Source organism: Salmo trutta, chromosome 16 (genome assembly GCF_901001165.1).
Source record: "Salmo trutta chromosome 16, fSalTru1.1, whole genome shotgun sequence".
Classification (NCBI taxonomy): Eukaryota; Metazoa; Chordata; class Actinopteri; order Salmoniformes; family Salmonidae; genus Salmo; species Salmo trutta.
This window is the reverse complement of record NC_042972.1, coordinates 14,834,344-14,978,522: the sequence shown is the minus strand read 5'-3', so window position 1 is coordinate 14,978,522 and position 144,179 is coordinate 14,834,344. Positions and strand designations below refer to the sequence as shown.

The 144,179-nt window shown below is 42.2% G+C and overlaps 3 protein-coding genes and 1 long non-coding RNA gene across 10 annotated transcripts; 1 reads left to right on the top strand and 3 right to left on the bottom strand.

The window, feature by feature from the left end:
- Positions 1-2,508: 2,508 nt before the first annotated feature.
- Positions 2,509-72,225, bottom strand: LOC115150153 (integrin alpha-5). 3 transcript variants are annotated; one of them, XM_029693129.1, is made up of 30 exons: positions 71,814-72,225; positions 66,224-66,354; positions 51,808-51,881; positions 51,240-51,363; positions 49,439-49,500; positions 48,790-48,835; positions 48,266-48,391; positions 47,873-47,917; positions 46,098-46,141; positions 45,284-45,340; positions 30,281-30,333; positions 29,380-29,591; positions 28,926-29,117; positions 28,784-28,829; positions 28,483-28,596; positions 26,863-26,918; positions 23,198-23,358; positions 22,342-22,479; positions 15,813-15,880; positions 9,030-9,180; positions 8,656-8,748; positions 8,288-8,367; positions 7,897-7,977; positions 7,252-7,357; positions 6,847-7,005; positions 6,529-6,639; positions 5,049-5,162; positions 4,575-4,677; positions 4,248-4,397; positions 2,509-3,817 (listed from the first exon to the last, which is right to left on the bottom strand). In XM_029693129.1, exons 1-30 carry the CDS (start codon positions 72,020-72,022, stop codon positions 3,741-3,743), a joined length of 3,183 nt encoding a protein of 1,060 aa, XP_029548989.1. In that variant the 5' UTR covers positions 72,023-72,225; the 3' UTR covers positions 2,509-3,740. The 3 variants fall into 3 exon arrangements, with proteins under 3 accessions (XP_029548989.1, XP_029548987.1, XP_029548988.1); XM_029693127.1 differs by having other exon boundaries at positions 51,781-51,881; positions 71,814-72,224; XM_029693128.1 differs by having other exon boundaries at positions 4,248-4,370; positions 4,576-4,677; positions 51,781-51,881; positions 71,814-72,221.
- A 12,298-nt stretch (positions 72,226-84,523) lies between these two features.
- Positions 84,524-100,201, bottom strand: LOC115150152 (bridging integrator 2). Of its 5 annotated transcripts, none has more exons than XM_029693123.1 (13): positions 99,925-100,201; positions 99,447-99,615; positions 98,359-98,439; positions 94,768-94,822; positions 93,675-93,769; positions 88,941-89,036; positions 88,652-88,759; positions 88,458-88,543; positions 88,267-88,342; positions 87,985-88,067; positions 87,012-87,735; positions 86,486-86,578; positions 84,524-85,978 (listed from the first exon to the last, which is right to left on the bottom strand). In XM_029693123.1, the coding sequence occupies exons 2-13, from the start codon at positions 99,537-99,539 to the stop codon at positions 85,913-85,915; spliced, it is 1,656 nt and encodes a 551-aa protein (XP_029548983.1). In that variant the 5' UTR covers positions 99,540-99,615; positions 99,925-100,201; the 3' UTR covers positions 84,524-85,912. The 5 variants fall into 5 exon arrangements, with proteins under 5 accessions (XP_029548983.1, XP_029548981.1, XP_029548985.1 ...); XM_029693121.1 differs by having other exon boundaries at positions 100,025-100,201; XM_029693125.1 differs by having other exon boundaries at positions 84,524-85,975; positions 100,025-100,201.
- A 5,815-nt stretch (positions 100,202-106,016) lies between these two features.
- Positions 106,017-110,039, bottom strand: LOC115149844 (uncharacterized). Its single transcript, XR_003866974.1, has 2 exons — positions 109,773-110,039; positions 106,017-107,402 (listed from the first exon to the last, which is right to left on the bottom strand). It is a non-coding gene; the product is annotated as an uncharacterized LOC115149844 (long non-coding RNA).
- Positions 110,040-112,790: 2,751 nt separating this feature from the next.
- LOC115150151 (thioredoxin reductase 1, cytoplasmic) lies at positions 112,791-139,598 on the top strand. Its single transcript, XM_029693120.1, has 16 exons — positions 112,791-113,142; positions 113,575-113,635; positions 116,946-117,055; positions 118,094-118,201; positions 118,622-118,694; positions 118,910-119,032; positions 123,904-124,046; positions 124,544-124,659; positions 130,024-130,249; positions 130,768-130,860; positions 132,580-132,656; positions 134,232-134,388; positions 134,736-134,843; positions 136,702-136,797; positions 137,223-137,357; positions 138,205-139,598. Exons 1-16 carry the CDS (start codon positions 113,026-113,028, stop codon positions 138,265-138,267), a joined length of 1,806 nt encoding a protein of 601 aa, XP_029548980.1. The 5' UTR covers positions 112,791-113,025; the 3' UTR covers positions 138,268-139,598.
- Positions 139,599-144,179: the final 4,581 nt, after the last annotated feature.

Sequence of the window (144,179 nt, the reverse complement as noted above, 5' to 3'; positions counted from 1 at the left end):
AGCCGGCTAAGGCATAGGAGCCTGTCGATCCCACTGAGGCATGGGAGCCCGATAATCCGCCTGAGGCGTAGCAGCCTGAGGAGCTGGCTGTGCGTAAAAACCTGACGATCCGGCTGAGGCCTTACGTGGGATGGGCGTCTTCCGAGCCAACTGGGGCAAGGAAGCCCGACGATCCAGCTAAGGCACCCCCAGTTCCATCGGCGGCAGCCCCTGGACCCGACGTCACCACCAACCGAACCGCCAGCACTCCCTGATGCTTAATTTGATGGCTGCTGCATTCTGTTAGGAATGACGCTGGAGAAGAGAAGCAGGTACGAGGAGTCAACATTTAATCGGAAGAGACATGAAAACAGGACAGGAACAGCATCAGAAACGGGTAAAACACAGATGTAAGATAATCAATGCAGCAGCGGGGAACAGAGCTGGGGAACTGACAAATAAACAGGTGATTGAGTCCAGGGGAGTCTAATAATTCACTGATGCGTGTGACGAGGGAAGGCAGGTGTGCGTAATGATGGTGGCAGGAGTGCGTAATGCAGGGCAGCCTGGAGCCCTCAGGGGGAAGAGCGGGAGCAGGCATGACACTACCGTGAGAATGATTGTTGAAAGTTCTCCACTTTAAAGCTAAATAGATTCACTGTTGCTAGCAAAGTCATTCCAAAGGTTAGGTTTAATGGAGCAAATTAAATGTGACCATATGTTGTCACTCATATATTATCATTGATGCTATTTAGGCCTATATACAATAGCATTTGCAAAGTCATCAACAACTATTCCAATTCCAGCAACAGGAAATCAATTATAATTATGTGGATTATAATTAATGGCATTTTTTTGTAGGGATTGATACATTTTCAGCAGGGGCGAAAATCTGATATCAACTTTGGGGGGGACAATTACATTACATTTTCTCAAGAGCAATTCCTGAGGGGGACACCAAAAGTAGTGCTGTAACACATAGCCTACATTGTAATATGGTAAATGTATATTGAGGAACCAAAGAAATAAGGTGTTTGCCGTACTCCTAACTACCGGTACCCAAAACTACACAACTACTCACAACAGCAATACCATTGCCTTTAACAAATCTTAGTTCAGTCACCAGTTTAAGTTGAGAGTGGGGGTATCCATGGCATTTTCCAATTATGTTCCTATTTTACAAGTAAAAAAAATGGAGAACCTTTCATAATGTTGCCAAACAAAGACTCAACAAACTTACCTGAGACTCCCTGTCTCTGCCAGTCTGTCCCTGCATATCTGTCCCCAACTCTGCTGTCTGTGTGCCATCTGTTGCCTGCTCTGCCTAATGACATCATTGTGAAACATTTCCATTAGAATTTCATTTCTTTCTTATGAACTTTTTATCAACTAGTCTTTGAGATATTAGGCTACTAGGGTTCTTACTTTGCGTTTTGGTGTACTGAAAAATACTCTGATGTCCGTCTTTTATTTTTCTGCCATTTTTCTACCTGGCTGGCTGGCTACACACACACACAGTGTGTAGGTTATTTACAGTAGGAGATGGGCTTCTATCATCTTATCTTTTATCATTCTATTTGGGCTTCGATCTAAAAGGTAGCTAGCAAATGTGAAACGGATTAAAATGACAAGAGTTGACAGCTGTATGAGTTCACCATTTACACAACATATGCTGCAACCTTTTGTAATTTTAATAGTTTGTTTCATATTGGCTGGCTTCCAACAATAGCTGAATTTGCAAAGCTAGCGAGCACCAATTCAGTTTCAGTGGTGTTTGCTATAATCTTTGCTACCCGGGTTAAATAAAATAAATAAATAAAAGTTCCTTTGTGACAATTTAGCTTTTGCAACGAGACCATTAAATATATTTAAGACAATGGTAGAAGAGAGTGTAGTTTTGTTCAGTTTGGACTTCAGTTTATCGCTAAGGTTATCACAGGGACTTTGAAGCACTAACTTACATCATCTGCATGCTGATCTCGGAATAAATTGACGATAGCAAAGATTCCATCTTTGACGAGGCCACATAAATGGAATAGGTACTAGCTAGCTTAATAGTTAATATTTGCGCGCTAGCTCTGCATATTCAGCTAGTGTGTGTGCGCGATTGACTGGATTAACCTCACGTCAGTTACGTTCATTGAGTGCCTTTCAGACAGTGGCTACGACCCCTCTGTTACCTTGCCAGTGGATCAAACCATTGTGAGGAAAAGGGTGGGGGGGTCGCAATCTTTTGAAACTTAAAAACGCGCTATTAAGTGTCTATAATCAGCACAATTGCTTTCATTGCGTATTATTAAAAATATTTAAATTACATAGTTATGTTTCAGTGATATATTGGGGGGGACAAATCATATTTTTCCCAGGATGGGGGGGTCGTGTCCCCCCCGTCCCCCCCGGGATTTCCGCCCCTGATTTTCAGTTAGGGCAAATTACGTTTTTAAAAGTGGAAATGACAAACTTTAGAAGACTTTTGCATTTCCTGCTGTGCATGAAAATTACTGCAACAAATTAAATATGGCATCTGTATTTGGATAGGGTAAAATAAAATGGTAATTTAATTTTAGTCGTCAACAGCAAAACAACATGAAAAAGCCATGGCAACTCCCAACATGGGAGGGAATTATTTCACAGAAAAACATATTTCCAATGCAGTTTGATATACTCTTCACAAAATTATAAATGTACTACTTTGAAATATACATCCGCTCAAAACAAAGAAAAAATATCCTTAAGTATGATCAAATTCATTGTGTTGAATGCACAAAAACGTGTTATAAATAGTGATTAGGGGATGTGAGGTTATATCCTTCAACTGTAACAATTATCTAAAAACTTCTAGCACTGTATTTACAAATGTGGTAAAGTTGCATAGTAACAAAATGCATCAGAAAGAACATGACAGATAATATGTTTAAGCAAAAAGGCCAGGTGCGTTTCCTCTAAAAGAATCTCTGACCTCTCTCCAGCTAGCAAGCCCTTATTGTAAAACTGGTGGCTATGAGGCAGCACTACACTGTAGAAAATCTGAAATCGCACTCGTGTTGGCAGATATGGTGATATACTGCCAGCTGTCCAACAGCGCAATGACCCTGACTAACTGATTGTCGACAAGCACCTATTAGTAGTAGTAACACCTGTTAGCAGATGGTGGGCAATGTTAACTTGCCATCAGGGTCAGGGATGGTCTATTTCGGGACAAAGTAAGGCAATTTGGAGTAGCAAACTCCATCAATATGTTTTTGTGACATTGAGAAAACACATTTTAAATTGACTGATACACTTTATGAGTCTATTTCTGCTCCTAGCATTCGGAGGACTTTGGCTGTTACTGTTCAATAGCACACCTTCCCCAACATTCTCACCTCATAGATAAAGACGTATTTGGTGACTCAAACAATTGAATAAATGCTCCATTGCCTCAGCCAGGGTTGCTACTTTGATGGATATTTCCCCACATCAAAGCAAAAAGCTATATTTTAAAGAGATTATTGTCTATGCAAACCGTATGCAAAATATACCCGTTTTCAGGATAGCTCTATTATAATGCAGGCCAGACATCTCATTGTGGGTTTGCCTGCTTCAGCATTTCAGTGCAGTAGAAGGCTGAATGCCAGTGAGGTCCCAGTGGTACTCATCCTGTGGATGGACTTCCTTTCATACATGAGTACTCTGTGGTTTGTTTAGAGTTATAAGTTAAGTCCAACGCAATGCCTTTCCAGTTTTCAAAGCGACGTCTGGGATGGTCCATCGTTTAGGCCTCAGAAGAAGCCTGTGGTTTGAGTTGAGCTTTCTCCATGGCTGTACCATAAGGATTGGATCGTTTGAAGAAGCCCAACTGGAAAGATTGAAAGAGAAAGGAGACTTAGAACAATTTCAAATGTAATAATTACATGAATAGTCCTCATAGTACCAGACAGTTTAGTTAGTTTGCAGTTCATCGTTATTTGCTACCAACATCCACTTTCAAGACTGTCAAATTTGAAACACTTGATCTTATCTAATAGTTTTTAGATACCATTTTATGCTACTTCCTGGATGAAAACAACTGGTGGTATCATGGTCAGGTTGTATACTGGTTGTAAAAGGAAGTAAAAAAAGATATATTGTAATGTGGTTGCCTGACCATATAACAACCAAAATGTGATATCCCAAGACATCATCTGGTTATATGACAGATTCTCAATCATCAACAGTTAACAAGCATTATGACATTACATGCTTGTAATTTAGTATGCTAAGTTTTTCCTTTACGTGGCCACCCTTACCTTGTAGAGTACATATATGACCAGGGCTAGCAGCAGCAATCCAGCCAGTATGGCCAGAATGATGATCCACAGTGGTACCATGTACTGGTTGTCTGGCTTGTTCCACATCACTGGAGTCAGGACCTGCAACACATGTTGTTACCATGGGGAAATGAGAAGTCACTTTTAAAAATAGATGACTTCAAATCTAAATGTGACATTACTCATAAAGTTTTTTTTAAATGTTTTGATATCCCAAATCGCACAGACAGGACAGGCCTAAAGCATCCATACCATAAAGGTAAATTAACAGATTATTAAATAAAGGGGAGAATAAAACAGCACTTGCCTTCTTGGATCCACTGGGTTTGAGTTTGGGAGCGATGGAATAGGGCATCTTTTCGACTCCGTACTCCACAGAACACTCCAGCACATACTGCTTGTATGCCCTCTGCAGCATTTGTCCAAAGAAAGGATGAGTTGAATAAATCATTTTAAATATATTGCCAAAGTGTGTACCAAAAACCAAATACCTTTCGCTGTAAAAGTTCACTACCAGGAGAGGGCGGCATTGTACCACAGACTTGCGACCTACATTTATCTGTATCGCTTTCATTCTTCGTTTTTTACTACTAATAATAGCAGTAGTATTATACTACTAATACTACATCATCATAAGGATTGTTAATACCAAATTCAATCACATTTGATCTACACAACAGAATATACAGTACATGTGCTATTCAAATGACCATTTAATATGAGGAGAAGGAGAATACAGGACATGACAGCAGTACAAACTACAGAGTCACGCTCTCTCACCTCAAGGAAGGTCTCAGGCCAGATGCGTGAGCGGACGGTCAGAATGACACTGCTTCCTCTCTCCAGTAACCCCACATGACAGCGCAGCCTCCAGCACTCAGCGGTAGAACACGACTATGGAGGAAGGAACACAGTCATCAATACAGACCACCAGTGCATTACATTTAATCAGTCTCACAAACAGTTACAGCTAACAGCCTGTGATTGTGAGCAGTACAAGAGGCTATACAGAACTTTTGCTTCTGGGGTATCATTCAAGACCAAATTGGAGGTAAACAATTAGTAACTCAACTTCCATAATGCATCTTTAAAGTAACTGTCCAGGGAAAATCATACTTTTAAAAGTTAATATTCTGTTAACTCATACCCAAATAATGTAGACTCGTCTTATACTCGTATTTGGGGCCAAAGTATAAATTGGAGAAAAAAACACTTAAAAAACCTCACCTTAAACCTGTTTTGCAAACAGACCATTTAAAAAATGCTTGCTATTTCCTCATAGAGAATGATGTCATTCTGCCTCATTGGCTGAGCTGGTCAATCAGTGGCCTGAATATTTGTAATAACCGTTATACGCCCACACCATTCTGTTGTTGGGGTACACCCACACCATTACAACACAGAAAAGCTGCTTTTTAACATACCTAAATGAAGTAAATGTATATAACTCATTATTGTAATTAATTATAGGTAATGTTTCATAGAAATCTGGAAACACTGGATAGTTCAATTTTAGGTTTTGGTAGAGAGAGAGATTCCCGTTGCTTTAAATGAAAGGGAATGACACTAGTTTGTAGTTTTGTGTCCTTGGTGTAAAATGAGGAGCCATGGTTAATTGTTCTGTGGTCATTCGTTTTTGAAGTGACAGTATACTGACTGATAGGGGAAAGGAGGAATGAATAATCGGGTGGAGAATGTAAGAGGACAAAAACAAAGAGCAGGAGACATTTATTTCACATAAAAATAATTCTATACAACGTATAATTATGATCAGAGCTTATTATGATAGATATCCTCATCTCCTTTCACGATAAAATGATTTCCCTTCAGTTTGTGTTTTGTGGGTATTAGGGGAAACCATGGATGGTTTTTATGTTTTCTTTCTGTTGTAATTCAGCTCATGAGGATATCGTTAGGACATGAAACGAAAGCCTTGACTAAAAGAGACTTCATTTACGATGAAAAACTACGAACATAAATAAAAAAGAATAATAGACAATGAATTCAGGAAGAGAAGAGGTTAGGCAGGCCAATAAACTCCCATAAGACACCTCATTATCACCACTATACTCTCTAGCTTCTCTGCTCCCGGACCAAGTGCCAAGTGACTTCATTTAACAGCAGCTATCTTCTGTTTTACTGTTTTCAGAGTCAATAGACCTCTGCGGCCGTGTATCAGTGTTGACGCCACATGGGTTAGCTATGTAGAACCCCCCCAACCACCTTCCCCAAAATACAGACACACACCAGGTTATCTCACCAGGTTGCCTTGTTCATCCAGAGGATCCCTGTAGACCTCTCTCCTCTGGATGTGGTGTTCAGGGCTGGCCGTCAGTGGTGAGGGTGGCTGCTCTGTTGTAGGAGGCTGGAGCTGGCAACACACACAGAATAGTTATCTGGGTACCATTGGACTACTGCATATCCTTGGCATAAATATTGTGAATGATATGACGCTACACAAAGTAAAAGACAAGGTATCAGGGTGGGTGTGAATGTATACAGTATCTGGGATGAGTGCCTGTGGAAGTATAATATGAGCAGGTACTTTTGTATGTATGTGTGTAAGTCTGTCCCTCACCTTGAGCTTCAGTGCATTGAGGGTGTGGTTGGAGCTGCAGTCGAGTGGTCCCTGAGTGATGACCTCCAGAGGGTACAAAAGGTCGTGACCCTGAGATCTCAGAGGGCAGCGCAGCTCCAGCACTGACTGACTGATCATACTGGGCCCGTTGTTCACCAACTGAAAGAGAGAGAGAGACAGAGAGAGAGAGAAAGAGGAAGAGAGAGAGAAGAAGAGACAGAGGAGGAGAGAGTGAGGAAGAGAGAGCGAGAGAAAACCCAAGTCAGCATACTGTACCAGGAAGCTAAGAAGATAAGCATTTGTTCAACAACCCAACCCTATTTGACTCCACTTAATAAAAATAAACACAACACAAAATCAACTCTCGTGGCACACACTGAGTAACTCGTGGCACACGCTGAGTACCTCGTACACATGCTGGATCTCAGGCCCAACATCCTGCTCCTCTTGTAGGCTGTGGCTCATCCTCCAGTTCGGGGGAGGGAAGAGGAGCTTGTCCGGACGAGAAACGCTTCAATCGAGAAAAGGAGAAAGATACAAGTTGGAAAAGAGGATAAACGAGTAGGAGTGGATGCAGTAGACATACCCAACAGAATGTGGTACTCAAGCAATAAGGCCCGAGGGAGTGTGGTATATGGCCAATATACCACGTCTAAGTGCTGTTCTTAAGCACGACGCAACATGGAGTGCCTGGATACAGCCCTTAGCCGTTGTATATTGGCCATATACCACAAACCCCCGAGGTGCCTTATTGCTATTATAAACTGGTTACCAACATAATTTGAGCAGTAGAAATAATTGTTTTGTCATAGCCGTGGTATACAGTCTGATATACCACGGCTGTCAGCCAATCTGCACTTAGGGCTCGAACCGCCCAGTTTATAAAGAAAGATATTTTACAATGTCACTGGGGCTGTTGAGTTACAATATATTGGTACCCAGTCACTTTGAGTGTAGTTAAACAGGGAGTATGTTTATTAGTGATGGTGATGGAGAACATTCAATAATTAGTTTGTTTGTTCGTTCGTCCATCCAGCTATGATGACTCACCCCTGTAGAATAACATCAGCAACCACAGCCACCTCCAGATGAAAGAGCTCATCATCAGTCTGGGATTTATTCTCATTTTTACTGAGCGGAGAAAGAACAGACAAGTGCAACACTTCATTTGGATTGTGCCAAATACTGTAGATGGTTTGTAGACGTTTGCCTAACTGTCGACAACACTTGAACTAACTATCCACTAACCCTAACCTTAGCTCAGTCAGGACAAGGTAATAAGTATGGAAGTATTTAGAAGGATTTAGTTACTTTTTTAACGAAACACATTTAAAAGGGAAAAAAACTGTTTAATCTCTCACATTCATCTAAATATGAATACATTCAATAACTACAAAGTCATTTATACACTTTCTGTGCTGAAGCTGCAACTGCGACTTACCTGCGTATCTGGAGCTCAAACTGCACTGTATTGTGAGTGTCCTTCAGTCGAGGCACAGTGAAGCGGAGGCCTGCCCACAACTGTGAAGATCCATAGAAAAGACAGGCGATCAGACACTAGAGATAAAGCTACCTCAGATCTGTCAGCAAGGCAGTCCATCAAATGCACAAACAGTCATTAACAGACCCTGGATTAATCTGGACCACGCAGCATCAGTCGTAAAGACACAGAATTGCAAAGACATACAGAAAGTCACAGTCAGAGGGACAGAAGTACCATACTGCTGTGGGAACATTGGATTGTTCCTTTCGTGACAATAAAGCTCAATTTGAATTTAAGAAACAGTTAGTCCATGATGATCCACTTACACTTGTTCCAGACTTCATAGGGTTGCCCAGGTCACAGACCAGATAGCGGGTCTGATTCTCTGCCTCGTAGCTACAGGTCAGCTGAGTCAGACTCTGCTCATGAGATACAGTATGAGCAAAAGTATGGCGAGAGAGACAAAGACAACGATTTACTTCACAGCATTTCCACGTTTTCTCAAATCATTTATATCATAACCATTGTTTTAGTCATCAGGCTATCATTAGTGTCAACACTATATTGGTATTAGTTCAATTATTGTTATGTGGATTAGCATATGTCTCTTTATTATTTTAGCACTGTCATTTCCATTAGAAACATATTATGAACATTAGCCGTAACATAAGAGTGACAGGACAGATGGTTTCTCCCTCACCGCATTGTTGCGGGCTATACCCCTGTAGTCAGCCTCCGCGGGCAGTACCACGTAAAGCTCTGCCTCGTAGGCCCCGCCCTCTCCCTCGTTCCTGGCATTGAAGGTCAGGGTCAGGGAGTTCTCATCGCCAAGATACACCTCTGTCCTATCGCTAAGGAAACCACAAGAAAATACAACAACAATGTAAAACAAGTCGCTTTTTTTCTTTTTTTCCAGACATTTCCACAAACATGAAGAGACCTGTTGCAGATGTTTTGTCTCTCATGGAATTTGCATTTTCTTTTTTTTCACCTTTATTTAACCAGGTAGGCCAGTTGAGAACAAGTTCTCATTTACAACTGCGACCTGGCCAAGATAAAGCAAAGCAGTGCGACAAAATCAAACCACAGAGTTACACATAAAAAAACGTACAGTCAATAACACAATAGAAAAAAATCGGAATTGTTTTTTTTTGTTGCATTGTTTACATATGATTAACATACATTAGTAAATAATCTCCTTTCATCTTTGAAGAGCAATTGAAGGTTTGCTAGGGAGCTGCTGGGCATTGTCTGTCACAATATCAGTGGGGGGAAAAAAGCTTTGACCCGCAAACACACACACAACCACCACACAACATTGTCTCAAACTTGACCCTAAGCATCCTACGTTTTCCAAATGTTGGTGGTAACCATACGTGTGTATCCTACAGTCAATGCTCATTATCTTCATAAGTGTGTTCCCACTGGGTACACTAGGTCATTTCAACGTGGAAATGTGGGTAATATTTGGTTGAGATGTTAATCAATAAGATTTCAACCTTTATTCACCCATTCAAAAAGACAGCCAGACGTTTGTTGAATTCCCAATGTGTTGTCACTGCGCTTTCAACCATTTAAAAGCATAGAAAAGTTAAAATAGGAAAACAATGTCAGATATTTTGTATTTATACAACAATTTCATGTGTTATCACTGTTCTTCATCTAAAAGCAAAACCAAAGGACCTGGATTGTAGTTGAGATTACATTAAAAGTACATAGTGCACGGGATCAATGCTGTTCGAGATTCTGCACAGATTATTATAGCAATTGCTGCAGCCTTTCTATGCCATCTTTAACATGCATGCATTCTATAATTACATAAGAAGACATGTATAGTTACAGTAGCCTATGTTCAAAATGTGGCCATGGATGTGTTACTCATTTTAAGGTTGAATAAATCCTGTTACATTAGTTTGTAAGATATATTTAGGCTATTTACTGTATTACAAAAGTAATATTGAATTGTGTTTGGTTGACAACGCAAGCAAATATCTAATGCTTTGATAGTTTCATCTCAGCCACTGACTTAACCCTATTCTTTAACTTTTATTTTTGCTTTAGTTGGAGACGTGAATCCAATAATGTGTTAACTTGTCTACAAGTGAATAGATTATTTACTGTGTTGCAGAAGTTATATTGAATTATGTTTGGTTCTCAACACAACCAAATATCAGCATATTTTGTGCCACTGACTTAGTCTGGCTTTAATTCCAGTTTGTCTACAAATGAATAATTGGTATATTGGATTCACGTCGCCATCTCAACCAATAATCAAAGTCAAACAATAAGATTAAATTAAATCAAACTTTCTTTAAAGTGAATTTAAAGTTTGATTTGATTTAGTCCTATTCTTTAACTTAGATTTTTGGTTGAGATGGAGACATGAATCCAACATATTTCTGATTAACTTGAAGATTACATTTCAAATCAACAAGAGCGTGAAACCCCTGGCCTATAAGTATTGTTTATTTTAAGTTGAACCCTGGGTTGAATTGAAACAAAAGACAGTACTTCCGTCTTCATCGACCTGGCCAAGGCTTTCGACTCTGTCAATCACCGTATTCTTAACGGCAGACTAAACAGCCTTGGTTTCTCTAATGACTGCCTCGCCTGGTTCACTAACTACTTCTCAGATAGAGTTCAGTGTGTCAAATCGGAGGGCCTGTTGTCCGGACCTCTGGCAGTCTATGGGGGTGCCACAGGTTTCAATTCTCAGGCCGACTATTTTCTCTGTATACATCAATGATGTCGCTCTTGCTGCGGGTGATTCTTTGATCCACCTCTATGCAGACGGTACAGTGAGGGAAAAAAGTATTTGATCCCCTGCTGATTTTGTACGTTTGCCCACTGACAAAGAAATGATCAGTCTATAATTTTAATGGTAGGTTTATTTGAACAGTGAGAGACAGAATAACAACACAAAAAATCCAGAAAAACACATGTCAAAAATGTTATAAAATGATTTGCATTTTAATGAGGGAAATAAGTATTTGACCCCTCTGCAAAACATGACTTAGTACTTGGTGGCAAAACCCTTGTTGGCAATCATAGAGGTAAGACGTTTCTTGTAGTTGGCCACCAGGTTTGCACACATCCCACTCCTCTTTGCAGATCTTCTCCAAGTCATTAAGGTTTCGAGGCTGACGTTTGGCAACTCGAACCTTCAGCTCCCTCCACAGATTTTCTATGGGATTGAGGTCTGGAGACTGGCTAGGCCACTCCAGGACCTTAATGTGCTTCTTCTTGAGCCACTCCTTTGTTGCCTTGGCCGTGTGTTTTGGGTCATTGTCATGCTGGAATACCCATCCACGACCCATTTTCAATGCCCTGGCTGAGGGAAGGAGGTTCTCACCCAAGATTTGACGGTACATGGCCCTGTCCATCGTCCCTTTGATGCGGTGAAGTTGTCCTGTCCCCTCCATGTTTGACGGTGGGGATGGTGTTCTTGGGGTTCTAGGCAGCATTCCTCCTCCTCCAAACTTCAGACAGGCATGTATATGTGCTTTCTTGAGCAGGGGGACCTTGAGGGCGCTGCAGGATTTCAGTCCCTCATGGTGTAGTATGTTACCAATTGTTATCTTGGTGACTATGGTCCCAGCTGCCTTGACATCATTGACAAGATCCTCCCGTGTAGTTCTGGGCTGATTCCTCACCGTTCTCATGATCATTGCAACTCCACGAGGTGAGATCTTGCATGGAGCCCCAGGCCGAGGGAGATTGACAGTTCTTTAGTGTTTCTTCCATTTGCGAATAATCGCACCAACTGTTGTCACCTTCTCACCAAGCTGCTTGGCGATGGTCTTGTAGCCCATTCCAGCCTTGTGTAGGTCTACAATCTTGTTCCTGACATCCTTGGAGAGCTCTTTGGTCTTGGCCATGGTGGAGAGTTTGGAATCTGATTGATTGATTGCTTCTGTGGACAGGTGTCTTTTATACAGGTAACGAGATTAGGAGCACTCTCTTTAAGAGTGTGCTCCTAATCTCAGCTCGTTACCTGTATAAAAGACACCTGGGAGCCAGAAATCTTTCTGATTGAGAGGGGGTCAAATACTTATTTCCCTCATTAAAATGCAAATAAATTTATAACCTTTCTGACATGTTTTTTTTAATGTTATTTTATTCTGTCTCTCACTGTTCAAATAAACCTACCATTAAAATTATAGACTGATAATTTCTTTGTCAGTGGACAAACGTACAAAATCCGCAGGGGATCAAATACTTTTTTCCCTCACTGTACCATTCTGTATATATCTGGCCCTTCTTTGGACACTGTGTTAACAAACCTCCAGACGAGCTTCAGCGCCATACAACACTCCTTCCATGGCCTCCAACTGCTCTTAAATGTTAGTAAAACGAAATGCATGCTCTTCAACCGATCGCTGCCTGCACCCACCCGCCCGACTAGCATCACTACTCTGGACGGTTCTGACTTAGAATATGTGGACAACTATAAATACCTAGGTGTCTGGTTAGACTGTAAACTCTCCTTCCAGACTCACATTAAGCATCACCAATCCAAAGTTAAATCTAGAATCGACTTCCTATTTCGCAACAAAGCCTCCTTCACTCATGCTGCTAAACATACCCTCGTAAAACTGACTATTCTACCGATCCTCGACTTCGGAGATGTTATTTACAAAATAGTCTCCAACACTCTACTCAGCAAATTGGATGCAGTCTATCACAGTGCCATCTGTTTTGTCACCAAAGCCCCATATACCACCCACCACTGCGACCTGTATGCTCTCGTTGGCTGGTCCTCGCTACATATTCGTCGCCAAACCTACTGGCTCCAGGTCACCTATAAGTCTTTGCTAGGTATAGCTCCGCTTCATCTCAGCTCACTGGTCACCATAGCAACACCCACCTGTAGCACACGCTCCAGCAGGTATATTTCACTGGTCATCCCCAAAGCCAACACCTCCTTTGGCCGCCTTCCTTCCAGTTCTCTGCTGCCAATGACTGGAACGAACTGCAAAAATCACGGAAGTTGGAGACTTATATCTCCCTCACTAACTTTAAGCGTCAGCTGTCAGAGCAGCTTACCGATCGCTGCAGCTGTACACAGCCCATCTGTAAATAGCCCATCCAACCAACTACCTACCTCATCCCCATATTTGTTTTTGTTTTTCTGCTCTTTTGCACACCAGTACTTGCACATCCTAATCTGCACATATATCACTCCAGTGTAAATTGCTAAATTGTAATTACTTCGCCACTATTGGCCTATTTATTGCCTTACCTCCTTACTTCATTTGCTCTCACTGTATACAGATTTTTCTATTTTGTTATTGACTGTACGTTTGCTAATCCCATGTGTAACTCTGTGTTGTTGTTTTTGTCGCACTGCTTTGCTTTATCTTGGCCAGGTCGCAGTTGTAAATGAGAACTTGTTCTCAACTGGCCTACCTGGTTAAATAAAGGTGAAATATATATATATTTTTTTTAACGTAGGCCATCACTGTAAATAAGAACTTGTTCTTAACTGACTTGCCTAGTTAAATAAAGGTTAAATAAAAACCAGCCCCCACCAACACCATATGAACTCACACTGACACCCCTGTGTAAAGCACTTCCTGTGTAGTGATAAATCCACTCCACACCACTCCCCCCCCCATACTTCCAAATGTAGTAATACATTCATGCTGTCTATTGAGCAGAAAGAGGGAGAGCCATGTACAGATGTTGAGGGTCGGTCCCTTGGCTTGACCCCTTCCTCTCATCCCCCACCCTCTGTCCACTCGAGGTCCAGACACAATGACACCATGCTCTGCACCAGGTCCACACAGATGATTCCAATAATGACCAGGCCATTTTAACGAAGCGCAGAGGAAGCGACACCATTGATATTCTATCACAAACACCGTAGTGTTGACTCCGAGAGAGGAAGGAAGCTTTGAGGTGGTGGGTAGAGATGGGGTTGTAAGTTGCATTTGATTTGATTCAAATATTTTAAGATGTTATATAGGAAAACATGTATGTGAAATATAATCATGTGTACAATCAAATAGTTCAATGTTTAATTGAAGCCAGAGGATGTACCACACAAAGTACTACTGGTACTTTTATCTCCGTGACGGGCCTCAAGGTTGTGAACACGAAACATCCTCCCGCATGGGAATTCTCAGGAAGTAAACAATTTAAGGCCTAAAAAACAAGCTGTGTATTACATTTCAACGAGGTCGTTGAAGCTGCAGAGTGAAAGTGCTGAATCATAGATTATTTTCTGAGTGATTTGGTCTCGTGGAAACTGAAAACAAACATTCCAGTTTTTCATGGGAAACTCTTAACATGATTGAATTGTGCCGGTAATAAAAATCACATGGTGAAGTCGTGAAACAAACTACTACAAGAGAGAGCAACTTGTTTTGTGAATTGTCCCAGTTGTTCCAATCAGCCTAAAATGCAACATATTCTGCTGTTGTCCAACACTCAAACAACAATGATCAACCAGTAATAACCATGAGCAAGAGGATACAAACCATTTTGTTACTCTCCTGGGAATAGAAAAGCATTTCTGCAATCAAGGTGTGTAAACACAAATGCTACATGACCAAAAGTATGTGGACACCTGCTCATCAAACATCTCATTCCAAAATCATGGGCATTAATATGGAGTTGGTCCCCCATTTGATGCTATAGCCTTCACTCTTCTGGGAAGGCTTTCTACTAGATGTTGGAACATTGCTGTTATAACAGCCTCCACTCTTCCGGGAAGGCTTTCCACTAGATGTTGGAACTTTGCTGCTATAACAGCCTCTACTCTTCTGGGAAGACTTTCTACTAGATGTTGGAACATTGCTGCGGTGAACTGCTTCCATTCAGCCACAAGAGCATTAGTGAGGTTGGGCATTGATGTTCGATGATTAGACCTGGGTCGCCTGTCGGCGTTCCAATTCATCCCAAAGGTGTTCGATGGTGTTGAGGTCAGGGCTCTGTGCAGGCCAGTCAAGTTCTTCCACACCAATCTTGACAAACCATTTCTGCATGGACTCACTTTGTGCATGGTGGCATTGTCATGCTGAAACAGGAAAGGGCCTTTCCCAAACTGTTACCACAAAGATGGAAGCACAGAATTGTCTAGAATGTCATTGTATTCTGTAGCAGTAAGATTTATCTTCATTGGAACTAAGGGGCGTAGCCCGAACCATGAAAAACAGCCCCAAACCATTATTCCTCCTCCAGCAAACATTAAAGTTGGCACTATGCATTCGGGCAAGTAGTGTTCTCCTGGCATTCGCCAAACCCAGATTCGTCTGTCGGACTTCCCAGATGTTGAAGAGAGATTAATCTCTCCAGAGAACGCGTTTACACTGCTCCAGAATCCAATAGAGGCTAGCTTTACCCCACTCCAGACTACGCTTGGCATTGCACATTGGGGACCTTAGGCTTGTGTGTGGCTGCTCAGCTATAGAAACCCATTTCATGAAGCTCCCAACAAACAGGCCCTGGTCTCAGGTAACGGAGAGGGGACTCAGCTCACCCATAAACGGCCAGTTTGAGGTCAGGAACACAGATGTTGTCCTCCCCACAGTCCAGCTGAATTTGGGCCTGCAGAACAGAGGGATGGAGAGAGATTTAGATTTTTAGAAGAAAATAATTTGCGCAATTCAGCTAATGTACAGTGGCAAGAAAAAGTATTTGAACCCTTTGGAATTACTTGGGACTTCTGCATAAATTGGTCACTAAATTTGATCTGATCGTCATCTAAGTCACAACAATAGACAAACACAGTCTGCTTAAACTAAACACATAATTACACCTTTTCATGTATTTATTGAACACAACGTGTAAACATTCACAGTACAGGGTGGAAAAAGTATGTGATCCCTTGGATTTAATAACTGGTTGACCCTCTGGCAGCAATAACCTCAATCAAACATTTTCTGTAGTTGCGGATCAGACCTACACAACGGTCAGGAGGAATTTTGGACTATTCCTCTTTACAAAACTGTTTCAGTTCAACAATATTCTTGGGATGTCTGTGAACCGCTCTCGAGGTTATGCCACAGCGTCTCAATCGGGTTGAGGTCAGGACTCTTACTGGACCACTCCAGAAGGCGTATTTTCTTCTGTTGAAGCCATTCTGTTGTTGATTTACTTCTGTGTTTTGGGTCGTTGTCCTGTTGCATCACCCAACTTCTGTTGAGCTTCAATTGGCGGACAGAAAGCCTTACATTCTCCTGCAAAATGTCTTGAAAAACTGTGGAATTAATTTTTCCGTCGATGATAGCAAGCTGTCCAGGCCCCGAGGCAGCAAAGCAGCTCCAAACCATGATGCTCCCTTCACCAGACTTTACAGTTGGGATGAGGTTTTGATGTTGGTGTGCTGTGCCTTTTTTTCTTCACACAGTGTTGTGTGTTCCTTCCTTCCAAACAACTGAACTTTAGTTTCATTTGTCCATAGAATATTTTGCCAGTAGCGCTGTGGGACATCCGGATGCTCTTTGTTTTTTTTGGACAGCAGTGGCTTCTTCTGTAGTGTCCTCCCATGAACATCATTCTTGTTTAGTGTTTTACGTACCGTAGACTCGTCAACAGAGATGTTAGCATGTTCCAGAGATTTCTGTAAGTCTTTAGCTGACACTCTAGGATTCTTCTTAACCTCATTGAGCATTCTGCGCTGTGCTCTTGCAGTCATATTTGCAGGACGGCCACTCCTAGGTAGAGTAGCAACAGTGCTGAACTTTCTCCATTTACAGAAAATGTTCCTTACCGTGGACTGATGAACATTAAGGCTTTTAGAGATACTTTGGAACCCTTTCCAGCTTTCTGCAAGTCAACCCTTCTTAATCTTGGGTCTTCTGAGATCTCTTTTGTTCGAGGCATGGTTCACATCAGGCAATGCTTCTCGTGAATAGCAAACTCACATTTTGTGAGTATTTTTTAATAGGACAGGGCAGCTCTAACCAACATCTCCAATCTCGTCTCAATAATTGTACTCCAGGTTAGCTGACTCCTGACTCCAATTAGCTTTTGGAAAAGTCATTAGCCTAGGGGTTCACATACTTTTTCCAACCTACACTGTGAATGTTTAAATGATGTATTCAATATAGACAAGAAAAATACAATAATTTGTTTAAGCAGACTGTGTTTGTCTATTGTTGTGACTTAGATGAAGATCAGATCTCATTTTTAGACCAATTTATGCATTTGTTTTGATTAACTGCTGGTACATTTCCATTTGTTTTGAACAACTGCTGGTACATTTCCATTTGTTTTGAACAACTGCTGGTACATTTCCATTTGTTTTGAACAACTGCTGGTACATATACCATGGCAATGAAGATTTATGAATAACCCCCTAAATGAGGGAATGAAGAGGAGAAGTGAGGGAATAAGTGAAGGACGGAAAAAGGGAAAGGAAATAGGAGAAGGGGAGAAGGTGAGAATGAATGGAAGGAGTGTTTTGTTTTGGTGGGGATGAGGAGAGCAATGATGTTCAAGAAAGGTAGACATACTCCAACATGAAGAAAGGAAGGAATAGCAGGAAAATGAAAGACTTGCACGGCTTAGGGAGGAGAGGAATTGGGCTCCTAAGCACTCTGTCTCTCTCTCTCTCCTAGTCCTCTTTTTCTCAGTCTCCTACAACATTGCAACTGTGTACTGTGAACCCATTGTTACACTACCAGCCCATCCATCCCAGCAGCAACATGTGGCAAACATTAGAATCCCAAAAGAATGCTATGACAGTGCAGGGGCGGCATGGCGATCACTCACTCCATCTCCATGGAGATTACTAATTTAAAGCCTCCAATGTTATCGTTCACGCAAGTCCATGTGGTAATCGGTCAGTCAACACAACATCACAAGACAGAGGAGAGCACGGGTCTGGTAATGGTCACACAATCACCAAGGGCTCTCCTCCCCCACTCACTCACTCTCTTTCATCCTCCATCTTCCCATCACCCACTCTCCATGGGACAAAAAGGGTGTTAAGAAGAGGAAGAAACTTTATTCATGTTTTGACAAGTTGAGAAATGGAAGAGGAAGAGAGAGAGAGATTGCTAAATGTTTCAGTGTAATAACATGAGCATGGAAAGTTCAAGTTGTTCCCAAAAGCTGTTCTAGCTACTATAGGTTGTATTGGTTTCTCTGCCAATAGTGAGAGGCTTGGAGCACACACACACAGACGCACATATAAACACACACACACACACATATATATATAAATAAACACACACATATAAACACACACACATATAAATATATACACACACATATATATATAAAAATACACACATAAAACACACACACATATATATAAACACACATATATATATATATAAACACACACACACACATATATATATAAACACACACATATATATAAACACACACACATATAAACACACACACACACACATTTACATTTAACATTTAAGTCATTTAGCAGACGCTCTTATCCAGAGCGACTTACAAATTGGTGCATTCACCTTATGATATCCAGTGGAACAACCACTTTACAATAGTGTGGGGGGGGGGGGGGGGGGGGGTTGAATGTGCTGACAACAAAATCACACAAAAATAATCAATGGAAATCCAATTTATCAACCCATGGAGGTCTGGATTTGGAGTCACACTCCAAATTAAAGTGGAAAAACACACTACAGGCTGATCGTCCTTAAAACAAGTCCAAATGAGGCTCAGCAGTGTGTGGCCTCCACGTGCCTGTATGACCTCCCTACAACGCCTGGGCATGCTCCTGATGAGGTGGCGGATGGTCTCCTGAGGGATCTCCTCCCAGACCTGGACTAAAGCATCCGCCAACTCCTGGACAGTCTGTGGTGCAACGTGGCGTTGGTGGATGGAGCGAGACATGATGTCCCAGATGTGCTCAATTGGATTCAGGTCTGGGGAACGGGCGGGCCAGTCCATAGCATCAATGCCTTCCTCTTGCAGGAACTGCTGACACACTCCAGCCACATGAGGTCTAGCATTGTCTTGCATTAGGAGGAACCCAGGGCCAACCGCACCAGCATATGGTCTCACAAGGGGTCTGAGGATCTCATCTCGGTACCTAATGGCAGTCAGGCTACCTCTGGCGAGCACATGGAGGGCTCTGCGGCCCCCCAAAGAATTGCCACCCCACACCATGACTGACCCACCGCCAAACCGGTCATGCTGGAGGATGTTGCAGGCAGCAGAACGTTCTCCACGGCGTCTCCAGACTCGGTCACGTCTGTCACGTGCTCAGTGTGAACCTGCTTTCATCTGTGAAGAGCACAGGGCGCCAGTGGCGAATTTGCCAATCTTGGTGTTCTCTGGCAAATGCCAAACGTCCTGCACGGTGTTGGGCTGTAAGCACAACCCCCACCTGTGGACGTCGGGCCCTCATACCACCCTCATGGAGTCTGTTTCTGACCGTTTGAGCAGACACATGCACATTTGTGGCCTGCTGGAGGTAATTTTGCAGGGCTCTGGCAGTGCTCCTCCTGCTCCTCCTTGCACAAAGGCGGAGGTAGCGGTCCTGCTGCTGGGTTGTTTCCCTCCTACGGCCTCCTCCACATCTCCTGATGTACTGGCCTGTCTCCTGGTAGCGCCTCCATGCTCTGGACACTACGCTGACAGACACAGCAAACCTTCTTGCCACAGCTCGCATTGATGTGCCATCCTGGATGAGCTGCACTACCTGAGCCACTCATGCTACCACTAGAGTGAAAGCATCGCCAGCATTCAAAAGTGACCAAAACATCAGCCAGGAAGCATAGGAACTGAGAAGTGGTCTGTGGTCACCACCTGCAGAACCACTCCTTTATTGGGGGTGTCTTGCTAATTGCCTATAATTTCCACCTGTTGTCTATTCCATTTGCACAACAGCATGTGAAATGTATTGTCAATCAGTGTTGCTTCCTAAGTGGACAGTTTGATTTCACAGAAGTGTGATTGACTTGGAGTTACATTGTGTTGTTTAAGTGTTCCCTTTATTTTTTTGAGCAGTGTATATAAAAACACTCACACATATATATATATATATAAAAACACACACATATAAAACACAAACATATATATAAAAACACACACATATAAAAACACACACACACACACACACATATATATAAAAACACACACATATAAACACACGCATATATATATATATATATATATATATAAACACACACACATATATACAAACACACACACACATATATATAAACACACACACACACACATATATAAAAACACACACATATAAACACACACATATATATAAACACACACACATATATATAAACACACACACACATATATATATAAACACACACACACATAAACACACACATATATATATATAAACACACACACATATATATAAAAACACATACCCATAAACACACACACACACACACATATATATATATAAATAAACACACACACATATAAACACACACACATATAAACACACACACACACACATGTATATAAAAACACACACACATATATATATAAACACACACACACACACACATATATATATAAAAACAGACACACACACACACACACACACATACATACATATATATATATATATATATAAACACACACATAAACACACACACACACACACACACATATATATATATATATATAAAAACACATACACATAAACACACACACATATATATATATATATATATAAAACACAAACATAAACACACACACACATATATATAAAAACACACACACATATATATAAAAACACATACACATAAACACACACACACACACACACACACACATATATATATAAAAACACACACACATAAACACACACACACATAAACACACACACACACATATATAAAAACACACACATAAACACACACACACATATATATATATAAACACATACATATATATAAACACACACATATATATATAAAAACACACACACATATATATAAACACATACATATATATATATATATATAAACTCACATATAAACACACACACATATATATATAAAAGCACACACATAAACACACACACACATATATATATAAAAACACACACATATATATATATAAAAACACACACATATAAACACACACACACATATAAATATAAAAACACACACATAAACACACACACATATAAACACACACACGTGCTCCAAGTCTGCCTTGCCGGGCTCTCGACATGGCAGAGACCACTGGCAACATACATAAACAAACCACATCCAGATGGCTAGCCTCAGCGCCCCACCCAGAAAGAGCCGTCAGTTCTCCCTCTGTTTTTTCCGCAAAGCCGTGACTCCCCACCCTCACACCCCTGAGGATTCTACTCTCAATTCGGAAAAGCTACCCTCCGTTATTTGTCATTATCGCTTATGTGACAGCATGGGCAGTGCCATTGAAGGCTTTCATCTATTCTAAAGAAGAGTAAAAAAGGCTTTGCAGCAAGTGTGCCATCTATCTAACTCTATGGCTATAACATATTGTAATTCAGTGGCTAGTATATAAGGACTAATCTAATCCCCAACCTTTAGCCATATGGGGACCAGCACTACTGAGCCGTCCTCCATATGAAATCTATTTCAAAAACCTTATCCCTTTCTACTTCCTGGTACAAAATATAAATATCGGGGGAAGTAGATAAGGTGCACATTGTGTGTTTGTGGTTTAGTCATGGAGTCTGGTAGAATAACTAAATTGTGTATGCACTATGTTCATAGGCTACCCTCTATAGCGGGGTTAGGCAACTAGATTCAGCCTTGTGCTGATTTTTGTCGGAGCGAATGCCGGAAAATAATTATAATAATTTGTACATTGCAAATTGACCACAAGCCCTCTAGGTTGTGTATTGTAGAGTTTCAGTATGGGTATACGTAGTGCACCTGCTCTAAACTGTTAGTTATGTGGTCTGGTAAATATGACCAGATATTCTGTACTCTGCTCTACAAGGTGTGATATCTGGCATGGTTGGGGTCAATTCCAGTTTGATTCAGTCAATTCAGGATAACAACTGAAATTCCAAATGTTCCTAATTGAATAACGTAGTTAGTACATACCTTCTGCTTTATAATATGTGTTGTCTGGTAGTTTAGAATGGGTTTCAGGCCATGGAGGTCCAGTGGAGCGAGAGGGTCCAGGCTAAAGTTGAGGGTGATGTAAATGGGGGACAGTTTATCCCGAAACTCCCCTTCACTCTACAACACACATGAGGAAAGAAGGTCAAAGGCATCACCGACACACTCAAGAGGAAGTGAATCGATGTTACACTGACCTTTCTTCATGGTGTGTTGAACTTGAATTTTACTTTACTTATTGTAAACTGGTTGAGACTCTGTGGACCTCTAGATTTAAATGTACATTGTAGTAAATATGATGTTAGAGATCTGTCTAAATGTACAGCGCAAGGGAACATTTTCACTTTCAGTCCTATTGAAACTATAATCAAAAACAGATTAACTGTAAAATGTAGCATTAAATGTTTCAGCCTGTTTCAAGTTACTGGTGTTTTGAAGGCTGGATTCCAAGAAACTAGCCAACATTTTTGTGCAAACTTTAGGTCCAGAGAGATTGGTCGGGAAGACCCACAGTTCATTGGATCAATGTTGTTTTTATAATCTGGGATTTTCTCAACATGTCTTTGAATAACTCGGTAACACTTTACTTAAAGCAGGGCAGGTATAATGCTTTCTAACTTGTTATAAGCATGCCTGAGTCTTTAAAATTATAACAAGGCTTATAAGTCTCTTTATGTATCAATCAGCATTTCAAATGATTGTTATTTAGTCTATCATTATGAGATGATTATTAGACATTATTAAAAGGGGTGAAACATGCTCATGACAAGCATGCATTATAAACTCTGCAGTTTAACAGTAACATCTCTCTGAGTGTTTGAAGTTTGAAGTGTCTAACGCGCAGGTAGATGCGGGTGTCGAGACACGTTGGTCCTCCGTTGGCCATGGTGATGGTCTCCAGCAGGCTGGGCTGTTGGCTATCTAGGAACAGAGTTCTCCTCACTGATGACTCTCTCTGTTTCTGCTCCAGAGGGTCCAACTGCACCTCCACCATAAAAACTGCACAACACAACACAACATGTCACAAAAACAAACCCTTTATAGCATACTGTTTATTTAACCAGGTATGTTGACTGAGAACACATTCTCATTTACAGCAACCACCTGGGGAATAGTTGCAGGGAAGAGGAGGGGGGATGACTGAACTAATTGGAAGCTGGGGATGATTACTGTAATTTCCGGACTATTAAGCGCACCTGAATATAAGCCGCACCCACTGAATTTTTTAAAAATTATTATTTTGAACATAAATAAGCTGCACATGTCTATAAGCCGCAGGTGCCTACCGGTACATTGAAACAAATGAACTTTACACAGGCTTTAACCTCTTATGGCTAGGTGGCAGTATTTTCACGCTGGATAAAAAACGTACCCGATTTAATCTGATTATTAGTCCTGCCCAGAAACTAGAATATGCATATAATTATGAGCTTTGGATAGGAAACACTCCAAAGTTTCTAAAACTGTTTGAATGGTGTCTGTGAGTATAACAGAACTCATTTGGCAGGCCAAAACCTGAGAAGATTCTGTTCAGGAAGTACCCTGTCTGACCATTTTCTCCCCTTGTTGATTCTCTCTATCTATTACAAGGGATCTCTGCTGTTACGTGACACTTCCCACGTCTCCAATGGGCTCTCAGAGCCCGGGAAAAACAGGAATGATGTAATTCAAAGCCCTGGCTGAAACACACGAGAGCTTTTGCTAAGTGGTCTATCAGAGGACAAAGGCTTAGGCGCGCCCCGCCCCCGTCTTTCTGTTTTTCCCTCAGTTTACAGACACGCAGATTCCCGGTCGGAATATTATCGCTTTTCTACGAGATAAATTGCATAAAAATTGATTTTAAACAGCGGTTGACATGCTTCGAAGTACGGTAATGGAATATTTAGAAATTTTTTGTCACGTTATGCGCCATGCGCACGACCGTGATTTACCATTCTGATAGTGTCTAGAACGCACGAACAAAACGTCGCTGATGGAACATAACGATGGATTATTTGGGACCAAACCTACATTTGTTATTGAAGTAGAAGTCCTGGGAGTGCATTCTGACGAAGAACAGGAAAGGTAAGACCATTTTTCTTATAGGAAATGTGATTTTGGTGAAGGCTAAACTGGGTGGGTGTCTAAATAGCTAGCCCGTGATGGCTGGGCTATGTACTTAGAATATGGCAAAATGTGCTTCATCCGAAAAGCTATTTTAAAATCGGACATATCGAGTGCATAGAGGAGTTCTGTATCTATAATTCTTAAAATAATTGTTATGCTTTTTGTGAACGTTTATCGTGAGTAATTTAGTAAATTGTTAGTAAATTCCCCGGAAGTTTGCGGGGGGTATGCTAGTTCTGAACGTCACATGCTAATGTGAAAAGCTTTTTTTTGATATAAATATGAACTTGATGGAACAGACATGCATGTATTGTATAACATAATGTCCTAGGTGTGTCATCTGATGAAGATCATCAAAGGTTAGTGCTGCATTTAGCTGTGATTTGGGTTTTTGTGACATTATATGCTAGCTTGAAAAATGGGTGTCTGATTATTTCTGGCTGGGTACTCTGCTGACATAATCTAATGTGTTGCTTTCGCTGTAAAGCCTTTTTGAAATCGGACAGTGTGGTTAGATTAACGAGAGTCTTGTCTTTAAATAGCTGTAAAATAGTCATATGTTTGAAAAATTGAAGTTTTCGGATTTTAGAGGAGTTTGTATTTCGCGCCACGCCCATCATTGGATATTGGAGCAGACGTTCCGCTAGCGGAACATCTAGATGTAAGAGGTTAACGAAGCACGGCTTGTAAAAAAAATAAATAGGCTTTAACGAAACACGGCTTGTAACAAAAATAAATAGGCTTTAATGAAACACGGCTTGTAACAAAAATAAATAGGCTTTAACGAACCACGGCTTGTAACAAAAATAAATAGGCTGTAACGAAACACGGCTTGTAACAAAAAATGTAAAATTAGCAGTAAACAGTAGCCTACCAAGAAAGTCATTGGTCACCATCTTCCTTCTCCTGTGCACTGAAACCATCTCCTTCGGTGTCGGAGTTGAATAGCCTCAGAATTGCTTTATCCGATATTGGATCGTTTTCATTGTCGCTCTCGTCACTTTCATCCGGAGGCAAATCCCCCACTGAGCCCTCTTCAACATGCAGCAGTCCAGCCTTTCGAAACCCGTTGATGATAGTGGATTTTTTGACAATGCTCCACGCTGTCAGGACCCACTGGCAGACTTGACCATAAGTTGCTCTTCACATGCGGCCCGTTTTAGTGAAGGATTTCTCCCCACTTGTCATCCAAGCCTCCTGCTGAACACGGAGCGCCACCTTAAATGCACGATTTACACTGATGTCGAGTGGCTGCAAATACTTTGTTGTGCCCCCAGGAGTCAGGGTGACAAAATGAGAGCGCTCGATTTAATCTAAACAGTAAACAAAAATAGTTGTTTGACCTTAACCCGTTCGGCAATTTCATTGGTCTAATGAAAGCTTCATGCCGCCAAAAAACTGAACACGTCACAGAAAAAAAATTGAAAGCGGGAAAAATCCATATATTAGCTGCGTCATTGCTTAAGCCGCGACGTTCAAAGCCTGGGAAAAAAGTTATGGCTTATAGTCCGGAATTTACGGTAGGTGACTGTGATGGTATGAGGGCCAGATTGGGAATTTAGCCAGGACACCAGGGTTAACACCCATACTCTTACGATAAGTGGCATAGGATCATTAGTGATCACAGAGAGTCAGGACACCCGTTTAAAATCCCATCTGAAAGACAGCACCCTACACACGGCAATGCCCTGGGATATACAGAGAAAAGAGTGCCTCCTACTGGCCCTCCAACACCACTTCCAGCAGCGTCTGGTTTCCCATCCAGGGACTGACCAGGACCAACCCTGCTTAGCATCAGAGCCAAGCCAGCAGTGGGATGCAGGGTGGTATGCTGCTGGCTAACTAAAGCAATTACATACACTGTTACTGTGCATACACTAACACAACACACACACACACACACACACACACACACACACACACACACACACACACACACTTGCAATACCCATTCCTAAGTGCAGACACAAACACAATCACACACCCACACACATAAACACACGCATACGCACACAAACACAAACCTTGCAGTGTTTCCCCTGTACTTACTCGATTGTCCTTTCATCTTAATCTTAACTGCTAAATTGACCACAGTGAGTTCAGGCATATTTGCGGCCACACCAAGGAAGATAATAAGGAACAGCTGTGTGGAGTCCTTACAAAAGAAAACACTAGTCATGTCTAGATGGGATACAGCTTTTGTCAAATTGATGTCAAAAGTTAATTTTTTTACATTTTAGAGAACCCTAACCCTTTTCCTAACCTTAACCTAATTCTCCTAACCTGCTAAGCTAATTCTCCTAACCTGCTCTGTAAGTTCCCCTAAACCTGCTACGAAAAGTCAATTTTGACAAAAGCTGTATCCCTTGTAGACAAAACCGAAAACACTGGGCTCACCTAGATTAGCAGGGAGGTGCTTCCCATTGGCCGAAAGGCAGAAACTGAGGTTGACACTGAAGAGAGTGAAGACAGAGAGACAGTATTTACATGTATTAAGTAAATCCATGTAGAGCTCTAAAACATTCGGTGGTATATAACAGTATATAACCTCCGCCAACGAAAACATTTATAAATAAACATTTGGTCACAAAAATGTTTTATGTAAGAAATCTCTCACAAGTCTCATGCTAAATAGCCTGGTTGCCAGTCTTTTTCTGTGTCTTGCCAAATCCTTGTGGTATGATCATGTTTGGCATGACAATGACAATGGAGTGGGGAAGAGCACAAACAGATCTGGGAACAGGCTACATGCTAACCCACTGAATGTAAATGCATTCAGTCTTTGTACAGAACTGAAGTACAGATCAACCTATCCCCCTTTAAAACAAATTGCTCAAACTTTACAAGGGGAGGTAAAAAAATGTGTGTGCGTTTGATTATTTTAGAGTGAGTGTATGCATATACAGAATCCATGTGCTGACATCTGTGCACGTGTGTGTATGTGTGTGGTCAATGGTCATCTGCCTGCGCAATGGTAAATGTGTGTGTGGGTGTGTCATCTCATGCATGCTGTGTCCTAGGCCGATGTTCCAAATAACATGTCATTCAAAGTGAATGGCAACCTGCTCCACCCTTTCCACTGTCCACCGCACCCCACCTCTACTACTCCCTCAGCCTTCCCAAGGCTCCCAGCAACCTAAGCGGTAATCAAGAAGACACAAACAACAAGCAACGTGTGCTGTACTAACAGTAGATATCAAGATAACAGCCACTAGGCTGGAATTTCAGTGAGACTAAAAGTGGTGAAGTGTTCCCTTTGCTTGGGCTCATAATATAGACTGTCCTCAAACACTCATACTGGACCGGAGACTGGACAAGCTTGTCAAACATGGTGTCATTTGACATTCTCAAGTGGTGAATGCTAGACATTTTGTCCATTGACATGGTTTAAGAGTGGAAAATGTACTATATAACATGTCTTGGACTCAGTGTTGGGTCAATGCTCGAACACATTCACATCTATTTGAATTGATATTGTTGCTGAAGACAGTATCCCTCTTAGCAAGGTTGATCTGAATGAGTCTATAGAAACCTCCTACTCAATAAACCTGGTGGCCAGAAACATGACAGCTTTAGACTACAGTACATTTGACATGTGTGTTGTGAAATTTGTGAATGTATTGTAATGTTTTTAAAATTGTATAACTGCCTTCATTTTGCTGGATCCCAGGAAGAGTAGCTGCTGCCTTGGCAGGAACTAATGGGGATCCATAATAAATACAAATACACTCTCCCTGTTGATGTCTGTCTGTCTGTCTGTCTGTCTGTCTGTCTGTCTGTCTGTCTGTCTGTCTGTCTGTCTGTCTGTCTGTCTGTCTGTCTGTCTGTCTGTCTGTCTGTCTGTCTGTCTGTCTGTCTGTCTGTCTGTCTGTCTGTCTGTCTGTCTGTCTGTCTGTCTGTCTGTCTGTCTGTCTAATACATCACAAAGATCTAGCTGCCTCAGTTAATTGATGGAATATCGGCAGTGTTTCAACCAATTAGATTATTTTGAAAAGGAAAAAATATGTATCAACGTACCAAGACACAGAGATAGTCTCGTTCCCATTGGACACCATACAACTCTTCTCCTCTGAGTTGATCATGGTAGGTTGCACAGTAAGAGAAGCACTGGCATTGACAATAGGCCGAGCCCTGATAGAAAAATACCAACCAATTGGAATTATAATTCAAATTACATAAAGGTCACATATAAAACAATGTTTTCAGATTGAGGTACATATTTAATTGAACAAATAAAATACAAATAAAGGGCTGTAATTGGTCAGCTAGCTTATTTGCAAGCACAATGAGCCAATCAAGTTCTGGTGAGAGCACATACCTGTACAGAACAGCCTTGTCAGCCCCAAAAGCACCTACGATGAGATCTGTACAAAGATGACACCAATATTAAACAGTAATAAGAAATTGTAAAAGGAAAAACAATTAAAAACAAACTGAACAATTGGACTCAAGAATTTTACCTGGGTACCCATTCTGGTCCAGATCTTTCTCTCCGCGGAGGGCATAGCCGAAACTGGCAGGAAAGGTGCCAGTGGCCCATTGGCCAGCTAGAGCCTGAGTGGGCGTGTCCTTCAGCCCACTGGCATGCCCGTTATAGATGAGGACCAATCCCTGTTGGTCGTCTCCTCCAAAGGGACAGCCAATTGCAATATCTAAGATAATCAACAGATAATCAACAAAGTTATGCCACCTCATAATGGCTAATCCCCACTCCCTCTGGCCTGAGTTTAGTTATGGTCTTGCATGAAAGATAATAACCCTGTAGACACCAAACGGGGGAAAAACTGACCAAAAAAAAGGGAGGGACTACCTTAACTTGTCCAATAACAAATTATCATTTTTGTTTTCCTTTGCAAAATGTTTTGCTACAGTGTTCCTTAATGAATATGACCCAAGCTTTTCCAGAGTGCTCACCGTTGAAGCCGTCCTGGTTGAGGTCTCCCAGCGGGGCCAGGGAGCTGCCGAACCTCCCGAAGGCCTGGCTACCCCCCAAGGGGGGCAGGCTGGGCTCAAACAACAAGGGACGCCGCTGTAGGTACACATAGACACGGCCCACCTCCTCCCAACGCAGTCCGTCAGACCCCCTCTGCATGAACATGGGAGCGCCCACCACCAGGTCATCCAGACTAAGGCCGGGGAGAGGGGGGTGGGGGGAGGGTAAGATTACTTTAGGTCCAATCCAAGGCCTCTAAAGTTGATGTTTATTAGTGTAGTAGGTGTGAAGGGTGATGTTGGAGATTTACATTGTATCCCTCTATGGTGAGTCTTCCTGAGTCTCCTGACTATCATTCTAATCGAAGAGTGTCCTATCCCTCTATGATGAGTCTTCCTGAGTCTCCTCACTATCATTCTAATAGGAGAGTGTCCTATCCCTCTATGGTGAGTCTTCCTGAGTCTCCTGACTATCATTCTAATAGGAGAGTGGATGTGAGAGTGGCCAATGGAGAACCTGAAGTGTGGGAGTAGCTACTGTATGACAGGAAATTTGTATGACTCATGAGAGAGTGAGGAAATGCATGACCATGAGAACTTCTGAAATACTGTATTTCACCTCTCTTTCCAACCCTGCATCTCTCTCTCTATCTCTCTCTCTCTCTCTCTCTCTCTCTCTCTCTCTTTCTCCCCCTCCCTCCCTCCCTCGCATAAGCTGCCTGTCCAAGTCTGTCTGTCTGTCCAAGTCTTGTCATACCTGCCTTCTCTATGCTCACTTAGTGTCTTTCTCATACCTGCCTTCTCTATGCTCACTTAGTGTCTCTCTCTCTCTCTTTCCTTCCTTCTTCTTTCTCCCCTTCTCTCCATCCGCTAACTCACTTACCCATCGTTGTTGATGTCGGTGGCTGCCACTGCGTAGCCGAAATAGGACCCCATCTGGAAGACATTAGAGCAGACAGTTAGCCTGTCATCACACCGTGGGGCATAGTATCTCTTTCTTTCTCCTTCATTCTCTCTTTTGATCATTTTCTCTCAAATATCCCCTCTACCAAGAAGCTTTCCTCTCTCTATTCGTCTCTATTTTTATTTGTCTCTCTCTCTCTCTCTCCCTCCCCCCCTCTCATATCCCCTCGCCCCAGAAGCCTTCCTCTCTCCTCTGTTTTCTCTAAGCTCAGTACGAGAGCTTCTGTAAGCTACATGAGAGGTAGAAGAGGATAGCTAAGCGTTTGGAGGAGGTGGGGAACTCAAGCTGCTATAGGTGTCTCAGCGAGAGAGAGAGAGAGAGAGAGAGAGAGAGAGAGAGAGAGAGAGAGGATGGGTCACTCAGCGTTGTTATCTTTGACGATTTTATATTATGCCGTAAATGACGGACTATTGTCAAGAGTTTAATATTACAGCTATTTTCCTCTGGTGAATGACTTCACCACACTGATAGACAACGTGTAGGATGGGGTTCTTCTATGTCCTTCAGAGTTAGTGATGTTAGAACTATAGTAGTGTAGCTACCTTAGTCTGGACTACACAGAGACATATACTCTCTGCATATACTCTAACCAACATCGCTGCAGTATACTCTAACCAACATGAGGCAGTATACTCTAACCAACATCGCTGCAGTATACTCTAACCAACATGAGGCAGTATACTCTAACCAAAATGAGGCAGTATACTCTAACCAACATCCCTGCAGTATACTCTAACCAACATCCCTGCAGTATACTCTAACCAAAATGAGGCAGTATACTCTAACCAACATCCCTGCAGTATACTCTAACCAACATCCCTGCAGTATACTCTAACCAACATCCCTGCAATATACTCTAACCAACATCCCTGCAGTATACTCTAACCAACATCGCTGCAGTATACTCTAACCAACATCCCTGCAGTATACTCTAACCAACATGAGGCAGTATACTCTAACCAACATCCCTGCAGTATACTCTAACCAACATCCCTGCAGTATACTCTAACCAACATCCCTGCAGTATACTCTAACCAACATCGCTGCAGTATACTCTAACCAACATGAGGTAGTATACTCTAACCAACATGAGGCAGTATACTCTAACCAACATGAGGCAGTATACTCTAACCAACACCCCTAGTATACTCTAACCAACATCCCTGCAGTATACTCTAACCAACATCCCTGCAGTATACTCTAACCAACACGAGGCAGTATACTCTAACCAACATCCCTGCAGTATACTCTAACCAACACGAGGCAGTATACTCTAACCAACATCCCTGCAGTATACTCTAACCAACATCCCTGCAGTATACTCTAACCGACATCCCTGCAGTATACTCTAACCAACATCCCTGCAGTATACTCTAACCAAAATCCCTGCAATATACTCTAACCAACATCCCTGCAGTATACTCTAACCAACATCCCTGCAGTATACTCTAACCAACATCCCTGCAGTATACTCTAACCAACATCGCTGCAGTATACTCTAACCAACATGAGGCAGTATACTCTAACCAACAACTCTGCAGTATACTCTAACCAACATGAGGCAGTATACTCTAACCAACATCGCTGCAGTATACTCTAACCAACATGAGGCAGTATACTCTAACCAACATCCCTGCAGTATACTCTAACAAACATCCCTGCAGTATACTCTAACCAACATCCCTGCAGTATACTCTAACCAACATGAGGCAGTATACTCTAACCAACATCCCTGCAGTATACTCTAACCAACATCCCTGCAGTATACTCTAACCAACATCCCTGCAGTATACTCTAACCAACATGAGGCAGTATACTCTAACTAACATCCCTGCAGTACACTCTAACAAACATCCCTGCAGTATACTCTAACCAACATCGCTGCAGTATACTCTAACCAACATGAGGTAGTATACTCTAACCAACATGAGGCAGTATACTCTAACCAACATGAGGCAGTATACTCTAACCAACATCCCTGCAGTATACTCTAACCAACATCCCTGCAGTATACTCTAACCAACATCCCTGCAGTATACTCTAACCAACATGAGGCAGTATACTCTAACCAACATCCCTGCAGTATACTCTAACCAACATCCCTGCAGTATACTCTAACCAACATAAGGCAGTATACTCTAACCAACATCCCAGCAGTATACTCTAACCAACATCCCTGCAGTATACTCTAACCAACATCCCTGCAGTATACTCTAACCAACATCGCTGCAGTATACTTTAACCAACATCGCTGCAGTATACTCTAACCAACATCCCTGCAGTATACTCTAACCAACATCCCTGCAGTATACTCTAACCAACATGAGGCAGTATACTCTAACCAACATCGCTGCAGTATACTCTAACCAACATCGCTGCAGTATACTCTAACCAACATCCCTGCAGTATACTCTAACCAACATCGCTGCAGTATACTCTAACCAACATCGCTGCTGTATACTCTAACCAACATCCCTGCAGTATACTCTAACCAACATCCCTGCTGTATACTCTAACCAACATCCCTGTAGTATACTCTAACCAACATCCCTGCAGTATACTCTAACCAACATGAGGCAGTATACTCTAACCAACATCGCTGAAGTATACTCTAACCAACATGAGGCAGTATACTCTAACCAACATCGCTGAAGTATACTCTAACCAACATCCCTGCAGTACACTCTAACCAACATCCCTGCTGTATACTCTAACCAACATCCCTGCAGTATACTCTAACCAACATCCCTGCAGTATACTCTAACCAACATGAGGCAGTATACTCTAACCAACATCCCTGCAGTATACTCTAACCAACATGAGGCAGTATACTCTAACCAACATCGCAGCAGTATACTCTAACCAACATCCCTGCAGTACACTCTAACCAACATCCCTGCAGTATACTCTAACCAACATCCCTGCAGTATACTCTAACCAACATCCCTGCAGTATACTCTAACCAACATCCCTGCAGTATACTCTAACCAACAACCCTGCAGTATACTCTAACCAACATGAGGCAGTATACTCTAACCAACATGAGGCAGTATACTCTAACCAACATCCCTGCAGTATACTCTAAACAACATCCCTGCAGTATACTCTAACCAACATCCCTGTAGTATACTCCAACCAACATGAGGCAGTATACTCTAACCAACATCCATGCAGTACACTCTAACCAACATCCCTGCAGTATACTCTAACCAACATACCTGCAGTATACTCTAACCAACATCCCTGCAGTATACTCTAACCAACATCCCTGCAGTATACTCTAACCAACAACCCTGCAGTATACTCTAACCAACATGAGGCAGTATACTCTAACCAACAACCCTGCAGTATACTCTAACCAACAACCCTGCAGTATACTCTAACCAACATCCCTGTAGTATACTCTAACCAACATCCCTGCAGTATACTCTAACCAACATCCCTGCAGTATACTCTAACCAACATCGCTGCAGTATACTCTAACCAACATGAGGTAGTATACTCTAACCAACATCCCTGCAGTATACTCTAACCAACACGAGGCAGTATACTCTAACCAACATCCCTGCAGTATACTCTAACCAACACGAGGCAGTATACTCTAACCAACATCCCTGCAGTATACTCTAACCAACATGAGGCAGTATACTCTAACCAACATCCCTGCAGTATACTCTAACCAACATCCCTGCAGTATACTCTAACCAACATCCCTGCAGTATACTCTAACCAACATCGCTGCAGTATACTCTAACCAACATGAGGTAGTATACTCTAACCAACATGAGGCATTATACTCTAACCAACATGAGGCAGTATACTCTAACCAAAATCCCTGCAGTATACTCTAACCAACATCCCTGCAGTATACTCTAACCAACATGAGGCAGTATACTCTAACCAACATCCCTGCAGTATACTCTAACCAACACGAGGCAGTATACTCTAACCAACATCCCTGCAGTATACTCTAACCAACATCCCTGCAGTATACTCTAACCAACATGAGGCAGTATACTCTAACCAACATCCCAGCAGTATACTCTAACCAACATCCCTGCAGTATACTCTAACCAACATCCCTGCAGTATACTCTAACCAACATCCCTGCAGTATACTCTAACCAACATCGCTGCAGTATACTCTAACCAATATCCCTGCAGTATACTCTAACCAACATCCCTGCAGTATACTCTAACCAACATCGCTGCATTATACTCTAACCAACATGAGGCAGTATACTCTAACCAAAATGAGGCAGTATACTCTAACCAACATGAGGCAGTATACTCTAACCAACATCGCTGCAGTATACTCTAACCAACATGAGGCAGTATACTCTAACCAAAATGAGGCAGTATACTCTAACCAACATCCCTGCAGTATACTCTAACCAACATCCCTGCAGTATACTCTAACCAAAATGAGGCAGTATACTCTAACCAACATCCCTGCAGTATACTCTAACCAACATCCCTGCAGTATACTCTAACCAACATCCCTGCAATATACTCTAACCAACATCCCTGCAGTATACTCTAACCAACATCGCTGCAGTATACTCTAACCAACATCCCTGCAGTATACTCTAACCAACATGAGGCAGTATACTCTAACCAACATCCCTGCAGTATACTCTAACCAACATCCCTGCAGTATACTCTAACCAACATCCCTGCAGTATACTCTAACCAACATCGCTGCAGTATACTCTAACCAACACGAGGCAGTATACTCTAACCAACATCCCTGCAGTATACTCTAACCAACACGAGGCAGTATACTCTAACCAACATCCCTGCAGTATACTCTAACCAACATCCCTGCAGTATACTCTAACCGACATCCCTGCAGTATACTCTAACCAACATCCCTGCAGTATACTCTAACCAAAATCCCTGCAATATACTCTAACCAACATCCCTGCAGTATACTCTAACCAACATCCCTGCAGTATACTCTAACCAACATCCCTGCAGTATACTCTAACCAACATCGCTGCAGTATACTCTAACCAACATGAGGCAGTATACTCTAACCAACAACTCTGCAGTATACTCTAACCAACATGAGGCAGTATACTCTAACCAACATCGCTGCAGTATACTCTAACCAACATGAGGCAGTATACTCTAACCAACATCCCTGCAGTATACTCTAACAAACATCCCTGCAGTATACTCTAACCAACATGAGGTAGTATACTCTAACCAACATGAGGCAGTATACTCTAACCAACATGAGGCAGTATACTCCAACCAACATCCCTGCAGTATACTCTAACCAACATCCCTGCAGTATACTCTAACCAACATCCCTGCAGTATACTCTAACTAACATGAGGCAGTATACTCTAACCAACATCCCTGCAGTATACTCTAACCAACATCCCTGCAGTATACTCTAACCAACATGAGGCAGTATACTCTAACCAACATCCCAGCAGTATACTCTAACCAACATCCCTGCAGTATACTCTAACCAACATCCCTGCAGTATACTCTAACCAACATCGCTGCAGTATACTTTAACCAACATCGCTGCAGTATACTCTAACCAACATCCCTGCAGTATACTCTAACCAACATCCCTGCAGTATACTCTAACCAACATGAGGCAGTATACTCTAACCAACATCGCTGCAGTATACTCTAACCAACATCCCTGCAGTATACTCTAACCAACATCGCTGCAGTATACTCTAACCAACATCGCTGCTGTATACTCTAACCAACATCCCTGCAGTATACTCTAACCAACATCCCTGCTGTACACTCTAACCAACATCCCTGTAGTATACTCTAACCAACATCCCTGCAGTATACTCTAACCAACATGAGGCAGTATAGTCTAACCAACATCGCTGCAGTATACTCTAACCAACATGAGGCAGTATACTCTAACCAACATCGCTGAAGTATACTCTAACCAACATCCCTGCAGTACACTCTAACCAACATCAATGCTGTATACTCTAACCAACATCCCTGCAGTATACTCTAACCAACATCCCTGTAGTATACTCTAACCAACATGAGGCAGTATACTCTAACCAACATCCCTGCAGTATACTCTAACCAACATGAGGCAGTATACTCTAACCAACATCGCAGCAGTATACTCTAACCAACATCCCTGCAGTACACTCTAACCAACATCCCTGCAGTATACTCTAACCAACATCCCTGCAGTATACTCTAACCAACATCCCTGCAGTATACTCTAACCAACATCCCTGCAGTATACTCTAACCAACAACCCTGCAGTATACTCTAACCAACATGAGGCAGTATACTCTAACCAACATGAGGCAGTATACTCTAACCAACATCCCTGCAGTATACTCTAACCAACATCCCTGCAGTATACTCTAACCAACATCCCTGTAGTATACTCCAACCAACATGAGGCAGTATACTCTAACCAACATCCATGCAGTACACTCTAACCAACATCCCTGCAGTATACTCTAACCAACATACCTGCAGTATACTCTAACCAACATCCCTGCAGTATACTCTAACCAACATCCCTGCAGTATACTCTAACCAACAACCCTGCAGTATACTCTAACCAACATGAGGCAGTATACTCTAACCAACATGAGGCAGTATACTCTAACCAACAACCCTGCAGTATACTCTAACCAACAACCCTGCAGCATACTCTAACCAACATCCCTGTAGTATACTCTAACCAACATCCCTGCAGTATACTCTAACCAACATCCCTGCAGTATACTCTAACCAACATCGCTGCAGTATACTCTAACCAACATGAGGTAGTATACTCTAACCAACATCCCTGCAGTATACTCTAACCAACATCCCTGCAGTATACTCTAACCAACACGAGGCAGTATACTCTAACCAACATCCCTGCAGTATACTCTAACCAACACGAGGCAGTATACTCTAACCAACATCCCTGCAGTATACTCTAACCAACATGAGGCAGTATACTCTAACCAACATCCCTGCAGTATACTCTAACCAACATCCCTGCAGTATACTCTAACCAACATCCCTGCAGTATACTCTAACCAACATCGCTGCAGTATACTCTAACCAACATGAGGTAGTATACTCTAACCAACATTAGGCAGTATACTCTAACCAACATGAGGCAGTATACTCTAACCAAAATCCCTGCAGTATACTCTAACCAACATCCCTGCAGTATACTCTAACCAACATCCCTGCAGTATACTCTAACCAATATGAGGCAGTATACTCTAACCAACATCCCTGCAGTATACTCTAACCAACACGAGGCAGTATACTCTAACCAACATCCCTGCAGTATACTCTAACCAACATCCCTGCAGTATACTCTAACCAACATGAGGCAGTATACTCTAACCAACATCCCAGCAGTATACTCTAACCAACATCCCTGCAGTATACTCTAACCAACATCCCTGCAGTATACTCTAACCAACATCCCTGCAGTATACTCTAACCAACATCGCTGCAGTATACTCTAACCAATATCCCTGCAGTATACTCTAACCAACATCCCTGCAGTATACTTTAACCAACATCGCTGCAGTATACTCTAACCAACATCCCTGCAGTATACTCTAACCAACATCCCTGCAGTATACTCTAACCAACATGAGGCAGTATACTCTAACCAACATCCCTGCAGTATACTCTAACCAACATCCCTGCAGTATACTCTAACCAACATCGCTGCAGTATACTCTAACCAACATGAGGTAGTATACTCTAACCAACATGAGGCAGTATACTCTAACCAACATGAGGCAGTATACTCTAACCAACACCCCTAGTATACTCTAACCAACATCCCTGCAGTATACTCTAACCAACATCCCTGCAGTATACTCTAACCAACACGAGGCAGTATACTCTAACCAACATCCCTGCAGTATACTCTAACCAACACGAGGCAGTATACTCTAACCAACATCCCTGCAGTATACTCTAACCAACATCCCTGCAGTATACTCTAACCGACATCCCTGCAGTATACTCTAACCAACATCCCTGCAGTATACTCTAACCAAAATCCCTGCAATATACTCTAACCAACATCCCTGCAGTATACTCTAACCAACATCCCTGCAGTATACTCTAACCAACATCCCTGCAGTATACTCTAACCAACATCGCTGCAGTATACTCTAACCAACATGAGGCAGTATACTCTAACCAACAACTCTGCAGTATACTCTAACCAACATGAGGCAGTATACTCTAACCAACATCGCTGCAGTATACTCTAACCAACATGAGGCAGTATACTCTAACCAACATCCCTGCAGTATACTCTAACAAACATCCCTGCAGTATACTCTAACCAACATCGCTGCAGTATACTCTAACCAACATGAGGTAGTATACTCTAACCAACATGAGGCAGTATACTCTAACCAACATGAGGCAGTATACTCTAACCAACATCCCTGCAGTATACTCTAACCAACATCCCTGCAGTATACTCTAACCAACATCCCTGCAGTATACTCTAACCAACATGAGGCAGTATACTCTAACCAACATCCCTGCAGTATACTCTAACCAACATCCCTGCAGTATACTCTAACCAACATGAGGCAGTATACTCTAACCAACATCCCAGCAGTATACTCTAACCAACATCCCTGCAGTATACTCTAACCAACATCCCTGCAGTATACTCTAACCAACATCGCTGCAGTATACTTTAACCAACATCGCTGCAGTATACTCTAACCAACATCCCTGCAGTATACTCTAACCAACATCCCTGCAGTATACTCTAACCAACATGAGGCAGTATACTCTAACCAACATCGCTGCAGTATACTCTAACCAACATCCCTGCAGTATACTCTAACCAACATCGCTGCAGTATACTCTAACCAACATCGCTGCTGTATACTCTAACCAACATCCCTGCAGTATACTCTAACCAACATCCCTGCTGTACACTCTAACCAACATCCCTGTAGTATACTCTAACCAACATCCCTGCAGTATACTCTAACCAACATGAGGCAGTATAGTCTAACCAACATCGCTGCAGTATACTCTAACCAACATGAGGCAGTATACTCTAACCAACATCGCTGAAGTATACTCTAACCAACATCCCTGCAGTACACTCTAACCAACATCCTTGCTGTATACTCTAACCAACATCCCTGCAGTATACTCTAACCAACATCCCTGCAGTATACTCTAACCAACATGAGGCAGTATACTCTAACCAACATCCCTGCAGTATACTCTAACCAACATGAGGCAGTATACTCTAACCAACATCGCAGCAGTATACTCTAACCAACATCCCTGCAGTACACTCTAACCAACATCCCTGCAGTATACTCTAACCAACATCCCTGCAGTATACTCTAACCAACATCCCTGCAGTATACTCTAACCAACATCCCTGCAGTATACTCTAACAAACAACCCTGCAGTATACTCTAACCAACATGAGGCAGTATACTCTAACCAACATGAGGCAGTATACTCTAACCAACATCCCTGCAGTATACTCTAACCAACATCCCTGCAGTATACTCTAACCAACATCCCTGTAGTATACTCCAACCAACATGAGGCAGTATACTCTAACCAACATCCATGCAGTACACTCTAACCAACATCCCTGCAGTATACTCTAACCAACATACCTGCAGTATACTCTAACCAACATCCCTGCAGTATACTCTAACCAACATCCCTGCAGTATACTCTAACCAACAACCCTGCAGTATACTCTAACCAACATGAGGCAGTATACTCTAACCAACGTGAGGCAGTATACTCTAACCAACAACCCTGCAGTATACTCTAACCAACAACCCTGCAGTATACTCTAACCAACATCCCTGTAGTATACTCTAACCAACATCCCTGCAGTATACTCTAACCAACATCCCTGCAGTATACTCTAACCAACATCGCTGCAGTATACTCTAACCAACATGAGGTAGTATACTCTAACCAACATCCCTGCAGTATACTCTAACCAACATCCCTGCAGTATACTCTAACCAACACGAGGCAGTATACTCTAACCAATATCCCTGCAGTATACTCTAACCAACACGAGGCAGTATACTCTAACCAACATCCCTGCAGTATACTCTAACCAACATGAGGCAGTATACTCTAACCAACATCCCTGCAGTATACTCTAACCAACATCGCTGCAGTATACTCTAACCAACATGAGGTAGTATACTCTAACCAACATGAGGCAGTATACTCTAACCAACATGAGGCAGTATACTCTAACCAAAATCCCTGCAGTATACTCTAACCAACATCCCTGCAGTATACTCTAACCAACATCCCTGCAGTATACTCTAACCAATATGAGGCAGTATACTCTAACCAACATCCCTGCAGTATACTCTAACCAACACGAGGCAGTATACTCTAACCAACATCCCTGCAGTATACTCTAACCAACATCCCTGCAGTATACTCTAACCAACATGAGGCAGTATACTCTAACCAACATCCCAGCAGTATACTCTAACCAACATCCCTGCAGTATACTCTAACCAACATCCCTGCAGTATACTCTAACCAACATCCCTGCAGTATACTCTAACCAACATCGCTGCAGTATACTCTAACCAATATCCCTGCAGTATACTCTAACCAACATCCCTGCAGTATACTTTAACCAACATCGCTGCAGTATACTCTAACCAACATCCCTGCAGTATACTCTAACCAACATCCCTGCAGTATACTCTAACCAACATGAGGCAGTATACTCTAACCAACATCGCTGCAGTATACTCTAACCAACATCGCTGCAGTATACTCTAACCAACATCCCTGCAGTATACTCTAACCAACACCCCTGCAGTATACTCTAACCAACATCGCTGCAGTATACTCTAACCAACATCCCTGCTGTATACTCTAACCAACATCGCTGCAGTATACTCTAACCAACATCCCTGCTGTATACTCTAACCAACATCCCTGCAGTATACTCTAACCAACATCCCTGCAGTATACTCTAACCAACATCGCTGCAGTATACTCTAACCAACATGAAGCAGTATACTCTAACCAACATGAGGCAGTATACTCTAACCAACATCGCTGCAGTATACTCTAACCAACATCCCTGCAGTACACTCTAACCAACATCCCTGCTGTATACTCTAACCAACATTCCTGCAGTATACTCTAACCAACATCCCTGCAGTATACTCTAACCAACATGAGGCAGTATACTCTAACCAACATCGCTGCAGTATACTCTAACCAACATCCCTGCAGTACACTCTAACCAACATCCCTGCAGTATACTCTAACCAACATCCCTGCAGTATACTCTAACCAACATCCCTGCAGTATACTCTAACCAACATCCCTGCAGTATACTCTAACCAACAACCCTGCAGTATACTCTAACCAACATGAGGCAGTATACTCTAACCAACATGAGGCAGTATACTCTAACCAACATCCCTGCAGTATACTCTAACCAACATCCCTGTAGTATACTCTAACCAACATCCCTGCAGTATACTCTAACCAACATCCCTGCAGTATACTCTAACCAACATGAGTCAGTATACTCTAACCAACATCCCTGCAGTATACTCTAACCAACAACCCTGCAGTACACTCTAACCAACATGAGGCAGTATACTCTAACCAACATCGCTGCAGTATACTCTAACCAAAATGAGGCAGTATACTCTAACCAACATGAGGCAGTATACTCTAACCAACAACCCTGCAGTATACTCTAACCAACAACCCTGCAGTATACTCTAACCAACATGAGGCAGTATACTCTAACCAACATCCCTGCAGTATACTCTAACCAACATCCCTGCAGTATACTCTAACCAACAACCCTGCAGTATACTCTAACCAACATGAGGCAGTATACTCTAACCAACAACTCTGCAGTATACTCTAACCAACAACCCTGCAGTATACTCTAACCAACATCCCTGCAGTATACTCTAACCAACATCCCTGCAGTATACTCTAACCAACATCCCTGCAGTACACTCTAACCAACATCCCTGCAGTATACTCTAACCAACATCCCTGCAGTATACTCTAACCAACATCCCTGCAGTATACACTAACCAAAATGAGGCAGTATACTCTAACCAACATGAGGCAGTATACTCTAACCAACATCCCTGCAGTATACTCTAACCAACATCCCTGCAGTACACTCTAACCAACATCCCTGCAGTATACTCTAACCAACATCCCTGCAGTATACTCTAACCAACAACCCTGCAGTATACTCTAACCAACATCCCTGCAGTATACTCTAACCAACAACCCTGCAGTATACTCTAACCAACATGAGGTAGTATACTCTAACCAACATCCCTGCAGTATACTCTAACCAACATCCCTGCAGTATACTCTAACTAACATCCCTGCAGTATACTCTAAGCAACATCCCTGCAGTACACTCTAACCAACATGAGGCAGTATACTCTAACCAACATGAGGCAGTATACTCTAACCAACATCCCTGCAGTATACTCTAACCAACATCCCTGCAGTATACTCTAACCAACATCCCTGCAGTACACTCTAACCAACATGAGGCAGTATACTCTAACCAACATGAGGCAGTATACTCTAACCAACAACCCTGCAGTATACTCTAACCAACATCCCTGCAGTATACTCTAACCAACATCCCTGCAGTATACTCTAACCAACATCCCTGCTGTATACTCTAACCAACATCCCTGCAGTATACTCTAACTAACATCCCTGCAGTATACTCTAACCAACATCCCTGCAGTATACTCTAACCAACATCCCTGCAGTATACTCTAACCAACATGAGGCAGTATACTCTAACCAACATCGCTGCAGTATACTCTAACCAACATCCCTGCAGTATACTCTAACCAACAACCCTGTATAACAGTGTAGGTTCCGTCCCTCTCCTCGCCCCAACCCGGGCTCGAACCAGGGACCCTTGCACACATCAACAACTGACACCCACCGAAGCAACGTTACCCATCGCGCCACAAGAGCCACGGCCCTTGCAACGCAAGGGGAAACCCTACTTCAAGTCTCAGAGCGAGTGACGTCACCGACTGAAACGCTATTAGCGCGCACCACCGCTAACTAACTAGCCATTTCACATCGGTTACACCTGCAGTATACTCTAACCAACATGAGGCAGCAAGATTAAGTTCATGATATGGCTACTTGTATGGAGTCATGTAAATGTATGGTATGGAGACTGTATACTGTATACTGTACATCTCAATAACAAAGTGATTGAGGTGTCATAATATACTGAACAGCCAAAAGCACTGAAGTATGTGTCTTGAATCTTGGCTACCGCCATTCTTTAAACAGCTAATGGCTGTTTTCTTGTGTTTCCACTGTAGCCTACGTGTCATTGGCCTTGCTGGGAAATTATGTAATGCAGAAAACAGTCTAGTGCCCATGCAGGCAGTCTTTTCTTTTGTTTGGAGTGGGTCTGCAAACTAAAACACTAAACCTCATCAAAATCTAACACAACCATCAACACATTGAGATTCAGACTCAAATCTAACACAACCATCAAGACATTGAGCTTCAGACTCAAATCTAACACAACCATCAAGACATTGAGCTTCAGACTCAAATTTAACACAACCGTCAACACATTGAGATTCAGACTCAAATCTAACACAACCGTCAAGACATTGAACTACAGACTCAAATCTAACACAACCGTCAACACATTGAGATTCAGACTCAAATCTAACACAACCATCAACACATTGAACTACAGACTCAAATGTCCTTGGGCTCTTAGGTAAGCAGATACAACTATTTATTTTTATTTCTTTGTTTCCGCAGCTGAGTCTGACGGTGCAGTCCAAGCACTCATGTTGAGAGCAGTCAACCTAAAGAGACCGTCAAGTCAAATCCAGCCAGGAGTTTATTTCAGATCATTCTCCCTATGCAGTAAGCAGTTAGCAGTCAGTTAGCAGTTTACACAGCATGTGGTGTTTCTTATGCACAGAACCCTCAACCCAAAGCTTTCCATTGCAAGTAACAGCCTATGCGCCAACATGCGCACGTGCGGACACCAGTGTTGGGGAGCAGTGAACTACATGTAGTCATTTCCTTTCATTTCCTTTCTGTTTCACTTGAAACTTAGTTTTTGTGTTTAATAGGTTAAATTACACATTCTGTTAACATCTGACTCCAGATCTGTTCTTGTAATATGTAGTCTATGACATTTCAGATTTAGATATGATAGTTCTTCACCAAGTAGTTTGGATGTAGTGAACTACTTTTTCAAATGAACTTTATAAGTAAGTAAATTATATTTTTCTTAAGGGTAGCTTTAGTGTAGCTTAAACTTGTTTCAGTGTCAAGTAAATTGGTAGCCTGGTCAAATGCATTTTCAGAGTAGCTTCCACAACACTGGCGGACCCGCAGACACACAATCAAGAACAACAAAAACAAAAACACACACACAAACACTAAGCACACATACATGTGTACAATAGTATGGGTCTCGTTTATCAACCATGGAGAATTTAGAAGACTACGAGAGTATAAAAACAACCATGTCACTTAATCCAAAAACCAACTTAGCGAATGAGGAATCCAGACCCTTTGGCACAATGACGTGTTGGTATAAACAAGCTCCCCACCCCCTCAGTTAGCAACACAAAATCCTGAGTCAGTATGTAGCCGTTATACTTTGTGTGTGTGTGTGTGTGTGTGTGTGTGCCTGCTGTTTCTGCCTCGGTTTCTGATTCAATCGGAACATATGGAAAACATGGGTGTACGTGGGCTCACCTCTAACCCAGGGATCAGGCTCCATCTCCTGGGGGCAAATTCCTTCAGCCTCCCCCTATATATACCCACATATCAAAACAGAGGCGCCAAAAGTACAGTATAGTGTAGCCCCCTTGCTGTTAAGCAGATGTGCACCAACCTGTTCTCCAGTTAGGTTCAGCATGGATTTCAGGTCTGTCCCATTGAGTAATGACACCTGCATTGAGAGAGTTAGTAAAAGACCTTCAGTTATCAACCATGATTGTAGTAGAACCATCAACAAAATGACTGTCCGTTTATGACTATGTATGCATTTCATGCTTGTTTATCTACATTCAATATATTTATCTCTTTAAATCTCCTTATTAATTCACTTCCTGCAGTGGATGTGAATGTAACCAAATTAAAAGGTTTACTGTATCTTTCTATGGATATTCCCCCTGTTTATATTTTGGCATCCTCTCGTTCCCATTTTTCTCTTTACAGTAACATACGTTACATCTATGTCAGGGGAAGGCAACTAGATTCAGCCACGGGATGATTTTTGTCCAAGCGGATGGTTGGGGGGCAGGAACATAATCATAATCATTTGTACACTGCACATTGACCACAAGTAAACCCAAAAAGAGATTGTTATTTTCAAATACAATCATTTCATACCTTGATTACATTGAGACATGATCACATACTGCGTGTCTCTCTTTTTATTTGTAGGAATACTTGGGAACGGATTTCCTGAATTACATTTTTTAGCTGAATTCCTAGTGATTTGATAGTCTTATTTGACCAAAAACTAAAATATATTTGAATGCAATCTTTGGGCAGCCCAAAAGAAATCACTCGCAGGCCGGTTTTGTTCCGTGAGCCGACTCCCGTTCTATGTCATCCCAATGTCATCCTTATTATGTTAACCCTCATTAACTTTCATCTACAATGAATTATGAAATATGTAGAAATATGTGAGGACTCCTTACTAAACCATGCAGCATGAGTCCTTTGGGGACTCCGGTGATGAAGTCTGCAAAGACAGAAAATGAGAAAGAAAGAAAATAAGTTTAAGAGATTGGAGAGAGCAGTTGAGTCCAAGCACTTCTAAATACACAAGGGTCAAAACTTTGCTGGTAATAACCCAGTGTTTAAAATAGGAAAAGCTGAGGCTTGTTTGTTGCAGGTGCATGGGAATTCTATGATAAGCTTAATAACTTATACAGGCAAGCCCAGCCTGCAAGTTTTTATTTTCTTTTAAAATAAGTCAGTGTTGAAAATATTCCTGTTGTGGATTTTAGTGAGTTACTGAACTGGACAAGCTCAGGGAAATATATTAGTGAGAGCCAAGTCGCTTCGTTTTAAAAGTGTCTTCTGTTCAAGAATACTATCTGTCAAGTACTTACTACAATAGACTATAAAGACATGTGATGAGTACATTATTATCTTATGCTCTGATACACTCACATGCTCTAATGACGAGCTCTCTAATGACTAGCGCTCTAATGACGAGCTCTCTAATGACTAGCTCTCTAATGACTAGCTCTCTAATGACTAGTGCGCTAATGACTAATGCCCTAATGACTAACTCTCTAATGACTAGCTCTCTAATGACTAGCTCTCTAATGACTAGTGCGCTAATGACTAATGCTCTAATGACTAGCGCTCTAATGACTAGCACTCTAATGACTAGCACTCTAATGACTAGCGTTCTAATGACTAACGCTCCAATGACTAGTTCTCTAATGACTAGTGCTCTAATGACTAGCTCTCTAATGACTAGGGCTCTAATGACTAGCTCTCTAATGACTAGCGCTCTAATGACTAGCGCTCTAATTACTAATGCGCTAATGACTAATGCGCTAATGACTAGCGCTCTAATGACTAGCGCTCTAATGACTAGCTCTCTAATGACTAGCCCTCTAATGACTAGGGCTCTAATGACTAGCGCTCTAATGACTAGCGCTCTAATGACTAGGGCTCTAATGACTAGCGCTCTAATGACTAGCGCTCTAATGACTAGCGCTCTAATGACTAATGCTCCAATGACTAGCTCTCTAATGACTAGCGCTCTAATTACTAATGCGCTAATGACTAGCGCTCTAATGACTAGCTCTCTAATGACTAGCGCTCTAATGACTAACACTCTAATGACTAGCTCTCTAATGACTAGCTCTCTAATGACTAGTGCGCTAATGACTAATGCCCTAATGACTAACTCTCCAATGACTAGCGCTCTAATGACTAGCTCTCTAATGACTAGTGCGCTAATGACTAATGCCCTAATGACTAACTCTCTAATGACTAGCGCTCTAATGACTAGCGTTCTAATGACTAACGCTCCAATGACTAGTTCTCTAATGACTAGTGCTCTAATGACTAGCTCTCTAATGACTAGGGCTCTAATGACTAGCACTCTAATGACTAGGGCTCTAATGACTAGCTTTATAATGACTAAAGCTCTAATGACTAGCGCTCTAATGACTAGCGCTCTGACTAGCGCTCTAATGACTAGCTCTCTAATGACTAGCTCTATAATGACTAACGCTCTAATGACTAGCACTCTAATGACTAGCACTCTAATGACTAATGCTCTAATGACTAATGCTCTAATGACTAACGCTCTAATGACTAGAGCACATTAGTATATTAGAGCACAGGGGGTCTTTAGATGGTTAACTATTAGACAGGGCTATGGGGTAAGCAAACCCAAAGCCCAATCATGCTCGAGCAAGTAAGTTGGCACAGTAAATATGACACTCACCTTCAATATCATCTCCACTGAACTCCCCGCCGGCAACAGAGTAACCTGGAAAGAGAGTGAGAGAATGAGAGAGGGAGAGCAAGCAAGAGTGAGAAAGAGAGAGAGGGGGAGGGGGAGAGAGAGAAAGAAAGATAGAAAGATAACGAGAGAGAAAGGTGGAGAGAGAACGAGAGAAAGAAAGAGAGAGAGAGAGAGAGAGAGAGGAGAGAGAGAGAGAGAGAGAGAGAGAGAGAGAGAGAGAGAAAGAGAGAGAAGAGTGAGAGAGAGCAATGAGAAATCAAGAAAGGCCACCACTTAGTGCTCTGGTCAAAAGCAATGCACTGTGAGGGGAATAGAGTGTCCGATGTAGCCTCTAGCTACTGTAGCTCCTATGAAGAAGTGGACCATGCTAACCGAGGTAGCTGTCGTCATAGCTCCCCTGCACCTGCCGAGTCTGGATCTGCCCAGTAACAGAGAGCAGGAAGTAGGATGGGAAGTAGGCCTTGACGATTTCCTCTGTGGTGGCTGAGACTAGTTGACCTGTAGGCCGGAACGGATGTGGAAAAGAGCAAGAGGTTAGAGGTTAAGACTTTCGAACTATGTTTTTTAGCTGCACTAAAATGATTGTCGAGGTTTGGCCCTATGGATGGTGTAGGGGATAACTTCACCGCTTGGGGAAAAATAGGCCGTTGTCTGCGCAGGTTCCAAACCCACCCTTTCACTATACTGACACATACAAAGCTCTCTCTCATGTCTCTCTCCACTGTTCCTGTCTCTCTCCACTGTACCTGTCTAATAAAAATGTGAGAGTGGGAATTCCCAGTATAGTTTTCTAAGCTGTACTGTATGCTATCTCTACATCCTGTACTTGAGCCAATTCATAGTAATCCACATATGGTCCCAATAGGATCCTATCATAAATCTAATAGTGCACTCACCTTGCCAGTAAAAGCTTCCTGGTCCTCCGAGAACAACCTTCCCATCCTGAAACACGCAGAAAACCACCACTCTGATGAGAACCTTAGGTATCAAGAAAGTTTTCAAACTTTTCAAACTCCATTGTAAGTCTTATGTTATGTGACTAAACATACAGTATTCATTCAGTGGGCTGTTCCAGAAAGCAGGATCATTCAGTTAGCCAGCTTACTTTGATAAGCAGTCAAATATGTCTTGATTTCCTGAATCATTCAGAAAGCAAAACTTGAATATGGGTTGTTTGTTGTTGAGTCAATTATATAATGCCAATTTCACATCTATATTTCTGGAAAGTTAATTGGAAGTTAATTCAGAATGTCTGGGACAGTTACCTGGCTAAGATTAAAATCACATTATTGGTCAATTGCAGCCAACCAATATTGTACTTCCACTTTTAACCCAACCCCTCCAAAAGACACACACACAGTACACACACAGGTTTTTAGAGAGGTGCGGAGGGGCTACCTGCCGCCCCATACAAAAATCTCTAACTTACTGATCCTGCTTTCTGGAACAGCCCCCCAGAACATAAGGAGTTTGCCCCAAAAAACTAAAAGAGAATCTCTTTTGAATTGTTTGTTAAGGAATTGTTCCTTGTCCTGTTCAACGTACCTTGGTGAAGTCAGCACTGAACCCACCCTGACAGTAGCCCTGTCCTGCAGGACCATGTCTCTCTAAGGTAAAAGGAAGACATGCAGAAAACATTAATTAGGCCGCCACCCAAATGTCCTATGCAGGGCCTAGTTTCCCAGAAGCATCTTAAGATTAAGTTCATCGTTAGAATCTTTCGTAGGAGAATCATTCAATCTCTGAGCTGTTTCCCATTGTTATTTACGTTGCACTTGAAAAAACTTGTAATCTAACGCCTGCCTCAGAACACTCGAAGAACAGCTAAGTGCGCCGTTAGATGCTTTTTTGCCCTCCCAAGTCACTTTACTCACAGAAGATCTCCGCTAAACATAGAATCACATGATTTATCCGTCTATCTGTGACCACCGATAACATCCCAAGAAGTTGACTACAAATACAAAGTTGCCAATGTCTTTGCAATTGATACAAACAAATGAAAACCGAGATGACTGCATTCAAATATAAACAGTATGCTAAAGGCCTATTTCAATCATATTGAAATACATTTAATTTTCAATCAATTGAGTTCTATTTTACTACGGTCTGTAATTTGTCTTAATATATTTCATGATGTGTAGCCTAACGTGCGAAATGATGTGCCAATTCTGTGATTCAGTGCATTTTTATTGGGTAAGCATTAGAATAAGCTGCCTCAATATTTGCAGCCGTAGGTGGTAATATCTCTCTAGGAGCTGATCCGTCGTCAATATTGTGAAATAATTATAATGTTTAGGTAAGATTTGATTGGAGGAAGCTGATCTGAAAGCAACGCTCCCTTTATTTATTACGCTCCCGATCTTATCAGTATCGTCACATGCTCCAATGACGGCCTTATCGAACGTTCTCTCTGCATGGTGTTTTGAGAAAAGCGTGTTATCTTCCGCAGTTGTAGGAAAGATGCATCTTTAAAACCCTCGCATCTTTAAAATCACTCGGAAGCCTAAGCTCCATCGCTATGGGAAACCTGGCCCTGGGCAATATTATTGTTACATCTGCGCCTGCCACGCCCTCTACTGCTCCTACTGTGTCTCCCTAACCTGCCGCAACTCCCCCAGTGCTCTCTCCCTCTTCCTCTCTCTGTGTGTGATTGTGCGGGCGGAGACAGGTGTGCTGGAGGCAGAGCAGATCCCCACCAGCTGCAACCTGTTCCATAATCAAGACCTCTACAAATACTCAGCCCTGCCACTTCTACGCTGCCAGATCGTAACCTCTGCTCAGTCAGTCTGCATTTTTTGCTGTTTGTTTCTGTACAGATCGTGTTTTCGTGTTGTGCCTGTTTCCCATTGCCTGATGCTGTTTTCCTCTCCGCTACAGTTCTGTCCTCTCTGACTCTGGTCCCTGTCTCCAGCCCCACGTCTCGTCAGTCCTGCTACTCTGTCCTGGACCCCCCACTCTACTGTTTCCTTGGATTCCTCTCCGGACCTTCTTACCCAGCCCCAACTCCCCTCGCTCCAGCCTCAGCCTCACCACCTGGCTCCCTGTAACCCGCCTGCACCCCATCTTCCCCTGTATTTCAATAAATACCATGGTTACCTTATCCCAGTCTCTTTGTCTGAGTCTGCTCTTGGGTTCATCTGCTCCGCTCCGTGTAACAATCATAACATTGTGAGCTCACAAATCTCCCATTGACATCAGTGGTCAATTAACAAGAATGTTGGATCTAAAGTGAGGATTTGGCTCTCATCCTCACAAGACAAACCTGTGGCTGCATGTTTCATCACTACTTCACTCAATTGACTTCAGGTACAGTATTTTGGATAAGGATGTTGTTGCAGTACTGTACCTGTGCGACAGGGGGCGTACTCCACAAATGTCTTGAGGTTGTCCACGGAGAGGTAGCAGGTTCCTGTGGCATCCGAGAAGGGGGCATCGTGTTCCGTTCTCCAGTAATACCTTGGGGCACAAGCCTTGGAGACATTCAAGAAAGGAGTTCAAAACAACACACAAACGTCACAACTGTCAACTGTCAGATGTTGATACACATCACTGACACATAGTGAAAAGCTTTTTATGACTGGGGCTATGGTCGACTTCATTGGAGGCTGCTGAGGGGAAGACGGCTCATAATAATGGCTGGAACGGAGCAAAAGGAATGGAACCATATGTTTGATGTATTTGATACCATTCCGCTCCAGCCATTACCACGAGCCAGTCCTCCCCAATTAAGTTGCCACCAACCTCCTGTGGTAGAACTTGTGTGTAGAACTTGTGAACGATATCAAAATCCAAATAAAATGATATATATTTCTGTGAGCAATTCTAACAGGACAGTTATATGATGACTTATTCCCTTCTGTTCCACAGAATGTAGTAGCCTATCTTACCAGGACAGTGTTGCCATGGGAACGCACCGTAGCCCCAAACCACTGATGGGACTTGAACTCGACCTGGACGTCGACGTCGTTGACGTGGAAACTGCGATCCCCTGGAAGATGCCAAAGAAACGCACCTTTACATTCGTAATGCAGTACTTGTATGACACTGTAATAGCTCGACTAAAGCTTGCACCAGTGTTTCCTCAAGTAACCCTACTGTTCCACTTACTGTATTTCAGGACTATCCCACCTGATTTGACAAATGAGGGGCGTGATCAACTAGGTACTGGTACTCCCTGTATATATCTATGTTATAATATCGTACCCCTGCACATCGACTAGGTACTGGTACTCCCTGTATATAGCCATGTTATTACGTTGTATCCCTGCACATCGACTAGGTACTGGTACTCCCTGTATATAGCCATGTTATTACGTTGTATCCCTGCACATTGACTAGGTACTGGTACTCCCTGTATATATCTATGTTATAATATCGTACCCCTGCACATCGACTAGGTACTGGTACTCCCTGTATATATCTATGTTATAATATCGTACCCCTGCACATCGACTAGGTACTGGTACTCCCTGTATATATCTATGTTATAATATCGTACCCCTACACATCGACTAGGTACTGGTACTCCCTGTATATATCTATGTTATAATATCGTACCCCTACACATCGACTAGGTACTGGTACTCCCTGTATATATCTATGTTATAATATCGTACCCCTACACATCGACTAGGTACTGGTACTCCCTGTATATATCTATGTTATAATATCGTACCCCTGCACATCGACTAGGTACTGGTACTCCCTGTATATAGCTATGTTATAATATTGTATCCCTGCACATCGACTAGGCACTGGTACTCCCCGTATATATCAGAGAGAATAAAGGAGACGGCATCGGTCAAAATCGTGATTTATGACCCTATGCGTCTGATTTATGACCCTATGTCCGGCTGGTTCGTACATGCCCAAATAAGGGCATCCGGTCTGGACATCCTGGCGGGAAGGTGTCACGTGGTTAGGGTCATATAGTTTTATCCTGTTCTGTCACGTGTTAGAGTGTGTGTTATATCTATATTGCATCTCTTTGAAGTTGTCATGATGATTGATGCGTAGGGCCCTCATTGAACTGGGGGGGTTGTGTTTGAACATTTCAAAGAGGATGACCCCACACCCCCCTATTTTATTGCTCTTAGGGTTGTTGTCTATGAATTAGGAATGTCCGGGGGGTTATGTGTTGGAGGCAGACGTCTTATAAATACGCCCCAGACACACATGCGGCCCCAGAACACTAAACAAGATTTTTAAAATAAACATGGATTTTGGTAAAGCAGTGATGACCGTAACAACGGAAGCAGGACCTTGGTTGAAACATAGAGAAAAGACCCAGTATAAAGCAACAATATACGACACGCCAAAAAAGCGGTTTATATGTGTGTGTAGAACCCAAAGACAATTTAGGATTCGTTGCAGGATACTTGTCCCCGTTTTCTCAATGATCCCAGCATGCAACACCCTGTATATTTGGTTTAGATTTACAGGCTTTTGTCGCTGAATTTTTAAAACACACACATCAGATATATAAGTATATAAACAACAAATGTGATACATGTTACAATTAAACGGTGTTTCAAACAAATAAAGTAAAATCTTAGACAAGTTTGTTTCTAGTTCTTCTGAATCATCCACAAGACGGGAGACCAGTTGTGTCCATTGCATACTCTCGCCCGTATGTCGTACATGATTCATGATTTGCTCCATTTTTAGCACACGCTCTACATTAGCCCAGGTATTATGGGTTGTGTAGAATGATACATGGTTCACTTTATTTTCAATAATTTGATGCAGCACATTTGTAAGTTCTCTCAAAAGAAAAAACTTATTTATTCTCTCTAACATCGTATGTATATAGTTCCCCATTGCTTTACATCTAAATAACAAATAGGTATTGTCACTCGGTCTCTGGGGTTTTGTTGAGCCAGAAAGTCATCACGTCCTCCACCACAGCTTCCCGGTATTTGTTGTCGTCCACCAGGGTTTGTCGGATTTCTTTGAGTTTCTCGTGGATGTAGATCGCCTCCTTCAGTTCATGTAGGAAAGCCTCGGTTACCCCGTAAACTCTGGGAATAGATGGCACAAGTCCCATAGACTCCAGGGCTCTGACCAGCGCAGGTATAAACCTGCAGGACCACAGTCTTTTCACCAGCTCCTCAAAATGGTTGAAGAAGTAGTATTTTGGGGGCTCGTATAAACACGGATGCCGGCGCTGGCTGGGGTGATTGATCTCACAACCGATGCATTTTTCACGTATATACTCTCCAATCACCACGTTTAAAAGTGTGGCTACAGAGGCCTTGATGGTGTCCACAAAAATAGTACTGACCACCCCATCAAACACATCCTCAGGCTGTGGACATGTAGGGGGTGTCGAGGGTCTTGGCTGGGGGGAGTAGAATGGTTGGCTGCGAGGCATACAGTCCTTAGGGTCTGGCCCCCATGACGTATCAGAGTCCAGGTATGTTGTAGGAATATCCATGGTATATGCTGAAATGAAGAAGTGGAGGCTTTAAGGGACCTCCTTTTATTGTAGAACCAGGCCTTTGGGTGGGGTCAGGGCGTGGTTAACGCAGCCGCGTACTTAGTTTTCTTCGGGGGCTGACCCTTCTGAGGATGAGCCTTCTTGGGATTGCTTTGAATCATAATCCTCAGGATTCGTATATATTATGCACTTCCTTAGCCGAACAATGCTCTGCCACTGTTGGCTCTGTACAAAAAGAACGTCCAACAACTCTAACATACTCAATTCCATTAGCTCCCAACTTTTAAAAGGAATAAGCATGCGCAACCTGAAATCCCCAGTCAGGCCACCATCACGAATGTTTTGGTTGCGGGTTTCCTCGTTGCTGATATAGAACACCACGCAGCCACATGGAAGTCCATTCTTTCTCTGTATTTTCACCCTGTGAAATACTCTTCCTGAGGAGTCTGGGGTATGTTCCCAACGGGTCTCGTAGCCTGTGAACAAGCTATACCCCTTGGTGATATCTCTCAGTTCGGGACACAAAACCTTGCGAAAAACCGCCCAGTCTTCAACCCCATAGTCCACTCCTAAAGTCTGGTCTGTATATTCTCCACCTTCGGCTACAGTATAGAGTTTCACTCTACGGGCCGGGTAATCAAACTGATACCCCCAGTGCTGTCCATTAGACATCATCACTTGATCTTTCAGTGCAGTTGCGGGCGGTATTTGGGTTCTACACACACATATAAACCGCTTTTTTGGCGCGTCGTATATTGTTGCTTTATACTGGGTCTTTTCTCTATGTTTCAACCGAGGTCCTGCTTCCGTTGTTACGGTCATCACTGCTTTACCAAAATCCATGTTTATTTTAAAAATCTTGTTTAGTGTTCTGGGGCCGCATGTGTGTCTGGGGCGTATTTATAAGACGTCTGCCTCCAACACATAACCCCCCGGACATTCCTAATTCATAGACAACAACCCTAAGAGCAATAAAATAGGGGGGTGTGGGGTCATCCTCTTTGAAATGTTCAAACACAACCCCCGCAGTTCAATGAGGGCCCTACACATCAATCATCATGACAACTTCAAAGAGATAAAATATAGATATAACACACACTCTAACACGTGACAGAACAGGATAAAACTATATGACCCTAACCACGTGACACCTTCCCGCCAGGATGTCCAGACCGGATGCCCTTATTTGGGCATGTACGAACCAGCCGGACATAGGGTCATAAATCACGATTTTGACCGATGCCGTCTCCTTTATTCTCTCTCTTATATCTATGTTATAATATCGTACCCCTACACATCGACTTGGTACTGGTACTCCCTGTATATATCTATGTTATAATATTGTATCCCTGCACATCGACTAGGTACTGGTACTCCCTGTATATATCTATGTTATAATATCGTACCCCTACACATCGACTAGGTACTGGTACTCCCTGTATATATCTATGTTATAATATCATATCCCTACACATCTACTAGGTACTGGTACTCCCTGTATATATCTATGTTATAATATCGTACCCCTACACATCGACTAGGTACTGGTACTCCCTGTATATATCTATGTTATAATATCGTACCCCTGCACATCGACTAGGTACTGGTACTCCCTGTATATATCTATGTTATAATATCGTACCCCTACACATCGACTAGGTACTGGTACTCCCTGTATATATCTATGTTATAATATCGTACCCCTACACATCGACTAGGTACTGGTACTCCCTTTATATAGCCATGTTATTTTCTACTCCCTGTATATAGCCATGTTATTTTCTACTTCCTGTATATAGCCATGTTATTTTTATTCAAAATGTTATTTTTTATTCACTGTATTTATGTTTAATCTTTAACTCTGCATTGTTGGAAAAGGAACCGTAAGTAAGCATTTCACTGTTATTGTTTACTAAACATGTGACAAATGACATTTAGTTGATCATTTGAATTAGGTCTCCTTGCACTGAAATACATCAAATAAATGCAATGGCTGGGGTGGTCCATTGATCTCAGCCGCTGCCTGTTGGTGACATGTACTGTGTATTACCGCTGCCAACATGGGCTCCAATCCATCCCACTGCGCTCTAGCACTCTGTCTCCTTCTATACTTGTTTCTCTCTATCCTGTTCAATAAACACAACAAATACAAAAGGGGCACTACTGCAAAAAAAAGGAATGGCTGGTGGTACTCAAGAGAAGTTTCAGAAACTGTGATTTCTATTGTAAGTTAACTTTGTCTCAACATGATCCCTCATGTCATCCCTGTTTGATGTCACACGGTTCCACATGTTTTTAGAACTCTGTCTAAGTCTCAACTCTTAATCCATCCACCTTGCTTTTGGCAAGCATCAAACCATTCAGCTGCACTTGGAATGCATTGTTACTGTAGTAACATTTGTCCTTCATAGTCTGATCCCTATTTTATGAAGGGGGTGGGGGGGCTCTGGTAAAACAGTTTCTTGTGACAGGCAAAACATCCAGCAGCTGGCTAGGAGAGCACATGAGAGACTTGGTTCTAGGCTATGAGATTAGGTCAAACTTTAGTCATCTTGAGAGATAGGCAGTGGTGCAACCCGTCAGGATGCTCTGGTATGGCAACTGCTCGGCCTCCGACCGCACGGCACTACAGAGGGTAGTGCGTATGGCCTAGTACATCACTGGGGCCAAGCTTTCTGCCATCCAGGACCTCTATACCAGGCGGTGTCAGAGGAAGTCCCTAAAAATTGTCAAAGACTCCAGCCACCCTAGTTATAGACTGTTCTCTCTGCTACTGCACGGCAAGTGGTATCGGAGTGCCAAGTCTAGGTCCAAGAGGCTTCTAAATAGCTTTTACCACCAAGCCATAAGACTCCTGAACATCAAATGGCTACCCAGACTATTTGCATTGCCCCCCCCCCTTTTTACGCTGCTGATACTCTCTGTTATTATCTATGCATAGTCACTTTAATAACTCTACCTACATGTACATATTACCTCAATTACCTCAACTAACTGGTGCCACTGCACATTGACCCTGTATATCCTCGCTATTGTTATTTTACTGCTGCTCTTGAATTATTTGTTACTTTTACTAATTTTCTTGGTATTTTTCTTAAAATTGCATTGTTGGTTAAGGGCTTGTAAGTAAACATTTCACTGTAAGGTCTACACCTGTTGTATTCGGCGCATGTGAAAAATACAATATTATTTCAGACAGTCACTCCTGGCTAATAGACTACTTCCCAGGTAAGAATAAGTTTAAGATTAAGAAGTTTAAATATTTGACGCGGTAGACTTGGCAGTATGGGTTTGATGCATTTGTCTGACACATAGACTTGAGTGGTACATTAACCTTCCCGTACCGCTGCCCTGTCTGTCTGTCTGTCTGTCTGTCTGTCTGTCTGTCTGTCTGTCTGTCTGTCTGTCTGTCTGTCTGTCTGTCTGTCTGTCTGTCTGTCTGTCTGTCTGTCTGTCTGTCTGTCTGTCTGTCTGTCTGTCTGTCTGGCTGGCTGGCTGGCTGGCTGGCTGGCTGGCTGGCTGGCTGGCTGGCTGGCTGGCTGGCTGGCTGGCTGGCTGGCTGGCTTCTGGGGTCTGCCCTATGTCTGTCTGGCTGCTGGGGTCTGGACTGTGTCTGTAGTACACACTATACTCTTTGAACCCAGAGATCTGAATGGGAAACGTTGCGATGCACAAGCACGTGAAAGGAAGGGCCCAGGGCAGTGTATGTGTGTGTGTGTGTCTTCCTGCATGTCTGTGTAAAACGGCTATCATCTTAATTCCTGAATTAATTTATCACATCAGCTGTTCCTTCAATTTTGAGAATGTACTTATAAGGGTGTATATTTGTGTGCATATAAGCCGGTGGATGTATACAGCACACATTTCTGTGTACACAGTATGTGTTTGTGATCACAGATAGGTTTGTAAGCAATGCATGTGTCTGTATTTGTGTATGTATAAACAGTTTACGTGCAAGAGAAGGTGTGTATCCAGGTTATGTGCATTCATGTCTGAGTACAGCATACATTACCTTCAGAAAGTATTCACACACCTGAACTTTTTAAAAAATTGAATTAAAATGGCTTTAATTGCCATTCTTTTGTCAACGATCTACACAAAATACCCTGTTATGTCAAAGTGGAAGAAAATGTCTAACATTTGTAAGAGAAATCATGAACAATAAAACACTAATTTGTTGATTAGATAAGTACTCAACCTCCTGAGTCAATACATGTTAGAATCACCTTTGGCAGCGATTACAACTGTGAGTCTTTCTGGGTAAATCTCTAAGAGCTTTCCACACCTGGATTGTGCAACATTTGCCCATTATTCTTTTCAAAATTCTTCAAGCTCTGTCAAATTAGTTCTTGATCATTGCTAGATGACTGTTTTCAGCTCTTGCCATAGATTTTCAAGCCACTCAAGCCACTGTAACTCGGCCACTCAGGAACAGTCACTGTCTTCTTGGTAAGCAACTCCAGTGTAGATTTGGCCTTGTGCTTTCAGTTTTTGTCCTGCAGAAAGGTGAATTCATCTCCCTGTGTCTGGTGGAAAGCAAACTGAAACAGGTTTTCCTCTAGGATTTTGCCTGTGCTTAGATCCATTCCGTAATTTTTTTAATCTAGTCCTTAATGATTACAAGCATACCCATAACGTGATGCAGCCACCACTACGATAGGAAATATGGAGAGTGATACTCAGTAATGTGTTGTATTGGATTTGCCCCAAGCATAACACTTTGTATTCAGGACAAAATGTTTATTTCCTTTCCACATTTTTTGCAGTATTACTTTTGTGCCTTGTTGCAAACAGAATGCATGTTTTGGAATATTCTGTACAGGCTTCCTTCTTTTCACTCTGTCAATTAGGTTAGTATTGTGGAGTAACTACAATGTTGTTGATTCATCCTCAGTTTTTCCTATCACAGCCATTAAACTCTGTAACAGTTTTAAAGTAACCATTGGCCTCATGGTGAAATCCCTCAGCGGTTTCCTTCCTCTCCGGCAACTGAGTTAGGAAGGACACCTATTTCTTTGTTGTGACTGGGTGTATTGATACACCATCCAAAGTGTAATAAATAACTTCACCATGCTCAAAGGGATATTCAATGTCAGCTTTTTGTATTTTGACCCATCTACCAATAGACGCTCTTCATTGCGAGGCATTGGAATACCTCTTTGGTATATGTAGTTGAATTTGTGTTTGAAATTCACTGCTTGACTGAGAGACCTTACAGATAATTGTATGTGTGGGGTACAGAGATGAGGCAGTCATTCATAAATAATGATAAACACCATTATTACACAGAGAGTCCATGAAACGTATTATGTGACTTGTTAAGCAAATGTTTACTCATGAACTTATTTAGGCTTGCCATAACAAAGGGGTTGAATACTTATCGACTCAAGACATTTCAGCTTTCATTTTTTACTAATTTGTAACAATTTCAAAAAACATAATTCCACTTTGACATTATGGGGTATTGTGTGTATGTGTGTATATCCTGTTTATGTGCATTTGTGTCTGTACCTGAGTACAGTATGGAACGGAGTCAAACATATGTTTGACGTGTTTGATACTGTTCCATTAATTCCATTCCAGACATTACAATGAAGCCGTCCTCCTATAGCTCCTCCCACCAGCTTCCACAGGTGTACAGGATGTGTGTGTGTGTGTGTGTGTGTGTGTGTGTGTGTGTGTGTGTGTGTGTGTGTGTGTGTATCCAGTGTGTGTATTGTAACGGTTTTGACTTGGGGTTATTGTTTGTAGGATTGCCAGGTAGGTCGTGCCTACCAGAGAAAATATTGATTTCTCCTTTTTGTTTGTGAGGGAATGAGTCCTGTCTGGTCCGTCAAGTCTACACCAATACAAAGGACTCACGTAAAAGTCAGTATGGACATACACTTTTCATAAACCCTTAAAACATTGGAAATAACTTCAAAACTGTTATTTTGCGTGGGTTTTATTACCAACATAAATGATCATACACATAATAATATAACAAACAATGAGCTCTGGTTCCTCGAGAAAGGTCCCGTACCTTGGGCCTAAAAGAGTCCAGCCAGGTAAAGGAGTACAGTGAACTCCAGTGACCTTAGTCACACAATGTTTGTCTGTTCATAAAAGTGTAGCGTAAACCCAGTCTCAATCATACAATCAAAATATCTAACTCTTTTACCACACAACCAGAAAGAGTATCAAATCTCAGTAGTCTTCAACTATAACTGACCACAAATCAACACGGTATAAATCACACTCAAACAAATGAAATACCGTATGCAAAAAAGTTGTAGTTAGTCGGTCAGTCAGACAATCCAATCCTAGAAAGGCCATGAAGAAACAGACCAACTGAGATGTGTAGTCCAAAGGAAGAAATGAGTGGATCCGATCCTGGTTAAACTTGAGACAAGGCTACAAAGCACAATTTTAAATACAACAAAACAAACGGAGTAAAGAAGTGTTCGAAACTGAGGGTTGAACACATCCTCATTGGCACCACCATCACAACCCCCTTTTGTGCAGCTGACACTGGCTATTTAGTTGGGAATTAAATGGGAAGCGCTGTGTTGGAAGGAGAAGCGCAGACGGTTCAGACTAATTCAGGGCCGTCACAGTATGTGTCCATGTAACGTACAATATGTTTGTGACCTATATGATAACACACACCCTCTGATCCTCAAATGGTGGGCCACTTCCTGCTTTATCTGATGGAGTTTGTGACCGCTTCACTGGCACGCAGCGCCAGGGGTCCTCAGGGGTCCTTGTCCCCATAATGACATTGGCCTAATTACAGTTACAACACTGGGCTTCAAGCCAGCCAGCCAGGAAATCAACCAAGGCTCTATAGGCTTTAGAAAGGGGAAATACAAGAGAGGACTTGGCCACTACAAAACACAGTGCAAACCTCAAAGAATGGTTTAAATAAAAATGGAGCACTGTTGGTAAAGAACCCCTAAGCCTTGAGGGAGAGGTTTATCCCCATAACTTAAGGTCATCCTAGCCAGTGAGCTCGCTAATAGCCTTATAGTTTTATGTATGAAGAGGCATTTTTATGGTTAAACAATCCAACATTAACTGGGGGGAATACTTTGAAATACGGTATACACTGTCTTTGTAAAATCTACGTATGAAACATGTTAACATTGCGTTAACATTGCAATTTTGTTTTTTTTCACCTTTATTTAACCAGGTAGGCTAGTTAAGAACAAGTTCTCATTTACAACTGCGACCTGGCCAAGATAAAGCAAAGCAGTGCGATACAAACAACAACATAGAGTTACACATGGATTAAACAAACATGCAGTCAATAATACAATAGAAAAAGTCTATATACAGTGTGTGCAAATGAGGTAGGATAAGGGAGGTAAGGCAATAAATAGGTCATAGTGGCGAAATAATTACAATTTAGCAATTAAACACTGGAGTGATAGATGTGCAGAAGATGAGTGTGGAAGTAGAGATATTGGGGTGCAACGGAGCAAAATAAATAACAGTATGGGGGATGAGGTAGTTGGATGGGCTATTTACAGATGGGCTATGTACAGAGGCAGTGATCTGTGAGCTGCTCTGACAGCTGGTGCTTAAAGTTAGTGAGGGAGACATGAGTCTCCAGCTTCAGTGATTTTTGCAGTTCGTTCCAGTCATTGGCAGCAGAGAACTGGAAGGAAAGGCGGCCAAATGAGGAATTGGCTTTGGGGGTGACCAGTTAGATATACCTGCTGGAGCACGTGCTACGGGTGGGTGCTGCTATGGTGACCAGTGAGCTGATATAAGGCGGGGCTTTACCTAGCAAAGACTTATAGATGACCTGGAGCCAGTAGTTTGGCGACGAATATGAAGCGAGGGCCAGCCTACAAGAGCATACAGGTCGCAGTGGTGGGTAGTATATGGGGCTTTGGTGACAAAATGGATGGCACTGTGGTAGACTGCATCCAATTTGCTGAGTAGAGTGTTGGAGGCTATTTTGTAAATGACATCGCCAAAGTCAAGGACCGGTAGGATAGTCAGTTTTACAAGGGTATGTTTGGCAGCATGAGTGAGGGTTACTTTGTTGCGAAATAGGAAGCCGATTCTAGATTTAATTTTGGATTGGAGATGCTTAATGTGAGTCTGGAAGGAGAGTTTACAGTCTAGCCAGACACCTAGGTATTTGTAGTTGTCCACATATTCTAAGTCAGAACCGTCCAGAGTAGTGATGCTGGACGGGCGGGCAGGTGTGGGCAGTGATCGGTTGAAGATCATTGGCCACGGAAGGAGAGTTGTATGGCATTGAAGCCCGTCTGGAGGTTAGTTAACACAGTGTCCAAAGAAGGGCCAGAAGTATACAAAATGGTGTCATCTGTGTATAGGTGGATCAGAGAATCACCAGCAGCAAGAGCAACATCATTGATGTATACAGAGAAAAAAGTTGGCCCGAGAATTGAACCCTGTGGCACCCCCATAGAGACTGCCAGAGGTCCGGACAACAGGCCCTCTGATTTGACACACTGAACTCTGTCTGAGAAGTAGTTGGTGAACCAGGCGACGCAGTGATTTGAGAAACCAAGGCTGTTGAGTCTGCCGATAGAATGTGGTGATTGACAGAGTCGAAAGCCTTGGCCAGGTCGATGAATACAGCTGCACAGTATTGTCTCTTATCGATGGCGGTGATGATATCGTTTAGGACCTTGAGCGTGGCTGAGGTGCACCCATGACCAGCTCGGAAACCAGATTGCATAGCGGAGAAGGTACGGTGGGATTTGAAATGGTCGGTGATCTGTTTGTTAACTTGGCTTTCAAGGACCTTAGAAAGGCAGGGTAGGATAGATATAGATCTGTAGCAGTTTGGGTCTAAAATGTTTGGATGAACGCAGCAGCTTTCCAATCTTTGGGGATCTCAGACGATACAAAAGAGAGGTTAAACAGGCTAGTAATAGGGGTTGCAACAATTTTGGCGGATAATTTTAGAAAGAGAGGGTCCAGATTGTCTAGCCTGGCTGATTTGTAGGGATCCAGATTTTGCAGCTCTTTCAGAACATCAGCTATCTGGATTTGGGTGAAAGAGAAATGGGGGAGGCTTGGGCAAGTTGCTGTGGGGGGTGCAGGGCTGTTGATCGGGGTAGGGGTAGCCAGGTGGAAAGCATGGCCAGCCGTAGCAAAATGCTTATTGAAATTCTCGATTATCATGGATTTATCGGTGGTGACAGTGTTTCCTAGCCTCAGTGCAGTGGGCAGCTGGGAGGAGGTGCTCTTATTCTCCATGGACTTTATAGTGTCCCAGAACTTTTCGGAGTTTGTGCTACAGGATGCAAATTTCTGTTTTAAAAAGCTAGCCTTTGCTTTCCTAACTGCCTGTGTATATTGGTTCCTAACTTCCCTGAAAAGTTGCATATCGCGGGGGCTATTCGATGCTAATGCATTATGCCACAGGATATTTTTGTGCTGGTCAAGGGCAGTCAGGTCTGGAGTGAACCAAGGGCTATATCTGTTCCTGGTTCTACATTTTTTGAATGGGGCATGCTTATTTAGATGGTGAGGAAAGCACTTTTAAAGAATAACCAGGCATCCTCTACTCTCGGAATGAGGTCAATATCCTTCCAGGATACCCGGACCTGGTCGATTAGAAAGTCCTGCTCGCTGAAGTGATTTAGGGAGCGTTTGACAGTGATGAGGGGTGGTCGTTTGACCACAGACCCATTACAGACGCAGGCAATGAGGCAGTGATCGCTGAGATCCTGGTTGAAGACAGCAGATGTGTATTTGGAGGGCAGGTTGGTTAGGATGATATCTATGAGGGTGCCCGTGTTTACGGATTTGGGGTTGTACCTGGTAGTTTCATTGATAATTTGTGTGAGATTGAGGGCATCAAGCTTAGATTGTAGGATGGCCAGGGTGTTAAGCATGTCCCAGTTTAGGTCACCTAACAGCACGAGCTCTGAAGATAGATGGGGGGCAATCAATTCACATATGGTGTCCAGGGCACAGCTGGGGGCAGAAGGTGGTCTATAGCAAGCGGCAACGATGAGAGACTGTTTCTGGAAAGGTGGATTTTTAAAAGTAGATGCTCAAATCTATCTTGTCGGAAAGTGTTATAGTTAGGGATGGAAATTTCAGGGTTTTTGGTGTCCCGTGTAACTCCACCCCCTTTGGTAGTTCTAACTTGTCGGAAAGTGTTATAGTTAGGGATGGAAATTTCAGGGTTTTTGGTGGTCTTCCTAAGCCGGGATTCAGACACGGCTAGGACATCCGGGATGGCAGAGTGTGCTAAAGCAGTGAATAAAACAAACTTAGGGAGGAGGCTTCTTATGTTAACACGCATGAAACGAAGGCTTTGAAACGTGAAACGAAGCAAAGCGCATGAAACGAAGAGCCTGGGGAAATTGAGTGGAGCTAGGCACTGCAGGGCCTGGATTAACCTCTATATTACCAGAGGAACAGAGGAGGAGTAGGATAAGGGTACAGCTAAAGGCTATAAGAACTGGTCGTCTAGTACATTCGGAACAGAGAGTAAAAGGAACAGGTTTCTGTGCACGGTACAATAGATTCAAGGCATAATGTACAGACAAAGATATGGTAGGATGTGAATACAGTGGAGGTAAACCTATGCATTGAGTGACGATGAGAGAAATATTGTCTCTAGAAACATAATTTAAACCAGATGAGGTCACCGCATGTGTGGGAGGTGGAACTAAAGGGTTAGCTAAGGCGTATTGAGCAGGGCTAGAGGCTCTACAGTGAAATAAGGCAATAATTACTAACCAAAACAGCAATGGACAAGGCATATTGACATTAGGGAGAGGCATGCGTAGCCGAGTGATCATTGGGTTCAGTGAGTAGCTGGGTGAGCTGGAGACACAGCGATTCAGACAGCTAGCAGGCCGGGGCTAGCAGGCTAGCAGGAGGGCCTTAGAGGAACGTTCGATGGAAGAAGTCAGTTGTAGCCCCTTTCGTGTGGTTACGTCGGCAGATCAGTCGTGATGGATCAGCAGGGCTCGGTGTAGTAAAAGGGTCCAGGCCAATTGGCAAAATAGGTATAGTAGCCCCCCAAAAAATTGGCTGATGGACTACTTCAGCTAGCACTCCGGAGTGTTCTAGACAGCTAGTGGGCCGCGGCTAGCAGGCTAGCAGATGGGCATTCAGGGGACATCGTGACAGGGGAGCCAGTTGAAAAAACCCCTTGGGCGGATTACGTCGGTAGTCCAGTCGTGATGGATCGGTGGGGCTCTGTATCCGCAATAAAAGGTGTCCAGGCCAATTGGCAAAATAGGTGTTGTAGCCCAAGGAGTGGCTGATGGACCTCTTCAGCTAGCCGGGAGATGGGCCTAGCATAGGCTAGCTCCAGCCTAATTGGTGCTTGCTTCGGGACAGAGACGTTAGCCAGGAGAAGCCAATCGGATAGCAGCTAGCTAGCTGCGATGATCCAAGTGAAGAGGTTCAGAGCTTGCAGTAGGAATCCGGGGATATGGAGAATAAGAAGTCCTATACGCTCTGGGTTGAATCGAGTTGTGCAGACTGGCAGGAGTTGTCTGGGCTGAAGGTTAGCTGATGACCGCTAGCAGTGGCTAGCTGACTACTAGCTAGTAGCTAGTTAGCTGGCTAGCTTTCTGTTGGGGTTTCCGGTTCTGAAGTAAAGAAAATAGCAGATCCATACCACATTGGGTGAGGCGAGTTGCAGGAGAGTATGTTGAAGTTGGGGTTAAGAAAAATATTTTAAAATACATTTAAAAAGCAATATATGCGAAGATATAAAAAGATACACGGGACACAATAAGACGAAGACAAAAGACGCCTGACTGCTACGCCATCTTGGATTTCAAAATGGGGAATGGGGAAACTCATCATACTTTACACAAGGAAGAAACATTGATGAGCTGCTTTTCCACACATTCACACCAACTCATTCCACCAGGTTATTCAGCCAGGTACCTTACCTTCATTGTCAAAAATGACAACACTGCAATCCGATTGGTCCTGGCTCCAGGGACACAAGTACACAGATCCACCTTCGATGATGTTCGTTTGGCTGGTGTTAGCTTTGGGAGCACCAATCAGAATACTGAAACTGTAGAATAAAAACAGAAGACAAAACACAGTATTAGTGCACGGTCGGCCAAAAATAGTGGGAGTACACGAAGCAATGAGTACTTTTGATCAATTCATCTTCGGTTGTTGTTTTAAACTGATTTGAGCAATGATTTGGCCACATATACTCCCTCCCTTCATGGATCCTTTACCATATAGGTCAGTGATCTTGTCTCACTCAAAAGGCAGTTCAGGGCTGCATTCACAAAGTATTTCATTTTAGGACAGCTAATCTAGGATCATGTCCCCAATACAAAAAACTAATCGGCCTATATCGAATCTCCCATTCCTCTCAAAACATTTTGAAAAAGCTGTTGCGCAGCAACTCACTGCCTTCCTGAAGACAAACAATGTATACGAAACGCTTCAGTCTGGTTTTAGACCCCATCACAGCATTGCGACTGCACTCGTGAAAGTGGTAAATTACCTTTTAATGGCGTCAGACCAAGGCTCTGCATCTGTCCTCGTGCTCCTAGACCTTAGTGCTGCTTTTGATACCATCGATCACCACATTCTTTTGGAGAGATTGGAAACCCAAATTGGTCTACACGGACAAGTTCTGGCCTGGTTTAGATCTTATCAGTTTGTTTCTGTGGATGGTTTGTCCTCTGACATATCAACTGTAAATTTCGGTGTTCCTCAAGGTTCCGTTTTAGGACCACTATTTTTTTCACTATATATTTTACCTCTTGGGGATGTCATTCGAAAACTTAATGTTAAATTTCACTGCTATGCGGATGACACACAGCTGTACATTTCAATGAAACATGGTGAAGCCCCAAAATGACCTTCCCTGGAAGCCTGTGTTTCAGACATAAGGAAGTGGATCGCGTCAATTTTTTATATTTTAAACACGGACAAAACAGAGATGCTAGTTCTAGGTAACAAGAAACAAAGAGATCTTCTGTTGGTTGTACAGTCATCTCAAATAAAACTGTGAAGGATCTCGGCGTTACTCTGGACCCTAATCTCTCTTTTGACGAACATATCAAGAATATTTCAAGGACAGCTTTTTTCCATTTTCGTAACATTGCAAAAATCAGAAACTTTCTGTCCAAAAATGATGCAGAAAAATGTATCCATGCTTTTGTCACTTCTAGATTAGACTACTGCAATGTTCTACTTTCCGGGCTACCCGGATAAAGCACAAAATAAACTTCAGTTAGTGCTAAACACGGCTGCTAGAATCTTGACTAGAACCAAAACATGTTTGTGTCGGGGGCTAGGGTCAGTCTGTTATATTTGGAGTATTTATCCTGTGTTATCCGGTGTCCTGCGTGAATTTAAGTATGCTCCCTCTAATTCTCTCTCTTTTTCTCTCTTTCTCTTTCTCCTTCTCTCAGAGGACCTAAGCCCTAGGACCATGCCCCAGGACTACCTGGCCTGATGACTCCTTGCTGTCCCCAGTTTCAACTGTTCTGCCTGCGGCAATGGAACCCTGACCTGTTCACCGGATGTGCAACCTCGTCCCGGACCTGGTGTTTTGGACTCTCTCTCTACCGCACCTGCAGTCTATAACTCTGAGGGATCGGCTATGAAAAGCCAACTGACATTTACTCCTGAGGTGCTGACCTGTTGCACCCTCTACAACCACTGTGATTATTATTATCTGACCCTGCTGGTCATCTATGAACGGTTGAACATCTTGGCCATGTACTGTTATAATCTCCACCCGGCACAGCCAGAAGAGTACTGGCCACCCCTCAGAGCCTGGTTCCTCTCTATGTTTCTTCCTAGGTTCTTGTCTTTCCAGGGAGTTTTTCCTAGCCACTGTGCTTCTACATCTGCATTGCTTGCTGTTTGGGGTTTTAGGCTGGGTTTCTGTACAGCACTTTGTGACATCAGCTGATGTATGGAATTAATTAATTAACTATGATCTATGATATAAGGCTAAACTGATCCTAGATCAGCACACATACTATGAGATGCTTTATGAATACAGGCCCTGAAAGGATCTTTCTCATTTTACAGGTACCTTATCATCCTCATCATCACCACCAGTCTGTCATAACGTTCCCCAATAGCTCTGTCCTGTCTCAGTAAACAGATCATAGCTAAGGCTAGTTCTTAGCTTCATCAGCTCTACTGGACTGATAGAGGGAGGAAGGGGTTTTGGGTAGGGGATATATATATATATATATATATATATATATATATATATATATATATATATATATATATATATGTGACCATTAATAGCCCAATACTCCACTGAAATGTGTTTCGTGTTTAGCCTCCTTGGTGGAATAATATCTGATTCATTAAATGTAGGACATATAGCCTGCACTGCGTCTTTTGGATTGGGGAGAGATATATATTAGTGGGACATTCTGGTCTGGTGTACTTCCAGTGGGCTCAAACATCTCTCCCCAATCCAAAAGACGCAGTGCAGGCTACATGTCCTACATTTAATGAATCAGATATTATTCCACCAAGGAAGCTAAACACGGAACACATTTCAGTGGAGTACTGGGCTATTAAGGGTCAAATGGCAACAATCTGTGGAAATGGAATAAATGACGAGAACGAACACCACACTTTAACGTAGGGGAAACACTGCATTAACATCGCAGCTTATTCAACAGAACCATTCTAAAGCTGCTGCTGATCACATATTATTGCCAGACACCCTCTTTACCAAAACACTGGGGTTCTGTGTTAATTAGGGTCATTGACTCACACTGTGGATGTCGCTGAGACACATAAACAACTTTGGCAACCGCCTATATGGGACTACACAATCTAACTTGCGGCATGCATGAAATTGAGGGGAGCCTTTTCGGGCAAGTGAGAAAAAAAGGCATGTCACTCTATTTGTCTCCCTGTGACAACTGTTTTCCACCTACTCCAACTTGACTAATATGACCTAAAACAAGGCAGGAGCAATCAACAGTCATATGATCAAGTTTGTGAAATCAAAACAATAAAAATAGATAGCTATTCAATGATTTAGTTTAATTCAGCACAAAGGCTACCGATGTCCTGTCCTGACAAGATAAATAAAGCACCAGGAAAAAAGAGCTGACTCATACAATTGGACTGAATCAACATCTTGGTAATGACTCCACAACCCACATCTGTCCCTCCCCCCAACGGAGTAAGACAAACAATTTCCTCGCTGCTGGTGTCAAAAAACAGGGACATTAAGTCAATGGCATCAATCCGACTCTGCCTCTGAGAACAGTAGAAGGAAAGCTGTGATAGGGGAGTTGATATAGGCTTAGCCTCTAAAAATGTGTTTAAACATCGATCAGCTCAGACCCGATGTCAATGGTGACCCTCAGATTTGAGTAAATGGATCGTCCTTGTTATCTATTAGCAAAATGAGTATTGTGACCTAACCCCTGACATTATAGGCCTAACGATTATGTCAAACTTACATCTCTAGAGTTATCCCATTGTAAACTAGGCCTGCATGAGACTTTCCCTTCTACTGTAGGCTAATAGGACCCATGAATCCGTAAATTTGAGAAAAGTGAATAGTGTAAAGTGTTGGTCCCATATCTCATGAGCTCAGAAAAGGATCCCAAACATTTTCCATATGCACAAAAAGCTTATTTCTCTCAAAATTTGGGCAACAGGTGTGGCATATCAAGAAGCTGATTCAACAGCATGATCATTACATAGGTGCACCTTGTGCTGGGGTCAAGAAAAGGCCACTAAAATGTGCAGTGTTGTCACACACCACAATGCCAAAGATTTTTGAAGGATCGTTCAATTGGCATGCTGACTGCAGGAATGTCCACCAGAGCTGTTGCCAGAGAATTGAATGTTAATTTCTCTACCATAAGCTGCCTCCAATGTCATTTTAGAGAATTTGGCAGTACATCCAACCATCCTCATAACCGCAGACCACGTGTATGGCGAGTGGTTTGCTGATGTCAAGGTTGTAAACAGAGTGCCCCATGGTGGCGGTGTGGTTATGGTATGGGCAGGCATAAGCTACGGACAACGAACACAATTGCTTTTTATCTATGGCAATTTCAATGCATCGAGATACTGTGACGGGATCCTGAGGCCCATTGTCTTGCCATTCATCTGCTGCCATCAACTCATGTTTCAGCGTGATAATGCACGGATCCATGCACAGATCCATGTCGCAAGGATCTGTACACAATTCCTCGAAACTGAAAATGGCCCAGTTCTTTCCATGGCCTGTATACTCACCAGACATGTCACCCATTGAGCATGTTTGGAATGCTCTGGATCAATGTGCATAACAGCATGTTCCAGTTCCCGCCCATATCCAGCAACTTCACACAGCCATTGAAGAAGAGTGGGACAACATTCCACTGGCGACAATCAACAGCCTGATCAACTCTATTCAAAGGAGATGTGTTGCACTGCATGAGGCAAATAGTGGTTACACCAGATACTGACTGGTTTTCTGATCCACGCTCCTACCTTTTTTTTAAGGAATCTGTGACCAATAGGTGCATATCTGTATTCCCAGTCATGTGAAATCCATAGATTAGGGGCTAATTTATTTATTTCAATTGACTGATTTCCTTATATCAACTGTAACTCAGTAAAATCTTTGAAATTGTTGCATTTCTATTTTTGTATATAATACAATTCTAGAAAGGGGCGGGGGGCTATTCAAAGTCCATGGAATCCCTATTCATCCAATGATTTACATTTTCACTTTATTTGATCCAAATCCGCAAAAATGCTGAATATGTCTGTCTGGAATATACCGCAAAATAATCAAATGGAAAATAGCCTACTTATTAACATGATGATGTGGCCGATGACAATTTGCTTCTTGAAAGTCCGATATCTTGAAAACTTGACTGCTGACATGTAAAACATTTTGGAGTGGACTAATAAAAACGATCCTTTTTTCGAGTGGAGCGTCCATTGAAGAAGATATCACCCCATGAGAGTAAGCGGGTTGGCATTTATTGCCATGAATCTTGCTCTGGAGGCAGCTCTGCAGAGTCGTCACTAGCTGGCACAGCCACAAAGTCATAAAATCTGATTTTAAACCTAACCATAACAGTAACCTTAACCACACCGCTAACCCTGATGCCTAACCCTAACCTTAAATTAAGACCAAAAATCCAATTTTTGCTTTCATTATTTTTTTTCGACATAGAACATTTCTACTTTGCAGCTGGCCTATCTAGCAGGAATGGCTCAGTTCTGCCTCCAGGGCAAGATTCATGACAATAAGCATCAACCTGCGCTTGTCCATTGCGGGTTCCCTATTAACCGTTATTCAAATCGAATTAGTAGGCTAGGCTGCAGTGCTAGCATATAGGGCAATAACATGATACAATGCCGTGTAGACCATGGGTGAAATTAGACTACATTGAATGACAAGAATATCAAATAGTACGGAATCATTTAAATCACTTTTGAAGTGAAAGGAATTGTGTATGTTGTGGTGACATTTTCCTAAAACACCACTGAGTGGTAAGATTAATGCGCACTCACCTAGATTCATTATTGTAGAAAAAATCCACGGAATAACCGAAAAAAGATCCCTTAGGTCCAGAGTAGACGATCCGGTTTTCTGTTTCTAAGTTAAACGTTGCGCACAGCTGGATAAAAACAACTGTAATTACAACGAACCGGGCGCAATAAACTGGATTTCGCAGGATTGAGTTGAGTGAAATTGCTGAAATTCGCCGTCCAGTGCCCATCGCTTTTGTGCGTCGAATCGCAAGACAATAATGAACCTGCTATGAGGTGTGAAACGCCTGCCTGATATTTTGGTAATGCATATTCCAACATATAAATGAATTAATTGTGAATGGAATAGGATTCCGTTTCACTCTGCATCTCCCTCTCATACTAGTAGTGTAAGACTCATAGAGGGAGTTCATGGCAAACTTATTTTGGGGTGGAGCTTTGGATATAAAGACTGGGGAGGTGGGCGCACTCCTAACCAGATTTGGTGTATGTGTGTGTGCTACTGAGATGTACGCCTATCAAAAATGGAGAAAAAAAGGCTAGCCTAATATTGTGTTGGTATACATTATATTTTTGACTTATAGGCCCAGGTTACAGTGATTTAAATCTAAGTGAGCTTTCACTGCAACTACTCATTATTTTGTGATATAACCTATTAAGTATATGGGATCTTACTTTACTCTGGCTAGTTTTGTGAACCTCAAAATACCTAGAGGATATTATTGGTGCCTGTTTTTACAGTCAAAAGTGCTAACACACATACCACCTCGGACCGTCCCCTTGTTTCCTCTGCAGTACATGCCTTATAAATCATTGTTACAGAGATTACACACAAATAGAAGGATTTGAAAAGTTGTCAACATTGTCAGCAATAAAAATAGATATTTGAGCAGTCAAATGGCTGTATGACCCAACTTTGTTATGTCTTAATCCGTGCTCTCCTGCACCCCCGTTATACTCACACCAGCATGACAGGCTCATGTCTGTGTTTTATCAGAACAAAGTGATAGGAGGCATGACACAGACACATGGCTGTCTCTTGCCTTGTGAGTAGTGAAAGATGGCATGCCCCCACCCACCCACCCACACACACACACACACACACACACACACAGGAAACCACAGGATTAGGGGCTATTAAAAGAACAACATGCAAGCGTGTGACACCAAGTTTCAACATCTGTTCTGTTAGCTGAAGTCACTGTCTAGGTATTCACAGATCCTGACATGACTTGCCTGGAGATACTTGGGGGAGAAGAAAACTACAACATCTCCCAACGTGTTTTCTTGTTAACATTCTGCAGTAAAAGTAAATCTCCTATTTAGATACCTGTAAGTGAGGGGATTATTGCATAGATCAAGATGGAGGCAAGTTTGATTGAAGATTGTTTACTTTTGTTTGAGTCTAGAGACTAAGACATCTTCATGTACATTACCATTACACAATCATCATCCATTCACCAATACACTACGGGACGGTTTCCCGGGCACAGTCCTAGACTAATAAACATGCCCAATAGAGAGTCTCCACTGAAAATGTTTTTTTATTCCTTGACTAGGCTTAATCTGTGTACAGGAAACCACCCATACATGCATAATTAAAGAATTATCCCTATTACTGGAGTAGAGGCAAACTTTGAAGAGATATTTTAGAGTTGATGGTGGTGGCCTCCTCCACCCAGACTGGTAATAATATCACATCTTGAGTCAGGTTAACCGGTGAATTCCTTCTTTTGAGACCTTTGTGCAGAAAAATAAAAACACATTTAGTTAGATACCACCCAATACTGTGTTACATGTTTTGGCAAAACTAGTAGTTGTATCACAACCATTGTATCAAATGCATTATACATACATCAACAATCTGCTATCTAGAATCTAAAAGGGTTATTCGGCTGTCCCCATAGGACAACCTTTTGGAGAACCCTTTTAAGTTCCAGGTAAAACTCTTTTCACAGAGGGTTCTACCTGGAACCCAAAAGGGTTCTATCTGTAACCAAAACAGGTTTTCCTATGGGGACAGCCCAAAAAAACTTTTGGAAAACTTTTTTTTTTGAGTGTACAGAACTTAAAAAGCTCCTAATGGATTAATTTTTACATTTTACATTTACGTCATTTAGCAGACGCTCTTATCCAGAGCGACTTACAAATTGGTGCATTCAACTTATGATATCCGTCATGGAGGCTGCTTTCCTCTGATTTAGCATACAATACATCAAGTGATGGGCTGTATTAGTTTGCTGAATGATGTACAGATGACCTCGCATGTCTCTACCAAGAAAGAGGTCATCGGTCCAAGAAGGGCAGGCATTGAATAGCCTGCCAACATGAGACTTTCATTTAGCATTACAAAATGTTTTCAGCAACATTTTGCTTACAGATTTCTCAAGATATTTTGCACAAAAATGTTTGATAGGCTGTTGTCTAGCCTGAGTGTTTATAGTGTAAAAGCTTATAATGAACTAATGTGTGTTGATCTGCTTTTGCATACCATACGTCAGGTGATGGGGCTGTATTTGTTCACAGAAGTATGTACGGACCTACACAGTCTATGGCAAGGGTAGGCAACCCTGGTCTTGGAGTGCCTCAGGCACTTCATGTTTTTGATTTAACCCACCTGGAAGACCAGGTGTGTTGAATATAGGCAATCACTGAACTGATCAATTAGCTCAGTTGGTCAGGCGTGGTGCCTAGTTGGAACAACATCCTGCAGTACCTGCGTCACTCCAGGAACAGGATTGCCTGCCCCTGGTCTATGGTATGGACGTTGAGGTGGAACAGAGGTTTAGATTTATCAAGAACTGATTCTTCACACTTGAACACAACCTCCATTCCATGAATGCAAACAGAACTCACAGCTGCCCATGTCCCTTAATGTTGATGATGTTGTTGTTACTGACAAGAAGCACATGGCTGAGCTCTTTAATCACCACTTCATTAAGTCAGGATTCCTATTTGACTCAGCCATGCCTCCTTGCCCATCCAACATTTCCTAATCTCCCACCCCTTCTAATTCGACTAGACCCGACGCTCCTCCCTATTTTTCCCCTGCCCCGCTACAAAGTTTCTCCCTGCAGGCAGTCACTGAGTCAGAGGTGCTAAAGGAGCGCCTTAAACTTGACCCCAAAAAAACATCTGGATCACATGGTTTAGACCCTTCAAGGTTGCTGCCCCTATCATCGCCAAGCCTATCGCTGACCTTTTTAACCTGTGGGAACCTCTCTGAGGAGGTTCCCATTGCTTGGAAGGCAGCCACAGTTCATCCTTTATTTAAAGGGGGAGATCAAGCTGATCCTAAGTGTTATTTTGCCCGGTTTATGAAAAGTGTTGGAAAAACTTGTCAATAATCAACTGACTGGCTTTCTTGATGTCTATAGTATTCTCTCTGGTATGCAATCTGGTTAATACTGAGGTCATGGATGTGTCGCTGCAACCTTAAAGGTCCTCAATAATGTCACCATTCTAAGCAATGTTGTGCTGCTATTTTTATTGACTTGGCCAAAGATTTTGATACGGTAGACCATTCCATTCTTGTGGGCTGGCTATTGGAGTATTGGTGTCTCAGAGGTCCTTGACCTGGTTTCCTAACTACCTCTCTCAAGAGTTTTATTTGTTTTTATTTAGATAGGCAAGTCAGTTAAGAGCAAATTCTTATTTTCAATGACAGCCTAGGAACAGTTGGTTAACTGCCTTGTTCAGGGGCAGAATGACAGATTTTGACCTTGTCAGCTCGGGGATTCGATCTTGCAACCTTTCGGTTACTAGTCCAATGCTCTAACCACTAGGCTACCTGCCGCCCCAGAGTCCAGTGTATAAAGTCAGAACATCTGCTGTCTCAGCCACTGCCTGTCACCAACAGAGTACCCCAAGGCTCGATCCTAGGCCCCACGCTCTTCTCAATTTACTTCAACAACATAGCTCAGGCAGTAGGAAGCTCTCTCATCCATTTATTTGCAGATAATACAGTCTTATACTCTGCTGGCCCCTCCCCGGATTTTGTGTTAAATGCTCTACAACAAAGCTTTCCTAGCATCCAACAAGCTTTCTCTGCCCTTAACCTTGTTCTAACACCTCCAAAACAAAGGTATTGTGGTTTGAAATAATAATGCTCCTCTCCCCACAGGTGTGATTACTACTTCTGAGGGTTTAGAGCTTGCTGCTACCATGTTGTTGTCATGTTTTGTTGCTACCAATCAATCAAATGTATTTATAAAGCCCTTTTTACATCAGCCGATGTCACAAAGTGCTGTACAGAAACCCAGCCTAAAACCCCAAACAGCAAGCAATGCAGATGTAGAAGCACAATGGCTAGGAAAAACTCCCTAGAAAGGCAAGAACCTAGGAAGAAACCTAGTGAGGAACCAGGCTCTAAGGGGTGGCCAGTCCTCTTCTGGCTGTGCCAGGTGGAGATTATAACAGAACATGGCCAATATGTTCAAACGTTCATAGATGACCAGCAGGGTCAGATAAGAATAATCACAGTGGTTGTCGAGGGTGCAACAGGTCAGCACCTCAGGAGTAAATGTCAGTTGGCTTTTCATAGCCGATCATTCAGAGTTAGAGACAGCAGGTGCGGGACAAGGTAGCATGTCCGGTGAACAGGTCATGGTTTTAAATATATATATATTTTACCTTTATTTATACAGGTTTATTCTCATTGAGATAAATATCTCTTTTCCAAGAGAGACCTGGTCCAATAGCAGCAAGGGGAACAAAGTTTCAGACAAACCAAATTACATACACTAACACAACATTAAACACAACTATAAACACACATACAGTACAACAAAAACATATTACATTTAAAAACACAAACATCTTGACTAAAAACAGCTGGCCTAAAAACAATTACACTCTTCTATAATATATACGTCGATCAAGTGTTTGAACTCCGCCAACGAAACTAGATCATCACATTTTAAAATGTTCAAAAGAGAATTCCAGGACCACGGTGCTAAGTAACTAAAACTATTTCTACCATGACCTGTTCTCATTTTTGGTACTGTTAGAAGCAAATCAGAATGGGACCGTAATTGATACTTATTTACTGACCTAACTAAAAAAAGAACAGAGATAAAATGGCATTTTACCCAATATGGCCTTATAAATCAGTGTATACCAGTGTTTAAGCCTACGCAAGGTCAATGACGACCAGTCAACAGCGCTGTAGAGATCACAATGATGTGTTAGACGTTTCTGATTTGTAATGAACCTGAGGGCTGCATGATACACTGAATCAAGTGCTCTCAGGGTAGTGGCTGAGGCCTGCATATATATATATATATGGGGGGACCAATGATGTCAGCAGCTAGGTGTAGAAGGCAGGGGTTTAGTTCATCAGTGCCAGGGGATTTTTTTTTTTTTTATCAATTTCTTTCAGGACTTTACACACTTCTGAAACAGAGAAGGATGAAAAGGAAAACCTGGTGAAGGAGTGCACAGGGTTCCATAGTCGCAGGCAGAACAGTTGTAAATGGAGCAGCAGCACGACCAGGTGGACTGGGGACAGCAAGGAGTCATCAGGCCAGATAGTCCTCAGACATGGTCCTAGGACTCAGGTCCTCCGAGAGAAAGAGAGGGCTGTTTTGTCATGTGTTGCTACCTTGCTATGTTGTTGTCTTAGGTCTCTCTTTATGTAGTATTGTGTTGTCTCTCTTGTCGTGATGTGTGTTTTGTCCTATATTTTTATTTAAAAATATAAAAATGGCTTTGTATAAATTGGGCAATAATAATGTTAGAGACTTTCGTAAATATAGTAAAGTTTTCTTTTAGACTGAATACTTAAGTTAACATAGCATTTTTCATTTGACACATTTCACATTTTGAGATTTCAAATATTGTGCTCTGTATTTTTCATTCATTAAAAGCATGAACTTTTTTATGCTTGAATTAGCTTTGGTTTTAAGGGTTGATGTAAATTACATCCTGATACAGTCAGTTTGTTAGATCAGGAACCTAAACTGTTCTTATAAATTGGGTGGTTCGAGCCCTGAATGCTGATTAGCTGAAAGCTGTCATATATCAGACCATATACCACAGGTATGACAAAACATTTATTTTTACTGCTCTAATTATGTTGGTAACCAGTTTATAATGGCAATAAGGCACCTCAGGGGTTTGTGGTCTGCGTTGCTTCTTGCCTGAGAACAGCCCTTAGCCGTGGAATATTGGCCCTATACCACACCACCTCATGCCTTATTGCTTAATTCTACAATGGAAAAATATATATATATTTGCAGTGTCCACTATAACCATCATGACGGGATATCAATAAAATAATACTTCGGCAGCAAATAACTTCACAACTACTGCCACTGTCCTTTTGAAGGCTGCTGTTGCAGCATTCAATTTAATCCTTTAGTAACCAACATCATTCTAAATCTCCCCACCAATGTCTATGTCTTGTGGCTGATAGTGACCGGAGGGGAAGGCTTGGTGGCCTCAGACTTCTTTACTCTCAACCAGTCTACGTCTGAAATACTGTATTCTACCAGTTTGTCTGCCAATGGAAAACCTGTGCAACAGTGAATGGAGCAGATTTTACTTGAACAAAATGTTTCCTGTTTTTCCCTTATGAAAGAGGAACTGCTGCATAGATGTAGCGACATAGATTGCCTCGTTGCTCCTTAACTGAAGGAAATGTGCTTAAACCATAGGGCGGAATTTGCGAGGAAATTGATAAGGCGCCTGTTGCTGTTATCAACATGTACTCTGGCCTCGAATGGCTTCCTGCAGTTTAGACTGACAAATGTATTGATGGTTGTTGTAGGCTACTTAAGCTAGCAATACGAGACTGAAATGTTACCATTGGATTCTGGTAAAACTGGTGTTGCCTACTCCTGTTGTCTCCTTCAACACAGCATTCCAACTGTGTCAAACCATATTTCAAATCACTTCTGTAATTTATAGACTGTCATTACCACGTTACAAAAAAAATAAAAAATGATGAGCAAAATGTTTTCCACCATTACCTTGGAACAGCTGTCACAGGGGGATTTCTGAGGAAGACAACCCAGTCATCTTCCTGGAAAGCAAGTGCAAAACTGCCCCAGTATCTGTGCATAATGGTGCTTTCAAGACAACAGGGAATTTGGAAAAAAGATGCCTACCTCTACTGTATGTAGAGCTTTTCCAAAGCTAGGCCACTGATCAGCTTCCACACTAATTTGCGTAGACTAACTAAATATCCTTGAATAGTTGAAAGTAACTAACTTTTCTTACGCAAGCTGTATGTTAAAGTAAATTTGCAGTGAGGTTGGGTTCATTATGTAGGCTAGCTACATTGACATCTGACCCATCTATTAACATTTGAACATTTTGGCCATGTACCGTTATCTCCACCGGGTACAGCCAGAAGAAGACTGGCCATCCCTCAGAGCCTGGTTCCTCTCTAGATTTCTACCTTTCTGCCTAGGTTCCTGAGTTTTTCCTTGCCACCGTGCTTCTACATTGCCTGCTGTTTGGGGTTTGGGGCTGGGTTTCTCTATAGCACTTTGTGACATTGGCTGATGTAAAAAGGGTTTCTAAATACATTTGATTGATTTACTAATTTGCCCAACAAAAGGACACCATCATTTCAATGTGTAGCTGGGTGGGTGGGTGGGGGGGTCTGGAGTTTAGAAGTTATCATTAGCCCTATAAATCTGGTGCCAAATTCATATTAATAATACACTTTCACCTTTGGATATTGTCTTGTATATGAAGGATGGTTGGTTGATTTCAAATGTAATCTACAAGTAAATTTAGAGTGAGATTGAGTTTATGTAGCCTACATTGACATCTAATTTGCCCAACAAAATACACCATCATTTCAACGTGTAGCTAGGTATACAATCATTCATCCAAGGATGATTGGATCTTTGGAAGTTTAGAAGTAGTCACTATTAGCCCTGTAAATAAACATTACCGTTGGATATTATAAGCTATTCATCAAATACTGTATATACACATTAGGAACACCTCCCCACCCGCCCCTTTTGCCCTCAGAACAGCCTCTTCGTCAGGGCATGGACTCTACAAGTGGTCGAAATCATTCCACAGGGATGCTGGCCCATGTTGACTCCAATGCATCTACCCGTTGTCAAGTTGGCTGTATGTCCTTTGGGTGGTGGACCATTCTTGATACACATGGGAAACTGTTGAGTGTGAAAACTCAGCAGCGTTGCAGTTCTTGACACAAAACAGTGCGCCCCCCTCCCCTCAGACATTTACCCTGCCCCCACCCCAATGGACATTAATCATTGCTACAGTTGTAATATTTATATATTCTTATTTTTGTTTCATTCACTTCCCTTTGACCTGCACTGTTGGAGCTCAGAGTGTAAGAATTTCACTTTACGCTGCAATTACATCTGCAACCATGTGCTTGTGACTAATAGAATCAAATCATCTCAAATAAAATATGTCTAATCAACTATGAAATACAACAATTTCAAACCACCCAAAATATAGGATGGAAAATATATTTTTAAATGTTTCTAAGTGGAATTTTCAATGCAATTTCAACATGTACATACAGTTGAAGTCGGAAGTTTACATGCACCTTAGCCAAATACATTTAAACTCAGATTTTCACAATTCCTGACATTTAATCCCAGTAAAAAAATCCCTGTTTTAGGTCAGTTAAGATCACCACTTTATTTTAAGAATGTGAAATGTCAGAATAATAGTAGAGAGAAGGATTTATTTCAGCTTTCATTTCATTCATCACATTCCCAGTGGGTGAGAAGTTTACATACATTCAATTAGTATTTGGTAGCATTGCCTTTAAATTGTTTAAATTGGGTCAAACGTTTTGGGTAGCCTTCCACAAGCTTCCCACAATAAGTTGGGTGAATTTTGGCCCTTTCCTCCTGACAGAGCTGGTGTAACTGAGTGATGTTTCTAGGCCTCCTTGCTCGCACACACTTTTTCAGTTCTGCCCACAAATGTTCTATAGGATTGAGATCAGGGCTTTGTGATGGCCACTCCAATGCGTTGACTTTGTTGTTCTTAAGCCATTTTGCCACAACTTTGGAAGTATGCTTGGGGTCATTGTCCATTTGGAAGACCCATTTGCGACCAAGCTTTAACTTCCTGACTGATGTCTTGAGATGTTGCTTCAATATATCCACATCATTTTGCTTCCTCGTGATGACATCTATTTTGTGACGTGCACCAGTCTCTCCTGCAGCAAAGCACCCCTACAACATGATGCTTCCACCCCAAGCTTCACGGTTGGGATGGTGTTCGTCGGCTTGCAAGCCTCCCCCTTTTTACTCCAAACAAAACGATTGTCACTACGGCCAAACAGTTCTATTTTTGTTTCATCAGACCAGAGGACATTTCTCCAAAAAGTACAATCTTTGTTCCCATGTGCAGTTGCCAACCGTAGTCTGGCTTTTTTATGGCTGTTTTGGAGCAGTGGCTTCTTCCTTGCTGAGCGGCCTTTCAGGTTATGTCGATATAGGACTCGTTTTACTGTGGATATAGATACTTTTGTACCCGTTTCCTCCGGCATCTTCACAAGGTCCTTTGCTGTTGTTCTGGGATTGACTTGCACTTTTCGCACCAAAGTTCGTTCATCTCTAGGAGACAGAATGCGTCTCCTTCCTGAGTGGTATGGCGGCTGCGTGGTCCCATGGTGTTTATACTTGCGTACTATTGTTTGTACAGATGAACGTGGTACCTTCAGGCGTTTGGAAATTGCTCCCAAGGATGAACCAAACTTGTGGAGGGCTACAATTTTTTTTCTGAGGTCTGGCTGATTTCTTTTGATTTCCCCATGACGTCAAGCAAAGAGGCACTGAGTTTGAAGGTAGGCCTTGAAATACATCCACAGGTAGACCTCCAATTGACTCAAATGATGTCAATTAGCCTATCAGATTCTTCTAAAGCCATGACATTATTTCTGGAATTTTCCAAGCTGTTTAAAGGCACAGTCAACTTACTTTATGTAAACCTCTGACCCAATGGAATTGTGATACAGTGAGTTAAAAGTGTAATAATCTGTCTGTAAACAATTGTTGGAAAAATTACTTGTGTCATGCACAAAGTAGATGTCCTAACCGACTTCACAAACTATAGTTTGTTAACAAGAAATTTGTGGAGTGGTTGAAAAACGAGTTTTAAATGACTCCAACCTAAGTGTATGTAAACTTCCGACTTCAACTGTAGTTCTGATTATACTGAAATAAGATGTAACAACCTTTTAGCCAGTTTAAGTCAATATATTTAAGTTGAAGTGTTACCCTAATTTCAATTTTTACAAAGCTGGTTGAAATTAGATTAACTTTTAGTTTATGACTTTTTTCAAATCACAGACAGTGTCACCAGCAAAGCACCTCCACCTCAAATCAAATGTTATTGGTCACATACACATGATTAGCAGATGTTAATGCAAGTGTAGCGAAATGCTTGTTCTAGTTCTGACAATGCAGCAATATCTAACAAGTAATCTAACAAATTCACAACAACTACCTTGTACACAGAAACATAAAGGGATGAATATGAATATGTACATATAAATATATGGATGAGCGATGACCGTGCGGGATAGGCAAGATACAGTAGATGGAATAGAATACAGTATATACATAAGAGATGAGTAATTTAGGATATGTAAACATTAAAGTGGCGATATTTAAAGTGATTAGTGATACCTTTATTAAGTCCATTTCTTAAAGTGGCCAGAGATTTGAGTCTGTATGTTGGCAACAGCCTCAATATGTTAGTGATGGCTGTTTAACAGTCTGATGGCCTTGAGATAGAAGCTGTTTTTCAGTCTCTCGGTCTCCGCTTTGATGCAACTGTACTGACCTCACCTTCTGGATGATAGCGGGGTGAACAGGCAGTGGCTCGGGTGGTTGTTGTCCTTGATTATCTTTTTGGCCTTCCTGTGACATCGGGTGCTGTAGGTGTCCTGGAGGGCAGGTAGTTTGCCCCCGGTGATGCATTGTGCAGACCGCACCACCCTCTGGAGAGCCTTGCCGTTGAGGGCGGTGCAGTTGCCGTACCAGGCGGTGATACAGCCGGACAGGATGCTCTCCATTGTGCATCTGTAAATGTTTGTGAGTGTTTTAGATGACAAGCCAAATTTCTTCAGCCTCCTGAAGTTGAAGAGGCGCTGTTGCCCCTTCTTCACCACGCTGTCTGTGTGGGTGGACCATTTCAGTTTGTCTGTGATGTGTATGCCGAGGAACTTTAAAAACTTTCCACCTTCTCCACTACTGTTCCGTCGATGTGGATGGGGGGGGGGGGGGGGGGGCTGCTGTTTCCTGAAGTCCACAATCATCTCCTGTGTTTTGTTGATGTTGAGTGAGAGGTTATTTTCCTGTCACCACACTCCGAGGGCCCTCACCTCCTCCCTGTAGGCCGTCTCATCATTGTTGGTTATCAAGCCTACCACTGTAGTGTCGTCTGCAAACTTGATGATTGAGTTAGAAGCGTGTATGGCCACGCAGTCATAGGTGAACAGGGAGTACAGGAGAGGGCTGAGAACGCACCCTTGTGGGGCCCCAGTGTTGCGGATCAGCGGGGTGGAGATGTTGTTTCCTACCTTCACCACCTGGGGGCGGCCCGTCAGGAAGTCCAGGACCCAGTTGAACAGGGCTGGGTCAAGACCCAGGGTCTCGAGCTTAAATGGCAAGTTCGGAAGGTACGATGGTGTTAAATGCTGAGCTGTAGTCAACGAACAGCTTTCTTACATCGGTATTCCTCTTGTCCAGATGGGATAGGGCAGTGTGATGGCAATTGCATTGTCAGTGGACCTATTGCAGCGGTAAGCAAATTGGAGTGGGTCTAGGGGATCAGGTAGGGTGGTGGTGATATGATCCTTGACTAGTCTCTCAAAGCACTTCATGATGATGGAAGTGAGTGCAACGGGGCGATAGTCATTTAGTTCCATGCTTCACGGTGGGAACCACACATGCAGAGATCATCCATTCACCTACTATGCGTCTCACAAAGACACGGTAGTTGGAACCCAAAATCTCAAATTTGTACTCAGCCGACCAAAGGACAGATTACCAGTCTAATGGCCATTGCTCGTGTTTTTTGGCCCAAGCAAGTCTCTTCTAATTATTGGTGTCCTTTAGTAGTGGTTTCTTTGCAGCAATTCAACCATAAAGGCCTGATTCACGCAGTCTCCTCTGAACAGTTGATGAAGCATTTATTTGGGCCACAATCTGAGGTGCAGTTAACCTCTGCAGCAGAGGTAACTCTGGGTCTTCCTTTCCTGTGGCGGTCCTCATGAGAGCCAGTTTCATCATAGCGCTTGATGGTTTTGCGACTGCACTTGAAGAAACTTTCAAAGTTCTTACAATTTTCCAGATTGATGTCTTAAATGTCTTAAAGTAACGATGGACTCTTTGCTTATTTGAGCTGTTCTTGCCATAATATGGACTTGGTCTTTTACCAAATAGGGCTGTATTCTGTATACCACCCTAACTTGTCACAACACAACTGATTAGCTAAAACGCATTAAGGAAAGAAATTCCACAAATTCACTTTTAAACAAGGCACATCTGTTAATTGAAATGCATTCCAGGTGACTACCTCATGAAGCTGGGTGAGAGAATGCCAAGAGTGTGTCAAAGAGTGGCTACTTTGAAGAATCTCAAAAATAAAATATATTTTTGATTTGTTTAACACTTTTTTGGTTACTACATGATTCCATGTGTTCTTTCATAGTTGATGTCGTCACTATTATTCTACAATGTAGAAAATAATAAAAATAAAGGAAAACCCCGGTATGAGTATGTGTGTCCAAACCTTTGACAGATACTGTTTATTAAGTAAATAGTACAATAACGTTTAACTTTTTTTTTTCAGCTTTAATTTTAAAAAGCATTTAATGTCTGGATTTTACTGTTTTGTCTCAATACTTTTGATATTCTGCTATGTATTACACTTAGAAAAATGTTGTTCATTTGAAAATATTGAATACACCGGTTTAGAAAAATAGTCAAATAAATGGTAACTATATATTAATAAATAAATAACCGATTTAGAGTAACTATTTTGTCAGATTCTTTGGAATTATCCTAAGTGAATTGACGGTGTACCATCCTTTTCTCTCTTGACATAGGTTGCATCTGGTACAAAATGAGGTTATTCCACCACGTTTCAAGGTCGGCCATGAAGTTAACACTAATATTCACAATCACTGCAACAACAACAAAAAAATCATGGGAAAGCACCTCAAGTGAAAATGGGTAACCTCTGTAGTTTGTTAGACCACTGGCGCCACCTTGAGTTGTAACATGTGATACACAGGGGCTTGACTACTCATGGGCATATGGAATATTAGAAACTGGGTGGATCGAGCCTTGAATGTTGATTGGCTTATAGCAGACTGGATACAACGGGTATGACAAAACATATTTTTACTGCTCTAATTACGTTGGTAACCAGTTTATAATAGCAATAAGGCACCTCAGGGGGTTTGTGGTATATTTGGCCAATATACCACACCTCAGGGCTGTGGCCAGGCACGCCGCATTGCGCCGTGCATCAGGACAGCCCTTAGCCGTGGTATATTTGCCCTATAACACACCTCCTCGGGCTTTATTGCTTAAGTAACCAAGCTAAAGCAGACCCATGCAACCTATTACAACAGTAAGAATCCTTTTCTTTTTGCCATTTCAACAACACCCCTCCTCTCTCACATATGACTTCATTAAACTACAACTCTTTCAATGGCATCGATATAAAAAATAAAAAACGGTTTCTATAAGTTTCACAGTTTCAAGGCTTACACAATGATAACAAACAAGGCCAAAATACTGTATATCAAAAACATGTGTTAACAAAAGAACATTCTCTCGGTAAGTATGACACTCATCGGTATCTTCCAACAAGTTGAGACACGGAAGCGTGTGATTAAATCGGGCTTGTGTTCCTGTTTATCCTCTTTCTTTTCTTACGTAGTCCTCCACACCCATACCATCTCCGTCCACTGCCATTGTGTGTGCCGCTGTGCTAATCGGAACTCTGAAATTTCCAACTTGCAAACTGGTTGAACGCGGCACGTGTACCACTACAACCAGTTAGCAAGTCGGAAATGTTCTGACTAGCACATGAACACTGAATGGGTCCCCACAGCTCGAGGGGAAGACAGGAAATGACAGGTACAAGTTGGCTCATTCTGACAGATCTCCCTGCTCAATACATGTCTTCTCCCTCACCACCTTGGCCATGCCTTCCTGCTGTAGCGGGGTAAAGGTTAACAAAAACACACCATGTTACTCACCTTTTAAGAGAGATCAGGGACAAGTTTCATTACGTGTCTCAAAGTAGGAGTGCTGATCTAGGATCAGGTCCCCGTTCTCATTCATTATGTCCTTAAAGACTAAACTGAGCCTAGATCAGCACTCCTACTCTGGGACGCTTTGTGAATAAAGGATCAGTTCTGAAATCTTGATAAAAAGGGAACCATGAAAGTGTCAACAAAATCAAAGCAATACCATATATTGGCTCAACTTGCTACATATACATAATGTGCTGAAAATCCCAATAATTCTAAAGTGACATGCATGTGGGGAAACTGTTTTTAAATTCGGTGTTACAGTCTGATGCACTGTTCAAATTCAGTGCTCAGTTTAAGACTATGACCTTTAGTATTACTTACTTAGTGGTCCTATTTGGAAGTTAAACTACACCAAGGAGACAGGCTAACATTAATACAAATATTGTATATACATGCATACACACACCTTCTCCTCTGTGTCGGCGAGGATAAGAATCACGTCTTCCACGTCATACTGCAGTGTGCCGTCTTCTGAAATGTGACCCTCCAGCGTCACTCCCTGATATCACACCACCACATAAACAACTTTGTTAGATAAATACTCAGCACAAATGTTTCATCAAAATATAACATTTTGAATTAAAGTGCTAAGGACTTTACTTCCCTCATGTAAGGCTCAAGCTTAAATTGTTTGCATTGTAAATCATGTACTGATGTCAATGGAGTCTCAAGTTAGGACTGGGCCCATACAGTATGTGCTGGCAATAGATACCTAATGCACTGAGCTAGTCATTAATTAATACATTTATATTTACACCACTTCAGGCATGTGAAACACTGAGGTCTTCTCACTTTATCCAAAAACATGGCCTTCATAATTGATTGACTAACATCTACATTTCAAAGACTGTTCGGACAATAGACTCTATATACACACACACCACACTATAATATATTATAAAGAGAATACCATTACTAGCAAAGTGAATCACCTTGTAAATGAAACCAGGTGGATTCTGGGAGTCCGAGTCATTTCCAGTGCTCTCTGTGTCACCTGCCTGCAGCGCCTGGGAAGCTCCTTCTCCCTTCTCTTCCACCACCTCCACTTGGCTGGCCTCTGCAGGGGGGAAGGAGTGCCTCACAGAGGGGGGTAAGGAAAGTTGTGGCGCAGGACACGGTGGAGCCTTCGCTTTGCCATGCTCTGGAAGATCAGCCTGGTCAGTGTCATGTGGGACTTCGCTCTCTGTGGACTCAGCCACAGCCTTCTGACTGGTAATGACCTCACCTCCAGAGGTCACCTCTGACCTTTGAACCTGCTCTTCTATGGCAGAGGAGTCCTGCAATTGGCTAAGGCCCTGCTCTTCCGAAGCACCGCCCTCTTGGAGGTCACTCAGACCCTCTGAAGCGACGTCACCCCCGACCCCGTTGTCGCTGTCGCACGCCGACCGTCTGTTGGGTGTGGTGGTGCCGTTGGAGCTCAGCTCGTCCGAGAAGTCGGACGTTTCGGAGGTGAAGACGCTGGGGTCCGCCGTGCCAGTGCCCTCGTCAGCCTCTCCTGAGATGGCAGCAGGCTCCTCAGGGATGCTCTGGGTACAGGTCTCTTTGCCGTTCTCCGGGGCTGTGGATGCGTGGAGAGCTGTGTGTTCCGAGGGGAAGGCTGTGTTACAGGGGATGGGCGCTGAGATGACCAGGGATTTTCTCTTCTTGGACTTGGTGCTAAGAGAGGATATAGAGGGTGAGATGATCTGGCTGGTTAGCAGGTTGGATATTCTTAGATGCCAGATTCTAGACTTGATGAGAAGAAAACTATTCAAATTAAAGTATATTTATTTTTTCTACATGGAAAATGAATGAATAAAAAGTTAAATAAATTCTCAAACTTCTCACATGACTATATTACCACCAACTATCACATAATAAAGACTATAAGGGGTTAAAGAAAAGTGGTACATCTGAAACACTGACCTGTTAAGGCCCTTGATGATAAAAGCTTTTCCTGAATGCTGAGTCTCCAGCTTCTTCATCACGCTGTAAAGCTCATGGTTCAGCTGCAATCAAGTGTGGTTATTCTATTAGTCAATACCAGTTGACTTGCAGTACATTTCTTCATCTGAACAGCGAGATACTATACTACATCATACAGTCAATGATTTAGATCTGTGATAAAGATGTGTTAAATATATTGTGATGTTTTATTCTTTTTGGGAGAATAACATCCATATCAGAATGTAGGAAAAACAGGCTTACCACACTCATTTCCTTATAGAAGACATCCCTCAGGTTGGAAATGTTTTGAAAGACGGTCACGTAGCATCCAATCCGGCTTTAGACAAGAGGGAAAATGTTCTGTTATACTAGAGCAACAGTAGCCCCTCCCTATTTCCCCGTTTGGTGCCTAATGAACACGACCCCAATGTGCTGTGGTCCATTGACATCACCTTTGATAGAGAACAGGAAGCTCCTCCCTCATCTCTTTGGTGATTTCCTCAAACACAGTCTGGGCTTTGTTGAACTCTTCCTCTGCCTGATCAGAGAGATCAGAGTCCAAATGCTTTGTGTCTTTATCCAAATACATAGACAAAGAACAAAAAAAAGCTGTATAGATTCAATTTACATTTAATTTTCAACACACCTTGGTGATTTTGGCATCGTCTTTCTTCTTGGCATTCTGCAGCGCCTCCAAGTGGTGGCGTGAGGAATCATAGTCTACTAGCTTCCGACCACGTTTGGCTACTCGTTCCTAAGAAGCAGGGGGAGAAGCGATATTTCTGAGCACAATTCCCATGAGCCACATGGCACTAGTCTCTCATGATTGTTTGTAGGACCAATCAGCAATGTAAACACATGGGGAGAGAAGAGTTTTGACGTGAACTAGTTCTATCGGACCAGAAACAATTGATAAGATTATAATCAGACACTACCTTGACTTCATGAAACTGTCCAGTGTAATTCTCCATGGTGCGAACTATCTGGTCTGCTAGTTTCTCTTCATAATCATTCCACAGCAAGTCCTCACTCTGTAGTGAAAAATAAAATGTTATAAATAAACCTTCAGGCTGCTTTCTACTATACAACAGAAATATTTGCCAAAAGCAAATCAAATGTTATTGGTCACATACACATATTTAGCAGATGTTATTGCCAGTGTAGTGAAATGCTTGCGTTCTTAGCTCCAACAGTGCAGTAATATCTAACAATACACACAAATTTAAAAAGTAAAAATTGAATTTAGAAATATTAGGACGAGCAATGTCGGAGTCCAGAGTGTGTGTAATATTTAAGCAATAAGGCCCGAGGGGGTGTGGTATATGGCCCCGAAGCATCCTGGAGTGCCTGGATACAGCCCTTAGCCGTGGTATATTGGCCATATACCACAAACCCCTGAGGTGCCTTATTGCTATTATACTGGTTACCAATGTAATTAGAGCAGTAAAAATAAACGTTTTGTGATACCCATGGTATAAGGTCTGATATACCAGGGCTGTCAGCCAATTTTAAATTGTTTTTATTTAACCAGGTAGGCCAGTTGAGAACAAGTTCTCATTTACAACTGCGACCTGGCCAAGATAAAGCAAAGCAGTGCGACAAAAACAACAGAGTTACACATGGGATAAACAAACGTACAGTCAATAACACAATAGAAAAGTCTACAGTTGAAGTCGGAAATTTACATACACCTTAGCCAAATAAACTGAGTTTAAATTTTCACAATTCCTGACATTTAATCCTCGTTAGAATTCCGTGTCTTAGGTCAGTTAGGATCACCACTTTATTTTAAGAATGTGAAATGTCAGAATAGTAGTAGAGAATGAATTATTTCAGCTTTTATTTCTTTCATCACATTCCAACTGGGTCAGAAGTTTTACATACACTCAATTAGTATTTGGTAGCATTGCCTTTAAATTGTTTAACCTGGGTCAAACGTCTCAGGTAGCCTTCCACAAGCTTCCCACAATAAGTTGGGTGAATTTTGGCCCATTCCACCTGACAGAGCTGGTGTAACAGAGTCAGGTTTGTAGGCCTTCTTGCTCCCACACGCTTTTTCAGTTCTGCCCACAAATGTTCTATAGGATTGAGGTCAGGGCTTTGTGATGGCCACTCCAATACCTTGATTTTGTTGTCCTTATGCTATTTTTCCACAACTTTGGAAGTACGCTTGGGGTCACTGACCATTTGGAAGACCCATTTGCAACCAAGCTTCAACTTCCTGACTGATGTCTTGAGATGTTGCTTCAATATATCCACCTCATTTTGCTTCCTCATGATGCCACCTATTTTGTGAAGTGCACCAGTCCCTTCCTGCAGCAAAGCACACCCACAACATGATGCTGCCACCCCCGTGCTTCACGGTTGGGGTGGTGTTCTTTGGCTTGCAAGCCTCCCCCTTTTTCCTCCAAACATAACGATGGCCATTATGGCCAAAATGTTCCATTTTTGTTTCATCAGACCAGAGGACATTTCTCCAAAAAGTACAATCTTTGTTCCCATGTGCAGTTGCAAACCGTAGTCTGGCTTTTTTATGGCAGTTTTGGAGCAGTGGCTTCTTCCTTGCTGAGCGGCCTTTCAGGTTATGTCGATATAGGACTCGTTTTACTGTGGATATAGTTACTTTTGTACCTTTTTCCTCCAGCAATTTTTCGTCTGAGGTCTTGGCTGATTTATTTTGATTTTCCCATGATGCCAAGCAAAGAGGCACTGAGTTTAAAGGTAGGCCTTGAAATACATCCACAGGTACACCTCCAATTGACTCAAATGATATCAATTAGCCTATCAGAAGCTTCTAAAGCATTACATAATTTTCTGGAATTTTCCAAGCTGTTTATTAAAGGCAGTCAACTTAGTGTATGTAAACTTGTTGGAAAAATGTCTTGTGTCATGCACAAAGAAAAGGTCCTAACCGACTTGCCAAAACTGTAGTTCGTTAACAATACATTTGTGGAGTGGTTGAAAAACAAGTTTTAATGACTCCAACCTAAGTTTATGTAAACTTCCGACTTCAACTGTACCTGCTGGAGCGCGTGCTACGGGTGGGTGCTGCTACGGTGACCAGTGAGCTGAGATAAGGCGGGGCTTTACTTAGCAAAGACTTATTGAACACCTAGAGCCAGTGGGTTTGGCGACGAATATGTAGTGAGGGCCAGCCAACGAGAGCATACAGGTCGCAGTGATGTTGTAGTATATGGGGCTTTGGTGACAAAATGGATGGCACTGTGATAGACTCCATCCAGTTTGCTGAGTGTTGGAGGCTATTTTGTAAATGACATTGCCAAAGTCAAGGATCGGTAGGATTTTCAGTTTTACGAGGGTATGTTTGGCAGCATGAGTTAAGGAGGCTTTGTTTTGAAATAGGAAGCCGATTCTAGATTTAATTTTGGATTGGAGATGCTTAATGTGAGTCTGGAAGGAGTTTACAGTCTAATCAGCATTTAGGGCCCGAACCAACCAGTTTGTTTGTTTGTTTGTGCGTCTGTGAGTGAGATGGGATGTTTAGACATTATGGACAGTATGTGGATAGAATATTTAGTATATCTGAAGAATATGTACAGCAATAGTTGAACAGGATGGCCTTGACTAGAATACAGTACAAACATATGAAGTGGGTAAAACAGTATGTAAACATTATCAAAGTGACCAGTGTTCAATGACTATGTACACAGGGTAGCAGTCTCCATGGTGCATGGTTGAATACCGGGTGGTAGCCGGCTAATAACAGTGACTAAAGTTCAGGGCAGGGTACCGGCTAGTGGTGACTATTTAACAGTCTGATGGCCTTGAGACTGAAAAACAGCTTCGGTCTCTGTCCCAGCTTTGATGCACCTGTACTGACCTCGCCTTCTGGATGGTAGCGGGGTAACAAGCCATGGCTCGGGTGGCTGAGGTCCTTGATGATTTTCTTGGCCTTCCTATGACACCAGGTGCTGTAGGGCAGGCAGTGTGCCCCCGGTGATGTGTTGGGCAGACCACACCACCGTCTGGAGAGCCCTGTGGTACCATGCGGTGATACAGTCCGACAGGATGCGCTCAATGGTGCATCTGTAAAAATTAGAGTGGGTCTTTGGGGCCAAGACTAATTTCTTCAGCCTCCTGAGTTAGAAGAGGCGCTGTTGCGCCTTCTCCACCACACTGTATGGGTGGACCATTTCAGATTGTCAGTGATGTGTACGACGAGGAACTTGAAGCTTTTCACCTTCTCCACTGCGGCCCTGTTGATGTGGATGGGTGCATGCTCCCTCTGCTGTTTCCCACGATCAGCTCTTTCATTTTGTTGACATGGAGGTTATTTTCATGGCACCACTCCGCCAGGGCCCTCACCTCCTCCCTGTAGGTGGTCTTGTCATTGGTAATCAGGCCTACATCTGTTGTGTCGTCTGCAAACTTGATGATTGAGTTGGAGACGTGCATAGCCACGCAGTCATGGGTTAATAGGGAGTACAGGAGGGGGCTGAGCATGCACCCTTGTGGGGCCCGCACTGAGGATCAGCATGGCAGATGTGTTGCTACCTACCCTCACCACCTGAAGGTGGCCCGTCGGGAAGTCCAGGACCCAGTTGTACAGGGCAGGGTTCAGACCCAGGGCCCCAAGCTTAATGATGAGCTTGGAGGGTACTATGGCGTTGAAGGCTGAGCTGTAGTCAATGAACAGCATTCGTACATAAGTATTCCTCTTGGTCAGATGGGATAGGGCAATGTGATGGCGATTGCGTCATCTGTGGATCTGTTGGGGCGGTATGCAAATTGCAGTGAGTCTAGGGTGTCAGGTAAGGTAGAGGTGATATGATCCTTGACTAGTCTCTCAAAGCACTTCATGAAGACAGAAGTGAGTGCTACGGGCAATACTCATTTAGTTTAGTTACCTTCGCTTTCTTGGGTACAGGAACAATGGTGGACATCTTGAAGCAAGTGTGGACAACAGACTGGGATAGGGAGAGATTGAATATGTCTGTGCATGCTCTGAGGATGAGGCTAGGGATGCCGTCTGGACCGGCAGCCTTGCGAGGGTTAACACACTTAAAATGTCTTACTCATGTTAACCACAGAGCACGAGAGCTCACGGTAGCCTGCATCGGCAGTACTGTTTCCCTTGAAGTGGGTGAAGGTGTTTAGCTTGTTTTGGGGAGCAAGACGATGTCCCCAACATCGCTTGTTTTCCCTTTATAATCTATGATTGTCTGGAGTCCCTGCCACATAAGTCTGGTGTCTGAGCCGTTGAATTGCGAATCCACTTTGTCTCTATACTGACTGTTTGTACGCCACCATATTCCCAGTCACCGTGCCGTGGTTAAATGCAGTGGTTCACGCTTTCATTTTTGCGCGAATGCTGCCATCTATCCATGGTTTCTGGATCGGATAGGTTTTAATCGTACAGTGGGAAAATCCCCTATAGACTTCCTGATGAATCCAGCCACCGTGTCAGTGTATACTAACAATTATTATAAATACACACCGAAAGAACTGCCTCACCTGAAACATGAAAAGCACTTCTGCCTAACTGTAGTCTGAAAATGAAACTCTGGTCAACAGACTGGTATTTTGTATACTCTGCTCTTATTTAATAGTTCTCAGACCAACATTTTGGTCAATAGATCTTCGTCAGGGGTTCTTCCTCTAGTCTACAACAAAATCCACTTGTCTGAAAACACCCATCTATGGCCCACCTCCATGATGACAGACAGGTCCTCTCCTCCCTGCCAGTCAGGTTCGTAGACATCTCTTAACGTCTGGGACAGTCGCTTGGAAGTCTCATGCATCACTGTGGAGAAGGACAGAAGGAACGTGTGAACTAGAGCAAAACTAATGCATTTAGATGACACTTTAAAGCTAATAGCTATTGTTCAGGACAGCCAAGTGAGAAAGTAGAGATGTGTAGATGGGTAGCTTGCCTAGCAGATACCTTGTTAGCTAGACCAAGGGTCAGAGTCTGGGGATGTGGGTTGAATGTTTGAAACTAGGGTTGTATTCATTAGGCACCAAACTGATGGAAACAGAACATGAACTTTTCCAATAAGAAACGCTTGTTTTCTGTTGCAAAACGTTTTGCTTTGGTGTGCACTAATGAATAGCACTAAGCTTTTGGCCTTTACACAGCTCGTATGACAAAAATCAGCATGGACGGCACATTTAGATGAAATGGTTTTGGGGCACACTGCAGAGTCGGCTACACCTACACTTAAAGGTCAAAACAAGACGGGCTTCACTTGAAGTGGTATGCAAATGGTAGCGCCAACAACAAAAACACATTATTGTTCCTGCTCAAATTAATAACCCGTTCATTTGCAGAGTCTGCCCTTTTTAATGGCTGGTAGTTCTTTGTTTTTATAAATTGACAGTTATGCTACCAGAGAGGTTTTGAAAGTATGGTCAGTTTACACAACAACAAAAAATAATAACATCAAATTAAAAAAAAAGACTGGCCAGTGTGTTAAGTTGAACACTACTGTACAAGATATAGCCCTCCTACTATATTAAACAGTTTAAAGAAGACCAAAGTAATGATTTCAGATCTTTTGGCCATGAAAATACCTATATATAAAAAAAATTACTTGATATTTGGTTTTGACCAGAATATGGCAGCTTGAACTGCCCAAATGTGCATGGCAACACTACAAATAAGTACTGAGTCTATAACCTGTTTTTCTTCAATTAAGAAACCGGTAATGTATTTGATTAGACTAATCAGATCTAGGGCCGTAGGTGCTCTCATGCCCGAGAGCAACCGCTGCTATGGATTGAGATGTAGACAGATCCTACCTTTCACTGCACTGAAGTATGCTTTGACTTCTTTGAATAGCCTGCCGCCATCATTCTGTTGGTTGTAAAGATAGAATCTTCTATGAGGGGGTTATATTTCCTTACAGTGAGAACATCCATCAAAAGACCCTTTCCAGTTTGACTTCACCTTTATAGAAGATAAATCTCCCATAAACATTATAAGAGACCAGGAACTTCACAATTCAAGTTGTACAGTCACATTTTGGAAACATTTCACAAACAATAACAGTACAAAGTGTACGAGTATTAAGTGACACTTGAGTCATTTCAATTTGTCCCTTCAAAAACAAGTCAAATGGTTATATTTTTGTGCTTCAAGGAGCAAGAGAAACCAATGACTTTAAAAACATTTCAGTATAAAGGAGGATATTGTTTTACACAAGACAGTCTGGTGAAAATATCACGGGTGCGTCCTACTCGGTTTCGCAATAGAAGTGCGATATAAGAGTGAAAACTGTCTAAGGGTGGAGCTCCTTCCTGTGACATGTCATGTTATCGGCATGCACAAAATTGGTCAGAGCTGAGAAAAGTCAGAGGTTAACGGACAGGTCGTCATGGAATTTATTAAAATTATTTCGGAGAAAATGTTCAGACTAATGACTATTTCTCAAATGATACATGCTGATTTGGTGAAATGCCCCAAAACACGGCGATTTAAGATGGCACACAGCTCTGAGGGCAGTTAAACGGTTAACCTAACGTCAGATATGGCTCACTTTCAAGATATAAACTGAATCTATCGGAGAACATTTGTATGGTTGACCAACACAAGGACAGTAAAAACAAAATTATTAAGCAGACAAAACATCTGTTATAAAGTGCTTTTTCCCAAACGAGTGACTGACCAGTGGCTAGAGTCAGTAAGCCATTTGACAGCATATCAGCCAGTAAAATGACATGTTTACTAAGAATGTAAACAAAGTGCAAGGAAGACCACCGTTCCAAATGCCTGGAGTTTAAATCCATTAAATTAGCAATGCAAAAAAGTTTCAGTCGTGTGAATATGGTCCTTATGTGACTTAGGGGATGAAGAGACTAGAGGTCGACCGATTATGCTTTTTCAACGTCGATACCGATTATTGGAGGACCAAAAACCGTCGATACTGATTAATCGGCCGATTTTTTTAAATATTTTTTTGTAATAATGACAATTACAACAATACTGAATGAACACTTATTTTAACTTAATATAATACATCAATAAAATAAATTTAGCCTCAAATAAATAATGAAACATGTTCAATTTGGTTTAAATAATGCAAAAACAAAGTGTTGGAGAAGAAAGTAAAAGTGCATTATGTGCCATGTAAGAAAGCTAACGTTTAAGTTCCTTGCTCAGAACATATAAAAGCTGGTGGTTCCTTTTAACATGAGTCTTCAATATTTCCAGGTAAGAAGTTTTAGGTTGTAGTTATTATAAGAATTATAGGACTATTTCTCTCTATACGATTTGTATTTCATATACCTTTGACTATTTGATGTACTTATAGGCACTTCAGCATTGCCAGTGTAACAGTATAGCGCCCGTCCCTCTCCTCGCTCCTACCTGGGCTCGAACCAGGAACACATCGACAACAGCCACCCTCGAAGCAACGTTAGCCATGTAGAGGAAGGGAAACGACTACTCCAAGTCTCAGAGCGAGTGACGTTTGAAACGCTATTCGCGCGCACCCCGCTAACTAGCTAGCCATTTCACATCGGTTACACCAGCCTAATCTCGGGAGTTGATAGGCTTGAAGTCATAAACAGCGCAATGCTTGAAGCATTGCGAAGAGCTGCTGGCAAAACGCACGAAAGTGCTGTTTGAATGAATGCTTACGAGCCTGCTGGTGCCTACCACCGCTCAGTCAGACTGCTCTATCAAATCATAGACTTAATTATAAACACACAGAAATACGAGCCTTAGGTCATTAATATGGTCGAATCCGGAAACTATCATCTCGAAAACAAAACGTTTATTCTTTCAGTGAAATACGGAACCGTTCCGTATTTTATCTAACGGGTGGCATCCCTAAGTCTAAATATTCCTGTTACATTGCACAACCTTGAATGTTATGTCATAATTACGTAAAATTCTGGCAAATTAGTTCGCAACGAGCCAGACGGCCCAAACTGTTGCATATACCCTGACTCTGCATGCAATGAACGCAAGAGAAGTGACAATTTCACCTGGTTAATATTGCCTGCTAACCTGGATTTCTTTTAGCTAAATATGCAGGTTTAAAAATATATACTTCTGTGTATTAATTTTAACAAAGGCATTGATGTTTATGGTTAGGTACAGTCGTGCAACGATTGTGCTTTTTTCGCAAATGCGCTTTTGTTAAATCATCCCCCGATTGGCGAAGTCGGCTGTCTTTGTTAGGATGAAATAGTCTTCACACAGTTCGCAACGAGCCAGGCGGCCCAAACTGCTGCATGTATCCCTGACTCTGTTTGCAAGAGAAGTGACACATTTTCCCTAGTTAAAAGAAATTCATGTTAGCAGGCAATATTAACTAAATATGCAGGTTTAAAAATATATACTTGTGTATTGATTTTAAGAAAGACATTGATGTTTATGGTTAGGTACACATTGGAGCAACGACAGTCCTTTTTCGCGAATGCGCACCGATTATATGCAACGCAGGACAGGCTAGATAAACTAGTAATAATCATCAACCATGTGTAGTTAACTAGTGATTATGATTGATTGATTGATTGTTTTTTATAAGATAAGTTTAATACTAGCTAGCAACATACCTTGGCTTCTTACTGCAGTCGCGTAACAGGCAAGCTCCTCGTGGAGTGCAATGTAAAGCAGGTGGTTAGAGCGTTGGACTAGTAAACTGTAAGGTTGCAAGATTGAATCCCCGAGCTGACAAGGTAAAAATCTGTTGTTCTGCCCCTGAACAAGGCAGTTAACCCACCGTTCCTAGGCCGTCATTGAAAATAAGAATGTGTTCTTAACTGCCTTGCCTAGTTAAATTTAGGTGTAAAAAAATTAAACGAAAAAAATATAATAAAAAATAAAATGATTATTTATTTAAAAATCGGCCAAATCGGTGTCCAAAAATCCCGATTTCCGATTGTTATGAAAACTTGAGCAACCAACAGTAAGTACGACTCATTACCTAATATAAGTTACATAAAGTTTGTATCGATGTGCATCAGTCAGTATGTTAACATGCACACTAATAATTCGACATTACACTAATTATGGCAGTAGGCCGAGTATAGCAATAGCCATGTAAAAACTTTACTCTGCTTATATTAAATTGGCGTAAGGTCAAAATTGAAGTCTGCATACGCTGATTCAAACACCTGATTTTCTGAGCAATCTTTCTAATGATTAAAAAAATGTAAACTGCTTATACGGCTGGAACGCAGATTTAATAGATCTGCTGCTGTGCCAGCACCGGTAGTGCAAGACACCCTATGATGTGCAAGTTCGGAATAACTGAAAGTATGCATCTTAGAAATAGTTCTCATACAAACAATGTCCGTACTCAGAATCTAATAGGCTTTGCAAAAATAACATGGTTGAACGTTTATTTTGATTGAAGACAATGCATACATCGCCATCGGTACCTGTTGTTTGAGAAGGTTCTGGGAGTACTGCTCAAACTGTTCATCTTTTGTCTCCATGTTCTTACCCAGCTTCTGCATGACCTATGACAAGATGAAAACAAACATGTCTGAAACCTGTGGATAGGTCACCAGCTAACATTAAAAAGACTTGAGTCTCTAAACAGGTACTGTTGTTGAGGTTGACCAGTGTGAGGTACTAACAATCGCACTTACATTATACTAGGCCCTACGTTGTATTCCATAATGATTCTAATCAACGAGTTAAAAAGTGAACTGTAATAGGATAAGGGCCACACTATTTTCTATACAGAGGCCAACATCATTTCTCTCATTCCCCTTCCCAAAAATGACCTCTGTGGTTGACCCCAAATGATAGGAAGGAACTTGGGCACAACTGAACCGATTTAATTTGACATACACTACAATATCTGACACAACACATCAAACGACACTCTCTGTTCTGTTTTGAGGGTTTCAGCAGCAAAGTGAAACTAGCAGAGCAGAACCCAGGCCAAGCAGTGAACCACAAAGCCACCGAGTAAGAGTAGCAGGGGAGAGGAAGTGTACAGCAGAGGCAGGAAGTGGCATTTGCAAAAACATCAACAAAAAGGAATTAACAAACTAATACTGACAAAGCCCATGGAAATTCCTCCATAAAGGCGAGAGAGTTAATTCAGCTGATTTCTATTGGAATAGACAACTAAATTGATATAGGCTAGCTCAAAAAAAAGGTCAATGGAATATTGTTTGAACTGGGTTTATTTTTGTCTCAAGGAATTAAGCCGGGAGATCAACATCAAGGCTTACATTCAGCATAATGATTCTTCAAACAGATGAAATACTTAAACCCCCAGACAACAGTCAGCATCGATAGACAATGTCTGAAAAAATTGTATTACTGTAACAGACAACGTGGGCCTACTGTCACCATAATAATTTAATATCAATATGCATAAACAGGCCAATAACTTGAGCATCACTAGTTCAAGTAGCCCAAATAACACGGATAGTCGTGTAGAATTGCCACAATTCTTTAGGCTATCTTGATTACAGGGTAACGGAGATGCCACGGTTCACTAGTTGCTTACCTTCTCCTGAGCTCGATTCAATGACTTTTGTACCAGTTTGGCAAAACCTCCAGCCCCAGCCCCGATGTTTGGCCCCATCTTGTTCTCTGCCATCGTGTCTTCTCACTGCGGTCTATATATGAGTCCTCTTGTTAAGCCGCTGCTCTGGTGCTTATATCTGTTGAGTTACCTGGGGGGCGGAGAGGAAGATTCAGTTCCGATCTCAGAGGACTCTCTCTAACACACACGCGACTTAGCTGTAGTATACCTATGTAATGTTTGTGCCAGCTTCAAAAATGTTATCTTGCAATGAAACGGGTAATAACATGCTGGTTTCAAAATAAGTCGACAGACAACATGAAACATGCTCGATCCTCTTGTTCAAACTTGTAAAATAGTCAGTGAATATTACGTTGCGACAGGAGGGCGGTGTCTTTAGAGATATTTACCCAATATCCAAGAAATTGCTTCAACATGATAAAGACTAGACTTGACTCACCTCCGTGATTCACACCATGCTTATCCCGTCATCGACAAGTAAACGCAATGCTTTTGCGCAACCAAACACAGGTAGATCGCAGGATGAATATACTACTCACCTGAAAAACACGAAACGTTCATTTGTTGTTCTATTCCTGTTCTATATCTAGAGGTGGGTTCAGTTCGCTTGAATGGTTGGTACTGAACGACACGTTTCCCCCCCCAAAACGTTCTTGAACAGACTTTGAGGTGTGTTTCATCCGGTTTGATGGGTGTGGGTTGAAGCAATGAGTGACGTTTTAAAAGAGAAGAGGCCATGCTGACATCATTCCCTAACCCACAACCCCTCCCCGTTTTTAAACTGCTCGTTCAGGACAGGACTGTTTCCATTCAATTGAATATTCCAGAACGTAAAAACGTCTGAAGGCAGCCCTGGTGACATCATGGTAAATTAGTTAAAGGTCCAATGCAGCCGTTTTGTCAGGGCAGTCAAAAACGTGATTTTCCCAATAGAGTGTGATTGCGGCCAGCCATTAGGGCGGCAGGTAGTCTAGTGGTTAGAGCATTGGGCCAGTAACTGAAAGGTTGTTAGATTGAATCCCCAAGCGTACAAGGTATAAATATGTCCTTCTGCCTCTGTACAAGGCAGTTAACCCACTGTTCCTAGGCCGTCATTGTAAATAGGAATTTGTTCTTAACTGTCTTGCCTAGTTAAATAAAAAATAAATAAATAATTCACCCACCTGCTGTGTACTGTAGTCCTCCTAGTTAGCTAGCACACAGTGTCTTAGACTGCCTGCCGAACACCTGCCATCGTTAACAGAACTTCCGGAAAGCGGTGCGAGACGGGTGGGGACGAAGGACACTGCTAGCTAGCTACTGTCAAAGATATTTATATATTACCCTAACTGCTCCTTGTTCTATCTATGCTACCGTTGTCACCCCCGCCTCTTCTTCCAATGTTATGATACATTACCGCCACCTACTGTACTGGAGCGCATCCCGCTAGTGTACCTAGCTTAAAAATGAACCAATAGAATTATAAAGAAAGTGTTCTTGCAGCTGCAGGAATGGCCACATGCAGGAACCCCCCGAATTGCGGGCCGCAATTGCACCCTTCTGGAGTTTTCTGTGTTTTATAAATTGTACAAAACATTAGGAACACCTTCCTAATATTAAATTGCACCCCTTTTTGCCCTCAGAACAGCCACAATTTGTCAGAGCATGGTCTCTGCAAGGTGTCGAATGCGTTCCACAGGGATGCTGGCCCATGTTGACTCTAATGCTTGTTCGGTGGATGTCCTTTGGCTGGTGGACCATTCTTGATATACACAGAAAACGCAGCAGCGTTTCAGTTCTTGACACAAACCAGTGTGCCTGGCACCTACTACCATACCCCGCACTTAAGTATTTTGTCTTGCCTGTTCATCCTATGAATGACAGACATGCACAATCCATGTCTCAATTGTCTCAATGCTTCAAAATCCTTCTTTAACCTGTCTCCTCCCCTTCATCTACACAGATTAGGGTTGCAAAGGGTCGGAAACTTTCCGGTAAATTTCCAGATTTTTTTCCGGAAATTTTCCATGGGAAGTTAAGCCCTGTAATTTTGGGAATTTTTCTTAAATTCATCAAAAAGCTTATAACAGTGAACCTTTTTTGTGGGATACACATAAGTCAATTCTAGGTCTTGAGGCATATTTTGGTTAAACTATCTCCAATTCAATGGAATTGCAACCCTCTGCATGCACAGTGCATTCTTCCATCACATGTACAGCTGATTCTCAAGATCTTGCACACTAATGAGATGCTATTGAGGCCACACTACTACACTGTCTGAGCCAAGGACTACATGCTTTCTGGTAAGTTTTGATTACAATCCTGTGTGGGGTGAATATATTTTATATGACAAACATGATTTTTTGTTAACTAGTAAATAGTAGCCTACAGCAAAGTGTGTTTATATAATTTTGAACTTGTTAACAATTTCTGCTAGTTAGTTTTTGCTATCATGTGGGTTTTAGTTTGCTTGAGCCTGCTGACTGAGGAGTGTTAATTCACCTGTTTCCATACATGTTTCATTTTAAAACATGTATCTTACAAAGGAGTTGTTTAATCTAACTGCTTAACTATTTATCTGTACATGGAATTGTTTTAGGTTTTTTTTACCCATTTTTTTCTAACCTTTACAGGAAAATGCCACGGGCACTATCTGATGTGTGGAGACATTTCATTGCAGCTAATATAGAAGGAAAAGCTGTGTGCATTTGCAAATACTGTGCCAAATTATATGTGAAGAATGCAACAAAGATGCAGAATCATCTGGCCAAGTGCATAAAGTTCCCTCAGCGCTCACAACAAGCAACCTCTGACAAAAGTCCCTCTACTTCTATTCAAGGTGAAAATGATGAATCAGACACCTTATCGATAGCAACAGCTCATGGTCCTCCTGGAATCAGAAGTTTTTTGGACTCAATGGAGGAACGTAGTCAGAGAAATGCTGATGAATATCTTGCTCGAGCTGTGTATGCAACTGGTTCACCTCTGATGCTCACAGGCAATGTGTATTGGAAGAGATTTCTGAATGTTCTTCGCCCAGCATACACCCCTCCAACCAAACATACTTTATCTACTCATTTGCTGGATGCAGAGTTCAACAGAGTTCAAGTGAAGGGTACCAAGAAATGTCTGCAGCATTGAAGGTCCCCAAGAACACAGTGGCCTCCATCATTCTTAAATGGAAGAAGTTTGGAACCACCAAGACTCTTCCTAGAGCTGGCTGCCTGGCCAAACTGTGTAATCGGGGAGAAGGGCCTTGGTCAGGGAGGTGACCAAGAACATGATGGTCACTCTGACAGAGCTCCAGAGTTCCTCTATGGAGATGGGAGAACTTTCCAGAAGGACAAACATCTCTGCAGCACTCCACCAATCAGACCTTTATGGTAGAGTGGCCAGACGGAAGCCACTCCTCAGTAAAAGGCACATGACAGCCTTCTTGGAGTTTGCCAAAAGGCACGTAAAGGACTCAGACCATGAGAAACATGATTCTCTGTTCTGATGAAACCAAGATGGAACTCTTTTGCCTTAATGCCAAGTGTCACATCTGGAAGAAACCTGGCACTATCCCTACGGTGAAGCATGGTGGTGGCAGCATCATGCTGTGGGGATGTTTTTCAGCAGCAGGGACTGGGAGACTAGCCAGGATCAAAGGAAAGACGATAGGAGCAAAGTACAGAGAGATCCTTGATGAAAACCTGCTGCAGAGCACTCAGGACCTCAGACTGGGGCGAAGGTTCACCTTCCAACAGGACAATGACCCTAAGCACACAGGCAAGACAACGCAGGAGTGGCTTCGGGACAAGTCTCTGAATGTCCTTGAGTGGCCCGCCAGAGCCCGGACATGAACCAGATTGAACATCTCTGGAGAGACCTGACAATAGCTGTGCAGCGATGCTCCCCATCCAAGCTGACAGAGCTTGAGAGGATCTGCAGAGAAGAATTGGAGAAACTCCTCAAATACAGTTGTGCCAAGCTTGTAGCGTCATATCCAAGAAGATTTGAGGCTGTAATTGCTGCCTAAGGTGCTCCAACAAAGTACTGAGTAAAGGGTCTTATGTAAATGTCATATTTCAGTTTTGTATTTTTTTTTATACATTTGCAAAAATGATTTGGCTAGTTAGCTAGCTAGCTAACCTAGCTAATGAGGTGTGTGTGTGAAAGAAATAGTAATATCAATTATGCTAGTTACTACCCCTGATAACTTGCCCAAATAATCATGTTTGAAAGAGTATGAGTGTGTATGTCAGATAAATAGTAATAGAAATGGTAGATGCTACTGTACCCCTGATAATTTGGTCAGATAACCATGTGTCTGTGTGTACAGTAGGTGACATGACCATGATAGCTATCTAAAAACTATAGCTAAGCTAGGTGATGGTTTGGCTTATCATGTTCATGTCTATGTAGAAGAAGACTGTAGGAGGAAGTGGAGAGGACTCAGGGACAGGTATCAGAGAGAGAAGGTCAGAGAAAGAGAAGAGGTCTGGTTCAGCAGCTTCAGGCCAGCAGCTTTGGTGCTTCAGCCACATTCTTTCTTTTCTGGATCCATTTATTGTGCCTAGGGCAACAAGTGGCAATTTTACAGCCAGACCCTTTACATCATCCACAAGTGTGGACGCCATCAAGACCCTCTACGTCATTTACAAGTGAGACCACCGCCTCTAACGGTGCAGCGAGACACTACGACATCTACTAGTGCGACCATCGCCGGTGCAGCGAGACCCTCTACAACGTCTACATCATCCACAAGTATGACCACCACCAGTGCAGCTATGGAAGATGATGACATGGAGGAAGCACCTCTGGATCTATTTCCACCTGAGATTATTATGACCCTCTCAGAAGTGACCACTGAGGACCTTGTTGAACAGGATGTGGCCGTGGAGAGAAACGAGAAGAGAAACGAAGGGGAACAACGTTGCCATCAGCGGTACCAGACCCCAGATCAACTCATTTCAGCAGAGGCTCCTCCAAGCCGTCGAGAGGGATTGCAGCCCAACCTGATGCTCACAGGAAGGAGGATGAAGACACCCTCTTTGCCATGAGCCTGGTGTCAACACTGAAGAGGCTGCCTCGGCAAAGAAAAGCAGCAGTCAAGGTTAAAATTCATCAGCTGCTTTTCAATGCCGAGTTCAATGGTAAAAAGAAATTCTCCACAATACAGGCAGTGTCATAAGTATTGCGACAGTGAAGTCGGTCATTTTTACAGTATAATCCAGAGGCGAAAGAAACGCACACCTATTTAGGCGAGGTGCTAGCTAGCGGAGTGGAACACTTAAAAAAATAAAGGAGAGCCGCACTCTCTAGGAGCTCAGATGCAAAAATATTTATGTCCAACGTTTTCGACAGACAAGCTGTCTTCATCAGGGTGTAATGACAAACAGCGGGGTTACTCATTTATATAGTGTCAAAAGACACACAGGTGTCTGTAATCATGGCCGGGTGTGGCCTGATATCATTGGTTAATTCTCATATATTAAAATAGCATACAAAAAAACAAATGGATAGCGTACGATCATAGATACAATTTGGCTACGTAAGCCTACAAACATTTACAATAGCAAAATCACAATAATCACAATAATGGCTTCAGATTAAAGTCTACATTGAGACCGAAGGGAGCAAGCGTCTTTAAATGAAAGATCCAAGCAGCCTCTCGTTTCAACAATAAATTTTCGAGGTCACCCCCTCTCCTAGGGAGGGTGACATGTTCGATGCCAATATAACGCTGAGACGAAATCGAGTGGTTTTCTTCCAAAAAGTAGGCCGCAACTGGGTAAGGCGAGTTTTTGCACCTAATGGTGCGACGATGCTCCAAGATACGTACTTTTAATTCACGCTTTGTTTTACCCACATAATTTTTACAAGGACAAGTTATAAGATAAATAACTGCCTTAGTGGAGCACATGATAACACCTTTGATTGGGATCTGTTTCCCTGTTTGGGGGTGTTTGAAGGATCTACATTTATAAGTGCCATTGCATTGAGAACAGCCATTACACTTGTAGTTTCCATCCAGTAGGGGCGTAAATACACGTTGTGTAGGGATATCTTGGGGTGGTAAATCAGAGTTTACTCGTTGATCTCTGAGTTTTCTGCCCCGCGAGAATACGACCAAGGGAAGGTCTGAAAACACATTACCGATACTATCATCGGATCTTAGAATGTGCCAATGTTTGTGAACGATTCCCTTAATTTGTTCAGAGCACTTTTAATAGCGGGTAGTTAGAACGGAAGAATGCTTATTTTTGCGAGACTGACCTTGAAAAAGCCTATCAGAAGCTTCTAAAGCCATGACATAATTTTTGGGAATTTTCCAAGCTGTTTAAAGGCACAGTCAACTTAGTGTATGTAAACTTCTGACCCACTGGAATTGTGATACAGTAAATTATAAGTGAAGTAATCTGTCTGTAAACAATAGTTGGATAAATTACTTGTGTCATGCAAAGTAGATGTCCTAACTGACTTGCCAAAACTATAGTTTGTTAACAACAAATTTGTGGAGTGGTTGAAAAACGAGTTTTAATGACTCCAACTGTACATACACACACACCACTTTCAATAGTTTTTAATTTTTTGTAACATTTTTACAACACACGTACCTGTCATGTTCTTTCCTGTACTTGAATACTTATTAAATCTAATGTTTTCATAGTCAGTTTCATTTGTTTATTAATATGTCATTTATACTTAATCTGCTTATTTCTTTCCTACACCTTTGCAGATCTAAGACAAGATGAAAGTAAAAACACATTCTCTTCTTAATAGTTTTTTCCACCTGCATTTTGTCAGACCAGTGAAGATGGTGGTAAACTGTGCTATTTGTATGGACCCTAGGTTACCTTTTCCCATTGTTATCGTACTAACTGTATGTTGTATAACCTTAACTAGAGGTCCTGCACACCTGATGTACCATGCCAGGTGTGTATAATACTGACGTTAATGGGAGAGGGAAGGGGTTAAGGTGCGGTCTTTACTCCCAAATTTCACTTAAATATAACTTCCAAATGAAGAGAGACAAGGAGACAACGGTAGATGGTTCTTAAAATAACCTTGGTGTTAGGGGGCTCTTAAAAGAGCCGTTTCACTCCACGGCATACTGCCATGGGACTTCACCTGCTGGCGATGAGAAGTAGTTGGTCAGCTTCTCCCTCACATGGAGTGCCTGTCTGGGCATCTGCCCTGGAGACATCAGGTAGGTGACCATTTGGCGTGCCCGTCTCTATCCGGAACGGCTCCTGGAATGACCTCCGCAGGTAGTTGTGGAGAACACATGTGGCCTTCACGCAGGCATCGACATTCCAGAGGCTGAGACCAAGCACTCTCCAATACATTATCCACCGGGCTGCCAGAATCCCAAAGGCGCATTCAACAACCAACCTTGCACTGGATAGTTGTTTGTTAAAGACCCCTGCAGGCTTTGGCAATGGCAGCTGGCGTCCAGCTTAGGGCCTCATGAGGTTGGGTCTCAAGGGAAGGCCTCGTCGCTGATGAAGACGTGGGGAACAGGTCCCAGGTCTTCAGCCCCAGGGAGTGATACAGGTGGTGGAATCTCCAAAGTGCCATCCTGGAGTGCCTGGAGGGTCCCGCCATCACTTCACTTGCCATAAGCACCAACATCGACGACACGGAAACAGTAGAAGGCATCTACAACAGCCAAGAGTACAACTGAATATGTACCCTTGTAGTTGTAGAATTGTGAACCCGAGCACGGTGGAGCCTGGATTACTACAGGTTTCCCTGCAATGGAGCCAAGACAGTTGGGGAAATTCCACCTCTCCAGGAACTCAGCAGCAATGGCCCTCCAGTCTTCCTCCTTGGGGACAGGCATGTATTCACCAACCAGACAGTCCCAAATGGCGCATGCCTGCCACTGTGAACCGTACAACTCGGAAGCGGAATCCAATGGTTCTGTAGGAGTCCCCTGTCACCAAGAATCTGAAATATAATTCAAAATAATTATCAATATTGTCTAACTTCAAATTCCACCCACATATTCTATCTACTCGTATATCTACCTCATTACAGTTTATTATGCTCTACTAATTATATTGTAATACTCATCAACCATCATTAGCAATGCCTTGAAACAGTACAATTCAGTCTATGACTGTATCAATAAACTGTAGCCCAGGCCAACTCTACTCTTAGAAAAAAAGGTGCTATCTAGAACCTAAAAGGGTTCTCCGGCAGTCCCCATAGGAGAACCGTTTGAAGAACCCTTTTTGGTTCCAGGTAGTGCCCTTTTTGGTTCTAAGTAGAACCCTATCCGGTTCCATGTTATAACCTTTTCCCCAAAGGCTTCTACCTGGAACCAAAAAGGGTTATCCTGTGGGGAAAGCAGAAGGAAACTTTTGGAACCCTTTTTTCTAAGAGTGTACATGATTCCAACAAGAATGTAATGAATGACTGTAACTGTCTTGAACAACAAGGGGTCCTGGAGAAGACTAGCCTACCTTCATCAGGGCAGAAGGCACCCCAACTTTCTTTTCATTTGGTAACATTGAATCATTAAAAAAGGATTTTAAACCAACTTTGGGAAAAGTTATAGTCTTAATGTCACATAGGGGCTATTAACTAGAGCCCTTTGGCTAGCTAGGTTGCACCCCTTGTTGTTCAAGACAGTTAGTCATTCATTCAATTCTTATTGGAGTCACTTACACCGTCTTCATCGACCTGGCCAAGGCTTTCGACTCTGTCAATCACCACATTCTTATCGGCAGACTCAATAGCCTTGGCTTCTCAAATGACTGCCTCGCCTGGTTCACCAACTACTTCTCAGATAGAGTTCAGTGTGTCAAATCGGAGGGCCTGTTGTCCGGACCTCTGGCAGTCTCTATGGGGGTGCCACAGGGTTCAGATCTCGGGCCGACTCTCTTCTCTGTATACATCAATGATGTTGCTCTTGCTGCTAGTGATTCTCTGATCCACCTCTACGTAGATGACACCATTCTGTATACATCTGGCCCTTCTTTGGACAATGTGCTAACAAACCTCCAAACGAGCTTCAATGCCTTACAACACTCCTTCCGTGGCCTCCAACTGCTTTTAAATGCTAGTAAAACTAAGTGCATGCTCTTCAACCGATTGCTGCCCACATCCTCCCGCCCGACTAGCATCACTACTCTGGACGGTTCTGACTTAATATGTGGACAACTACAAATACCTAAGTGTCTGGTTAGACTGTAAACTCTCCTTCCAGACTCACATTAAGCATCTCCAATCCAAAATTAAATCTAGAAGCGGCTTCCTATTTCGCAACAAAGCCTCCTTAACTCATGCTGCCAAACACACCCTCGTAAAACTGACTATCCTACCGATCCTTGACTTTGGCAATGTAATTTACAAAATAGCCTCCAACACTCAGCAAACTGGATGGAGTCTATCACAGTGCCATCCGTTTTGTCACCAAAGCCCCATATACTACCCACCACTGCAACCTGTATGCTCTCGTTGGCTGGCCCTCATTACATTTTCGTCGCGGCTCCAGGTCATCTATAAGTCTATGCTAGGTAAAGTCCCACCTTATCTCAGCTCACTGGTCACCATAGCAACACCCACCCATAGCACGTGCTCCAGCAGGTATATTTCACTGGTCATCCCCAAAGCCAACACTTCCTTTGACCACCTTTCCTTTCAGTTCTCTACTGCCAATGACTGGAACGAATTGCAAAAATCACTGCAGCTGGAGTCTTATATCTCCCTCACTAACTTTAAGCATCAGCTGTCAGAGCAGCTTACCGATCACTGTACCTGAACACAGCCAATCTGTAAATAGCACACCCAACTACCTCATCCTCATATTGTTACTTATCCTCTTACTCTTTTGCATCCCAGTATCTCTACTTGCACATCTATCACTCCAGTGTTAATGCTAAATTGCAATTATTTCACCTCTATGGCCTATTTATTGCCTTACCTCCCTACCCTTCTACATTTGCACACACTGCACATATATTTTTCTATTGTGTTATTGACTGTACATTTGTTTATGTGTAACTCTGTGTTGTTGTTTTTGTCGCACTGCTTTGCTTTATCTTGGCCAGGTCGCAATTGTAAATGAGAACTTGTTCTTTTATTTTATTTATTTCACCTTTATTTAACCAGGTAGGCAAGTTGAGAACAAGTTCTCATTTACAATTGCGACCTGGCCAAGATAAAGCAAAGCAGTTCGACAACATACAACTTACAAGTTCTCAACTGGCCTACCTGGTTAAATAAAGGTGAAATGAAATAAAAAATATCTATATCTAATATCAATCAATTACGGTATCAAAGGCTTTAATAATTCATTAGAATTTAGCTTACCGAACACAAATCTCCAGGTGTTTAACTGGGTTAATGGAGTCCCGGTCTCCAGGCTTTCAACTGGGCTAATGGACTCCCGGTAGTTGTAATCCATCCAGGCGATCCTGGCTCCAACCATCTGGAGCAGGTGATCGAACTCACTTCGGTCCAGACGAAAGTAACTTCGAAATTCCTCTCAAAAGATGAAGCTCTTGAATGAGACGGTGGAACGCCCCTGCATGCTTTCGGGACTTCAACCATCTCTGGACCCACACAGACCTGCACTTTCGGCGGGGCTGGTCCCAGCCCAACAGCGCGATCAAAACCTTTCTCAAAGTTAGTCTCATTGTTGAAAGAGACTACTCTTTACTATCTTGACTATTTATTATTACATTTCGCTCCAAAACTATGCATTTTGGGGGAAAATTATAGTCTCTCACAATAAAATTGTAGATGTCATCGAATAAATAATATGTATGCTACTTGGCAAATAAATGAATAACATATGTAAAGAAATGATGCAATCAAACTGTTTTTATCATGTAATCCCACATTTTTCTACTGCATATGTGTGCAACAAAAATCAAACATTCACATTTTTCTACATTCTGTCAAGCCTACGCATACAATTTGAACACACTGCAACTGCCAACTGCAACGCAATGCTGCTAGGCAAACGCAGCGTTCCATTGGAAAATAATGTAATGGTGTACCAAAACGCAAAAACACAGTCGGTGTGTTCGAAGCTCATTGCCTTAATTGGTGGGGGTGGGTGATGATGATATGTGATTTACTAGTGAACAATTGAAGACATAAATCATTAATTAAAACAATAATGAAAAGAGAGTATGTGGTCTAATTTACTGTTTAAAGCTCATTATATGGTTTGGACACTGGGAGTGGGAACGTGATGTACACTTGCTTTCCAGCAGACGGTGCTATGAGCCGAAACATTGGGTCTGAGTTATGCTTTCTTATTGCAATGTATTATATCAGCGTTATATCAAATAAGTAATGTAGCCTAAAAAGGTACAGACCCAGAGAATTTAAGTTTATGGTCTAATACTTTTTTATATCCTTATACTGAGTAACAAATACATGTGTAAACAGATGTAGTATATAGAACGATGCAAATACATATTTATGTATTTCTTTGTGCTCTCCCCCTCAAGCATATTGCATGTGGCTGTCAAGTATTTTCCCTTGCTATCCAGAATCCTTGGGACGTCCCTACCCTCCATTGAAGTTGACATTTAAAAGGGTTAAGGTTAGGTAAGGGTTAAGGTTAGGGTTTAGGGTAGGGACGTCCCAATGATACTGCATTGCATTAACAATTTTGGTCTAGTGTTAGGGTTTAACCAACTATTTGTTTGCATAACCAATATAATACAACTATTTAAACCTATATAATAAAATTAGTTGTGGTGCATAGCTTTTGAATACTGATGCTAAACATAAGAGGTTTATATTGTATTAGCATAGATTGAGCGACATATAGTGGACATGACTAACTGGAGGGTTGCTGGCTAGTAGGAGTGTAGGCTGAGTAGACTCGTGACACACACACACACACACACACAATGCCTGGTTGTGGGGCCGCTCAAGGACAGGTGTACGGGAGGGGCTGGTAGAATGGAAGATGGATGTAGCACAAACTGTCCTAACTGTAGCATAAAAACAGGCACTGTCCTTGGGTGTCTGACTCTCGGGTACACACATGAAGATAAACTAGAAGACAACTATGCTTGGCAACAAAGATGCGTCTAGAGGCTGGGACCAACCTGCACGCCAACGATAGGATGAGTAAGTTTAAACCACGCTCATCCTCCCTCTGACAGGCCAGCAGTGAGCGGGAACTATCTCAAATTAAATCAAATTTATTTATATAGCCCTTCGTACATCAGCTGAAATCTCAAAGTGCTGTACAGAAACCCAGCCTAAAACCCCAAACAGCAAGCAATGCATGTGAAATACTCTGTCAGAGTATTTAATGAAACGCAAAGGATGTGTCACTCAGTTCTCTGTCTGCCCTGCGAGGTGTTACAGTGAGCCCGTATATACGAACATTGCATTTATCACTATTTACTTAGCTTAATAAACAGCTGTGAAACAGTACTAGCGACCAGAGTTTCTCTTTGTTCTGACACCAGATTCGAATTTACGCGACCCGACACTAGTAAACCCAGAAAGGGTTCCCAATAAAAGGGAAAGCGGCAAAGTCCAAATTGGCTATATCATAAAACTGTATCAAATCTAAAATAATATTTTTGGTCTTAATTTTAGGTTAGGGTTAGGCATAAGGTTCGCAGTGTGGTTAGGGTTAGGTCATACATTATTATATTGATTGAGGCTTCACTTCTCTGGTAAGGTTTAAAATCAGATTTTAAGAAGATACATTGTAGAAGTAGGCGGTTTTGTCTAGAAGGGATACAGTTTTGTCAAAATTGACTTTACGTAGCGGGTTAGGAGAATTAGGTTAGGGTTAGCTAAATTGCCCTCCAAAAATCTATCTTTGACGATAAAAACTGCATTACATCTAGACATGACCAACATACCGGGGTTTAGGACCCTCAGAAAGCCACCGAATGTAATGTTTTAGCTGTCTAAAAATATTGCCTGTTGGTCCTCCAACAATTTTATGAATTCGTATTAATATTACATCCATTATCGATATCAATTTCACTGCTTCGTCAGTTTCATGTTATAATGTGGTTGGAACACATATAAATACATTTCTTCAGAATAAGGTTTGAAGCAAGTGTTAGTATTTATTTAGGAAAGTAAACAGACATCCCACTGATCTTTACGCATGCACAAGCACACAGGGTTTTCACTAGTTACCACAGCCACAAAGTCAAAATTGCCTATATCTTAAAAATTCATAACCATTTTTGTTTCGTTTTTTTGTCTTCATTTAAGGTTAGCAGTGTTGGTACGTTTAGGTTTAAAATCGGGTTTTATTTTAAGAAAAATATTAGCAGAAATAGGCGTGGTTTAGACATTCGTGGCTGCAGGCAGACCCTAAAATTTACTCAAGACTTTTCGCGGTGTTGATGTACTACTGGGCGGGCGCTGAAATGACATGAGGACAAAAGTTGTCCCGTTGGAATTGTAGTCCATATCCTACTTCAAGTGGTCCAGGAAGCTAGCTAGTTTCTCTTTATCTGTGATTCACAAGGACAACCAGTTGTTAGAGGGAATTTCGCTCCTCTCTTCCATTGTTAGACACAAATTGAAGCTGCCAAGAGACAAGTCAGACCGAAATAGTCCGAAAATGCCTCCCATCGACAATGACACCGGGAGGAATGAACTAAAATCTCGGATACAGGAGCTTATTGATTCTAATCAAGTGTTGGTATTCAGTAAAAGCTACTGTCCATTTTGTGTGAAGGTAAGTCCAACATATGCGTTTACTTTTTGTCTTAACATTCTGGCTAGCTAGCTTTTGTCTTACTTATTTCTCCCGCGAGTAACATTAGTTGGCTGCAAGTAGAGTTCTTCACGGGTCCACCCAATCGGGTCTAGACCCGGACCTGTTAGGATACTAGTCGGGTCTAGGGTATAGCTAGGTAGTTATCTTGGGCTAACGTTAGAAAACTTAACATAACGAACTTTTAGTTGTCTTTTGCTACTAACAAGTGTTTTAGTTTGCCGTTATAACAATGTATTGACTGAGGCACCACTCATCTCCCCGGTTTGTGTATCTAAAGCCAGCTGGATGACTACCACGCTGGCTAGCGAGATACATCGCTAGTAATAACCAATAGATAACCGTGTCGACAGAACGACGGGGTTCAAGCAGCATATCTGTTTTTCTTTCCAGGTAAAGGATCTGTTCAAGGAGCTGAACGTGAACTGCAATGTGGTGGAGTTGGATTTAATTGGTAAGGAGTTGTTCCCAGTATGTGTCAAGCTTTTGTCTTGAAATACCGGTGTACTCCGCACTGTATATTCTCAATTTATGCCAGTCACACCACATGTAGTTATCATTGATTGGTATGATCACGATTGTACCAACTAGATCTGTTGGGGTGACTGTATTATCGGCAGTCACGTCACGGTAACTAGGCTTCTCCAAAACTGCGCGTTGATGGTAATTAGTAGCCTACCAAACTTGCCTGGTTCTCAGCACTCTATTGCCCCTCTAATCACTCTGACATCAATGCAAATTAAATCGAAAATTAAACACTTAATGAGAGCCCTGGCATTGAATTTGAGTGGAATAGGACCTGTTGCGCAGGGAGAGCCAGCTCCACATAGCTGGTTGATGCATGGAATGAAATAAGTGTTCCTATAAGACCATGTTGCTCAACATTTCTATAGGTTATGCAGTTGCATGAAGAAATAGTTTTGATGGCTAGATGTACTATTGTAAAGTGGTTGTTCCACTGGATATCATAAGGTGAATGCACCAATTTGTAAGTCGCTCTGGATAAGAGCGTCTGCTAAATTACGTAAATGTAATGGCTCTATTAAAAAGTGGAAGAGCCCATCAGCTTTCTATAGGCCAGGCCTATTATTTGTCACAACTTTCCTAATATTAAGCACATTGCTTCGCTTTACAACCGGAGTAGTCTACCTGGCAGGCATGAAAATGAAACACAGGAGAAGTGTACACTATTCACTATTCAAGTGCATAAGGGTTGTCCCCCCCACACACCCTGTTATGACAGGTGCATGATAATGACCCAATCAAAACTAAATTCACCCATTTTATTTAGTATATGTGAAGAAAATTAGTAACTGCAGAATAGTCAGCTGGGTGATAATATTATCACTTGTGAATGATGCCCAGTGTTTTTTACTTTTCAAATCATTGTTGCATGCATCTTGTAGCCTAGCCCATAGGCATATATGTTTTGATAAGGTTTGCATCACAACTAGAAGTGTAGCCTATAGGCATGGGACCCCTGGAACAGTGTTGGAGAGCCCATAACCTACAGAACCTTGGGAATGTGTTCTCATAAGCCCACGCAGTCGCGTGTGAAACTGAGTTTTGACTGGCCGCTATTTATAACAGGATCGCAGCTTTCTCGTACTGCTACATTAAGCACATACATCCAGTGTCGCCTACCTGGCATATTACAAACGTAACCGAACACAGCCTCCATTCACTATTCCAGTGCAGGTTAAGGATGATGTGTATGTATATATTTTTGTTGTTGGCCATTCGAAATAAAAAATAAAAAATATTCCACATCATTATTAGTAAGAGCAGATTACATTGAGAATAGCCTGACGGGTGAGAATATTATCGAGTGCTTGTCAAATTGTGAATGAGAGACTGATGAAGTATGTGCAGCCTGCACAAGAAACAGAGCAGAGCACATACCTTTTCATGAGACTATATGAGGATTTGAAAAAAAAAAAGTAATCTTTCTACTCTTGCAATGTTAGATTTTAATAACAGTGATGTTATATACTCACACATGTTTTGGGATGTCATTGAATTGCCAAATTGCCTTCAATTGAAGTTCCAAAGGTCTTGAGTACTCTAAGGATCAACGAACATACAAACATTTGCAGTACATGTTTTGAATGGCGTAACATAAAAATACACTACATGACAAAGTATTTGGACACCTGCTTGTCAAACATCTCATTACAAAATCATGTGCATTAATATGGAGTTGGTCCCCCTTTGTTGCTATAACAGCCTCCACTCTTCTGGGAAGGCTTTCCACTAGATGTTGGAACATTGCTGCGGGGACTTGCTTCCATTCAGCCACGAGCATTAGTGAGGTTGGGCGATTTGGCCTAGCTCGCAGTCGGTGTCGCAATTCATCCCAAAGGTGTTTGATGGGGTTGAGTTCGGCTCTGTGTAGGCCAGTCAAGTTCTTCCACACCGATCTCGACAAACCGTTTCTGTATGGACCTTGCTTTGTGCATGGGGGCATTGAAATGCTGAAACAGGAAAGGGCCTTCCCCAAACTGTTGCCATAAAGTTGGAAGCACAGAATTGTCTAGAATGTCATTATATGCTGTAGAGTTAAGATTTCCCTTCAATGGAACTAAGGGGCCTTGCCCAAACCATGAAAAACCACGCCAGACCACTATTCCTCCTACACCAAACATTACAATTGGCACTATGCATTTGTCCATCATACTGCCAGATGTTGAAGCGTGATTCATCACTCGAATGCGTTTCCACTAATCTAATGGCGGCGAGCTTTACACCACTCCAACCGACGCTTGGCATTGCGAATGGTGATCTTAGGCTTGTGTGCGGCTGCTCGGCCATGGAAACCCATTTTATGAAGCTCCCGACGAACAGTTATTGTGCAGATGTTGCTTCCAGAGGCAGTTTGGAACTCGGTAGTGAGTGTTGCCACTTTAATAACTCTACCTACATGTACATATTACCTTGACACCGGTGCCTCCTACACATTGACTCTGTACCGGTATCCCCTGTATATAGCCCCGCTATTGTTATTTACTGCTGTGCTTTAATTATTTGTTATTATTATCTGTTACTTTTTGGGGGATTTTCTTAACTGCGTTGTTGGTTAAGGGCTTCTAAGTAAGCATTTCACTATAAGGTCTACAACTATTGTAATCGGCACATAAAACATGATTTTATACACCTGTCAGCAATGGGTGTGGCTGAAATGGACAAATCCACTCATTTGGGTGATGAAGTACATGTATAGGACCTATTATTGTACTTAGTTTGTTTACTCAAGCTCACCTTTTAGCTTTTCCTTATGGCTTTGTCTGCTATTTCTTAAATGTCGACGGTTGATCGAAAGGTAAAAAGAGGCTAATGGGTGCCTTTTTTGCAAATATACACTGTTTTTACGTAGTGAAGATGTTATGTTTTACCACTGTCAACATTAGCTACGGGCCACCACAAAACGTGCTGAGTCGCTCTCTCGTTCTCCCCCCTGCCATTTGATCTCTCACCAGTCACAGCTGTTCTGGTATAAATACACACTGTGCATTACATAACTATTGCTCTGGCAAATACATCGAAAATATTTTTCAGTACTGAATTATGCAGTTTATTTAAACACGCTCTGTTTGTTTGCAGAACCAAAGTACATTTACATTATAGACTGCACAGGCTGTCAGCACTTAAGTCATGTATATGACTAGTGTACATGTCAGCGATATGACAGGAAGAGTAGGATGAATGATTAATTTCATGTAAGTGTAGCTGCTATTCTGCTAACATCTCTTAATGCTTGTGTCTAGAGGATGGATCAAACTATCAAGAACTGCTGCTTGAGATGACCGGGCAGAAAACTGTCCCCAATGTCTTCATCAACAAGACACACGTCGGTGGTTGTGACAAAACAATGAAGGTATGGATCGATGTAGCAGCTTTCATGAACCACGGATCATTCTCATTTCACTCGTGGTTTTGCTAGTGGCACTGACTTTAGAGTTTTGAGTTCATCCTGTCTTGATATTCAAGCATACATAAAACTTGGCAAAAATCTCAGGTTTTGGCAACAAAAGATATCTTTGTTATTCATAGGTTCCCCTTGCATTTTAGAGTGTGGTAAATTATGCCCACCACAGGCTTTAATTGTGTTGCAATATTACGAAAGAGTCTTTGTCTGTTTGCCAGAAACAAGGGTTGAGTGAATCTATTTGGGTCAAGTGTGGTTAAGCCGATTTACATCAAAATGCACTACATTTGTCTTTTTACATCAAAATGGCTACTTAGGAACACCCAAACCTAGTCTTTCTTCCCTCTACACTGAGCTGCGATTTAGCTAATGAAACAATTGTTTTGCCTGGTCATGCTTTGCATAAGCTGGCACTTTGTCAGCATGACACAATGGTGTATATTTCACTTGAAGCCACCAACATTCTCCTGATACATTATAATCCTGACAATATCACCACGTGTTCTGTCTCCTGCCCTTTTCTAGCAAATGCTGGTTTATTTCTGTCATGTGGCACGGAGAATATCCCTCCGGCATGAATGGTGTCAGAATCGCTGTTGAATGTAGAATACCTTTTTTACATTTTAGTCATTTAGCAGACACTCTTAACCCTAATTGCTCCTAGAAGTTGCTCTGGATAAGTGCCTTGCTCAAGGGCACATCAACCTTTTTTTTTTCTTCACCTAGTCTGCTCAAGGATTCTAACCAGCGACCTTTTGGTTACTGGCCCAACGTTCTTAACCGCTAGGCTACCTTTTGCCACTTGTAGCCATGCACACTTTTCAATAAGACCCATTTTGGGACCATAAATTAGCATGCTGGTATCCTTACTGTATTACACTTGTCTATTTCCCACCAGAAGCAGAAAAATGTTTGTGCCCTTTTTAAGACTGCTGGGTTAATATTGTTTTCACCATCGTGTCTGAACACCTGTCGTCCTCTTCTCAGGCCCACAAAGATGGTGTCCTGCAGCAGCTGCTGTGCGGAGAGAATGAGGTATACGACTACGACCTCATTGTCATCGGGGGCGGCTCAGGAGGCCTAGCATGCTCAAAGGTGAGAGTCTCCCAGATAACGCTTTCAAAACCAACCTTACCTCCAGACCTGCACCTTTCTAGTGTAGTATTGAGGCCCATGAAGGAAGGCTGTAAGTCCAGTCCATCATTGGCTCTGTCTGAGAACGTTACTACCTGTACAAGCCATTTGTCCTCTGTCCTTGTTTCCTCAATTCCTCTCAAAGCGCATTGGAGGAGAGGGCCTAAGGTCCCTCCTCTAAAGAGCTTGGAGATGAAGTTAGGACGGAGGAAGCAAGAACATGATTGCTAGTAATGTTTTCAGACAGCCACGGGGAGGATTTCAGATGGCTCATTATCGTAGCAATAAAACTAAGCATATAAGCTGAGCTAGTTGACAAGTGGTTGTCTTAATCAAGTTGTCTAAATGGCCATCTGCCCTTTTGTTCTTCTCCTGGCATAGGAGGCAGCATTGCTTGGCAAGAAGGTGATGGTGTTGGACTATGTGGTGCCCACGCCGAAAGGGAACACATGGGGTGAGTAGAGCTTCACGTGTCACACTCTTCAGTTGACATTGAAGAGTTCAGTCGCGCGCATCAAACATACCCCCTGCTGCAGGCTCACCGAAGCCCAAATCAAAATGGCTTGCAGAATTCTGCTGTTATCAGTAACAACATGTCTGCATGTGTCAATGTGGATGAAAAATTAAATCTCCAAATGTGTGATTTTGTGTTTCTTTGGTTCGGGACAGGCCTGGGCGGCACATGCGTGAACGTGGGCTGCATCCCCAAGAAGCTGATGCACCAGACAGCCCTGCTAGGGACTTCCATACAGGACGCTTGCAAGTTTGGCTGGGAGTTGCCGGAGGAGACAGGTAACAATTGGGTTGGCGTCTGGCTCAAAGGTCAGCAGTTTAGGTTTCAATGTCCATTTTAGTCACTTGGAATGCATGCCCAACACTAGAGACGGGCATGAGTACTCGAACCGACGTCAACTCAATCTCTAGCCAGTGATAACAAAAACATTTAAGTACTGTAAAACTATTTGGTGGAGTGTGCTTTGTGGCTTGAAGACAACAGCTGTGTTCCAATAGTCATACTAACTGTACTATTTGTGACAAATTGAGTACATAGCATGCTTATTGGTCATAGTATAGTCAGTATGCCTAGAGTTCCCGGATATCGTACTACAGTCACCAAAATACCAAGTATTACAAGCAGTCGACACCATTTCCGTGCGTCACAACGTTTTCAGATTTGAAGAAAATGGTGGAAAATATGCAGCCGAAGTCCAACGAGAGTGGATACATATCCACTGCTTCAACTAATTATTACAAATGTTAAAATGTTGAGCAATGTAATTACCTTTCAAATAAGTTACCTTAGGTTGGCTGGCAAGTTTTTAGCTACGCTATTCTTACAAACCATATAGCATATCATTACAGCAGTATGTACCGGTATGTTCTAGCTACCTAACATTAGTTGGCTACTAATACATCAAACTAGGGCTGGGCGATATGGCCAAAATATTATATCACGGTATTAAAAAATAAAATACAATTTGGATGGTATTTGACTGTATTTTTAGTTTTTGAATAATAAAAGTCGTACATTTGCTTTTTGAGTAGTGAGTGATCCTAGGGTAGCAAAACACACATTCTAAGTGATTTCAATGAGTCTCCATTCTGATTTGTTTTATACTGTTCAATTCAACCAAAACAAATTTCAGCACTTTTATCATTTCTGCATTTCCTGCACTCAATTGTAGTGGTGGAAAAAGTACCCAATTGTCATACTTGAGTTAAAGTAATGATACGTTAATAGAAAATGATTCAAGTAAAAGTGAAAGTACCCAGTTAAATACTACTTGAGCAAAAGTCTAAAAGTATTTGGTTTTAAATATACTTAAGTGTCAAAAGTAAATGTACTTGAGTATCAAAAGTGAAAGTATAAATCATTTCAAATTCCTTATGTTAAGCAAACCAGATGGCACCATTCTTTTTCTTTTTTAATTTACGGATAGCAAGGGGCACACTCCAACACATCATTTACAAACAAAGCATTTGTGTTTAGTGAGTCCTCCAGATCAGAGGCAGTAGATGTCAAGAGAACATCCCTGGTCAAGTGCTTGAATTGGACCATTTTCCTGTCCTGCGACGCATTCAAAAATGAAATGTAACGAGTACTTTTAGTTGTCAGGGAAAATGTATGGAGTACAAGGTCCAGTATTTTCTTTAGGAATGTAGTAAAGTAAAAGTTGTCAAAAATAGTAAAGTACAGATACCTACTTAAGTAGTACTTGAAAGTAGTTTCCCTTCCCTGTAGCTCAGTTGGTAGAGCATGGTGTTTGCAACGCCAGGGTTGTGGGTTCGATTCCCACGGGGGGCCAGCACAGAATTTTTTTTTAATGAAATGTATGCATTCACTACTGTAAGTCGCTCTGGACAAGAGCGTCTGCTAAATGACTAAAATGTAAAAATGTAGTTTTACTTAAGTACTTTACACCACTGCTCAATTGAGAATTTCCACACTGCCACGTAGGGCTGCACGATATGGGCAAATAATCTAGGACTTATTTTTAACCAAATGTTCAATTGTGATTTGACTTGACAAATTAGCGAAAAACTGTTGGAATCATGGAAATAGAATGACTGTTCTATGGTTAGAATATAATAGTGGGCACTTTGAATACACTGTTTGATATGACAACAAATTAAAATGCCAGGGAATGCCAACTAAAATGTTGATAAGTGTTTCCTAGGAGACCCTATAAGCTTTGGCTACATTGCATGTTCTCTCTTAGCTACTTCATGTAGCTAACATATTCTTGCTTTGCATGTTCCTATTTGATTTAGAAGATACTGTTGAACAAACATGGTGATTTAGGTCTACACCATCACTGGTATTATTAAGCTGTATAAGCTAACTACGTTTGCTTTTACACATTTATTAGCTAGCTAGCTATTAGCATTAGAGGCTAACAATTAGTCTCACAAGATGTAGGGCAACTTCCTAAGAAAAGACAAACTAACTGTTTGCTGTTGTAAGAAACACAAACTAATAGTGTCATTATAGAACACTAGTCGATTAATATTAAGAAGCAAAGTGAAAACAGCACTGTTGTTGTCAACATTGTTGCATGTGCTGCATTGACCATGCAGACTGAACGCAAGTGTCGTGGTTGAGGAACATCAAATACGCTCCTTGAGTGACAGGGGGCTTGGCTAGATTTGTGTGGAAAGTGGTGCGAGGAGAGAGGGATGACTCAAGTAGCGAAGTAAACTATAAAAATGTACATTACACATGGCGTATCACATTTAACAAACCAAACATTCAAATACCGGTATAGAAGGTAAAGTTAAAAACCCAAACCGGTCCCTGCACCAATACCGCAATACCTTATTTTATGATATACCGCCCAGCCCTACATCTAACTTGCCAGAATATTAACTATACGCTATCTAACTACCCAATGTTTATTGACTTGATTATTCCTGTCATTCATAGTTTAGTGGTATAGTCGTGCGTTCTCAATGGACATTCGGGTGCATTCGTAAATTTGCTCTGGCTATCTACTCCGATTTCAGAGCACTCTCGTCCGAGTGTGCCAGAGCACATAATAACTGATGAATTTACGAACACTCAACACCAGTTGAATATGGCCGGTGTCAGTTTGCAAAAAAGCGTAATTAAATTGTTGCCAGCAGCACAGTTAGTCACCAACGCTCTAGATAACTTAAACAGCCTAAGCAGCTCTGCTAGGGCGAGTAAAATTCTCTCATTTGTGTCTTGCAGTAGCTAGCCAGTTAGCTTAGGTGCTTGACTGCGGTTGTGAGGTGCGTCCAGTGACACTGCCTGGCAGAGTGAAATGCTCTGAATTTACAATCTAAAAACGCTCTGAATTTACGAACGCCCAGAGTGCACTCTGGCACTCCAGATTGGATTTTAATAACACAACCAAAGTCATAAAATGTCTAGCTAGTAATTCGCTATGCTAACAAGCTAGCAAGAGGTTGCATAGGAACAGCATCAACTTCTGGTAGACATAAGAAGCGCTACTACGCTCAGCTGAATGGATACCGTTCGTTTACAGTATACTAAAATGAACTAATTGTGTGTGTAGTATGGGTATTCAAACACAGCTAAAGTTAATTTGCTTTGACTCTAGTGTTCCATTTGTACATGTGCATTTGCAGGCACAACAAAAAAGAAACCAAGGCAAGCATCACAGTTCCCTTCACTTCTCACTCCCTCTACACACATGCGGAGTTTGCACACAAGCTCCCATTAGGCCTACAGAAATAAATGCCTATTAAATATGGTGGGCATAAAAAAATGCCTTTAACTGGTGGGATACACAAGCTACATTCCTTTCCAAATAACAGTTTCCAACAACGAGCTGCAGTTTGGAATAATTCTATCCCATTTATTTTCCGCTTGGGCTACTTTGCAAACTGCTAGTGCCATTTTCAGAATTGGTTAGCCTGGTCTATAACCCCCTAAACATAGACAGGTTCCGCACTGAAAATGTGCAAAAACATGATTTTGATAAGTGTATTTTCCTCAATCATTAAGCCTAGGCCTACTCACCAAACAAACATGTTGTGGCTGTAATTCAGCACCATGCAGTGTTCCATGTGGAAATATTCAACCATTTTTGAAAATTCCAAAGAACAGGCAGAATAAACTAAATTGTACGCCTGTAGGCATATAGCGAAAGGAAGACCAGATTTTGTTTTGTAACCATGAAAAAAAGTGTATTTCAACGCTCCAAACTAAGCCCCGTTTCATATGATCAGTCTTTGAGAATAACTATTCCAGATGCGCATCACTTCGCACTGGCAGCTTTTTAATTTGGAAAAATATTTGGTTCTATTTTATTCTGCTATATTTCATGTGTTTTGCTATTAACAGTAGAGGCTGCTGGGGGGAGGATGTAATGAAATGGCATCAAACGCATGAAAACCATTTGATGTATTTGAATCCATTCCGCTCCAGGCATTACCACAAGCCTGTCCTCTATTAAGGTGCCATCAACCTCCTGTGTTGCTATGTAATAGGTTTGTCTTGACGGTGATAAGGGCTCGGAAAATAAGTGTCTTATCTGCTAAATTAACAAAACAAGGCTATGCCATTGCACAGCCACAGTCTTCAAGCAAATACCACTGCTGAGGTTACTGCCTTTTTGAAGATTGTGTTCCATAATATAACCAGTTGATATTACGGTTTAAATAAATTAATCTTAAATGGCACTTGCCTTTTTGACTCAATATACAGTATGAGGAAATTAAGGTTTGTAATTGCTAATGGTTATGATAAATTAGGCATTGTTATGTACTATTCGCATAGATAAATGTTTTTTTCTTCCAGTCAGGTCTTGCCTTTGTTCTAAAGTAGATCTTTATCCCCCCCCCCTTCCGAGTACTCTGGGAAAACATTTTTATAATGTGAGTACTCGAACAGTCAAATGCCCATCCCTACCCAACACATGGCCTCAACCAAAGTAGTAAGGATATTGGAACAGAGCCATGGCCAGTGCTAGGAATGAAACATGTGAAGGCATATGTCACTTTTTGATTTGAAAACATTCTTGTTTAAGCCCTCTTCATAAGCCTGAGGTAACTTAACGTCACGGAAATGTCAATGTTACATTTCCAGTGGAGTACTTTTTCAGTAATGGTAGTAAACAACTAAAGACTTGTTTGTGTGGTCATTGTTGACTTTGTAATTTTCATCTGGTTCTTAGTGAAGCACAACTGGGAGACGATGAAGACGGCGGTGAACAACTACATTGGCTCGTTGAACTGGGGCTACCGGGTGGCGCTGCGCGACAAGAACGTCAACTACGTCAACTCCTACGCTGAGTTCATTGAGTCGCACAAAATCAAGGTGTGTAGGCGCTTCGTGAGTTTACAAGCAGATCTTTGACAACAGTTATTAATGAATTGACTGCCTTTCATTTTCATACGAAATTGACTCTTCCATTTTCATACTGAAGTTACTGCCTTCAATTTAACCCATTTTAGAAGGCAGTCAATTCGGTATGAAAATGGATGTGAACTTTTTAGATGCAAAGCACATGTATTCTGAAACTGGATAGTAACTTGTTTTATGTTAGTTCCTTGGCTTAACATAATCAAACAAATCCCAAAGATATTTAATGGCTCTGTACAAACACACTTCACAGCAGTTGGTAAAGCAGCTATTGTCTCCCATGGGAGGTTATAAACTGCACACCCTTGACTTGACGCATTGATTCTTGTTAACCAGACTCAACAGATGAGATGAGTCTAGGTGTTGATTTTAATGGATATTATTTTGTGTGTACGAGAGAAATAAATCCGTGAAGAATGTTTGACACCGTACTTACCCACTCCACCTACCAGGCGACCAACAAACGAGGGAAGGAGACCTTCCATACGGCCGCAAAGTTTATCCTGGCGACAGGCGAGAGGCCGCGTTACCTGGGCATCCCCGGAGACAAAGAATACTGCATCACCAGGTGAGACCCTTCCCTCCCAGCACACCGCAGGCATTATTTAACCCACAATTCATTTAGACTGCTGTCCAGCGAGGGGAAAGCCCTTATCACCACAATAGAGACAAATGCACTGCAGGGTTGTATTCAGTAGTGCACACTGTGGCGAAACCGTTTGCAACAGAAATGGAAAAACAAGTATTTGTAATTGGACAAGATCAGGTGATACCTCCCTGTTTGGATGTGTCCTTCCGTTTGGAGCCTAGTGAATATGACCCAGCTCTAGCAAGACTGTACAGATTAAAGCATTTGTTTGTAATGCTGGTGTGTGTGTGTGTGTGTGTGTGTTATGCATGCATACATACACAGTTGAAGTCGGAAGTTTACATACACCTTAGCCAAATATATTTAAACTCAGTATTTCACAGTTCCTCACATTTAATCCTTGTTAGAATTCCGTGTCTTAGGTCAGTTAGGATCACCACTTTATTTTAAGAATGTGAAATGTCAGAATAATAGTAGAGAATTAATTATTTCAGCTTTTATTTCTTTCATCACATTCCCACTGGGTCAGAAGTTTTACATACACTCAATTAGTATTTGGTAGCATTGTCTTTAAATTGTTGAACTTGGGTCAAACGTTTCAGGTAGCCTTCCACAAGCTTCCCACAAAAAGTTGGGTGAATTTTGGCCCATTCCTGAGTCAGGTTTGTAGGGCTCTTTGCTCGCACACGCTTTTTCAATTCTGCCCACACATTTTCTATAGGCTTGAGGTCAGGGCTTTGAAGGCCTCTCCAATACCTTGACTTTGTTGTCCTTAAGCCATTTTGCCACAACTTTGGAAGTATGCTTGGGGTCATTGTCCATTTGGAAGACCCATTTGCGACCAAGCTTTAACTTCCTGACTGATGTCTTGAGATGTTGCTTCAATATATCCACATAATTTTCCTGCCTCATGATGCCATCTATTTTGTGAAGTCCCCCAGTGCACCCTGCAGCAAAGCACCCCCACAACATGGTGCTTCACGGTTGGGATGGTGTTCTTCGGCTTGCAAGCCTCTCCCTTTTTCCTCCAAACATAACGATGGTCATTATGGCCAAACAGTTATATTTTGTTTCATCAGACCAGAGGACATTTCTCCAAAAAGTACTATCTTTGTCCCCATGTGCAGTTGCAAATGGTAGTCTGGCCTTTTTATGGCTGTTTTGGAGCAGTGGCTTCTTCCTTGCTGAGTGGCCTTTCAGGTTATTTCAATATAGGATATGTTTTATGTTTTACTGTGGATATAGATACTTTTGCACCTGTTTCCTCCAGCATCTTCACAAGGTCCTTTGCTGTTGTTCTGGGATTAATTTACACTTTTCGCACCAAAGTACTTTCATCTCTAGGAGACAGAACACGTCTCCTTCCTGAGCGGTATAATGGCTTCGTGGTCCCATGGTGTTTATACTTGCGTACTATTGTTTGTACAGATGAACGTGGTACCTTCAGGCTCCCAAGGATGAACCAGACTTGGGGAGGTCTATAATGTTTTTTCTGAGGTATTGGCTGATTTCTTTTGATTTCCCCATGATATCAAGCAAAGAGGCACTGAGTTTGAAGGTAGGCCTTGAAATACATCCACAGGTACACCTCCAATTGACTCAAATGATATCAATTAGCCTATCAGAAGCTTCTAAAGCCATGACATAATTTTCTGGAATGTTCCAAGCTGTTTAAAGGCACAGTCAACATAGTGTATGTAAGCTTCTGACCCACTGGAATTGTGATACAGTGAAATAAACTCAGTAAGGCTATAATCTCCCACTGGTCTAAACACAGGATTCCCAGAAGATTACCCTCTGCTGCTGTAGACTGGTGTGTTGTCATAGGAACAGACCCTGATAGAACCTGCTTTAAATGGTACAGAGATGGCTATGTCTAATGGTTGTATTGTGACCTATGGCTGTCCCTGGCAAAAAAAATAATCTTGGTTGACCAAGAGTTGTCTGTTCTTTTGACAATCTATTGGTCGACTTTTTTAAACATGTATTTTTCTGTATATAAACACATCCCATGTGCTTTAATCAAATTAACTATCTGCACTGAGCTTGTCTGATGCTTTATGCTGTTTTGATGAAATTAAGACAAATGACTAGAGGGAATGGCCTGGCTCAGACTTGCTGTGTTAAAAAGAAAATGAGAGAAAGTGACTGACTAGCACCTGCTGTCTCCCTCTCCTCCCTGCTGCAGCGACCACCACAGAACGTTAACAGTTTATCGCGCTGTTCGTGTTGCTGAAGCTGCAACATAAAAATAAAATATTAGTCACAAGTTCCAAATAGACCTTACAGTGAAATGCTTACTTACGAGCCCCTAACCAACAATGCAGTAAAAAAAATGAATAAGAAGTAAAAGTAACAAGTAATTAAAGAGCAGCAGTGAAATAACAATAGTGAGACTATACATAGGAGGTACCGGTACAGAGTCAATGTGTGGGGTCACCGGTTAGTTTAGGTAATATGTACATGTAGTTAGAGTTATTAAAGTGACTATGCATAGATGATGACAGAGTAGCAGTGGTGTAAAAGAAGGGGGGGCAATGCAAATAGTCTGGTAGCCAATCAATTAGGTGTTCAGGAGTCTTATGGCTTGGGGGTAGAAGCTGTTTAGAAACATCTTGGACCTAGACTTGGTGCTCCGGGTACCGCTTGCCGTGCGATAGCAGAGAGAACAGTCTATGACTAGGGAGGCTGGAGTCTTTGACAATTTTTAGGGCCTTCCTCTGACACCGCCAGGTATAGAGGTCCTGGATGGCAGGAAGCTTGGCCCCAGTGATGTACTGGGCCGTTCACACTATCCTCTGTAGTACCTTGCAGTTGGATGCTCTCAATGGTGCAGCTGTAGAACCTTTTGAGGATCTGAGGACCCATGCCATATCTTTTCTGTCTCCTGAGAGGAAATGGGTTTTGTCGTGCCCTCTTCACGACTGTCTTGGTGTGCTTGGGCCATGTTAGTTTGTTGGTGATGTGGACACCAAGGAACTTGACGTTCTCAACCTGCTCCACTGCAGCCCCGTCGATGAGAATGGGGGTGTGCTTGGTCCTCTTTTTCCTGTAGTCCACAATCATCTCCCTATAGGCTCTTGTCGTTGTCGGTGATCAGGCCTACCACTGTTGTCATCTGTAAACTTAATGATGGTGTTGGAGTCGTGCCTGGCCGTGCAGTCATGCATGAACAGGGAGTACAGGAGGGGACTGAGCACGCACCCCCGAGGGGCCCCTGTGTTGAGGATCAGAGTGGCAGATGTGTTACCTACCCTTACCACCTGGGGGTGGCCCGTCAGGAAGTCCAGGATCCAGTTGCAGAGGGAGGTGTTTAGTCCCAGGGTCCTTAGCTTATTGATGAGCTTTGAGGGCACTATGGTTTTGAACGCTGAGCTGTAGTCGATGAATAGCATTCTCACATAGGTGTTCCTTTTGTCCAGGTGTGGAGTGCAGTAGAGAGTGCATCATCTGTGGATCTGTTGGGGCGGTATGCAAATTGGAGTGGGTCTAGGGTTTCTGGGATAATAGTGAAGCACTTCATGGCTACAGACGTGAGTGCTACGGGTTGGTAGTCATTTAGGCAGGTACCTTAGTGTACTTGGGCACAGGCACTATGGTCGTCTGCTTCAAACATGTTTGTATTAGACTTAGACAGGGAGAGGTTGAAAATGTCAGTGAAGACACTTGCCAGTTGGGCAGCGCATGTTCGCAGTATACGTCCTGGTAATCCGTCTGGCCCTGCGGCCTTGTGAATGTTAACCTGTTTAAAGGTCTTACTCACATTGGCTTTGGAGAGCGTGATCACACTTCCGGAACAGCCATTTCTGACTGAAAAGTTATTACCGATATTTGTTTAGGAAAAACCTTCCCTATTCCTTCAACACTTGCTCTCTTTACGTGACACGTCTGCGTCACATGCACGTGACCAATAGGGCCTGACCTATAGCATGTCATAATTATATCAAACCCTAAACACTAATGTATGACAGCAAAATGGAGAGGACGTGACAAACTCGAAACGGGGGAATGTTTACTGGTTGCTCATGAGGTAAAGAGGAAGTCAGATGTGTGGAATAAATTTGACTAGTTGTGGAAAATACTTGAGATCAAGAAAAAGGTAAGGAGCAAGCGCTGTGTGCATATTACGTGTGCCAAACAGGTTACTACAATATTTTTCTGACCGTTTGGAACAATGTAAACAACACTAAATTATAAGTGCTTAGGCCTATTTATTGTTTACGCTAATTATTCAATGGTCGCTTTATTTTAAAACTAAAATGCTTGATTGCATTTCAAGTCATGAATCATTCATGCTGTGTGATGACATGAACAAATTAATGATTGATACAGTATTTAGGCTACTGTAAGTATTGAAATATTAGGCCTCAGTAAGTTAGTGTTAAGACTAAACCGGATGCGATCTTAGGCCTACAGCTCAATGGTGGTTATACAAGGCTGCTGTGTTTTTCCGATGTGGTTGCGTGAGGCTTGGTGCTCATGGAATCAGTAGGCTATTAAACAAACACTCAAACAGAAGCAGGATGTGGATTATTTCTGTAGATGTATATGTATGATTTATAAAGCCAGGCACATTTGAATAGTCAGGCTATTGATTTATAGATTCAATTAAGTTGGTTTCCTCTCTTCTCACTTTTCTTAGACAATTAAAGGCAATGGATGTTTTCTCGTCTCTTAACTCCGCTGTCTCCTCCTTATGCACATAGCAACATGGTCTAGGAAATGGCGCCAATTCAACAGAGCACTGGTGTGTTTCAGAACCGTGGACAGCGACCACTTTCCAACGTGGGAGAAGGCGCATTTGTTATAAAATAATATACTTTTTTTGTGTTACATAATATAACATATACAATTTCAGTAGCGCGTCTTAGTGATGGACTGTGCCATCCCCATGTCCTCCGCAATGGATTAGTCCATTCAGACAGGTGCCAATTAGGCAGGTGTCTTGTACACCATGATTTAATAAATTTTTTTGCTACTGCTCGACTAAAGAAATCTTGGTCCACCAAACAATCGACCAGTTGACTAAATGGGGTCAGCCCTAATTGTGGCTGAATAACTAAGTTCTCAGATTACATACTTATCTACTGGTCTCATAAAGACCCAGGCTCATTTCAGACTACATAACCAGTCTTTTTGTGTATAGTTTGGGAGATCAACTGTTGACATTTTAAGGATATAACTTTGTTTAGTGAATCAATCTGACATTCCAAGTATTTCACATGCTTATTGCAGAAAGAATGGGTGAATTTTGGCATTTGATACATCTAAGAGCTTTATGGTTTTAACGGAGGTGCACTCTACTCTGGCTGCTTTTCCTGTGTGTCCATCCCTTTCACGCAGCGATGACCTGTTCTCTCTGCCCCACTGCCCTGGCAAGACCCTGGTGATCGGGGCGTCCTACGTGGCGCTGGAGTGCGGGGGTTTTCTGGCGGGTCTGGGCCTGGATGTGACAGTCATGGTACGCTCCATCCTGCTGAGGGGCTTCGACCAGGACATGGCCAACCGTGCCGGCAAGCACATGGAGGAGCATGGTGTAAAGTTCCTCCGGAAGTACGTCCCCGTCAAGGTGCGTGACTTATCTACTACCAGACCTGGGTTAAAATCCTTTTTGAAATATTTTGTTTAGCTTTTTGCCTGCCTGAAATGCCAGGTGGGTAGTAGATATTGGTTCCATTGCAACAGGTAAACTCAATGAAGTACAGCTAGTATTTAAAATAATTTAAAATGGTGTTTAAACCCAGATCTGTGTACAAGGACATTGTGTCTTTCCTCATCTGTTATGGCTTGGAAATGCCTGGTACTAAATTGCTCTGTCATCAGGGAAGTTGTGTAATATTTTGCTCTCTATCTAAAGGGTTGTCATCAGTTTAAGTCTAACTTTGATGGCTGTTAGCCTGTAAGGGCAAACTGAATGAAAAACCACGTGCTCTTTCAGAAAAAGATGCCTTCAGTTCACCCTGCCCTGGCCATTGTAGCATTAAAGACATTTTGTAACTAGATACAAATACCTTGCATACAATTTATTTTATATTTTTGTGTGTGTGCGTGCGTGTGTGCGCATGTGCGTGTGTGCGCACACGCCAGGTGGAGGAGCTGGAGGCAGGTACTCCTGGGAGGCTGAAGGTGACAGCCAAGAGCACGGAGGGAGACGAGACCATCGAGGGAGAGTACAACACTGTACGTACCCATCACCATAATGCTCAATATCCGATATAGGTTAGGAGTCCCAAAGTAAATCTAGCACTTATGACTGAAACTAAGAGTTAAATCTGAAAATATACTACTTAACCTGTTACATCTAGGGGGCAGTAATTTCACGGCTGGATAAAAAACGTACCCGATTTAATCTGATTATTAGTCCTGCCCAGAAACTGGAATATGCATATAATTATTAGCTTTGGAGAGAAAACACTCCAAAGTTTCTGAAACTGTTTGAATGGTGTCTGTGAGTATAACAGAACTCCTATGGCAGGCAAAAACCTGAGATGCTTCTGTTCAGGAAGTACCCTGTCTGAACATTTCTTGCCCTTCTTTATTATCTCTGTCGTTTACAAAGGATCTCTGCTCTTACGTGACACTTCTCACGTCAACAATGGAGTCTCACAGCCCGGGAAAAACAGGAATGATGTCATTCAAAGCCCTGGCTGAAGCACACGAGAGCAAATGCTGAGTGGTCAGTCAATGGACTAAGCCTTAGGCGCGTGACACGCCCCGCCCCCGGCTTTTGGTTTTTTCCTCAGTTTACAGACAGGCAGATTCCCGGTCGGAATATTATCGCTTCTCTACGAGATAAATTGCATAAATATTGGTTTTAAACAGCGGTTGACATGCTTCGAAGTACGGTAATGGAATATTTCGAAATTTTTTGTCATATTTTGCGTCATGCTCGTGGCCGAGATTTAGCGTTGGGATAGTGTCTAGAACGCACGAACAAAACGTCGCTGTTTGGATATAACGATGGATTATTTGGGACCAAACCTACATTTGTTATTGAAGTAGAAGTCCTGGCAGTGTATTCTGATGAAGAACAAGCAAGGTAAGAACATTTTTCTTATAGGAAATGTGATTTTGGTGAAGGCTACACTGGGTGGGTGTCTAAATAGCTAGCCCTGTAACGCCGGGCTATGTACTTACATTATTGCAAAATGTGCTTCATCCGAAAAGCTATTTTAAAATCGGACATATCGAGTGCATAGAGGAGTTCTGTATCTATAATTCTTAAAATAATTGTTATGCTTTTTGTGAACGTTTATCGTGAGTAATTTAGTAAAATCACCGGAAGTGTTCGGTGGGAATGCTAGTTCTGAACGTCACATGCTAATGTAAAAAGCTGGTTTTTGATATAAATATGAACTTGATTGAACAGACATGCATGTATTGTATAACACAATGTCCTAGGTGTGTCATCTGATGAAGATCATCAAAGGTTAGTGCTGCATTTAGATATGGTTTGGGTTTATGTGACATGATATGCTAGCTTGAAAAATGGCTGTGTGATTATTCCTGGCTGGGTACTCTGCTGACATAATCTAATGTTTTGCTTTCGCTGTAAAGCCTTTTTGAAATCGGACAGTTTGGTTAGATAAAGGAGAGTCTTGTCTTTAAATAGCTGTAACATAGTCATATGTTTGAAAAGTGTAAGTTTTCGGATTTAGAGGAGTTTGAATTTCGCGCCCCGCCCATCATTGGATATTGGAGCAGACGTTCCGCTAGCGGAACGTGTTTAAACATGTTGCATTAGGAATTAACTCTGCAGGGTTGTCCATCTTAGAGCATTTGTTAAAACAAAAAAAAATGTTTTGTCAGCAAAATGGAATAATTCCTGCTTTGTTTTAATGACATGCTACAGCTGGAGAAATGTCCTGTTAACCAGGTGACTTCCTTCTCCTCATTCAGGTGTTGATAGCCGTGGGGCGCGACGCCTGTACAGGAAAGATCGGCTTGGATCAAGCCGGGGTCAAAGTCAATCCCAAGTAAGTTTCCTTCCTTTTTATTTTCTCTCCCTTAGTTCATTCATCCACTGATTCGCACTTGCGGCCGTCACCAAGGAGATGTAGACAAGGTGCTGTGTTTTGTGTGTGCCTGTACCTTTAAGACTTCAGTCATGGTGATTCAGCACTATTGCCACGGGGGGGGGGGGGGGGGGGGGGGGGGGGGGGGGGGTGTGAGAGATACATGAGAACTGACACTGTTGGGATTTTTGTGCTTCATTAGTTTACTCCAATTAGGGGAGGGTTAGGGGAAATAATAAAGGAAAATATATTGAATGTCTATGTATGGGAATTGGAAATGATGCAGACAATTACATTGTGGCTTCTATCAATATTAAAGCTGATCCACCCCCTAAAGTGCTTTGTAATTAGAGAAACTCCCTTGTGCCGGGGTGGCAAATATCCTAGTGGTTAAGAACGTTGGGCCACTAACCGAAAAGTCACTGGTTCAAATCCCTGAGCCAACTAGGTGAAAAACTCTGTGCTCATAAGCAAGGCACTTAACTCTAATTGCTCTGGTAAGTCACTCTGGTTAAGAGCGTCTGCTAAATTACTAAAATGTAAAATGCTGTAACATTAGGACACAACACTATCTTAAAAACCTTGGGCTTCTTCACAATCATGTAAACTGGATTGAGGATGATGTGTTTTTCATGTTCCTAACATGGTGTTTGGTTATGAACGGGTCAGCCTTAAAGTGCTTTAGGCCATAGGGATAAGACAATTGCATGAGCCAGGTTTAGGAGTGACTGCACCTCTGAGTCAGTCATGTGACTGGGACCCTAGCAGCATTTTAACATGGGGCTGACTGACACACGGCTAAAGGGGCACCAGGGTTGCTCTACGTGTCGTTTACGGGGTTGCTCTACGTGTCGTTTACGGGGTTGCTCTACGTGTCGTTTACGGGGTTGCTCTACGTGTCGTTTACGGGGTTGCTCTACGTGTCGTTTACGGGGTTGCTCTACGTGTCGTTTACGGGGTTGCTCTACGTGTCGTGTGGGAGGGATTATTGACAAAAGAATTGTCTAATGAATAACAGAGAAATGACTCGTTTTTAATGTGACTTGAGAAGTTGTTCATTGTGGTATAGAATTCTCTTGTATAGACGCACACACACATTCTGTCCAAACACACTCTAGACCTGGTCGGAGTTGTTTTGCATTGTCAGATATCAGATTATGCAAATACAATGGCACACTGGTTTTTCCAGGATCAAAATGGGGTTTAGGTGATGGGTGTGACGTGGGCATAGCCCACTAAAATGCTGTCATTTTTAAAGCTAATTTTGCCATGGGGCTGAGAACATTTGCATTTTTAAAGCTAACTTCATTCAGTTCACAACATTTGCCATGGTTTGTGGTGTTCCTATAGTATCTGAATTAATTTCAGATTCTCCCTGACTGTTTCGTTATTTATTTTGGTGACTGTTCTGTTATTTAAAAAAAAAATATATATATATATGTATATGTCTCTACATGGGGATCTAAAATGAGTCAGATGGGAGTCGCCAGTCATGTTCCCCTCGCTAAGCTTCCACTCTTTCTCCGCCTTCCCCAGGAATGGTAAGATCCCGGTGAACGACGAGGAGCAGACCAACGTGCCGCACATCTACGCCATCGGAGACATCCTGGAGGGCAAGTGGGAGCTGACGCCCGTGGCTATCCAGGCTGGCAAGCTGCTGGCACGCCGCCTGTACGCGGGCGCCTCGCTCAAGGTCATTGTCAGACAGCGGGCCTTCAATTTACCCCCTAGGAGTTGCCATTTTCTATTGGTAGACCATAGCAGATTGACAGTGTGACCCTCTGGTAGTACTGTCTCTGTCTCTGCTTTGAGGAGATTAGCTTGTTTCTTTCAAATGAAAATATGGATGTTGGCCCTCGTTGGTGTTATGTGGTGGGGTCTTTGCGCCCCACCAACAATGTATAAACTAGAAGAAACCATGTACAGTTTTTCCCTAGCTTCTATTATACAGTAGGATATTTTGCCTGGTGAACCTCTGATGTGACACCGCCTGGTACAGACAGTAAATTGTTACTAATTGCGGTTGAATTTTGTGTGCAGTGTGACTACGTGAATGTTCCCACCACGGTGTTCACCCCTCTGGAGTATGGCGCCTGTGGGCTGTCTGAGGAGAAAGCTATGGAGCTGTACGGCCAAGACAACCTGGAGGTAGCTACTGACGCAACACACGCTCCACTTCCAGCCTAGTGGTAGCCAGGCCTAAAATGAACACCCTGCCAAATACGTGTAGATTTTGGGATTGGCGGGTAGTAATGTCTAATTCACCGTCCATGTTGGTGGGTGGTTACACTTGGAGCTCTACAGTGGGAGTATTTCATAAAAATAGTGTGAGTTGTGATTTTATAGCAAAATAAATGCTGCAGTAGATGTTGTCGAAGTATTTCTGCCATTTTGTTTCATATTTGGTAATGCACAAAGAAATAAGAATCCTAACATTATAGCTATCCCTTCTCGTGCAGCAACACTGCCTGTCTGGGGGGCTGTGCGCGCAAGAAAGATTTGTTTTTAGAAGCAATGCGCATTAAAGTTGGTCTAATTTACTGAAGTATACTGAATTGAGACTTTCCTTGTGTTTCTTGGCTATTTATACTGAACAAAGAAATATGAACGCAACATGCAACAATTTCAAAGATCTTACTTAGTTAATACAAGGAGATCATTAAGCCTTAAATTTATGTGAAATCCATAGATTAGGGCCTAACTGGGCAGGGATGCAGCCATGGGTGGGCCTTGGAGGGCATAGGCCCACCCACTGGGGAGCCAGGCCCAGCCAATTAGAATGAGTTTAACCCCACAAGGGCTTTATTACAGACAGAGATACTCCTCTGTTTCATTAGCTGTCCGGGTAGCTGGTTACACGTTGTGAGGCCGGTTGGACAACTGCCAAATTCTCCAAAATTATATTGGAGGTGGCTTATGGTAGAGAAATAAATGAACATTCAATTATCTGGCACGCTCTCAACTTGAGACGTGTGTCAAAACTGCACATTTTAGTGTTTTAAAATAAATGTGTCCCCAGCACAAGGGGGACTATTAAATGATCGTGCTGTTTAATCAGCTTCTTGATCTGCCACACCTGTCAGGTGGATGGGTTATCTTGGCAAAGGAGAAATGCTCAATAACACGGATGTCAACAAATTTGTGCCCAAAGTTTGAGAAATAAGCTTTAGAAAATTTGATGGGATCTTTTATGTCATCTCATGAAACGTGGGACCAACACTTTTACATGTTGCGTTTTTTATATTTTTGTTCAGTATACATTATGTAAGCTACGTTGTTTTTCAATGTTTGAGTTTGCTTCTACTGCTAGCAAAGAGACATCAATTGGCCTCTGCTATTGAGATTCCTCATAGGCACACATGACTCTAGGCCCCGTTACCTAGGTAAGCTTAAAGGGGCAGCTGTGTTTTTGTCTCTGTGATATTTTGGTTAAAAGACAGGTCACATAAAATTTAATTGAGCAATATACCACATTATCGTACTAGTAATATATTTCTTGTTTTAGAAAGATTACTAAGCATGTCAATCTTTAAAAAATAATGTAAAAAAATTGTAATTATGGAAACAAAATTGTCTGGTTAAAAAAATCTGAGTGACTGGTAGATATTTCTTTTTAATCTACCTGCCACAGTGGCTGGTAGCCAAAGTTAGTTTTAGGCCCTGATTGGTACTTCAGCCACATCATACACACTCGCAGCCCACTGGCACTGAATAATACATATTGGACCGATATCAACTGACATTTTGGCTCTGCTCGCATATGCACTCTAGCTAGCATACCAGTTGAAATGTGGACACTGGAACAAAGCCTTTGACTCACCAGCTAAAACGGCTAGCTATTAGACAGTGGAAAACCAGAGTTCTGGTTCTGTGTTCACTTATGATTTCTACCATTTCTTTCAACTTTTCTAACTGATACTTAACAGAATTTTCCCCCCTTATTAATAAAATACATGTTATTCTTCCATTACGGTATGTGTATTTAATGTCCTTGTTAACTGTGTAGGTGTACCACAGTCTCTTCTGGCCTCTGGAGTTCACCGTCCCCAACAGGGACAACAACAAGTGCTACTCAAAGATCATCTGTAATAAACTGGACAATGTAAGAACACCCTCTTTCCAAACATACCTGACTACCTGTTTTAATTCATAGATACGGCAATTATTGTCACCTATTTTGCCGTGTAGAGTTCAGACTTTCTCACATTGAAAACAGGATGTCTGGGAGCCAGACAAATGACATTCGCATTGTAAATGAGAACCTGTTCTCAACTGGCCTACCTAGTTAAATAAAGGTGAACAAATGGAAATGGGAACAGAAGGCTTCCACCCTGACAATGCGAACCCGTTGTCACTTGTTTCTGAAAGCTATTCTAGAATAACTGACACGTATGTGAAATTCAATAGCCCATGTTGAAGACGAACACAAGTTCCTCCATGCAGGGTCTGGCTAACATAACGTAATAGATCAAGTGTATCGGTAATGTACTATCAGACCCTGTAACACCCCTCTCTCTCTCCCTGCAGGACCGTGTGATCGGGTTCCATTACTTGGGGCCCAATGCGGGAGAGGTGACGCAGGGCTACGGCGTGGCCATGAAATGTGGCCTGACAAAAGAGCAGCTGGACAACACCATTGGCATACACCCCACCTGCGCTGAGGTAAGACTGATCCCAGACCAGCTGCAGGCCGCATTTGATTTGAGTTGCTCCCCCCCTCACTACAATTGGCGTTGCAAGCACTATGCTCTACCGACTGACCCCCCCCAAAACATATATATATTTATTTATTTATTTATTTATTTATTTATTTATTTATTTATTTATATTATATTATAGTGGCAGGTATAGTAAGTCCCTCCACGGTGCAAAAAAGTGGTTTCATACTCAGTGAGCCCCCAGGCCCATGTTTCCCAGGGTTAACAACATGCGTTGTAGATTCATAATATTACAATGCATTGTGTTACACCCTCTAAACTTATTTCACAGATTCCTTGGCCAAAGTCTGTTTAATCTTTTAGTTTATTTTTTTTAAATAACAAAAATATATATTTACATTTTAGTCATTTAGCAGATGCTCTTATCCAGAGCGACTTAGAGTAGTGAATGCATACATTTCATTTCATGCATTTTTTTTTGTACTGGCCCCCCGTGGGAATCGAACACACAACCCTGGCGTTGCACACACCATGCTGGCGTTGCACACACCGTGCTCTACCAACTGAGCCACAAGGAATAAATATATATATATATTTAGAGATCTGGCCGCGGACCCCTGCAGTACTTTGTCCGGGGACCCCACTTTGAGAACCCCCGTTATAGGTAACTACGTAATGTTCAAGGCTAATGTCATCAGTATTTCGTGGAAAGCGCACCCTCTATCCATCTCTATGGTTTGAGCTTTGCTCGCTTGGCTCTGACCTTTAAAAACAATTATAATTATATTGCGAACGAGTCGTGCCTCCTCGCTATGACGCAGAGCTCAACGGTCTTTCTTCTTCTCTTCCAGATCTTCACCACCATGGAGGTGACCAAGAGCTCGGGCGGTGCCATCACCCAGACGGGCTGCTGAGGTTAAACCCTGCTTGTTTAACGGGCTGTCCTGTTCTCCATCTTAGATCTCTCACCTCGTAACTCTGCGCCAACCTGGCCCCCTCTAACTCTATACCCAAGACCAATCGCTTCTCAGGAAAAACCAATAAGGTGATCGAAACTGGGGGGGGGTCTGAACGGATGAAACCACACATTTGAGAATAGGGGTGGGGAACCAGTGGGTCAGTATAATACTGTCTGAAAGATCGAGCCAATAAATGCTCTGAGGGGGCCTGTAGCGTGGACATAAAAGGAAACATAATATGAGGTGATTAACTATCTATGGGACAGCCTGCTAGATAGCGGGGTTACTCTGCTGCTTTCACAAGGCACCCTGTGTGTGTCTTCCTCAGAGGTGCACCACCCCTCTCTAGGGATGGGTGAGTGCTGTTTGACGTGCTGGCCCTTAACCCAATCACTGTGGTGGGCTAGAACCGATGTCCCTCTGTCCAAAGACACCGGGGTAAATCGAACCCTTCGTCCAAACTTAAACACACACACACACATATATATATATATATATACACACACACACACACTTGCGTATAATGACTCATGTAGTATGTTAACAACAGCTGGCACACATCCAGGGTTTGACTGAATGGATACAATAATTCTCTGATCCAGTGTGGTGGAAACGCCTGGTCATTTTTACTCGGTGGAAGTTAACTATTATGTCCTAAGATATGTTTATAATCTCTTGTCATCACGTCTCTTCTCTGGCAAGCCATCAACATTCCAGGCATTATTTCTCATCAGAAGTGTATATTGTCTGATATCTCAGATATTGAAATCAAGTTTAATGTGGGGCAATGGATGTTTAAAAATATATATTTTTAAATATCAGTATTTCTCATGGTGTCGAACTTGCCGTTTGTCAAGTGTTAACCAAAGTGTTACCAAAAAGGTGCATGTAGGAGAAGTCAAAAGAAAGAGCCTCTGAACCATCATTCAAATCTCTGTGATGCTTCAGAAAACACTGTTAGTAATTCCAATGACTGAATACATAAGACATGAATTGTAGGGATTTATCTTATATATTTGACACACATGCACACACACTTTAAAAGTTTTCAGTGCATAATTAAATAAATGCTTCTTTTGTATCAGTTTGATCTTGCTGTTTTGTTTGCCTCTGCGTTGTGTATGTAAAATGTATCCTATCTGGTAGAGGACAGTATTTAAGAGTTATTTTCTGCCTACTGTTGAGCAGTGAAACCGGTCCAAATGTATAAATGACTGCTTCACTGGTATCACCGTTTTTGTAGATTACTTTTATTAAAGTCTTGAAAGACAATGTCAACATGCAAACTATCGTCTTGACTCTCTTGGTTGTGTCAGTGAAATTTAAGATGTTACTTTTATTTTTGCTTCTATCATGAAACGACCTGTTCCGTGTGGTTGATGTGGTAATCTTGTGCATGCGAGAAGAGCATGTCCGGTTTACAGGAAAGTACCTAAGGAAATATCGGGTGTTTGGGCGTTCCTTAGCAACCTGCCTCTTCATTTCCTGAGATAAGATCAGAGTTCATACCCGGGAATCAGGTGTGTAAAAAGTCTTATCAGTGTGCTATGACGTTTCCTCCTTACTGGAAAGGACTAGCAATGTGGCTTACACTCAGATCTGTTTGTCCTGGCACAAACAGATCTGTGACTAGACTATATCAGCACCTCATTACTTGCATATCATAAACCATTAGTAGGTGTATTGGGAGGGGGGAAATTTGTATATTGTCCCAATTGTTCTTCAACCTGTACATTTCAGAAATTATATTATATTGAAACATTTGAATTGAGGTACATTTTTAGGAAAACCAATATTCTGTTTGCTGAGAACTGTTTTTCAGTACAAGGTGGGTGTGCAGTTTTCATAGTGACGAGATTATTTTAATCCTCTTCATTCTTCGTCCACATCGGTACAGTCGATCAAACCACGTTGAAGTGGGCTCCCATTCATTTCCCTATACATCAGACAAGGACGTTTTGAAAAATGTATAATGGGGTGTTTCCGTTCAGATTTGTGTATCAATTGCTATGGTCTATTCATCCAGTCAGTGGCGGTCATGATCAAAAGAGCCTGGACTGGTGTGAAGCTTTTGTTGGGTTTAGTGGTTCTGTCTTTCGCTTGGATGTGTAAACGGTGTCACCTGCACATGCTGCCATGACAACTCTGGTCTTTGAATTTTAATTAACTTTATAGTCCCTCAGTTGAATTGAAAAGCAATCTACCGGAGATATGATTCAATTATTTTGTCTGTTTATCATTGAGAGCTTTTCAAACAAACACTGAGCTCCATCCCTCCGTTAATCAACCTGTTCCCAGAGTTTATTTAAGGTGATAGAGTAATTCAAGTCAGTTACTAGAAATCTGTGGCAACATACCTGAATCGTCCAAAGGGGTTGAATAAATTCGTAAGTAAACTTTTCTAGTCCTGTTCTATCTTTTTGAGATCAGGGCCCATATTTATAAAGAACAAGGCCTGTTCCTCTCACTGAAAATGAAGTTGTCAAGGATTGCAAACACTACAAAGACCCAAAAACCACAACATTTGGTCTCCTATCGATTTTTCTCACATACCTTTATGGTACAGAAGGAAATGCACCCAAGGCGGGCTAGATAAAGTGACCTCGAACTTTGTGTGCTCTGTGACTGTTACCAGAAAACAGCCGACAACTTCTGTGACTCACAATGACAAGTCATGTTATTCCTGCCTCACTGCAAATAATGACCCTAACCACCTCTGTTGTGTTGAAACATGTCTTGTGTTGAAACATGTTCAACTATAAGTACAGGTTTTATGTGGCATTTTGTTATTCTTAGACTCAAACAATCATCAGTCATTAACTTGATTACATTCAATGGACATATACAGTATGTTTAGTACTTTACATTGAAAACTGAACAGGTAATGCCGTTTGGTTTATTACAAGTAGAACTAAAGGTTTTAAGACTTCCTTGAGCTGTCACTGACGCATCCTGCATCAGTGACTCAGGAACTAAACTCAGCAAAAAAAGAAACGTCCCTTTTTCAGGACCATGTCTTTCAAAGATAATTTGTAAAAATCCAAATAACTTCACAGGTCTTTATTGTAAAGGGTTTAAACACTGTTTCCCATGCTTGTTCAATGAACCATAAACAATTAATGAACATGCACCTGTGGAACGGTCGGTAAGACACTAACAGCTTACAGATGGTAGGCAATTAAGGTCACAGTTATGAAAACTTAGGACACTAAAGAGGCCGTTCTACTGACTCTGAAAAACACCAAAAGAAAGGTGCGCAGGGTCCCTGCTCATCTGCATGAACGTGCCTTAGGCATGCTGCAAGGAGGCATTAGGACTGCAGATGTGGCCAGGGCAATAAATTGCAATGTCCGTACTGTGAGACACCTAAGACAGAGCTACAGGGAGACAGGATGGACAGCTGATCATCCTCGCAGTGGCAGACCACGTGTAACAACAGCTGCACAAGATCGGTACATCCGAACATCACACTTGCGGGACAGGTGCAGGATGGCAACAACTGCCCGAGTTACACCAGGAACGCACAATCCCTCCATCAGTGCTCACACTGTCCGCAATAGGCTGGACTGAGGGCTAGTAGGCCTGTTGTAAGGCAGGTCCTCACCGGATATCACCGGCAACAACGTTGCCTATGGGCACAAACCCACCTTCGCTGGACCAGACAGGACTGGCAAAAAGTGCTCTTCACCAACGAGTCACGGTTTTGTCTCACCAGGGGTGATGGTCGGATTCGCGTTTATCGTCGAAGGAATGAGCGTTACACCGAGGCCTCTGGAGCGGGACCGATTTGGAGGTGGAGGGTCCGTCATGGTCTGGGGCGGTGTGTCACAGCATCATCGGACTGAGCTTGTTGTCATTGCAGGCAATCTCAACGCTGTGAGTTACAGGGAAGACATCCTCCTCCCTCATGTAGTACCCTTCCTGCAGGCTCATCCTGACATGATCCCCCAGCATGACAATGCCACCAGCCATACTGCTCGTTCTGTGCGTGATTTCCTGCAAGACAGGAATGTCAGTGTTCTGCCATGGCCAGCAAAGAGCCCGGATCTCAATCCCATTGAGCACATCTGGGACCTGTTGGATCGGAGGGTGAGGGCTAGGGCCATTCCCCCTAGAAATGTCCGGGAACTTGCAGGTGCCTTGGTGGAAGAGTGGGGTAACATCTCACAGCAAGAACTGGCAAATCTGGTGCTGTCCATGAGGAGGAGATGCACTGCAGTACTTAATGCAGCTGGTGGCCACACCAGATATTGACTGTTACTTTTGATTTTGACAGCCCCTTTGTTCAGGGACACATTTCAATTTCTGTTAGTCACATGTCTGTGGAACTTGTTCAGTTTATGTCTCAGTTGTTGAATCTTATGTTCATACACATATTTACACATGTTAAGTTTGCTGAAAATAAACGCAGTTGACAGCGAGAGGACATTTCTTTTTTTGCTGAGTTTATATCTAGTATGAGTGGAATGTACCTCTTCCTATGATTCTCTCTATGGTTCACACAATGGCAGGGTGCGGGGTATGGACTCATGCGTCCTCTGCTGGTGCTTTTGATGATCAAACTTGCTCATGAAAAGTCAAGGTGCTATACAGAGGGATGCATTTTATATAGGCCTAATAAAGATCTTACGAAGGCTTCCTTGAGTCTTTATAAGATGCATTTAAACGCTAGTTTAAAAGAGCAATATTCATAAATCGCTCTGCCATTTCCTGGTTGATCAAATTCTAATAGTTTGCCTAATTTCAGTTTATGACAAAACAAGCAATGTGTAGAGAATCATTGTGCAAACCGCTGTGAAATGTATTTTCAGTAACCAAAAATATTTTCAGTTGTTTGAAGCTGGTGTACAAAACCAGGAATCATAGAAATAGCGCAGATCTACTGATTTCTTCATACTTGCATTCAATGAGAGTGACAGATCTATAATCCCGGTTTCTAAATTAATTTGGTTGGGTCGCCTAAAAAGTTACACATTACAGCTTTAAAGTGTGACCATTCTACCGACCATTCTATGTGAGCGTTAGATGACTAATAGCAAATAAGTACAGATGTAAAATGAGTAACAATTTCAGTTACAAACTTGGAGTGTGAACAAGGAGAATCATTCTGTACCTCTCGTTTTCTGTGTGTCTTCTGTCATCTTAACGTTTCACCGTTTTATCATTGTTGTCCAGTAGGGGACAGTACAGTTTCACTAGTCCCTGGTGTCCACGAAGAGCTGAAGAATTCTTTGCTTAGAGACCAAACCATCCCCATATTCGTAACAAACTGAGTTTGTTTTTATTTACCCATTTTATGTGGAGCCACTCACGCAGTTTGTTGTACTGTCTGGGAACATGTTACCCATAAACAAATGGACCCTTCACCTCATCTGGACAAAATTGTGCTTGCAATGAATTCTGGGACAGAGTGTAATTTTTTAGAGGAGGAGGAGGAGGTGGGGAGAGAAGAAGGGAGGGGAGTGAGTGAGCTCTTACGCCCCGACAATATCACAAGGGTGCTCAGCCTCAGCTCTCTCTCTGGGTCTCTCTCTGTGTGCGACTGTGTCTCACTTTGCTGTAGTTTTCTCCTTTGCCCTACTATTGCCACAGCAGATGCTGTCCTTCTTGTCATTTGAGTGACAGTTACACCTTACCATCATGGCCTTCGTTTTCAAATATAAGCTTGCAGGGTTAAAGGGATGATTGGGCCATATGTGAAATGTGGACAAAGAGAGAGTGCAATCCACGCTTTGGTTTAGTCAAACTAGCCACTGCCACCAACTGCTAAAATGACAATTTTGTAACCAAATGCCAGTGCAAGTCAATGTACCCCAATTAGCAAACTTCATATTTCATGCCCAAATCATCTCTAAAAGGGATGTTGT

Excerpts from the sequence above, each read along its gene's own strand:
- LOC115150151 (XM_029693120.1), top strand. The coding sequence starts at position 113,026 with ATGCCTCCCATCGACAATGACACCGGGAGGAATGAACTAAAATCTCGG. Across the intron at positions 113,636-116,945 it reads GGTGGAGTTGGATTTAATTG|AGGATGGATCAAACTATCAA; the intron begins GTAAGGAGTTGT and ends GCTTGTGTCTAG. Across the intron at positions 118,695-118,909 it reads GCCGAAAGGGAACACATGGG|GCCTGGGCGGCACATGCGTG; the intron begins GTGAGTAGAGCT and ends GGTTCGGGACAG.
- LOC115150152 (XM_029693123.1), bottom strand. The coding sequence starts at position 99,539 with ATGGCAGAGAACAAGATGGGGCCAAACATCGGGGCTGGGGCTGGAGGT. Across the intron at positions 98,440-99,446 it reads TGAATCGAGCTCAGGAGAAG|GTCATGCAGAAGCTGGGTAA; the intron begins GTAAGCAACTAG and ends ATCTTGTCATAG. Across the intron at positions 88,343-88,457 it reads CTTCCTGTTCTCTATCAAAG|CCGGATTGGATGCTACGTGA; the intron begins GTGATGTCAATG and ends TCTTGTCTAAAG.
- LOC115150153 (XM_029693127.1), bottom strand. The coding sequence starts at position 72,022 with ATGGGCACTGGACGGCGAATTTCAGCAATTTCACTCAACTCAATCCTG. Across the intron at positions 51,882-66,223 it reads TGTCATTTTTGACAATGAAG|GGGATCGCAGTTTCCACGTC; the intron begins GTAAGGTACCTG and ends GGCATCTTCCAG. Across the intron at positions 8,368-8,655 it reads CTATGAAGTCTGGAACAAGT|TTGTGGGCAGGCCTCCGCTT; the intron begins GTAAGTGGATCA and ends GGATCTTCACAG.